This window comes from Trematomus bernacchii, unplaced genomic scaffold, assembly GCF_902827165.1.
Source record: "Trematomus bernacchii unplaced genomic scaffold, fTreBer1.1, whole genome shotgun sequence".
NCBI classification, from domain to species: domain Eukaryota; kingdom Metazoa; phylum Chordata; class Actinopteri; order Perciformes; family Nototheniidae; genus Trematomus; species Trematomus bernacchii.
In genome coordinates this window covers 7,304,753-7,448,931 of record NW_022987973.1, presented here as the reverse complement: position 1 = coordinate 7,448,931, position 144,179 = coordinate 7,304,753, and the positions used below count along the sequence as shown (strand labels likewise).

At 39.6% G+C, this 144,179-nt stretch overlaps 3 protein-coding genes across 5 annotated transcripts; all 3 read right to left on the bottom strand.

Moving 5' to 3' along the window:
• Window positions 1-6,704: 6,704 nt before the first annotated feature.
• polr2m (RNA polymerase II subunit M) lies at window positions 6,705-24,791 on the bottom strand. The gene is made up of 18 exons (XM_034116358.1): window positions 24,239-24,791; window positions 23,416-23,496; window positions 19,862-19,954; window positions 18,979-19,143; window positions 18,773-18,865; window positions 18,550-18,663; window positions 18,290-18,442; window positions 17,874-17,999; window positions 17,537-17,665; window positions 17,365-17,459; window positions 16,681-16,786; window positions 15,606-15,689; window positions 15,239-15,333; window positions 14,507-15,134; window positions 10,212-10,330; window positions 9,385-9,954; window positions 9,008-9,230; window positions 6,705-7,764 (listed from the first exon to the last, which is right to left on the bottom strand). The coding sequence occupies exons 1-18, from the start codon at window positions 24,314-24,316 to the stop codon at window positions 7,621-7,623; spliced, it is 3,096 nt and encodes a 1,031-aa protein (XP_033972249.1). The 5' UTR covers window positions 24,317-24,791; the 3' UTR covers window positions 6,705-7,620.
• Window positions 24,792-35,593: 10,802 nt separating this feature from the next.
• cgnl1 (cingulin-like 1) lies at window positions 35,594-66,332 on the bottom strand. Its single transcript, XM_034116313.1, has 19 exons — window positions 66,188-66,332; window positions 60,794-62,462; window positions 60,523-60,617; window positions 58,816-58,921; window positions 57,970-58,071; window positions 57,321-57,457; window positions 55,824-55,962; window positions 54,924-55,136; window positions 45,399-45,605; window positions 44,781-44,885; window positions 44,548-44,700; window positions 43,849-44,019; window positions 41,551-41,712; window positions 41,292-41,381; window positions 38,689-38,772; window positions 38,337-38,461; window positions 37,488-37,596; window positions 37,226-37,389; window positions 35,594-37,097 (listed from the first exon to the last, which is right to left on the bottom strand). Exons 2-19 carry the CDS (start codon window positions 62,408-62,410, stop codon window positions 36,944-36,946), a joined length of 3,933 nt encoding a protein of 1,310 aa, XP_033972204.1. The 5' UTR covers window positions 62,411-62,462; window positions 66,188-66,332; the 3' UTR covers window positions 35,594-36,943.
• A 4,193-nt stretch (window positions 66,333-70,525) lies between these two features.
• tcf12 (transcription factor 12) lies at window positions 70,526-143,757 on the bottom strand. Of its 3 annotated transcripts, XM_034117033.1 has the most exons (21): window positions 143,455-143,757; window positions 142,721-142,809; window positions 142,379-142,451; window positions 133,401-133,474; window positions 127,621-127,723; window positions 108,577-108,638; window positions 106,328-106,463; window positions 104,721-104,773; window positions 89,666-89,765; window positions 88,950-89,089; window positions 88,240-88,375; window positions 87,977-88,047; window positions 84,756-84,891; window positions 80,635-80,708; window positions 78,603-78,674; window positions 77,959-78,150; window positions 74,980-75,106; window positions 74,717-74,876; window positions 74,302-74,528; window positions 73,558-73,687; window positions 70,526-72,857 (listed from the first exon to the last, which is right to left on the bottom strand). In XM_034117033.1, exons 2-20 carry the CDS (start codon window positions 142,790-142,792, stop codon window positions 73,569-73,571), a joined length of 2,127 nt encoding a protein of 708 aa, XP_033972924.1. In that variant the 5' UTR covers window positions 142,793-142,809; window positions 143,455-143,757; the 3' UTR covers window positions 70,526-72,857; window positions 73,558-73,568. The 3 variants fall into 3 exon arrangements, with proteins under 3 accessions (XP_033972924.1, XP_033972926.1, XP_033972925.1); XM_034117035.1 differs by lacking the exon at window positions 78,603-78,674 and having other exon boundaries at window positions 74,302-74,543; window positions 74,980-75,103; window positions 143,455-143,754; XM_034117034.1 differs by lacking the exon at window positions 78,603-78,674 and having other exon boundaries at window positions 74,302-74,543; window positions 143,455-143,753.
• Window positions 143,758-144,179: the final 422 nt, after the last annotated feature.

Genomic DNA, 144,179 nt, shown 5'->3' with positions numbered 1-144,179 from the left:
TGTATAATCCTTCGACCAGGCGATTACTGAATACAATACACTGAGTCATCTACAATGTTTTCCAATAAATGTGCATCAGCTTAACGGGAAGGGATGGCTAAGGCATTAAGAAGGTTTCACTGAGATCAAGCAGATCCATAAATCAAGATATTTAATGAATGAGTACAAGAGGTAGCTGTATCGCAATGTGGAAGATCATGACAAATGTCAAATTTAAAGCCCAGCACAAAGTGGGGGGTATAAAGAAAGAAAACGTGTTGTACAGAAATGCGTGGGGAGGAAAAAAAGTTGGACAAAAGTGCATTGTTGTTGTAACATTAATGGGGATGCAAGAATAAGAATTTTCCTCCTCATTATGACCAAGCTGCCGGGCAGGGTCTCTGGTTTCTCCCCCCTGCCGGGCCCTGGCACCCCCGCAGCATCCCCACAGAGACGGCTTCCTTGCCGTGATGAGCTTTTGACAGGCCCCAAAACAGCCTGCTTAATGCTGTGCCAGGCCAGACATGGAGCGGCTGGGACGCTGGCAGCTTCTTGGCCCACACCATGCATCACGGGCCTCAAACCATTTTACCCCTAGTTTTCCTCCCCTTCCTCCCTCTCCCGCCCTTTCTTTCTAGTGCCTCAGGATTGTTATGCAAAGCTTCCCAGGCAGATATGTGGGAGTTCTGTTGGAGCACAGATGTATCCAAATCATATTTGTACAATCTCTTGTCCTGGCGAGGGATGGGGTGTCCGGGCTGCTGTTATCTGCGGCTGAAAAGCCAGGTGCGAGGCTGGAGCCACTGAGGTACCACACCGCTAAAATATGAGAGCCACTATCTGAAATCTTAGAGTAATTTTAGCTCTTTGTCGCAAATTAACTGCTGTCAGCTGTTGATCCTTTAGATTCCCTCTGAGATTGTGACTTTGGCTATATAATCTAAAAACACAATTTCCCCATAGTTGCATGGCTATTGATTATATTCACAAATGTAAAACATCCAGAGAAAAAAGAAACAGTCTTGATGAGGTGTATTATGTCAGTAAAAATATTTGTTTTTAAAGGTTAAGACATGGACATGAGGATAAAGCCTAAAAACAACAATACACTACTGCCATCCAGTGTTGAACTATGAGTACTTCTTGAGGAGAGTTCAGATAAACACTGAGTCCATTTGCTGAGAGACGTGACTACACAAGGATAACTCATTACAGCTATACCATGCCTTTTCCATTTGTGGTCAGTTTTATGGCTTTTGAACTGTAAACATTGTTCCAAGTCGAAGGAAACACATAATGCTTGTGTTGTGACATTCTTATGTCACTGAAACTCTAAGGGATGTGTTACTGTGCTTAGATAAAACACAAAAGAAACAATGTGTTGGTGGAAAAATAAGGACCAAACTGTCTTTCATCAAAATAGCATTATAAAATAAAAGTGTGTGTGCCTTTGATTAAGCTTTTTTAGATTATTGTAAGCATATTTTCTTTCTGAAACAGAAACATCCACTTAAAGATGTAATTTCTTATTGAAGTCACCTATCACATTCAATTCATTTAAAGTGTATGGAGATGTGAAAGAAAGGAGGAAGTAGAAGTTGTTTTAAGAAAGGTGTTAGGCATGTGCTGCTGTTATAAGGGATAGAGAAATCAGCCTTTTCTCTAAACAATACTTGAAAGTGTGAAATCAAACAGGGCTGCTGAGATTTTCACTCAACAGTTTACCATGTGTAAAACCAGAAAACAAGCATTGGATACGGCTGCCCTTGACAACACAGACCTTCATTGTTTTTCCAGAAAGTTGACGGTTAAAAAAATGACTTTGTGTAATGAATGTATGCATGTGTTAGAACCTTGAGGGACAATAACAGAAAAAGTGATTGTTTTGAATGTAAAGTAATGATTACATTCAAATAATCATATATATATTTGATTAGCAGTTGGTCAATCAAATGTATTCTAATTTATTCTATATATTTTATATGGACTATTCTTATAATCTATAGATATACACATTTCTGCTGTTAATGTGTTTTTCCTTTTCTCATCCAGATGTGGAATAGTATAAAGGACATTTGTTATGTGCTACATTTTGTGGCACTCAAATACTGCCAGAATCATTTTAGTAGAGAAAGCTGCCCACATCACTTCTAAAGCTTTGCAATTACAAAAATCTGGTTATATGCTGTGCGCGACGAATCATGAGACAATGTTTACGAGGTGATATATTGTGATTGTGAAAACTGTGTAGAACACAGCACCATGTATATAAAAATGCTTTTTTCTGCATTCAACCACATTAATCAAATTCCTTGTAACATCAGCAGTACTTTGAGAGGGCATATATCTTTGCAAATAAAATAAAGTATTTACTGAGTTATTTTTTCAATATAAACTATTAATTAAAAAAATATATATTGTGTTTGATTTCTGTGAAACACCTGGTGCAGTTCAGCATCAATGAACAGAACATGGCCTGATTCTAATATACTGTAATGCCATCGCTGAGTGCAGTATTTAACAGACAAACACAAGCTCTGGCACATTCATATGCAATAAACTAACCATCTCTGGTAAATGTTAAAGAAAATGAATGAGAAAAGTTAATCTTAAGAATGTAAAAATGCAATAAATCATCCCCCTGACTATGTTTTACAACCGGCTGGCACTCAGTTCAAGGCACCTCTGTCTTTTTCTTACCTTCAAAAGATTTACCCATCAGTCAGGGAATATTTTCCTACGGGCCGTGCTGGAGAGACAGCTGCAGGGCTCTCATGAATGTTGCAGCCACATATCATGCTTCCTCGGGAAGTCAACAGTCATGACATGAACTATGTGCGAGCTTCCTCTCACACACACATTTCATGGTGAGATAAGTGGAGACCTCAGCACAGTCCTGTCAGGAGAGTATTTACTTTCCTCGCGGCCGCGTCAAGAGAACACACACACACACACACACACACACACACACACACACACACACACACACACACACACACACACACACACACACACACACACACACACACACACACACACACACACACACACACACACACACATACACATATGCACTGATGTCACACACGTGCAAAAGTTTGCTTCTCATTCACAGCTAGAGGCATTTGCATATAAAACATTTGTTCCGACTTTCACACTAAAGAGCTGACTTGTTTTTCTTTAACATACTGTGAGGTCTTGTCTTAAGAGGTCCTGTTAAGAATGTGAAATACATTTTAAAATATCACTTGATTAAGTTTTTGTTACTGCTGAAAAGTACATCTGGTACTCAAATGCCGTTCCTGCACTTTACATTTCATGATTTTTCTTCATACCCCTTCTATCTTTAAGATATAGTTACTATTTAGATAACACATGATAATCTTTATAATACCAAACCAGATGATCCAACTTTCTTTGGCCTGTGACCCGTTATGTAAAACTTCACACTATAAATTGGTGTTGCATAACTTTTCTTTCCTCTCCTATCTCACGACCCCTCAGATTTATCTCATGACCTTTAGAGGGCCTGACCCTTAGGTTGGGAACCACTTGACTAAACTATGTAATTGTAAGCTAGAGTAGGTCAAACTAATTCCACCCAAACTATCTAACTATCTGTGATTTTTGCATTATTGCTTTAGTGACAAGAATCTGTTAATGTCAGATGTAATTCAACTGTCACAGAGGATATGTATTGTGCATTTCTACTTTTAATATTCTAACTACATTTACAGGATACTATAGTAAAGGGTTAGAATACTTTACTCACCAGTGTTCCCAGTGCATTAAGAGGGAGAGCTGGTTCTGATCGGGATGAGGAGATATGCTGTAACCTTATCTGCAGAAAGCTGCTGTGTGCTGCATTATTTCATCTCATGTGCCCTAAAAAAAGACAAAACATCAGAGAATGGAAAAAGCATGACCTCAGACTTTGTAACCTGGCAGATATAATCCAATCATTCTGCTGAGGGCCTAACTCATGTTTAACGCCAGTCTATACATCATACTGTATATCTAATTTAAGGCCGGGCTGACTGCTCTTTGAAGAGGCAGTTTTCAAATCACATTCCAGTTTTTCCCTCCCAAACAGCAAATTATTTCTACTCCCGCGAGACGTGTGATTTCGGACTCAGAGTTGGAGCAAATCACTTGCAGACTACTTCACGAGGAGTTTATTAATCTGAAACAAGGGGTCTGGGATTCAAGCTGAAGTATAAACAACCTCATCATCAATGGACAACGTTTAAAAAAAAGAAAATAAGCTTTAGGCGCTTTCACACCGCAGTACTTTTCCCAAAAAGGTTAATCAGAATTGAGTTCTCTTTAGTTCTCTCTTTAGTTCTCATGAACTAAATACAGATTGCGTTCACACCGGAATAAATCCCTCGGGGAGGATTAGGCAAATGAAGCCGCTGACGTCACTTCTTCTTCTTCTGCTTTGGGTTTACTGGCAGGCCGCAAACAACTGCCACCCAAAGTCCCCGGCCGGAAGTCCCCGGAGTTGGGGACTGGCTTCAGTAGAAGCTGCTGGGAGCTACTGAAGCCTTCCGAGTAAATCGCCAGAACGCCGACACCTCCTCATCTCCACCGCTCCCATGTTTTCTTAGTCTCTCTGCGTTTCTGCGCTGGGCTAATGCTAATGCTAATAATGCTAATGCGAGGATAATAAAATGGCGGCTTCACAAAACTTTTTGGGAGTTTTACGGGGCGTGGTTTGCATTCCGCCCAGCCAATCAGACATAGGAACCGTTTTCTCCCACGAAAGTACCTGCTCTCTAGCAGGGACGGAAAAGGGGGTAAAAAAGGTTCTGATTAACTAATTTCAGTTCCTGCTCTTTTTGGTGTGAACGCGACATTTCGGAACTATATCGGAACTAAAGTGGGAAAAGTACTGCGGTGTGAACGCGCCTTTTGACTACAGAATGTGCTTGGTTCCACCTCAACAACATCCACAGACTCAGGTTTGACGCCATATACCCAGGGCCGTCCCTCCCTAGGCCGATCATGCAGGCTGCATGGGGCCTCACATTGCGCAGGGGGCCTCACGCAGGGGGCCTCGGCTTATGAGCTCGGCTTGTGCGCAGTTCTCCGCGCAGTTCTCCGTCTAGTTGGCTTACATAACAGTTAAAGTTTACAGCCTAAAAAACATGGAGCATTTTTCCCCCTTTTATTCATTTTTATGTCAATTTGCACATTTCATGGTGATGCTTAGCCTCTCCCCTTGACTCCTAACAGTCATCATCATGTCAACCACAACACAGAGAAATACTGATAGAAATGTGTGTGTAGTTGATACATTGCTGACAGAGGGAACCACATTTGAATAGATTTAAGAAATATCAGTTTTTGAGCATGTAATAAGCATGTTTTGTCTTGACTATATTACAACTATATTATAATAAAATAATATAGTATTTATATTATTGAATTGATTATGATTATTATTAGAAGTAGTTTGTTTGCATCAATTATATTTTAATCTTTTTGAGGCTAGTATTTGGCAGGAAATGCAGACGTATTCACCTGTAAACGCATACTGAACGACATCCATGCACATTTACCATTTACCTCACTGTATAAAAAAGTAACTGTTGATAATAATAATAAACAGGAATTATATTTGCTATGTACTTTGTTTCCAAAACATTTTTTTTCACTCCTGTCGGGGGGGGGGGGGGGGGCCTCGTCTCACAATGTCGCTTGGGGCCCCAAGTTGGCCAGGGACGGCCCTGCATATACCACAGAGGAAAGATACGGCAAAAATGTGCCCCATAATTGGTAACAGTCTCTGAATTTATGTAAGCAAGGTAAGCTTTAATTAATCCCAGCACAATGAGGATCTTCTGCGGAGCGTGTATTTGTTTTTGGACGTCACCACAGTGCCACTCTGGAGCCCATCAGATACAGTGTCTAAATACACAGCAATCAGATGGTTTCTTTCCCTTTAAAACCCACCAATGACTCAGCAAAAATTACCAAAGGTTATCAGGGGGCATCTACCACCAGACTCTGACCTACATGAACCCACCCTCAGTTCCCCCGAAATGTGCCTCAGAGCCCTATTTCCACCTCATTAAAATCCCTAAATCAGGCTGTTTAAATCAAGAAGTCTACAGGAGTGGGAATGGGTGATGGGAAAGGCAGTTTGGAAAGATGCCGAACGTAACTGGCACGTCTTATCTACCACATATTAGCAAAGTTGAGAAATGGTATTTGCCATGTTGCATTAGCCTGCTGCCGTCCCATCATCGCCTGCCATTCCCAGCAACAACACGATCCAAATGCAGTCCAGATGTCTCCGCCATCGAGCTTCAATATTTCACTACCCCTGCATTAATCTTATCAAGTGTGTCACATATCCCTGCCTGATAGCATCTCGCAGGATTTCAGAAAACCTGCCTGCAGCTGACCACAGCTTCATTAGAAACTGATATCACCTTCAGATTTATGTTGTGCATAGATTAACTAAATAAGCTATAAATCTAACAATAAAACAGTCCGTTTAACATGTGAATAATTTGCAGAGGGTTAACAGTCTTGTTATCTGAAGGTACTAGATTTACACTATTTGGCTGTTTGATTTGGCAATAATGTTCACAATGTTTTATTTTAGAGATCTATTAGGCCCATTAAATACAACAGTTTAATACTATGCATTTAAAAGCATATTATAAAATGTGTATTACCACACAGCTTCTCAACATTCAAACTAACGAATGGCAAATAGATCATCAAGTTTTTATTCAAAACTGTACATACAAATGTTTTTGCCAGGTTAGAGTTCAGACTAGCCTCCTGCTGTCTTAATCCTGAAGCAGAGAATACTTTTTGTTAATGCTAGTAACCTGAGGCTTTTACAAAAAGTCACAAACCACAAAAGTAGTACAAAAACTATATAAAAAACATGTTTTATTTTGTTCTACAGATATAAGATTCTCAGCTAAATTAACACTCAGAAAAGGAGACATGTCTTATGCCTTATTAGTCAGCAGTTTTATTCTATGAAAAGAAAAGAAAGAATATCTATTGTAGATCAATTTTCATCCTCATTGAAGAAGCTGACGAGGCACTTTGCAGCGTTTGTAATATAATCTGTAACCATTTCAGGAATCAATTGTATTTATTGTATTGTCATACACTTTCTGTAATACTTCAAACTGACATAACTTTCTGCAGGCTCATGTCTGGAGTTGCAGACAGATCTGGAAACAGTCACCAGTCTGCAGTCCAGTCTGCTCCACAAGCTGATGGGTTTTAAGTGAATATAATTCATAATATAATGACATATTCAGTTTCAGTATGATGAAACAATTCCCTCATGATGATGCATGTTTCAAATGTGCATCTAAGACTTGTAGTCGGCAGCAGGTATTATGTATTCCTGCAGGACACTAAACTACTGAGCCCAATACTGAATGACAATTAGGTAAGCTGGTTTCTCAACCCGCCATTCAATTTCCTGAGCCGAGTCGGGGATACCAACTATGCCTTCACACGGTGTAAAGACTCTTTTCGTCTCTTAAGAATACTTGTCCTTGGAGGGAAAATCCTGTTTGATGGGTCCTGATTGCAAGGTCCAAAGCCTGTTTCCCAGAAGGCCAAGCTCTCTCTGGTTTCCCCAGCTCCGGCCCTCCAGGGTCAGTCCTCGTCGGAGGAGAGCTGCGTTCCTTCGTCGTGAACCTCTCTGTAGGCCGCCATGGGGCCGCCGTCAGGAGTGTAGCTCCCCACAGAGACCTTCAATCCCTCCGACAGTTTCTGGGCTGCCAGCTTGGCGTACAACTCCTGGAATAAAACACAGAGAAAAAGTTGACATGAATAGGCTGGTAAGAAGAAAACAAGCACATTATTATTAAGCAGCGCAGCCATTAAACCCTCAACAAAAGTAGAACTGATAATAAGCTTAACAGGCTTCTGTTAGTTGTCAACAGCACACTGTGACGTTTGGCTCTTTCTTTGGATGTGATGAGACACACAGCGCCTCACTGTCTGAACACTGCCCTCTACAGCTGATGGAGGGATCTGAAGTGGACTTTACTGCAATTCCTTCTCAATTACTCCAATGTACTTGGATTGGATTTTGAATCCACCAAACTTACCATTGTCAATAAATGTTCATTTTCAATTATATGTTTCATAAAATATATTTTTGCACATTCATGGCGGCCAGTATTTACATTTTTCAACTATGACATTGTAATGAATATACAATATTAAAAATTGTATTTTTTAATGCAATGCAGCAAATTCTTATTTTAAACTGGATAAATCTGCATCATACATTTGCATTGAAACTGAAAGACACTGTTGTTATCTATTAACCTTAACACCCTTCACATTATGATTGGAATAATTTCAATTGCTGTATGAACAAAGAGAACCCATTACTGGTCAAATATATATCTATAATGTTTCTAACAGGAACATTGCATCTTATGTATTGCGTACCAAATGACATTAAGGCTGTGAAACATTTTGGCTTTGGGTGTGAAATATTTCGTTACTGTAATTATCCAGGATGCGGAGGACTCCAGCAAATAAAACCGGCTCATCTTTTCTTAGAATGAAACATCAATGGCCAAATATGTGCAAGACCACCTTTCTGATAATTATCAAGTAATATAAACATTGCATTCATACTATTCACATTATAATTGTTAAAAAGATAAAATGAGGGTGCTAAAACAACTGTGAATAAAAAATAATGATTTCCGATCATATAAAACATTGTTCAGGGTTTAAGTCTGATAAGCCCTTAAAATAATCCACCTGTTACTCAAACTTGAATTCCTTGCTTGTAATTTCATTCATTTTTTGAACAAGGCTGTTTTTGGTCTGCCACATATTTGTAATTCACTTTGTCCGATTGCAACCATGGCATTCAAATATTGTTACTTCATCATGTTACTACTAAGGAGCATTTTTCATTTGAGAGAAAATGTGCTTCTGGAATGATCTGACCCCTCCGTCTGCCTACACATACACTGGATGCATAAGATAAGAGTGTGGAGGGCAGGGCTGCACTAACCTGCTGCCTTCTGGTTTGATCCTGCTGTAGTGAGGCTGACTCCTCCAGAGACAGAAGCTTGGCCGGACTGTAGATGAGAGGAGGCATTTTGGCTGAAGTGATGTCATCAAGGTGCTTTCTGTCCCGCTCCCTCCTGGCCTGAGCTGATAGCGGTGATGAGGCTCCAGAAGAGCGGCTGGGCGACAAGGATCCTGATGGAGAGGGGTCACCTCTGTCGGGCAGCCTGAAAACACAGTGGAGAACATCTTATTTAAAATAAGAACTATGAAATAAAGCAAAAATAACACACTGTTACTGAATGAAATCTACATAAATGTATACGCTTTTTTGGTATATGTCAAAAGTCATTATAACATCATGAAAAAAAGTCAACTCACTGGTTTGGTTTAAATCTTTGCTTCCTGGGTGCTGAAGTGTTCTCCGTTCTTTCCAGGAGAGTAACATGGTGAGGCTGATTTGGTATTTGCTTTTTGAGAAAGTAATTGTCTCTTGCTGGGATGTTTACTGGTTCTTTGATTTTTAAACCAGTATTAGTTTCAGACAGTCTGACCCGTTCAAAGGCCTCAACAAGGTCCCCGTCTTTCTTTCGCTCATCAGAGTTCAGAGAGGCCCCAGCCGCTGCCGTCTCCATGGTTTCACGAGCAGCTTCTCTGGAGTCAGACTTGTCCTGTTGCTCGTCCAAAGTTTTTCTTTCCTGCACCTGAGCTGAGACAGCATCTCCTGCAGCAGCCTCACGTTGCATGTTTTGTTGTGAGGATGTGGGTGCGTTGGGGACACCACGTTGTGAAGTGAAAGCATGTTGGTACTTGGACTGTAACTCTTTCCTGGCAGCAAACACCAGGCTCTGTTTCTTCTCATCTTCATCAAAGTGTTCAATGGCAAGGTGCACTTTCTCTGCAAATTCTCTTATCTTTTTCCCTTTGTCAGGAAGACTCTGTAAAAACCTCCTACGAACAACACACAAACATTATTTGATGTTTTATTCAAACAGTTGACATTATTACCATATGAGAGAGCCTTATGCTTGTTTACAACAGTAGAGATGATTTGTTGAGTTGTAGAAAGCAGCATCTTCTGTTATAAGAATGTCAGCATACGCCACGAAGTCAAACATTAGTTAAGTCACAAACTTAGCTACAGCTTCAGCCCTCTCGGGTATAATATATAGACGGCACAAACTATGGCTGATAATAATGAAACTCACGTGTTCGAGAGTATCTTTTCCTGTCGCAGAAGCAGTTCTTGGAGCTCCTCTTTGCTCTGTTTCCCCAGATCTCCCACCCGTCCCTGCCGCTCTGTCCACGACGAGGACATCACTGTTAGCTATTGACAGCTAGCATTAGCTAACATTAGCTACACACATTCACAAACAGTGTGAGCTAACGTCTCAGTTATACACGCCGGACATAAACTATTACCATACATTAACCAGCTCAAAAGTAAGCTGTACTGATACTTTTGAAGTTAAAGAGTTTAATAAAGCTGTAAATGCGACAGATTTACTTCTTCAACACATGAGACCACAACAATTCAATGTGGGACTCTTCTTCTTCGTGTGCGGAAATGTGAGCTGTAGCCACAGCGCCCCCGCTGTACAGGACAGTACTGCAGCTCTTCTTCATGTCATCATGAAGAGGTCACGCTGAGCCAGGGAAGGTGATTTGCTGCCCTCTGTTGTTAAAATTCAGTCATTATTAACACTAAATTTAGATTTCAAGAGTTGTAATTTCCAAACTTTATCACAGACTCAGGGTCCAGATAAAAGACAATGCATTACACATATTACATTACAGACAACATTGCAATAACTCATTTTAAAAAAAGAATAACAATCTGTATCCTACAAAGACAACTTGTCTCTGCAGCTTTGATTGGTAGCTTGTATTACTTTGTATGTTTGATAATCGAAATATGATGCATTAAGATAATGTGATGAGACATTAATTGGTATAAAGATTTTTACATGAGATTCCTTAAGACAGTGTGAGTGTTGACTCCTGCAACCATAAACATTTTACATGTGATACACCATTTTGAGGAATATTCTCATAGCGTCATTAAAAGGTACTCAAAGTCACTGTAAGCCCTGTAAGCATGCATTTCTGTAGTTTTACCACAAGAGTGCATCATAGAGTCGCCTAACACCTTCACTCTGTCTGTGCTGTGCATACACTACATTTCCTAAGAATAGCAAGAATTAAATGTCAATAAACTCAGTAGGTTTTTATGGAATATATTTCTTTATTTTCTCCAATCAGAGCTGTCGGTCTGAACAGGTTTCAGAGTCTCAGAATTTCCACAGCTGCATTTGCCAGGCCGGATGTTTCCCAAACATTGTGCCAAACCATTTCTCTATCAGCGCATGAAACAATGACCCAACTTCAACCAAGAGGTTACAGCTGTGTCCTTATTGTCCCCTCTCAGAGTTCACAGTCAGTTTAACGTTTGGCTGCAGCTGCATGGTTGGAATAACATCTTGGCAGACTTTACCTCTTAAATTATTTTGAAAGGACATACTTTTATTTTATTTATGTTGCTTCCCTATTTTCTTTAAGCCTCCTGTTGTCTTCGGGTGAAATCTGACCGATTTACTACTTTCATCAAACATAACTTTTTTGTTTTACATTTGATTGCATTAAGGCTTTATGATATCCTTCACAGTAGACATTTGAACATATAAAATTGCTGACCACCACTTTCATTGAACCCATGGTGTTCCCGGTCAAAAATGACCGCCATAGAGAAAAGGAACCATCCGGATCAGATAAAACACACACACAAACACACACACCCACACACACACATACTCTAGATGTGTTCCCCCCCTTATGTGCCCATCCCCCCACATGGATCAAACCTGGCACTCACACACACACAGAACAATTTGACACATTTCCCGCTCTTATGTGCCCATCCCCCCCACATGGATCACACCTGGCACATGCAATACATGTTCAGTGTCTATTCTTTGCTTATTTACTGCAGTTTTTCATGTATACCAGTAGTAGTGAAAGGGTGTTAAATGAAATTTGGTGATGATTAATGGTTTTTGTGTTAATGTAATAGCAGTTAAAACAGGACCGGTCAAATTTGACTGCGAACTCCAAAGTAAGGGGAGGAAAACGAAGACAATAGCATGCAATAGTGATTAATGTCCTTTGTATCAAGTAATATTTCACCAGACACTGTCAAACATCTGTCTTACATTTAGCAGTTTTCTCCACATGTTGTAATTAAAATCCAACAAACAAATAAAAACTGATATTACATAAGCTGCACTATAGTGTGATCCTGAGCATGAATGTTATACTTTATTGATAATATCACCAACTGCACACCTTTTGTCTTTCTAATCCTGATCTTGCCACATACCTATTTTGTCCATTTGTCAAAACGTACTACTCTAGCTCTAAAGATTTTCGAACGTTTCTTTTTTTTGTAAATCAACACATTTTCTTGCAACATCACTGATCTCAATAATCGTTCTGACGCAACGTCTTGCCTCAAAGTCAACTATTCTTCTATCTTCTTTGCACAACCATTAAAAGTTGTTACCAGGCAACTACAGATTTGCATTATGAAGCCTGTGTAAATAATGTACCGTAAATTATAAACACTGTACAAGACAGTTCCTAAAATAAAGTTGCTGAACTTTTCCTTACTTTAAAGGTGGGGTATGTAATTTATTTCAGAATTTTTTTTTGTTATATTCCATGGAATGCTCTTACTGTAACATCCCGATAGCAATGAATATTAAATGCTTTGACAATAAATACTGTAAAAAAATTCCTCTGTGGAAGCCGTAGTACTGTAAAAAGCACGACCAATCATTTTAGCTGGCCCGGCTAAAATAACTGGGTGGCCTACCTGCCTGTCAGCCTTCCATCTGTGCACAAACTTATCTCGTGCCCTCATTGGTCATGTGCGCGTTCGTGTGTGTTGGAGGAGGGGCTCTGTAAGGAAGTGGCAGATTTTTTCCGGTTGTGTATTTTCAAATTCTAGCGCACTCAAGCTGGTTTCTCCAAAATGACCTACCCCACCTTTAAAGTTCATCTAGAGTTCAGTGTTCACACGTGACATTAAGTGTGAAATTGAATCATTAGAATGGAAGGAATACAAACCATTTAAAAAAGGCATGATACCTAAAGGCAGAGGGATTCACATCAATGAACAATGAAGTAGTTATAAACAGGCCTGAGAAAATGTATAAGGTTGCACGGTATATAAGGGATGCCATAAACAGGTTGTACTTACACAGTAAAGTCTTTATTATCCAAACATATGTTAGCCTGTTATCTCATTAGTTGCAGTATGATATGTATCGATAAGGAAAAGGCACATCATAAAGCTCTTTTAAACACAGTTGTGGCAGTGCAGACAACAGCTGGGTAATACTTGTGCCTCTGGCTCAGGGATGGCAGTCACCTCGGTAAGGTATATACATTTAAAGTGATTAAACAGTCTTATCATTAGCACATAAATGTACTTTCAATTATATACTAGATTACCCTGTAGCCAACTCATTATAGAGATTCATTCCCACCAACAGAATCAGATAGTAGGATGTTCACAAAGGCACAAAGCAAGGTAATACATATTTTGTTCAGAAGGTGACAATACCAAAACAATATTCATTTCATTTGTACAGAGCCAATATAAAACTGTAGGAATATAAACAATAACCAAACTTCATATAGGAATGAATATCGCTCTGAGAGCAACACAAGTGGACTTCATTCAGTGTGGACACAGAAATATTATCCATAAGTACATTATTTACAAAATACTTTTACAGAGTATTATATTATTTACACCCATACAACAAGCCACATTTTATTACATACAGTATAATAGTGCTACATGAGAACATGAGCTCAAAAGCTACACAAAACATTTTGCATGTCACTTGTAGTTATTTTTTGAAGATAACCAGCAGTGAAATAGGAATGAATACATTTAAGTTTTAAATAAACTTTTCAAGATTTTTGGAAAATTAAGCTTATTTGATAGTTTGCCAATAGTTAGAAGAGAGAGTATATACCACTGTCTGTATGATTAATGTGTAACTGCACTTAGCTTAGCTTTAACCGAAGCAACATATTACTGTACAGTAATTGCAGATACATTTAGCTAAGATTAGCATAAAGACTGAACACGTGGGATATAACTAGCTGGATTGCACTATTTCTTGGCTGAGATCAATAACTCAAGTCCCCACAGATGTCCAACAATCCACCAGTAGGCCATTTAACAATTTAGTTAACTTCTTGCCCAAGATATCTAAACACCCGTATAGTCTTTCACAATTCACAAATTTGAAAAAAAGTTTAAGAGTTGTTTAAGAGCTGCAGACCAGCTCGACATTTCTTTTTTCTTCAGTTTTTCTGCTAAGCTAAGCTAATTAGCTGCTTTCTTAGCTTCATAGTTACATTCAAAATTATGAGTGGTATCAATCTACTAATTCACCTTTCAGCAACAACATGGCAAACTATGACTTCAAGATCTATCTATGTTTATCTTTGCTGTTATATCCATAAGTTTCATGAACGCTGTATAAACCTGAGGTGCTCGTGATCTTGGTTGAGAGGACGGGGAAGAAGTGGATTCCTCAGGACTTGATCTTGTGTCTGTGTTTGGTTTTGCGTCCACCTCATCTCTCCCGGACTGGACTGGACTGACAGCAGGCTCAGATTCAGACGGGTGGGGGTAGCTTAGCGTCCCACCCGGTACAGAGGAGTTGGCCTGAAGGAACCGGCTGTATTGCACAGGAGTGTACCTCAGTAAACTGGAGTCTAGCCTACTGGGTGGAGGGTTATTAGCCCTGAACGTCCTGGGTTGGGTGGGTGCTAATAGGGAGTGGAATGGAGTTTGAATGGGGGATGTAAGAGATGAAGGTTGCATGGAGGGTGAAGATTGTGTCGAGGAGGATGTTTGTATCAAAGTTGGAGGTAAAGTGGGGGGTGAAGGTTGAATCGGGGGTGGAGGGTGTTCGGGAAACACAGGTAGAATGAATGATGGAGGTTTCATTGGAGGAGGAGGTTGAACAGGTGGTGGTTGTTGAATGGGATGTAGATTAGTTGCTTCATAGTGAACAGGAGGTTCAACATCATGCCTTTTTTCTTCACGTCTGCAGATGCACAGTCAGACATCAAAGAGTGAGAAATCACCTCCAAATGATGCACCAAATTAAACCAGATGCTACTAAAACATGTTTATTTAATTTCTTCTTACCCAGGGAGCAGATTGCACCCTACCCCTATCTCGTTGGTTTCTCGCCTATTCTGTGTGGACATAAAATACTTCAGCTTGTCTTCTAATTCATTATTCTGGGAAAAGGAAAACAGGAAACAACACTGTCAGGTCAGGTACATGCAAAGGATGGCAGTCACTTTCCATGTGAAAGTGACTAGATAGGTGCAGTGACATGAGGAAACCAAACAGAAATAGCTGAAAGTTGAGCATTTAGATTTCACAGCAACCCAGACAATCTTTGCTGTAGTCATGCAGTAGATTACCACGCAGCACCAAACTAAAGCACACAATTAACACACAGTGAAGCATCTGTCCTACCCTTTATATAAACAGTCTTTGGCCTTACCTCACACTCCACTATCGCAATTCTGTCCAAAAGCTCTGAGATGAACATGTCCTTCTGAGCCACTTTAGCTCGCAGTGATCCAACCTAAACAAATAGGAGATTGGAAACAATGATCATGTGTTTTCAGTCAGCTCATATTCATTCATTATGCATTAAATATTGGAAATGTGTATGCTGGCTAGCAGACAAATCTAACATTGATGCATGTCCGTGTAATATCCTGTGCAACAAAGACTTTGTTATACCCTTTTATAAGAATGTATTGTGAGACGTACTAATTCAACACTGTTCCTATTTCCCCCAAAATATACTTCAAAATGACATAGTTATTTTCAGGAATATTCTTGGAAAGTATTCAGAAAGTTCAGACCCATACAAACAAAGTGTTACCATTGGCAACAGAAACAGTCCAATAATAATCAATGCTAGATACTTAAAGGTGGGGTAGGTAATTTTGGAGAAACCAGCTCGAGTGCGCTAGAATTTGAAAATACATCGCCGGAAAAAATCTGCCACTTCCTTACAGAGCCCCTCCTCCCACACACACGTACGCGCACATGACCAATGAGGGCACGAGATAAGTTTGTGCACAGATGGAAGGCTGACAGGCAGGTAGGCCATCCAGTTATTTTAGCCGGGCCTAAAATGATTGGTCGTGCTTTTTACAGTACTACGGCTTCAACAGATGAAATGTTTTAATGGATTCTTTGGACAAAAAGTGTATCTCGAGCCGGTTTCTCAAACTTACCTACACCACCTTTAATGAGGGAAACCAAACTGTGTTATGTACTCAAGAATTGTCAGTTAAGATACTAACTTAATCACCAACCCTTTATCTTTAGATCGTGAGTGTTTAACTGAGCCAGTGTAACTCCCCACCCTTCCTTGACTCTGGGTTATATTACGTTTTATATTCATTGTGTGCATTGAACTCATCCATACACTGCTTGGTAAACAAATTCCTTCTTATTCAGCTGATATCTCATCCACGCCCATTATTTAAACACAAGTAGGACAGAAGACCTGAACAGTATTCACACACAGATTCACACACAGATAAATAAACCCTCCCCACCTCCTCGATCATTCCTTTGACTTTTCTCTGCTGGCAAAACACCATATCGTTCAAGTGTTTGATTCTCTCACGGAGAGCCACAGATTCGGATTGCAGCTCTTTTGACCTAAACAGAAACGAGCAACCAGTTAAACTCGCATTTACTGTATATGTTGCATTGTTGGAGAAGCCTGTGACATAAGATTTTCAACTGCATAATTACTCTGTAGCTATGTCAGATTGACAATAAAGAACCTTGAACCTTGATATGAATTACGATGGTAAAACAGGGTTAATCTTTTCCAGAAATGTGTGGCCAGGTGCTTCACAGATTGAGGTTAAAAACTTAAGAGGGAAACTGCAGCCCACGATTTTGCAGCCTTTATTGAAATACTACAAATGATAATGCACTAATGTGTCTAAAGGTCATTCATCTAGTGTACTGCCAAAACAAGATGGTTTTTTTAAGCATGAAAATGTATTCCTGAACAACTTATGGTCCTCCAATTAGCTTTTCTTAGGATTTTCTACTTTTTGTCCTGACAAATGACTTTAAAATGTTAAGATCTAATTCGGTGACAACTTGATACCTGCTTCTGGTTGTTACGTTAAAAGTTCAAAAACAAAGCTAGTACTTTAAGTGGAATTTGGTTTAAGCCCTTTTTGTCATACTGGTGTTTGTTTACAACGACAATATTTTCGTACTTTTTGGCGACAGTTGCATCAGTTTTGTCTGTAAGCTCCATCAAGCGAAGGCGCTGTTCACATTCCTGCAGCTTCTTATGGAACTGACTCTTTTCCTGTGAAAAGTAATTTTCAAGTTAAAATATCTGCAGTAATTGTAGGGTGATTATTTTGTGGAAAAAAACTGCCTTACCCTCCCCATACACTCAAGTAGACGCTCCAGTTCAATGATCCTCTGGTCCCTGTCAGCAATCTTGGCCTCTGCAATCCTGATGTTTGTCTCGGCCTCCTCCAGTCTCCTGATGTACTCATCCAGTTGGGCCTGTGTGAGCAGCAATACATTTCGGATTAGACGATGAACTTCAATGATAATCAAGAATGTAGCATCTACATTTTTTTCAGTCAGGTTGATTTCACTTTGGAGAACATTTATCACTGCGTCATAATCTTTTTAACTTAACACAATAGTTTATATTGGCACTGAAACAGCATTTTGATAAGTTAAAGAACAAATAGTAAGGAATGCAGACCTGTAGGTTTTCGATCTCCTCCCTGTGATTCCGCTGTTCATTCTGCAGCTTCTCCTCGTACTCCTGCTGTAGCTTTGCTGAAAGCTCCTGCAGCGCCTGATTGTTGGCCTCCTGTGCAGACTCCACCTGGACAATCACAGCAGAGCAAGAATCAGGCTGATTATTCCATATTGACACTAACATGGAAGATGCAGCTGATGTGTTAGTGTGCTGAAGTGAGATAGTCTTTCAGTCAATCTTGTACTGCTCTTTTCTTATGAGTCATTTCCATCTACAATGTTATTAACTCATTAGACAATTTTAGAACCAACCTCTGTCATACCAACTGAGTAACAAGTACTGTATCTCCATGAATGTGCCAAAGCAGGTATTTCTACTGCAGTGTTTTGATGTTTGTGAGATAGATGTGTGATTACCTGCAGCCTTAAAGTCTTGTTTTCAACCTGCGAGGCCTCCAGCTCCTTCTCCTTCTCTCTGAGTTTATCTTGTGTTTTGTCACTGGTGCTGCGCAAACTCTTCACATCGTCTCTCGTGTCCACTCTTCTCTGACAGTTCTCTATAAGAGATTTCTGCAAAGGAAACTTGTATTTATCAAGCCATCTCTTTCTGTAATGACACACCGCTGTCGAGGAAACCCTCTTCACATACTGTACACTCAAGGACATTGATTTGTTACCTGTAGGCCAATGTTAGCAGTTATAAGGGAGCTGTTCATCTGATCGAAGCTGTCCATGGCTTCCGTCCGGACCCTCACCTCTGACTCCAGACTCCTCCGATGTGAATTTGCAGTCTGCAGAAACACATGTCAGACTCTATTTTAGTCTTTATTCACAGCTTGACACACTTGGAGTTTGATTAGGAAGTTTGGAGAAGTCACACAGTGTTACATAATTAATTACCCTGATTTCCTGTGTAAGACTCTGCATGGATTGTTGCATTCCTCCGAATTGCCCGTACATCTTCTCTCTCACCTTCTCTAAAGAATCCCTCACCTGTACAGAACATACAGATATTACATAACAGATATTGTACACACATAGCTGCCTTGAACAGATGACGTGTGGACCTGAAGGCCCAGATGCTTGCTGTGTTAGTTTCCACTCACCTCCCTGATGTACTCCATCTCACGCTGAAGGTGATTGACCGACCACTCGCGCGCCATCACTTCCTGCTGTCTGTCCGAACCCGTCCTCTGCACTACGCCGTACACTTTGGGCCCATGATTCTGCAGTGCGGTCTCTGGCGCCCCATTGGTCATGTCTCCGAGCTGCTGAGGGAGACAGGATCTCAGCGGTCAGGTTTCTGTGGCCACCCTCCACTGAGGCTGACTTCTGCTGTCATTGTGTTTGTGTAATTGTGTGCTCGCTTATGTGCACGCATGCACTCTTTTAAGTGCATTACATGTTTGTGTCTCGATGCACATGCCTGCATTTGTACACTTGCTCAGGTATTTCTAGCATTACTGCTGCTGAGCACTGGAAACAGGAGGATGGGAACAAACAGATAGAAAAAAGTGCAGGGTGTATTGGAGGTGTCATGTTTCTGCAACCCGGTACATGAGCTGCTGCCGTGTCTGCCTATTGTACTTCCAGCAGCCGGGCAACCCATGAAAACAGATGCAAACCAGCAGGGGAGAATTGAAGCATTTTAAACAATGCAATAACTAAATAAAAAACGACAGTTTTAGTCATGGGCACAGAGATTCAATTTCTTTAAATATTGTAGTGCTGTAGAGCAAGAGGCCAATGTTTTGCCTGGGAATTAGAAAGAATCATCGGTTTATATACAGTTGGAAAGAAAAAGACAAATCTAATTTATTACAGTCATCTACAAGCATCTGTTCATGTTGAATATCGATGTAATCATTATAATGACAGCCTGAAGGTATGTGCAGTGAAGCGTGTTTTACGATGGGAATGTCAGTGACACACAGGCGTAGGCAGTGGTAGTGTCAGCCTATTATTCATGTGCTGGATGTTGCTGTCTACCTGCGGAGGAGACTCCCTGCCAGCTGGCCTGCCTCTTTGGGTCAGCCCATTCTTCTTCTTCCATGCCACTCTGACGTCCTTCTCCTTCTCAGTCTAAAGGAACAAACAAGTATTCAAGACTGCTGTTGTGGAAAATTCACTTCATTCCAGGTGAGGATCCTGGAAGTTCAGAACTCTACAAAAGAAGTGTTATTATTATTGTGCAAACATTCCACCGATACCTTATAATTAGCAACGTTTTCACACGTCACATGTAGACAAGCTGCCCTCTCAACAAGACACGTAATGCAAGCAATCTGTTATGCTTCTTTTTTAGTTGCAATTTTTAATGGTACGTGACTACGTGACAGTAGTTAATTGGAGATCATGTGGTGGGTATTGGAAGTGGGCCTGTCTTTAAAATGATCAAGACATATCAACTTGTTTTCACTTTAATTGCTTTTGCAAGACAAATGTCCAGATAGATAGATAGATAGATAGATAGATAGATAGATAGATAGATAGATAGATAGATAGATAGATAGATAGATAGATAGATAGATAGATAGATAGATAGATAGATAGATAGATAGATAGATAGATAGATAGATAGATAGATAGATAGATAGATAGATAGATAGATAGATAGATAGATAGATAGATAGATAGATACAGTAGATATATAGATAGATAGACAGATAGACAGATAGATAGATAGATAGATAGATAGATAGATAGATAGATAGATAGATAGATAGATAGATAGATAGATAGATAGATAGATAGATAGATAGATAGATAGATAGATAGATAGATAGATAGATAGATAGATAGATAGATAGATAGATAGATAGATAGCTCTCATCTGCAGAGAAAGGGGCTTCTCTCTCCAGAGATAAGAGTGAGGAGGAACTTGAACAAAGCAGCCAGTGTTGTCTCGTGGACAGAGCCGAGCCTCACATTTCTCCACCGCTTCATCTACAGAGGACGTGCTGTTGAGAAATGGTGAAGGCCTGCTAATAGGCGGATGCGAATTCCAGCAGATGGGAGGGAAGAACAGCCGTCTTTATGTTTTAACAACACTGCGGCCTGCTATCTGAGAGAGGGCTCAGAATAACAATGTGCTGTCACTTCAGCCTTGAATTTCACAATGCCAATATTTACCACAATGCAATGTTTACCTGCTTGGAGCTGAAATTGCAGGCATGGCATTTTGGTGGAAGGAATACAATGGGTTTCTTTTGTTTTGTTGCTTAAAGGACATGACCTCCTCACAGAAGCCGCCCACTGCGAGTATCATGTAATCATGCAAAACTTCTTAAAGACGTCACTTGGAAATAGTGCTCGTCACAGCATCATCAAACACTTTGTTATCTGCCTATTTTATTATATGACTGCATTGTGAAGGACACGACTGATTGGATTAGCTCTTATTTCTGATGCAAACAAGAAAGTTGTATTTGAAGTCACAACACAAAGATCCTCTTATGTATGTAATTGGACTGAATCATGTTCACGGTAATGAGGCTTTTAGCCATTGTGTCAATGAAATCCAATGATGTTGATGTAGAAACTTCTATATGAAGTAACTGTCTCTAAGTCCCATGTGTATGTGTTTCATGGTGCAGATTTGTTACATCTCATCTAGGTCATAGTCACTTGTTGGATTGGGCACATGATGTATCAGGTTGCAGGATGCACCCTTTCTTATTTTATGGTGAATAACCACTTTACTAGGGTTTCTCCTGAAACTCAATATCTCTAGCAGAGGAAGCTTCCATCATTTCCTTCCTCTTTGATTAACTTCACGTTATCCCTGTTTTCTTTTTGTTCCACAAAGTCACAAAAGTAAACACTCAAAACCAAGCAACTGACCTTCATTTGACTTTCCCTCCAGATTACATCTAAGATCACACATTGAGCAACTTTAGTAGAAATGTGTTGGCTCATAAAAGCACAAAGATGACCCATGTCAAATAAAAACAATACAAATTGTACTGTTAAATCAAGCCTGCTCAACACTGTGAGACTGTGCTGGTATTTAAATGCTGTTTTAACATCAACAGAGTTACGTGTCACAGCAGTTACAGCAGCGCCTGCACAGAGCCCTCAGTGCTGCATACATAATGCCCACATGAAGAGGACAGTGAAAGGTGAGTTTTTAAACTATTGAGCTCTCATGCTCCCCTTAAAGTGCCTTCAAAATTATGTGTTTTCTTTTTTAAATGTACAACAGTTTATATGCACATTTAGAATTTGCTTGTTTAAGCACTTAAGGGAAAAGACATTAGATTGAAATTGAGTGAACATTTCATTTTTCAGTTAGCATCATCCCACATTTTTGGAATTTGGTTTCAATTTAAACAATTCACTTTCTTGCTGAGAGAAGATTTATACCACTCTTAAACAATAAACTATTTAAACATTAAATATGTAGCTAGCAAAGGCAACAAAAAGATTGAAATCAGGGGAAAACAGCTAGCCTGGCTATGTCCAAAGTTGACCAAATATTCCTACAAGAACGTCAAAAGAGAATTATTGACACTTTACATCTTCCCATAAAACAACAAATTGTAATTTTAACAAATATTTGTAGTAAACAAATTAAAACATATTATTTTTAGACAGAGCCATGCAAGCTGTTTCCACCTGTTTCCGGTCTTTGTGCTAACTGTTGAAAGAAGTGTAAAAGTGAATTTTTCATCATATTATTATTCCTCAAAGGGCCTTTCTTACTATTGTGTTTTACTCTCTACATTTCCTCCGATAAATGTTATTGCCCCTCAGGCCTCAGTTGTTTGTAACAACAGTTACAAAGGGAGAATGTGCTGCCCAGTTGCAGGGCTGCAGAGTAGTTGCAGGGCTGCAGAGTAACTCCTTCACTAAACACACTCTGAAATACACGTCACCACCGAGCACATGTCTGTTACTCTTCAATTGTGATCACTCTTGACCAGACTGTCCTCTCACATCAGTTCCAATAGTCACGGTCACACCCTTCAAAGGGAAGCACGTTCAGAGATTGCAGCAACGTGCTATCAGTGGATAGTGTGTAGGTGTGGTTTCTAGATGAACACCATACTCCCTGGCTGACCAAGGTTCATACAAAACCATGTTTCTTTAGTGATTCCATACTTTAAGGACCAAAAACCTTTTCAGTGCCAACAATAAGTTTAGTATCAACACCAGTTCTCACGCTGGCATCAGCCTCTGGAGCCGATCCTGGACGCAAACAAAGGCCGAGCCACCTACAGCAAACAGCCACGCTGCCTGCAGCATATACTCACAAGTAAAATGCACTGTCACAATATGCAGAGAAACTGTCTAATAATGCAGTTTGGTAAGAACATGCAAATGCTCGTACTATATTTGTTTAGTTAATAGAGTTTGAGTTCACACTGTGTCTCAGGAGGTGTGATATAGTTTCTTCAGCAACTATTTCAAATATTTTCTTTTGTATGGAATAGATTTACAGCTTTGAAGTATATTTGAAACAGCTGTGAGTGCATTATCACACCCTCCTGTCATGATTATGTAACTGGTCCAGATGATAAATCTCTGTGGCTATAACTTACCGTTTCCGAGTTTGCTGTTGTTGGCTCCTTGTTTCCATCATCTGCCGCAACTAGAGTTAACCTGAGGCGTCTGATCCTCCTCTGAGAAAAACAAACAGACCAAAAGCAAATCAATTATTTGCTGTACGCAAATACATGTTTGCATTATGTCATAGTAGGTGGGAGTGAGGCTATAGAGGAGTTCACACTGTAACTGAGGCATTGAAAGGGTTGACAAACCTCACAGACCTCAATGGTCCACTACAGTGGTTTTATTTATAGTCAATGGTATCAGAGTGGCAAGCAAAGTTTATGTAAATGCTACGATACTGATACATCTTAATGTTTACAACACAGTGAGAGCTTTATTTGGTTGTGTAACACACAAACATTTAGATAGGTTTAAAAGTTTTTATTTCAAAAAACGTATTTTCTGCAATGTTGAGTTTACCAATTTACAAGAGGTTCTTTATTCAGTACAAAACAATGGGAATAAGTTTAAAAGCCAGTTTAGTACAAAGGCCGGTTTTATCAGAGAGCTGTTCAAATAAACATGACAGCCATGCCTCCTGCAACCCAGCTCCCATTACACGCTCCTGTAAATGAACACATCCTATCACAAACATTAACTTTCAGATGATCAGGGAACAGACCATGTTTGCTTGGACTGAGAAAGTTAATCTCACTGTATACAGACAAGGAACAAGTGGCTGCACAAAAAGGAGCAGAGGACAGAAGAGGGAGGGGAAACTAAACTGTTTTGCAAAACACAGAGGAAAAGGGAGAGAGAAGGGGAAGACAGAGGGAGAGTTTCAGTGTCCTGACTTCTCTGGGACTTTCTTACCTCACTTGAAAAGTCTTCAGGGTCCTCTGTTGTTGTGGTGCTGGTGAATACAGACCGTCCTGATCCGTAGCGTTGCATGTCTCCTCTTGTGTCCACTCGTTTCCCTTCCTCTCCCTCTCTGGACGTCCTCCCACCCTTCCTCTCGCTACTCTTTCCTGAGTACTGCTCAGACTCTCAGAGCGACCATCTGCCCCCGGCTCCAGCCAGCCATAGTAGAGGAGGGAAATTCCCGTCTGTCAAGTCTATTAGTGGTGGTGGTGGGGTCCACAGGACTCTGAGCTTTCCTCTCTGTTAGTGAAATAATCAGGTGCAATCCAGTTCAACACTCACCAACACAAACAGAACTTTGTCATTGTCTTAATTCCAGCCAGACTGCTTTAAACTTCACCAGATTGACAGGCTTGTCAGTCACTCAGCAACCTCTCTGCCTCTCTCTCTCTATGTGTGTGTGTTGCTCTCTATTGCTCTCTCTCTGTGCCTCTGCATTCCCATCAGACCTGTCGGGCCACTTTTCAGCTGCCTCCCTGGTGTGTGCCTCATACCCTGTGAGAACAGGACATTCACAGGGCGGGTCCTCTTACCCGGGACAGGTGGAGCACTTCTTATCAACAGAATTGGCTAAAAGGAGGAGCTGTTTATTAATGTGGAACTTCACAGAAAAGGAGTATCCCTCTGTCATCCAGTGACAGCTAAATTATGTTAGTCATATTTGTGATATTGTCAAATATATGTTTACTAAATAATGTTGGTCTATTTGCTGTTTTATCAAAAGCTTGGTTAAACACTTTGCAATGTAGGAAAGTAACACAGTATGTTGGTTCACATTTGAGGTACCAAGGTACGGAGGTATTTAAAGTTCTTCCTACTTTAAACTTTATTCTACCATATTTCAGAGGAAACTACTTCACAAAAGATGTTCTATAGTTACGGTTAGGATTTAACACACACATGATAATCCCATATTATAAAACATAACAAATGTAACTATGCAACCATATATAAAGCAGTTAAACATAGCTACATTTTGACCTAAAAAGTACTACTTTCCTATTAATGCATCGATAAAATGAATCCATGAATACAATGATATGACATTTTAACGGCAGGGATCCTCATGAATACTGAGAACTTTAGGGTGTAAACTTTTATTTATAATGGAGTATTTGTTTAGTGTGGTATTGCTACTTTCACAGTACTTTTAAGTAAATTATTCGTCCAGTAGTGCCGCTGTGAATAAAATATCTTCATTGGATTTAATTGAGTCATTTCATGGTTATATTAAAGGTACAGGCGGTGTTTTGTTGTACAGGATATGTTTCAGCCAATAAATTATTGATGCTGTTGATAGTGGATAGTGATGAAAAGGAAGACAACACGGCAATCATTATTTGTTTATGTTATTGTTAAACCTTCTGCTTCACAATTACTCCTTCACTTGGTTTTACACTATATTAGCTATATTAGGTATTAGCTATACTCATTAGCTGATACTTACTCATCTTTAAGGAACAGAAAGACAAACACCCTCACAAACCAGATCACATTCCTGTAGTCACTCCCTTTTAAATAGAAACTGGAGAAACACTAGCGTCGCAGAGGACAAGGAGCGTCAAGTTTAATTGCCAAAGTTGCCAAGCAAAGGCTCGTTCGTTAGTATTGCTGTTAGCTGATGTCAAAGTAAATATGAAAAGAAACATATTCAGAGCAACATAAGGGCTATTTCTACAAGCCTTATTGGTCAATCAGTAACTAGACTTCAAACAAATAGTGTTTCTTTACTTATGCAATCAGTGAGCCGCTCACTCCTCCAGGCCTCTATCCAAGTCCAATGTCATGTGGAAATGCATGTGGAAGTCCTCTCCCTTAAACAATAGACATACCACATTTACTTCCTGTCGTGATTGCACTCTTATTGGTTTCGGATCAGATCTTGCTGCATCATCAGATCAATCCAACGGGAACAAATGTATGTTGACTTAATGTATGCCAATAAGCACAAGCAACGTTAACAGCAGTTATAGAAGATAACTAAGTACATTTACTCAAGTATTGTGGTACAAGGTGCTTGTTACTTGAGTATTTCCATTCCATTCATTACTTTTACTCAACTACAAATCAGAGGGAAATATCGTACTTTTTAGTCCACACATGTATTTGACAGCTGTAGTTACTAGTAATCTTCACAAAAAACTAATGATGAGCTTTTAAAATATGACGTTCTGTCAGAGCTGACCTTTAGTTCTAATTAGAGCTGAAACAATTAGTGAATTAATCATAGGCTACTCAATGACGATTTCCTTTTTCTTATCTTATCTTAAATTATATTACACTGATTAATTTCTATATATTACTTTGGGTTTTTAGAAATGATGAAGGGCATTTCTCTCTACTTTAAAATGTATTGATGTCGCAGCACCATATAGATTTATTGTAACAACAACAACATGATAATTATCAACATGATTAAATGCACCATTGTGTGTATTACTATATAACAATTCCTGTGGTGATGTACAGTGATGAGTCTACAGATTGCAATCAACTGAATGTCTCTCCACTCACCCGTCCCTTTCCAAGCGTCTCTGAGCAGCATGGGGGCCTTTAGGTAATGTAAACACAAAAGGCCCTCTACATCGAAGAGCTAAGTTGCATGTATAGTTTGGTTACCGCCTCCACGGTACAGTAAGGTTTTTGTTTTCCTAGGATTTTGATGTTGAAACCAACAACAAAAGCTGTTGTCTGTTAAGCGTCCCTGCAGCAGTGGAATTCAGGTTAACTTGCGTTTTAAAGAGACATAAAGCAGCGTAACAAATGTTGAGTGACGAATTTGCAGTCTGTGATGAAATGCTACAGCTTCACGATGCTGCTCTGTTTTCAGAAATGTGTGACAATCCTAAGCAACTGAACGTTTGATCATACTGGCAATGATTTTTTTTAAATAGTATATGTTCATGTACAGCCAAAGAGATTGGTGCACTTTAGCCTGAATATAATTTAAATGTCTGCTTTAAAAACAAATGTGTGCTCTTCAATGGATAAGTTTAAATTGTTTAAGTCTGTCTTAAAACAAAACCAACATGTCTGTCTTATCCGTTGTCTTGTCCATACTGGTTGCAAAGATATTCTGGAAGCAATTTATCTTGTAAGTTATAGGAGACAGTCCTTATTCTTTGTGAAAATGACTTATAGATCAGCTGAAGCTAATATAAAGCTTTAGCCAAAGTTACAGTATGTCCCTCTTTGTATATCCACAAACACAGTTTTCTTGCTAAGCATAGGGGAGGGACAGTTACAAAATGAGGGAATTAAGTACTTGAATTAAGAGTGAATTTAAGACTATCACTTTGTGAGTTGTGTAACTGCCGAAGCCTTATTATCTTTGGCTAAACTGTTATCTGCACAAAATGAGCACCGTGGATTTAAGGTATTAGGATAAATTAGGGTGTAGACTACCGTGCAATAGATTTTCGATATGGCAAGGCTCAGTGCCGACATAAAAGGAAACGCTGACAGCTTTATGGATCCTAGCCTTTAACTGTTTGTTCAGTGAAATCACATAAAAGGAGAGGGCATGTTGTACTGGCTGGTTGTTGATGTTTCAATTAAGTACACATCACAAGTGGATATATAGATCATAGTTGAGGGATAATGCCCTTTAAAACAACATTATTGTGTAAGGGATTAAGTATTTCCCTCTGTTATAATGTTTAGCTCAGTCCTATGCCTATTGATAACTTGACAATGTTGTGTTGAACATTGCAAGACTATAATCACAACAATGCAAATAATCTGACACTAATCTGATGATCAATGATGTCAGGTGTTATATTCTAGATCTATGGATCAATGTTCTTGTCTGGAAGAATCAACTGAACAGTCTTTCACATAATTGATTGAAAACAAACACTTCCATTGTTACCTTGTAGAAATGGACTCATGTATGTCAAAGATACATTAGTCAAAAATGTAAACTATGTGTTGAAAGAGTTGAGACATGACAGTGCTCCATACAAACTAACTGAAATCAGGTTTGTCCTGCTCCTCTAGTACATGGTCTACACTCAGTATGCAGGCAAAGTTGTTTTTAAAGGAACTTTTTTAAGTAAAAGGAACCCTTCCAGGGCCTTGAAACAGTTTCACCTACATGGAATACAGTTATTATTAATTGGCCCTTAAAACAAGTGTTATTAGGGTGTAGCACTGTCTCCAAATGTAAAAGAAACTTCAATATATCTGAAGTGGAGATACTGTATATAGTGTTGTCCTTTTGCATGTGTATCTTGCTTTATTGTAGACAACTCAGAAGACAGCGAGTATCGTTAACTGTGCTTTATTCACGCTCTGTACTACATCATAACTGGTGTCACACTTATAACATTCCGGGTATTCACAACTCCGGACCAAAGAGTATGTCACAACATTACACTGTACTTCTGCATGCAGTGAAGGCCAAACCAACTTCATATTTAGTAGCATCAGTAGTGGTTTTAAAATATCACAAAAAAAGTTGCATGTGATGCTATTACTTGTTAAATGTTAACATGTTTAAAAACGAATATGGAGCAGACATAAACACAATAAAAAGAATACACATAACAAATCAGATTCACTATATAAGGCTCTTCTTTTCACAGTTTTATAGAATCTGCAGTATTTAATGCATCATGGTAGGATTTGATGTATACATGAAGACAGTAAGGTTGTACATTTTATGGAATAAATATGATATTTTGCAACAAATGTCTATGCTCTAATTCTATATTCTAATAATAATTACTTCTTTCTAATGTTGCTAGGAAGAAACTTTTAAAAAGGAACAAAGGAATCTAAAGGATCCACTATAACCAGTAGCTTTATTTGGAAGTTTAAACGGCTAGTGACAAGTTAAGAAGCTTACTTTGTCTGTCAAGAATGTGTTTTTTTATATAATAATGGATGATTCATCCTCTTAAAAAACCTTTGATTACAGTAAGCATCTAATAATGTATGATATTATCATTGACACTGGCATAAGAGGATGATGTAGGATGAGAGAGGTAAGATGGAGTATCAGAGGTCAAAGGTGGATAACTGATCTTTCATGTGGAAAAACTTCCTGTAACCCCCCCACTCTGCATCCCCTACCATGTGACCAATCAGAGAGCAGCAGCTCATCCTGCCCAGACACAGCCGTCCACGCCTCGTTCAACTATAGGCGTATCACTCGTAAACACACACACTCAAATGCACGCAAGAGTACACACACAACTGTACACACTCGGTAATGCACTGTGTTCAACAGTGTACACAGACTTAGAGTTCTAATAGTACTTGACATTTTCATTATTATACTGTTTTTCATCAATATATTATAGGTCTCAGATATATACAAAACATGTCTCTGAAGTGTTTGGCTCAAAATAACAAGCAGATCACCCATTGTAGCATCCCATAATCCCCTCTGTTTCAACCCTGTTTCAAAAGTGCTGATTCTCTGTCTGTTACTTTAGATGAAAATAAGGAGCCACTCCCCACGCCCCTCTGTGAGATATTTGGTTAAAAAGAACACAATGGTGCTCTAGGAGGAGATTCAGGTGATATCGTTGGCGGTAGTTACCTTGGTTGGTTATTGGCTAATGGTTACACAAGCCAAAAAATCGTTATGACATCATAAAGTGGCCAAAATCTAATCAGCGCATTTTCAGACAGGTTTTTATATAAATGGATCAGGACAAAAAGTGAGAGAATCTTTTTTCCTGAAACTTTCAGAATCTCTTTACACAGAGGGGACACATGTTTATGTAGAAAATACATGAAAAAGTGTATTTTGCATGATAGGTCCCCTTTAAAGTCAGTGTTATGAGCATCATCAATATGTGCTATATGTGCAATATATATATATGCCATTAATAACTGTGTAATTTATAACTGGCTGCTAATCCTTAGAACCGTTACAAGGTGTGTTTTTTTTGCATTTTGTATCTTGTAAATTGTGTAACTTGCTGCAGTTAAATACCATCATACTATGTGCAATATGTGCTATATGTGCAATATATACATTACATTATATACATATGCCTTTAATAACTGTGTAATATATTCCTGGCTGCTAAATCCTAAGAACTGTTACAGGATTTGTATTTTGGAAAGTATTTTTTTCTTTTACCTTTATTTTTTTTTATATGATTTTTTTTATATTATATCATAACTTAGTACTTTTTTCTTAACAAAGGCAACATTAAGCTGTCTGTGGCTCTTTCCTGCTGTAACGATGCAAATTTCCCCTCTGTGGGACTAATAAAGGTATTCTGATTCTGATCAGTGGACTGTAGTGGAGGGTTATGTGAGTCTGCTGTACAGGAGGATACTCAGCATACCTGGCATAGATTCAAGAGTATGACCATGAAGTCTCTTTGTGTGTGTGTGTGTATTTGTGTGTACTATGAATCCAGTGTAAGAAACATTTTTTAGAGAGTACTTGTCCATGGACAAGTGAGTTCGGCAATTTACTTGTCCGAATACATTTTTCACTTGTCCATAGCTATACTTTGTGCATGCTGCACCTATTTTAAATATGATTAAATATCAACATAAAGCATACAATAATCTGGGTTACTGTAACTAAGGTAACATTTTATTGTTTAGTTGTTCATATTTGGCAAGAAACATGCTATACAAGAATCTTCCTCTTGAGGCCACTGGAATCTTCTTCTTCGGCATCGTATTTTACATTTTCCCACAGTTTTACGACACCGCTAACGTAAGCGAGCGGTAAGAATTTACTGCATCACACATAGGGATGGGTATCGTTTTAATGGTACTACTACTTTTTTCGATACCGCTTATCGATCCGGTCCTTTAACGGTACTCTTATCGGTTCTTTTGAGAGAAAAAAAAAGGTAAATTAACTAAACAAATGGTAAATAATGTGAACTTACAGAACTGTAAAAAACAAGTATTTACTGCAAAAATACAGTGGTGTACAGAGCAACACAGGTGGGGCATACAGGTATGCTGCAAAAGGCCTAACGGTTCTTCTGGTGGAACATTACGGGACATGATGTGTTGTTGTTTAGACAAATTGCTCGTGTTACCGCCCTTACATGCTAAACTCTTATTGCACTTTTGGCAACGAGCATTGTCCACATCGAGACGGGTAAAGTTTTAACCACACCTTGGAGCGCTTAGTTCTCTCTGCCATCTCTGCCGTGTGTGTGTGTGTGTGTGTGTGTGTGTGTGTGTGTGTGTGTGTGTGTGTGTGTGTGTGTGTGTGTGTGTGTGTGTGTGTGTGTGTGTGTGTGTGTGTGTGTGTGTGTGTGTGTGTGTGTGTGTGTGTTGCATGCATGTAGCAGCCGCGTGTGTGTAAACCGCCCCGCCCCCTCACACACAGACGGGGGAGAGAGATCTCTCTTCTGGATTGGAAAGATCGAAAATACATCATAGACGTATTTTGCAGTCTTTTTGCATATTAGAAACGAAGTTGGCAAAACTAAAACTGCAATATAATGTTTATGTAGCAATAATACATATTACATATATTTTTTACATGTCTCCAGTACCGATAAAAACACAGATAACGTCGGAGCTTAACGGTACCACTGTCACGCCCCGGGGCCCGTTTAATACCGGGGCCCGGTACCCATCCCTAATCATCACACATGACAAAGAAGGAAACGTAAAGCGGTCGCAAAGAACAATGACGGACACGGACAATTTGCGAATGAGTTCTGCCTTTTTTAAGCTGAATTTATCAAGAATTTGTCAATAAATATGGGCGAAAAACGTTTCGTCGGACAAGTCAATGGAAAGATGTAGGCCTACTTGTCCGATATTGTAACACGTCCCGGACGATCGGACCAGTGGCGGCCGGCCCATAGGGGCGCTAGGGGCGCCACCCCCCCTCTTCCCACATTTTAGATTGTCATTCAAAATAAAAAAATAAAATATATTTAAAAAATACGATTTTTTGTGCTACGATGTCTAAAGTTACTGATAAGTCATGTGTTTCCTGCCTGGCCGCAGAAATCTTTACCCGTGTATCATTACCCTCTCTCGTCTGGGCGGTAAGAAAAGAGCCCTAAGTGCAGCAGCAGGCAGCAGCCAACCAAGTGCTGACTGTTGCTACCTGAAAAGTACTATGCCGCCGAAACATAATTTCAGCCAATCAGCGTTGTCAGATCTGATGGTCCAAGGGCTACAATTTCAGCGCCCGGCCCAAGGCAGTCTGTGAGTTGTTTTGACTCGTATCCGAGGAGACAAAACAGGGAGCTCTCATACACTCTGGAAGCTATCATTAGCAGCTAATATGAAAACTCAGTTTTTTACATAAAAATTGAATTATGGATCATCAATAATTTTTTCAAAGTGACAGACACATTGGATTAACCTATGGATTAACCTTCAGCCGCATTTTTCTCGTTTTAATGCCATTGAACACAATTTTTGATCAGAATAACAGCAAAAGGTGAGCATATCTCCGTGTTTTGCTACCTAAAGCTACGTCGTGTGATGTCTGTATTTGCTTCCCCTGTCGCGAGTTCTGATTGCTCAGTGATGATACTTATATTTCTAGAAACTGTGGAATCTCAGCTTGTTAGCATAAGCTTGTTTGTGCATATCCGCGATAAGTATATTGATCGATTTATACCTAGAGTGCGTTAGCATTTTTTCGCTCAGGGCTCATTTAGTAAAAGGTTAGCTTCTTGTGAGACTTGTGTTTTATTTCGGTAAAAAGGGTTCATATCATCAGTTAGCTGAGTTTCTTCCCGTTAAATGAGTATGACACATGAATAGTCTATTACATTTTAAGAAGCCCTGAGACACAGTTTTGTGAGAAAAAAAACGGGGGGAAAAAGCCCCTTAACAGGTTAAATGGGAATTAAATCATTTGAGTGTTGGTGTTCTGCAGTTTATGTGGGCCTACTGTACTGTTGCACAGTTTATACTGTAGAAACTATGTCCAGGACAAGGTGTTTCGAAGTTTTGGAAGATTCATAGCTAACCACACTGAAGATTATGGAGGTATTGATCAGTCTTCTCATATTTTTAAGCCTCAATTTGTCCTTCCCCCCCCCCCCCCCCCCCTCTAACATCACCAGAAGTCATAATTTAAGGGGTCATTTCTCAATTTTCTTTACCGGGGGAGCATCCCCCCCGGACCCCCCTAGTATTGTTTGGTCACCATTTCCACAGGCCCACCTAAAATATTTTCCACCAGCCGCCACTGGATCGGACGTGTGCTTTTTCGCACACTGGAATCTAGGTCAGATAGGTATTCCTTGCTTAATGTGTCAAGCGGCTGTTTACCTTGGTATAATTGTACATAGCCCGGTAAGTCCTACTAGTATTACTCAACACAAAACTCAAGAAAATGTTGTGGGTGTTGATCTAAATATACTGTAAGATTCGAAAAAATACGTCGACATTTAGAGGAAAAACAAGTCAGACCACAGCATGTATGTAAAGGTCGTTGAACTTACAACAAAAGTTCTCTCGGTTGTATCCATGCACTACATTCACTAAACCAGACACAAATATCGTAAACATCACTCACAAGAGTCTTATGGCGTGCCATTCGTCATGCAGGTGGGAGTATTTGGGATTTGCGTGTGGTGTGTGTGGGAGACTTCCCCCTTTGTGTCCCTCTGGGTCTGCAGAGGTCTGACAGCTCGGCCTGCTGATAAAAACCAGCCTCCACTCCCACTACAAACCATTAACTTCATCATTACCACTCCATCAATGCGCATATCCGTTGAAATGTAAAGGGACACGGAAACAGGCATGCCTTCCAGTATGGAAGTCAGTGGACACTACTTTGCAGACAAGTGAGAAAATGTACAACAGCTCCAACACAGTTTACAGACCAAATAATGTGCTAATCTCTATTATTTGTATTTGTCATACCGTAGACAGGCCTAGGAAGCAATTTGGTTTTAAGTATTTTGCCGAAAGACCCTTCGACAATTCGACTGTGACGATGAAAAAATATAAAACCTGGTACTATTATCACAGCTAGGGGGCAGCATGACTCTGTGACATTTTGAACACACGAGCTTTTATTTGTGTTCCACCTCCACTTAAGTGCCAGAGATGTTTCTAGATGCCTGTAAGACTTGTTAAACGTGTATTCCTATTTACATTTGTGAAATAGAGAGCACCGTGTGAAAAAGCGTATCTTTTCAAACCCTGTACAGTATGCTTAAACTCCCACAGTTCCCTCACAGAAATGACTCTCTCTCAGCTGTTCACCTCTTTATTTCTCAGCAGTCACTCTGGTTGAAGTCACTCAAGCATATAAAGGAATCCCAAGAATGATCACCTTGTTAAGCATACACAACTTCCCCTCTTAAGCCGTCCTGCCTTCAGCCCCCATTAGTTTACTGCTTGGCTTGACACAAAAGAGAGAGATAATACTGTGGCACTCGAAAGGTTGATTTGTTTGTTCCTCACAGAAAAGCAGCAAATGAAGGCCATGCCCTGCCAACAATAGCCAGTCAGCCAGTACGCATAAGAAAGCCCTGTCTATTCTCCCCCTTGTTCTGCTGTAGTCCGCTGTAGATAAGAGTGTAAAAAGTTCTCAGACTGGGAAGTGTGCTACCCCAGTTTTATCTTCCAAAAGCATGAAATTAAAGTAGATACATGTTGTTTTTACAATGAGCAACCTAAAAAGACCATCTTGATATCAGTAAAAACTGATCTTGACAATGTGACCTAAATCAATTACAAATACAAACACTTTCAACTGTGTGCTGCAGCTCTACACCAGCAATCTTTTTTTTTTGTGTGTTCTACCCCAGAGACTGAAGGAGGTCAAAGCTCTGCAGTGAAAGGCGATAAGGCCCAAACACAGGAATCATATGCCTCATATGTTGCAGCAGGAAAAACAGTGACCCACTGAGCACGAAATTAAAGAGCCGCTATTGACACAGCTGCATTGACCCCAGAGATTTTATCAGAGGATGAATGAAGTCAGTGTACAATGATTTCTAGACAGATCAAATTGTCTCAGTCAAAACCTGCTTTTCTACTCTACTAGATTTCAGTGAAAAACTGGTTAAAATTCTCATCTCAAAAACGTTCATTCACAAGTTGATATCTTTTAAAAGACACTTTGAAACAAATCCAACTCCAGAAAAACCTCCACTTGTCAAAACTAATAATTATCAATGCAAGTGTAGTAGTCGATAAATATATGAAATGATTTTTAAATGTGAGGGGAGTTGTTTCAGATTTTTAACTAGGTATTTGAACTTTTTATGGAAAAAAACGAACAAATTATGAATTAAAACGTTTTCATACATATTAAAACATGTGTGATAGGGAACTTTAAATTGTAAAATGAATTGCCAATAATTATTCATCAAGCAAAAAAGCATGTGAGAGTAACTGGAAGTAACTTTATTTGAGTGTCAGCAGGATTTATGAACAAACTATTGTGTGTACAGAGAGGTAGTGGCAGCAATTTGTCTCAATCCACTGTCCCTCCACAGGCGTCAGACATCGGCGCAGAGCCAACAGAGAGTGCAAATCATCACAGTGTAACAAAACAGCAGTCATCTCATCTGAAGAAATTCCCTCTTTCACTTCAAGGAAAATTGAAGGACATTTACAAGGCATTGAAAGGCTATACATGCACAGTGACTTGATTCAAACACACACACATGTATTAGGTTAAAGAAAAATACTTAAAACCATGTCCGGTATCAACACCGCACCAATCAGGAGAGAAATGGCCAGAGATAAAAGTTGAATCAAAGTGTTTCCAGTATAAAAATGTCTTCAGAGATGAACTGTTTTGATATATGTTTAGCACTGCAACTGATGAAAAGTTAGATTCAGAATCAATAATCACAAAAAAGATAAAAGAAAGTCAATTAAGATATCACATGATTGCATTAAGCAAGCTTTTCCAGTAAATGTGAAAGCAATACTGTGGTGTCACTTATATTTGCAGTAACCTGTATGTAACAATTACAATAAATGCCTGTTTATAGTATTTTTTTGGAGCTAATATTTGTATCAAACCATAGACAACTGTATAAAAAAACAATGTGTACAAAGTCCCTCCTTTATTGTTCCCTAAAACCTTCACTGAGCCAGGATGTTGTGTATTCAACCATGAATAAATAAAAATAAAAGAATCCTGGCACTGCTCACTTCATATACTCGGATTTGATTTTCATTCATTAAAAAAGCGGATATATTTTATTAGCCTAAACGATATACACATTAATATTCAGATACTGTATGTAAATTTAACATATTTGATAGGCATAAAAAGTGAGAGTTAGTCACCTCATAATTGTTCACAAAGGCAGTACTGGTTGCGTCGTTTTACAGTGCATTAAAGAGTGCGCTTTCAAGTTTACTAATGCTAGGATAATCATGTTTAATCCATTTGTAAAACAAATAAAAATCCACTAAGATTAAAATGTACACAAGGCTTATTGTGGGAATGTAGAATTACTAGATGTAACAGTATATACATTTCATTTCTATGGGACATGTTAAAACATTAAAAAATGTATCATTTCATCCTGTAATTTCAGAGCCGCTAAAAATAATACTGAGTGAATTTATGGACAAGGAGATTCTACTGGAATTAATCACACAGATGTTTCCGTGTAACATTTACAGTTTCATTTGCAAACAGCACATAAATCTCCAGCTGTTTGGTCCCACAGTGATGCATGTAAAGCAGCCGTTATCTTCCACCTCAGGGTTTGTTTATAAAGTGTAGGTGGACAGGATGTTGTCCTGACTTGAGGAGCGCTTGTACCCCAATGAGGATCTGAAGTACGTCTCTCCGTCGGTGCTGATGTCGTCATCGTCGTCATCATCGTCCAGAGTGTTGAGCAGCGGAGCGGAGTTGCTCTTACGCCTGGATGAGACAGAAACATATAATTAGGACCCTGAACATGTTTGTTGTGTTATTGTTTAAGCATTTTATAATGTTAGTCTTCTACGTATGAAAACTGGGCACATCAGATATTGTCTTTATGCGTTCACCTGATCTCACTCCGCAGAGATTTGAGCTGGCTCTGGAGCTGCTCGTTGGACTCCTGCTGCTCGTCCAGGTCTCTCTGCAGCTTCTTCTTGCTGTGCTCCAGCCGATCGATCTCTTCCTCAGCCTCGTCCATCTGCCGCTTCAGGGCCTTTAGACGCAGATTTAACTTCAAGAAGAACCAACACACACAGGGTTAAAAGGGTTCAACAAAGATCAGCAAGAATGTGTAGTAAATTGAGTTAAAGGAGGGTGTGTTTTACATACCTGGTCCTTTTGATCTAGCACTGTGTTTTGTTCTTCTTCACTTTGCATCATCATCTCTTTTACTTTCCTCTCCAGCCTGCGGTTCACCAGCTGCAGGTTGGCACGTTCCCTGAAACATATCATCATACATCAGCATGAACATAAACAATAAAGCCTTTCTTATCTCTTAGTGCAGCACATCAGTCTTACTGAGTTGGATTTCTCTTCTGAATAAGCACATGATTTAATTGTTTATGAGGCTGTGGGCCTCTCTGTAGACTAAGCTTGGAAAAAGACTCATGGTCACCCCCGCTTAATTATTTGTTTAGTTCCACTTGATTCCTGGAAGTCAATAGGATACTGGTAATCTTAATTTATCCCATAAACACTCTATTATTGCTTCACACTACACCTAACCTATCTAAAGAAAGAATGCCCCTTCAATGGCATTTATTAGTTTCTGACTATATGAAAAATAGCCAATTCCCCCAAACTAATGTATGACTGAAGTGTTTACCTAAATCACACACACTAAGGCTATTCTATTTGATCTCTTTTGATAACTGCATTTTTTTCAACCCCTTTAGAAACCTGCCTCAAAGTTTGAAAACCTCAATCCACATTATAGTTGTGATCTACTTCCCTTTCATAAGATCCAACATTGGAGCCTAAATCCCTCAGTGTCTAAGTACAAACTCTGAATCAGGCACCTAGAACTCACTACTAACAAGGCAGTGAGTTCTAGGATCAAACCCAACCTAATGAACCTCTCTATTTCTCAGTCATCTTCCCCCCATAATGCTTTCCTCTTCAATCACCTAGACCAGAGTGCAGCTCATCCCTATTCCCCCCGGGGAGCCTTCATCTCACCTTTCCTCTCCCTCCAGCCTCCCCTCCAGCTCCTGTATGCGATCCTCCAGCTGGGCTACCAGGCCCTCTTTGTTGGACTTTTGGGAGCCCTCTAAATGAGCCACTCTGCTCTTCAGGTCTTTGGTCTAGAGGGGTCACAAAGAGAGAGGTAGTGAGGCGCATACCTTGGCAGGAAAAACACTTGTATACTATACAATTGGTGTAACAAAAATATGAATTAGAAATTATATGTGAATGGATACAATCAAATGAATATATGAGCAGAAATGAAGGAAATGAGTTGGTGCTTTGTTCTGAGTTTGTAGAGAAACAGTGTGTGGAGTTGTTTTCCTGCGAACAGGAGAGTGTGTACCTGTCTCTCCAGAGCCATCTTGTCACACTCCAGGTCCTGTCTGCTAGCCCTCTCCTGCAGGAGTTCATTCCTCATCTGCTCCACCTGTCAAGCAGAGTCCAGACACTGTCACCACTACGCTCCCACACAGTCTGATGACAATTATTATCCGACACTGTCTGAGGCTCAGTAAAAACGAAACCACTGTGGCGTTAAGTGACTCATAATGCTAAACAATAGGAGAGGTAACGCTAAAAGTGCCTCAGTTAAATGGTGAGCCGGATTTTCTTGTTTGGCGGCACTCCAGTTTCTATTGAAATATTAATGACACTCAGTGACAGGGTTGTAGTAAAATGAAAAAAGAAAACAATCAATGATAGTAGTTTGTGTAAAGTAAATATAGCTATGACCATTTTTGTTTACAAACAGAGGGAAACAGCTAGCCTTGCCCTGTCCAAAGTTAACACAATCCACATACCACCACTTTCTTGTTTTTAACAGACAGTTATCAGAGTTGTATAGATCTTCCTATTTAAGTCACAGCAAGAAAGAGAATTAGCGTATATTTTAAAATGTCAAACTATTCCTTTAATATTCATTCGTTGCCATCATATCTCCACTCACTGAAATCAACTCAGAGAGGCCTTACTGCACGAACATGACTGCTCAGTGATAGCCTGCTTCAATGGAAGAGAGGATGAAAAGAAATCGATATAGCAGTGATGGTTCTTTCTTTGTGAGAGGAGCTTAGAATTGGTGATATTTTATGCCAATTAGTGTGTGACAGTGGGCTGCTCTGATGAACGATTGCCCCTATAACTGGTGCAGCCAGCACAGTGCTTGGGGGAGCTGAATCAGCAGACTGGAACATACAGCGAAACTAATCTGCTTTGTGAAAGACGGCAGGAGAGGAGAGGGGAGATTACTCTCATTTAGACAGGGGAGGAGCACCTGGTGCCAGGAGAGACGCAGGTGTTCTTCCTGCTGCCTCCGCTGCAACCCCACCACCCCTCCATCCCATAGCCATACATCCCCCCTCTCCTCCCCACAGACATCAGAGCACACACACACCAGCACATACCCGCATGCATGTGTGTGTGTGCACTGAAAACATGCAGCACTAACACTCAACCACTCTGACTGCACAAAGCTGAAGTGTTTCCTTGACAACCCATCTCAGCCTAATGTTGAACCAGTGCTACTGCCACTATTTTTCTTCATGCCAGGGATTTTTAAAGGAAAGGAAACCATTTAAGGGGATTTTAAATACTTTACTCGACCAAACTGAGCCTCTCTTGATGTCACTAGGCACATTAAATTAAATGTAGTTTCAGTCCCGTACTGAGATGAACCTGAAGCCAAGCCTAACAGGCCCGTGTTTTGATCTTATATCACATTTAATATAAAGGAGATGCAAGTGTTTTAAAAAAAACTCCAGAACCAACATCCTCCTTCTGATTAGTAAGCAGTCGCTCCCTACAAAAACAACAATCGTAAAAGCCCATGCATGTACTTTATCTAAATCTCACTTCACAGTGGCTCCGTCAGCAGCGTTATCAGTGAGGAAGGAAAAGTGGAGCACTTGCTTTAGAAGGATATATAAAAACGGACTTAAAAGCACAAGAATTGGATTTGTTCTCGAGATGAAGTTACTGAACGTAATTTCCGAGTGAACTCCACAACCTGAAAACTTGAGACATTTGGCAGCTTGCATATTTTGGCCCGAGCGACGCATTAAGAGGGGTCTTTTGTGACCGATGCATGAAAGTTGGATAGGCGCTCTCAGACCACGCGGGCAGGCCGCCAACCTGAATGATTATGCAAGATCACCTTACAAAGCACAGCAATAACCCGGCGTCCACTTTATCTAGACCAGAAATAAACCTGGAATTCTGTAGTGTGGATATTGCATGTAGAGACACGCAAACCTGAGAGTGAGCACATTAATCAAAGCACTGATAATCAAAGCATAGACTACCAGGACTGTACCAAATAATTCAAAAGCTTCATTAAAAAAGTGGACTTTATTACAAATAACTCTGTTGTACTTCTGCAAAGTTCCAGATAAAGATAAGGCTACATTAATATTATTAGTATTATACTATTTGGATAAATGTATTCCATTTCCATCCATTTCAGTCTCTCTTCTTCTTTGCTGTAATTACGCTGCAACCTAGAAGCGATCTAACAGCACCATTAATTACATTTGTATAACCACAATAACAAAATAATTCTCCATTGCGACGTTAAAGGTGTCTTAAAATATGAAAACAGACCTTCAAAGATTCAATTGAAAACCTCACCAGTAGCTTTGAATGTAGAAAACCCCCAATATTTGCCACAAACTAACAACCTGCATAAATAATGTGAATTTACACCATCAGGACTATATTTGAGACCTGAAATCTTTATGTGGATATTCCTTGTTTGTATCGTTAAGAGATTAGTGATTCATGATGTTAGAGGTGAAAGACAAGGCAACAAGAGACCTGGATATAATTTACAGGTTGAGATGGAACAGAGACACGTCTGTGTGATCTAAAGTGAGCATGGACAGCAGGTCATCCACACAGGTGAGCACTGATAATGAGAATGTGTTGAGTGTGTGAGAGTGTGTGTTGTACCTGCTCTCTTCCTCGGTCTATCCTGTCCATCAGTTGGTCTCCACCCTGCCGCTCCTCACTCAGGTCCAACTCCAGCTGGTCGATCCTGTCCTGCAGAACAAAGTCAGTACACCAAATGGTCAGGTAGTGCTGATATTGTATCTGCTTTGTATAAATTATCCTTGACCACTATGATCTACTGAGGGGTTAGAGAAAGGCCTTTTGCAATGATCTCCACCGCAAACCTTTTTTAGATGCTTTATTTGTCATCATTATGTACCTCCATGAGTTTCATTTGTCGAGTTTTATCGTCTTTAACGTGGGTCTTTGTCTCAGCCTCCGTCTCCAGATCATTAACCTTTTTCTCCAGCATCGACTGCGTGAGCTCAGCCTCGTCCCGCTCCCTCCGACACTGCCGCAGGTCCTCCTCCCGGTGCGACAACTAAAATAAAATACATTGCCATGTGTATTATTTTCATAAATTCATTGGAATTTTGTATATTTGTGTGTGTCAAGAACTTTTTAACTGTGTTTTGAAAAGTGCTATATCTTTACTTACTTTACATTTTATTAAAAAATGCTCATTGCTAAAACATGTTATTGTAGTTTATAAAGAAGCTCTATTATATATTGTCTAATAGGGGGTTCAGGGTCTCATTTAATGACACTAGGCATGGTTCGATTCATCATCTGGCTCCTTATCTTAAGTTGCCTAAGTATCTTAAATATCACCTCTGTAGCAAGGAACAACAATTAAGTGGCAGCTTATGGAAATTATTAAACCCCTGAGTGAATAATGAACCCAGTGCAGCTAGTTCACAATGCATTTATTCAGCAGTGGTGCCCCCCACAGCTGGAAAATGGCTCCTATTGCTTTATACTAAGACAATGATCATTTATCATTTCCCCTTATGTCTGAACTAGAACAAATATTGTGCCATTAGTGCAGAATTACTCTGCATTTCATCATGTAAATACTTAAGTAAGACCACGTTTAAGACATGGAGCTAGAGCTGAGCATACAAAGACTTGGTCAAACGTGTAATTGGATAATTGTGCATCCTCTCTCAGTCCCTGAAAAGCAATAACACGTTAAGAAATTAATACATTACTGTAGTAATCAATTAATAAGGCAGATCTAGGAAGTGGAACTAGATATGTCTTCCTGATGCTTTTATTCGGCTTTCTTGGAAGGGTCTTTCTTGAAAATAAAGACTTTTAAAGAAAAGACATGAATTTGGCCTGGACTTGTTACTTTGAGCAATACACTGCCAAGTTAACATGGGTGTGGCGGGACATTCGAGAGCAGCTGGAAAAGTGGACTCACTAGGTCCTGATTCAGTTTCTCAGGAGAGGCGGAGGAGGATGTGAATCCTGCCAGTGCAGCTTTAACAACAATAGATATCACACCATCCTCCTCTTCCTGTGCACCAGCTGGACAAAGACACATCAGTGTGGATGCAGACAGGAAAAAGAGGATGCTGACCATGTCCTCACAAAATGCTGAAAGTAAGGACAGTTTCCAATAGACTCCCCCTCCTATAGATCAAATGTCAATGCTCTTCTTTTTCTTAGCTAGAAAGTTTAAAATCAGGGCATATATGTTCAAGAGAGGAAAAAAAGGTACCCATTGGAGTTGCCTTTTAAAAACAGACGTTTGAGTTTTGTTTACATGATAAGAGTTAGGGTACATTGAGTGTATACTTTAAGGCACAACAAACATCCTGAATGCTTTTCCTACCTAAAAAAAAAGACAATCATCATCTACAGAAAAGCAAAAAACACCTCTAAAAAAGAAATCGGGATTGTTTTTTAATTGTTACAGGGAAGTAAGAACATCATGACACTTATTCACAGACCATATAGCTCCCATATGACCAGTGATCTTTATGTCCCAATGTTCCTTTAACCACATACATCTCTCAATATCCTGATGCCTTTCCGTTTTCCCTGAACTTCAAAACTGTATCCGTGTGGTCACTGTAAAAATCTCGACTGCCCTGCCTAGTAAAAAAAACGTTTGATAAATACCTTAAACAAAAGCCCCCCTTTTTCTAAAATAAATTATTCTCATTCATCTGTCCACAAAAACATTCCTCACATTCTTATGTGCTGAAAAGGATTAATTGCTTGATAGCAAACAATGCAGTGTGACCACAGGTTGTTAAGTCTCCACATTATTTTGCTGTAGCCACACATCAAAGTAATAGAGGAATTTTCCACATATCCCGTTTAATTTTTTTCTTGAGTGTAAACAATCATTTTAATAAAGAACAGAGCTTTTCTACAGCTTTACTCGGCTCAATTACTTCACTTTAATACTATGTTTTGGGTTTGAGAGGACAGAAGGGAGCAGAAATACCCAAGTGATGACATCGCTTTCTGAGAGGAGAGGAGGATTTAGGCGGGAGTGGTAAAACTGGCTGAGTGAAAATAATTGCTGATCATCTGCTGTTCTGCATGGGAGGGCTGACTAATGATGGCCTGTATTTGACCGCTCTGACCGAGACAGCTGCGTCAGCGCTCAAATCTGTGACTCCTCTCCTACGGTAGGTGAGGTTGACGTAGCTGACTGTACCTCTTCTTCCAGGGTTTTGGTCATCAGTAGGCACTTTTCCAGCTCATGTCCCCGCTCCTTCAGAAGCTTCTGCAGATCAGCCAGCTCCCGACGGTTGTTCTCCTTATAAATATTAATCTGTTCCTGCAGCTCCACAGTGGACGACTGGGAGGCGTCCACAATGTCATTCATCTGCAGGCAGAGAGAGGAAGAGCACAGGGCAAAAGACAAAAGGAAAAAAAAAAACATTACATCCATATTCCTAAGGGAATCCTTCACAATCCCTTAATTAAAACAAACAAAAGTGAAATACTTCACCAGTCCGAGAAAATAAATTATTCTTCAGGCACTACTACTTCCTACTTGAGCCTGTGAGGTCAAAAGCAGCTGGCATTTCAAACCATTTCTGGTTCAATTAAACTTGAACTACCTTATAGCTCTGAAAGAGAACCCGAACAGCAGTTGTTTTTCTGTGACCAGTTTTATTTTTCATCTTCAAGAGCAAAACAAGGTTCCCCGAGCAGACTGCATGACCTGAAGGAGCACTTAGCCTCTGCATTGTTTGAATAACTCATTATGTAAGACCTACTCAACTCTTTTCATTAGACTTAAAGATTAATGAATGAACCGATCTTCCATCTGACTGAGACCACCTCTACTCATGCGTTGCCTGCTTAGCTGGGATGAATGTTTCACTGAACTGAACTCAAGTGCACTCACCTCCTTTTGAAGTTTCTCCACTGTGCGGTCCAGCAGCCTCCTCTCGTCCTCCATGTCGTTCTTCATGTTCTTGAACTGCTCCTTCTGAATCTTCTCTTCTTGTAACATCTCCTCCAGGTCCTTGTGTTCAGCGCTCAGTTTTGTAAAGCTCCTCTGAAGGACGACACATTAATAAACATGTAAAACTGTGACTCTACATGAAGCGTACAGCAGCACAGTGTTAATTATCTCACCTGCACTTCCTCCAACCGCATGGTCAACGCTCGATTGGCACGAGACATCTCCTCTTCTTGCTCCTTGATTTCAGCCAAAGATTCTTCCAACAGCTTTTTTTCTCTCTGTTAAGAAGACATTGTGGCATGTAAGACTCTCATATTATGGCTGGACAATATATTAGATTTTAGTTATATACATCAACTTGCATGATAAAAACATCATGAGACAGTGATATTGTGTTCTGGGACTTTTTGAGTAAGTGGCAAGGATATCACTAGAATATATCCTTCATCCTTTGTGGTAAGTTCATTATTCAAATTCTACAATAAAATAGTTGGATTTAATTAAAACAATTTAAATTCAACAAGTAATCTTTTGTATTTTATTACTGAAGGCAGTAGAAATCAGTAGAAAGTCTGAGCTGATTACCTTTTGATAAATGTTTATCAAATGTCAAATAATATAGCTGATGTGATATTCAATACTATTGCACGTTGTATAATATTCTCTGTCTTGCAGGCCTATTTCAGATAGTATAGTATGCTTCGGGGGCAGTGTGGATCTAAAATCAGCAAAGTAATAAAACTAGCAGCAGTCCTGTGAGCGGCTCCCTCTCCGTGCTTCTTGACCCTCACCTCCAGTCTTCCAGCTCTGTCCCCCGTCCTGCTCTCCTGCAGCTTGGCCTCATCGATGATGCGGTTGAGTTTGGCCACCTCGTTCTCCAGCTCCTGAGCCCGCCTGCGCAGCCGGTCGGCCTCTTGGTTCAGCCGCCCTGCTTGGCCCTCCACTGCACCCTTGGCTGCCTCCACTTCAGCCTTCTCACGGACCACTGCTGCGCTGCTCTGAAGATCACAGCGAGACACGAGGCCTCAGTACAAAGGAAGCAGGAGTCTGTGACACTCAACAGAAAGTGGAACAACGATGCACGGTGGAAACACCTCACGCAACAAAAATCTACTGAAGAGCTCAGTTTCTCACTGAATCTTTGTATGTGTGGAAACAGAATAAGAATGTGCTCCTGTAATTCTCTCACAATTCATCATGAAGCACAAATGAAGGCAACTAAATCTGACCTTTCATTTGCTCTGCTGATTGAAGGCTAGCAAGGCCGACCTGCTCGTTTCCTATGTCACCACATTCTTAGTTTTTCTACCTGAAATACCGCTGTTAGATGGCTTTTTAGATTAGAATTGTGGCGCATGCATGCTCCTGTGCCAACATTTATGACTGAACAGTAAGCCTTGGCTTTGACATTTCAGGGTGAAGTGTTGTGCAGCAGAGAAAGAGCGGGAGACAGCCGTAAATACATGTCTGTGCAACTGGAGACAAGACACAAAGAAAACTGACAGCAATCACACGACTCAATCAGCATGACAGATAACAAGTTTCAGTTGTGATGACACACTTTTTTTGTTAACAACAGCATTGGTACATAAAAGACTTGCAACATTCTATTTTGACAATATTTTCTTTGGTTTGGCTATTCTCTTTAAAAGTATGGTGAGGAATGTCTGCACTACAGGAGACGTGCCAAATAAAGGCTCAAGGTCTGAACATGGGTCAACGGGTAAATAAAGGTAATGCTGCCTTACTGCAAAGGCAGGTTACTCTCTCTGACAGCGAAGTACTTTAACAGCACGTGTGTATGTGCACAAAAGCCTGAAAGCACACACCCACGCACACACTGCCAGAGTTGTAATCCAGCTGGTGACAAACTGTCTCGATGCATTTTTCTTTGCCAACAAAGCTTGGAACTAAAAGCTGGTTTCTTATTCCTGATAAGTATCTGTTTGAAATGCAGTCCAGCACACACTATCCTGCTAATTTACATAGCATTCAGCAGGAAGAGGAAATCCTGAAATAAGGGTTACTTTGACCTAGACAGAGACACTTGACCATAGACCATTAGATTTGAACTTCAGCAGGAAAACATGTTTAGTAAGCTATCATAGTGTAGTGAGTTTCACTGGGCATTTTGAGGAGAATGTGAAGGCTGTAACTTATTTACAAATGCAAAAACTGAAAGGCACTCATAGAACAGCTCGTCTTGACGTCATTGTGCTTGAATATAGGCTCTTCCTTCAGAGAGCTGACGGGTGCCTCCCTGCTTCAGTGGTAGAGGGCCAGTCAGACCTGTTTCCCCTGTCTCTCCAGAGCCGCCCTCATCTCTGCCTGACTGGGTCATTTAGTTTGGTCAAAGGAGCGAGGAGGCCTGAACAGACCAAATTCAGCCAAATCCACAGAAAAAAACACTTCTCAGCTTAAATATTAGGCAATAAATTGAAATGTTATGGACAACAAATAGCAGACATTTATTATGAGACTCTTTGGTAACTATAAAAGGAGGCTGTAAATATCAGAAACAACCTCTGTATACTGCAGTACAATACTTAGCACCACAAGCTACAGTCTCCAATAGCCATCAAGTTGAATCAACATCTTTAAAACTGTTTTAACAACAAAATATTATAATTTTCATGTAGCAGTGGCGAGCCGTGAGCTTTATACCTAGGCCCTCTGACCCCCACCCCTTCCCTCGAAAAAAGAAAAAAAAATAGTTATTACGTCACAGCATATACTTCAGCGGAATATCAAAACAACGGCCCAGGGTGCAAAACGCATCAATGACAGCGACCCTCTACCACACAAAACAACACCTGTGAACCCAATTTGTGTTCTTTGACATTGAAAATGATATTGCATTGTGTTTCTTACTTTCGTTGCCGTTGTATGTCTTAAGTGTAATTTGGCATGCTTTTATTTTGAAGGTGAGTTCACGCTGTTGACAGGAAGTTGTTGTTGCTATGGAAACAAGAAAAGTTTCACAGCGGGCGGAACTTGTCATAATGTCCGCGATAATAAAACCCACCCATTTAGAGGGAAGATATGATTGGTCAATTGTACTGTCATTTGACATTACTCTCTCGTTCAGTTACTATAGCGGGCCCTCTGTGAATCGCAGAGAGGGCCAGGCGAGCTTCTTTCATGTAACCCCTACATTCAAACAGAGAATGAACAGGCAGATTCGAAGGATTTATTTCTTTGGAAATGTTATTTTAAATACAATTAAATCAAGTTTTTTTTCGGTAAAACTAATGAAAAATATAACAAAAATAATATTAAAAAAATATATATTTAAAAAAAATATTATTTTTTTTAATGTTTTTAAATATTATTTTTTGGAATATCTTAGGCCCTCACAGAGGGCCTAGAGGGCCCTGACGGCTCGCCACTGTCATGTAGAAGTATTAATATCAAACTCCAAGAAGTCACAGCTTGGTATACCCTCATAAACTGTCAATTGACTGAGGAAATACATTTGTAGGCTTCTGGACTAATGCATTTAGCGCCAAAACAACCGGGTCTCTTGTGTTATGTTGGGTTGTAGCAGCTTCCTCCTGTTGCCTTGAAAACTCACATATCAAAGTGTTGATTGCCGGAGGGGCTGGGTGGGATGCAAGGCTAAACACAGCTTTCACTACAATAATAAAAGCATTGACAGTGTGTGTCAGTGTGCTGTTTTAATAACATACACAATAAGTTGTGTATGTCCCATTTCCCACACTGGGTCATACCAGTTAAAAAACTGGGCAAAAGCACTCGGGCAGAAAAAAGACCCTGCCTGTGACAGGAAGTGGAAGGGATGCAGTCCCGTTAACCTCTTTTACAAAAGTAAATCATTTATTAAAAACTGTGAAAGCATTATTAAAGATTACTAAACAAACACTGAAGACATTATACTAACAAAACAATCAGTGTATCAGCTATTAGACTATGATTTGTTTCTTTGTCCATTTCATACAATTATTTATCCCCTTATTAAACACAAAGTAAACAAACGGAACCGGACAACAGAGGCTGACTTTAGTGTATTAACACATATCATCAGATACAATATGTGGCAATATCATTCCTAGTCCTTTTTTAACCCTTCTACCATGACTCAAAGTTTGACTTGGTCTCTTTTGTTTACTCAAACTGTTTGTATAAAGTTGTACATTAACTAACTGTGTAAAGTCTTTGAAGCACGCCACAAGTTCTGAGGTGAAGTATTTGTCTCAGGTCGTGTGCTGTGGTGAAATCTTGGCTCTCTTAGTTATTCACACCAATTAAGCTTACAGCGTAACAAAAGAGCTGATGATCTAAAGATAAATATCGCAGCATGAACCGGCAACAGAAATCTACAACCAAAAGAGTGCAGGTTGTTTTCTACAATTTTCAAATGTTATATTTCTGAGAACTGTATTTTCAAGAAATGTCTGCAAGATTAATGTTTTTATCAGGAAAGCCTCACAATACAGCACATACACTTTCAAATAAATATTTGAACTACAAGTAACCAAGTTCATTTGTAACTCTGAGACCTTTAGGTAAATATAATTCAGAATCTGTGTAAAGCTTTCTCCCTATGAGGACATTTTCCACAAAGCCAGCTGCCAACATGTTGTCATTTCTCTCCCCTCCCCATTCCTGATGTTGCTCTCCCTGTGCTTTGTTTTCTTTTTTGAACACAAACACGTTTCCATATGTTTTCCCCCAGTCCACCATCTGGCAAACTGCAAAAACATTTGTTACACAAAACCAACAGAATCACACACAACATAACATGCAGTGCAATAATACGTTTCAAGAGTTAAAGCAGCTGCAAAAACACACTAAACTGTGAATGCATTACAAAAGGGGGCCCACAGCAATACTAGGAAATTGATTGGCTGGTACTAAAGGAATCTCTTGGCATGATTTCAGGAGGAAGATGTCTGTCTTACATTTCTCTTTCATTTTTACTACAGGGGAATTCTCTCAGTTTATCCTTTCCTTATTTCCTTCTGAGCACCCAAAAACAAGATATCACTTTTTAGTTGCAAAACAAATAACCTCCTAACATCCACCTGACCTCTCTGCACACAGTCATCTATAGACTCCAATATAAAGTCATACATTTTACATCATTCATGAGTCTGCTATGAAGATGTTACTAATTAAAGTTGTAAAAGGACAAAACTTGACTTTTTTTAAAGCAGTCTTCTCAATGAAACAAATGTTTTTAAATGAGAACTTCAGTATAAGCGAAGAAGTTAGAGCAACATTTGCATGGAAGTCTAAAGTGCACATTTTAACTCTCAGACCAGCATTCCTGCGACATGTACTTGTGTGTTTATTGGAAACTCAGCTGCTTACTGTGTTGGTGGCAGGAAATAAAATGTCACCAATCCGGTTTTTCCTTATTGTTGGTTTGAGCTTTTTGACAGCGAAAGGGATGTAGCCTCGTTGACTCGCTGACTTGTTTGCCTTTGACAGAAAGAAGTTAAAGCAAAGGTCATGTCCTGTATGGTATCACATTATCTGAACCCTCATATCAGGAGAAGAAAAAGAGTTACTTGGCAGTGTGAGAGCCTTGATTTACTTTGCCAGCACAAAGTGTGTGTTACAAATAAAAAGGCATTCCTAATTTCAGAAGGTAGCCAGCCTGAGGTTAACTGGAACAGAAGGCCTGTCATGGACTGAAAGGAAGGATTGAAGTCGAAATTAAAACGTGACAGCTGAAAAGCATTGGCATGTCTTTGGTCAAAGGAGGACGGTAATCAAATCTCGTCTTCTCCTCAGAGAAATGGAAACATAAACCGGCTTTTATAAGATTCTCTGTGCAAAGCCAAAGTGCCAGCTTGCAGGGGTGTTTGGATATAACAGGGCATTATAGTGAGATTGTGACGATGCAGATGCTCTAAGAGCCTTCATCACAGTTTATCTAGCTTGCAAGACTAAAACAAATTGATGGTGTGATCTCGTGGCTGCCAAGAAAAAAAAATATTCATGTTTTTTTTAATTCTTTTTTTACTGCCTGGCCATTAATCACTACAGTCACCCAGTGCTCCTGTCCTGTCACAAAGTCTGTATAACATCTAAAAGCAATCATTTGTTTGTTGATTTTCCTGGGACCAGATTGAATTAAAAGTAGGTCTGTGAACTCATTCTTAGTACTTTGGGGTTTCTTAATATTTATAACTTTAAATGGAGATCATCCAATGTGAAGGCAGGACAAATGGGGTGGAGCACTTCACCAGATATAGCACCTCCTAATTACCAACAATTCATCAAAATATAAGAATGTTGCATGTGACTCAAAACTGACTAAATCATGCGTCAACTTCCTGGCTAAAACTCAATCAAAGGCTTGGTAAACTCTCAGAAGAAAGACAAAGAGGGGAGAAAACTCCTATTCCAGTTTTCCAGGCCAAAGGCCAAAAATACAAAGTTTGAATACACTTGTGAGCAAGAAAAGGAACGCCCAAAAATCCACATCCCACATAGCAGGTCAAATGTGGAGACTAAAAACTCAAACATGGATATCTCAGCCTACACTCAGCACATTTACAGTGAAGTCTAAATGTATTCTCTGAACAGCTCAGCCAGCATAGTTACAAATACAAGGTCAAAATGTAATTGAAAATGCTGCCAGATTCTGATTCATTGATTCACGGTCATGTGAATCTTACGAAAGAACCTCAAAATTCACAACATAATATGAACCTTTATGAGGAATGGACAATTGCCTACAACTTTACAAGAAAGCACACAGTCTGCCTTTTTAAGTTCTGCTTGACAAATGCTAACTCTCAAGATTGTAACCTTGGTCTTGGTAATCTCTATGGAAAATGCGTATTTAACTTAACTCTGGAAAGTTGTTTTGGCAGATTAGGCTACCACAACATCAGCGCTCACAGGTAGAGGAACAACAAACACTCAAATCCAGCCACTGCCGGGTTTCACACGGACGTGACCCTTATATGGCCGTGCAGAAAACCTTTTGTGACAGAACTCCTGCTGCATTTATATTTTTTAGGGTCTATAATGTCATCAATCCATAAGGTTATCATTAAAGCTCTTTGAAGACCAACCAGGATGAACCGCTAATTTCTTGCTGTCTGTCAAGATCCAGAAACTCTCCATCATTTCCTCTCTCACTCGCTGCCCAGCGTCTCCTTCCTCCTCTCCAGTCGCCTGCTAAATCAGCTCCTAAAGCTACGCTGGGAAATGTAGTGCTATCATCAAACACACAGACAGATGCGGGGGTCTTTACTTTCAAAACAAGCCTGAGGGGGAACTCTTCCCGGGGCCACATAAGTTTGATGATCAGACCGTGAGACTTCAGTTCACACATTGCTAGAGATTAGTGGAGAAGCAGGCTGAGATACGGGCGAGAATAGCACAGGCGTTTAGGTGAGCGGAGATCACTGCGGAGTCTTGTGTGGAAACTGTGGAGCTAAGAAATGAAAAAATACAGCATTTGGGATTGAGGTTACAGATGAGAGTGTGATAATAATGTGGTCGTGTTACACACTGTGGCTCAGGACTGTAGGTGAAACATAACAAGAGCTGAAAATAGTGTGATAAGCACACAGCTCTGTCTTTACAGTCAGGAGGGGAGAGTGCAGCTGAGACCTATTAAAGCCTCGGACACTGAGATGGAGATGCAAGGCAGCACCCTGAGGAGACATAAGAGAAAAGATCCGAGCACCTCCCGCAGTTCGGAGCGGGTGCACTGTAACCGATCTGGAGCTGAGTGAAGAAGGAGGTCTGCAGGGAGCACATTCCCCACTTTGACCCCCACATTCCTGGAAACAGACCCTTCTCTCTACCACCGCACCTCATCTTTCCACATGTTTTGCATACCAGCACATGCTGATGAGAGATCAAATGAACTTCCAAATGTGCAGACGTCTTTTTTTGCAGGGTGTTAAGAAGGTAAGTAATACTTAAAATAAGCAAATCCTTATCTTTTTATGACCACCATATTTCAACCTAGGTGACATTCCACAGATTTCAGCTCATTGAGAACACAATGCAGCTTTCAATTTAAGACACAAAACAGTGCCCCCGCTCCTTTCAGGGGGTCAGCCACGCATCCCCTTCTCTACAGCACACTGACCCACTTATTCAGCATGTCCCAACCCCCGCTGCTATTATTGTGTGAAACAAACTCATCATTCATTATCGACTGAGGTCCGCAATTACCCCCACTCTTTCAGGGCACAGAGAGAAGAGGGGACACGACGCAACTCAGGAACGGCAGCTCATTAGATTAGTGATGCCTTGCTGATGCAATGAACTAAACAGAGCAGCTCGGTGCTCCAGTTTCCAGCATTCTGCTTCACATGGGCCGCTTTGGACGACCCAGACAGGTCCACTCAAAGCAGAGAGCAGCACTTTGGTTGGAGATGGGGCACAAAAATAAAACCATATGTAAAGACCTTTTTTACCCTCTGTCTGACCCCTTATTTAAAGTAGAAGCGTATATGGGATAACAAACTACTTTCCTTTTAATGTCTTTCTTATCATAACCTGTAGCTCAGACTGCTGGTGCTGTGACCATTTGAACTTCAAACGGCTTTGGGTTTCTTTGGGACGTTCAGCAAGATTTATTAGGGGATTGGAGACAATCCCACTGTATTTTGTACATATGCTGATTTTGCAGATTTAAGTGATCTAATGTTTGCCTTTTAAATGCCGACCTGTCAGATGTAATCATCAGGTTGCAAATTGCACAACCATAAATACATGTGTATGAAAAACATAAATGTGCCACTGTATGGAGGAATTTGAGTTAAAGTTTCAGCATTATAATTAATAAGCAAAGCATTATAAATGTCCAAATGCTTCGCAAGGTCTCAACTAAGGACTGAGCCATAATTCAAGGACATGAATCAAAGGCTCAAACGAGTGAGGACATTTTTAGATCTTAAAGGAAAAACAAACAATTACTTCATCTTTCCAAGTGTTTACAAAGCACTGAGGGTAAACCCCTGATGACAGACTCCCTCGGGGGAGCAGTACCTCTGTTCAACAAAAGGAAATGTTCTCATAGAGTGGTTTCTGCAGAGCGCTGCTGTGGACCCCCACCAGGCCTGCAGGAAGCCCAACACAAGGACAACTTCCACACTTTGAGACAAACAGGACACACGTGAGTCACACAGCGACTCCACTGAAAACAATGTGTTGTCAGTCTTTCAGTCTCTTGCCATGCTGCTCATCTCACCGCGTTCCTCCATGTTTGAGACAGTTGACCAACTCTCTGTGCTCTGAGGATTATAGACTTCTTTCGTATTATTGGCTGGTACATCACTGATTAACCCTAACCCTAGAAACAAGAGGGACCCTGCCAGTGAGACATCTCCTAAACATGTCATGTACAGATAACTGTCTCTAAATAATATTATCAAACATTATTCCTGTAAAATGTTCCTTTCTAGAAAAACAAGCTGAGATAAGGAAACCCCCCCCACAGCTCACTGGTGAAAGACACTTCCCATAAAAATGATGACAAACTACATTTACTTAGTATTTTGTGTTTCTTTTTTTATCAGTTAGATTAAACAAAGTACAAGTATGCGGAGCCTTTTTTCGCAACTGTGTCACTAGAAGAAATGGTTCAGCTTCTCGCTGCTATAGGTGAACATCATGCTGATCCGTGTGTTGAAACGACTTTGTTTATGCAATGTGGTTACATCAACATTAAAAACGTCAATGTTTAAGCTCTTTATCAGCGTTTCAGTTCAAGCTCGCAAAAAAACATATCATGGAATTACTGATGTATGACTAACACAGCAGATATGAACAAAAACATCTGCTTATCGCATTATGAAATCTACGAATGTACAAGTACAACTGGATTTTATTATATTTGAAAATATGTTGTTGGGTGACAATATTATTGTTGTATATTATAAAAACATGTTGTTGCATGGTAGAATAAAAAGTCCACCTCTTGAATTCAAAATGTTTGTTCCCCTACCTTTCCTGTTACTTTTGTAAATCATTTCCAGAGGAATACAGAGATAGTAAATTAAAGTGCCAAGCAGATTTTGGACATAGTCTATCCTGCCTGTTTTAAAACCAGCGTCTCAGTATTATCACACGCAGCGCCACAGATGTACGATGTAAATAACGTTACATCAAAGCAGCGCCCTAACCTCTGATGATGAACATATGGCCTAACTCGCAATGTAAAACACACACACAGAGTTACAGCTCCCCTGATGGGCTGCTTATCTCCCATTCCTCTGTGACAGGGTGTGTTTCTGGAGTGGGGGAGGGCGAGAAGGAAATGAGTGGAGCAGTGCAGAAGGGGGGGGGGGGACGACGACAAACGTTAGGCTGAATACCTGCTTGGCCTCCACCAAAGACGCCTGCAGCCGGGTTAATTCCTTCTCATACTGCTCCTTCATCTTGTCCACTTCCTGGTCATGAGCGGCCACTTCCTCCTTCAGGGCTCCTTTCAGGGCCGTCAGCTCCCTCTCTCGCCTCCTCAGCACCTCCTCCTGATCCTCCTTGGCCTGAAGAACCTCCTGTATATCCACCTTCAGTTGCATCATGTCCTGCGGGAAAGGAAGACAATTTGGTTACTTTTTTTATCTCTAAAGAATTTGCAGAATCAGACCGACTAGTTTGACCGTGACTCTTCATTTTGCTCTTGCCTTTGGTTATACAGACACTTCCCACGGCAACCACCTCTGTTTATAGATCACAAGTAAAGAGCTTAAAACAGGACAGGATGGGGACCGTTTAAAAATATTCAGTAATAGAAATCAAGTACATTTTGATACAGGGTTTCACTATTGTATTCATCATAATTTGACCTTGGATAGTTTATTTTGTAGCATCTCCAGAGAGAAGTCTTTCAGATAAAGCTATCACCATTTGCAGTTTCCATTGTTAACTGGAAATGTTAAACAAAGTAAACTTCTTTCTGTGATATGTCAGTGTGACAAACAATATCAATACTTGTAGTACAGGATGCAACACATCATCTATTTACCAGAAAGGCTGGTCACCTCACTGGTTGCATTGGAGTATAATCTTTTAAGTAAACAGCAACTTAAGGTTACCTCACTCCAAAGCAACATTTTTAGAGTATTGTTTATGCATGTGGTTTTAATATTCAAGCAGCAGAGCAGAAAGCTTTTATCATTAATGGTGGTTTTGGTAATGTCGATCAGCTACAGATTCTACAAGCTCTCAGCAAAAAAAAGTATTCTTCTCTAGAACAATGAACACAGTGTTACCTCCATAATGATGTCTTTCTCTCCATCTGCGTCGGACTTCTTGGCTGAGTCGAGCTCGTCGTGCATCTCTGACAGCTGGTCCTGCAGGTCTCTGATCTCCGTCTGGTGCTGCTCCCGCTCCATCTTCACCTGGAACAGCCTGACAAAAATCACACCACATGTCACAACAGAGTACAGCCACTCTGCATACTGTGAAGTACATGCACATACACATTGCACACCTGCACCGCAATTCGCACATACACATGACAGCACCTGTGCGGGGTCTTAGTGTGAGGCCTACAGAACACAGGGGTTTAAACGAATATCTGAACGATGGCAAACCAATAATGTCTAAACTGCCTCGACACGACAACACCACGGGGGAGGGTGTTAAGTGATGTGAGGCCCCTCGGACAAATCGCCCCACAATGATGTGGACTGAAGCATCTATTTCTGCTGTCAAATAAAATGCTAAAGGGTGTTTGGTTTTGGGCCATTCGTACTGAAAAATAAAAAGCTAAAACTAGAAATGATAATCAAAAGGAAAAACAAACTTCAAATAAAAGTTTTATAAGTGAACGATCTTGATTTCAGAAATAGAAAATGATTTACAATAAAAGGCCCAAAAGAAAAGGAATACGATATTAAACATTAAATTGTTAGGAAAATCCAGAAAAAACACATATAAAACATACCTTAGCTCAAACAAGGAATGTTCCTACTATTTCTATCTAAAACCTTGAGAACAGCAAGATAGTAACAACACTCAGGACATCAGACTACGACGTGAAATACCATTTGTTTAATATGTAAAGGGAGCTGACCAGTTGAAAGTAAATCAGTCACCAAGCACGCATTAATTTGCAGGTTGAAAGATAAACCAGAGGAGACACAACGTGCTGTTTAATAAGACAAAGAAATTGACATGGGAACCACTTCAGTAACCATCAACAGTCTGACTGGTTGCATCAACAGACACCCTACACTTCTTTCAGAGTGGCAGTACAGAGAAATATACAATTCAAACAGCTTTAAGTGCAAAGCAACAGCCGATAAATAACACGCCATGGTAAATGTATTTATTATTACTGTTATATCACCCAGGAAAAGTGTTAAAAGAGGCATGGTTCATCTGATAAACAGCTTCTTTAGAGATGCCAACATGGAACCTAACTAGGAGGGTCTTGAGAGCAGATGTTCCCTCTGTGCAGGCTCCTCAACAGAACAGCAGGGAACAATGAAACGACCATGATCCCTCACCAGCTTCCCACCAGAAACACTGCCAATTGTTTAACTGGAGCACAATAGCAAGATGAGCAGACCAGTGATGGGAGATGAACTTGAGTGTTTTGCTTCCAAGCCAAACATTTTTAGCTAATTTTAAGTAAAGATACTGGCAATGACAAATGACATGGTCAACACGACATTCTGTCATTTCTAAATACAGCCATGCTAGTAGATGAATCTGTGCTGATCACTGTGTTACCGTTATCATTCTCCAGAGTTGTCACTTACTCTTCCACTGTGTTCTGCAGCTCGAACTCTGTTTTGGCGAGTTTTTCCTTCAGACGCTTGCACTCTTCTTCACTCCGCTCCAGCTTCCTCTGCAGCTCCTTCAAATCTGCTACCGTCCTCTTGTCAGCCTGATTCTTCTGTTGGTAAAACACATACATATTGATGTTGACATTTGAATGTCAGTGTAGATACAAGCGTTGTCTGCACCAAGCTATTAGCCTTTGGAATGAATTTAACTGACTGTTTCAATCTGCTTGATAAAAGCATAAAGACATGGTCATTTTTCATCAATTATATAGAAAAATAGTGCATAAGATGTGCACTTGTAATTATTTACCTGAAAAGATACTCTATTTGTGAAAGTTTCAATTGTTTAACTAATACAGTAACGCAAAGTAAACAACAGTGTTTTGAATACCCACTGAAACACCCTCTCATTACAGAATTAACAGTTTTCCAAGTGCCTTTGTGAAAAGCTTAGTAAATTCTACATCCACCCAGTAGTCCAACAATATCTCTTTACATTAAACAAGTTGAACAGTAATCCCTTAAATGTTTCATTAAAACCCTTGATTAAAGGATATTATTCTCTAACAATAAAGCAGCATGCCAAAATAAACAGGCCCATTTGCAGTTAAACTGTTCTCACCGTTGTTTGATCCTCGAGTTTTCTCTTCAGTTCGCCCAGTTGTTTACCCAGCTCTTCGTTTTGCTCCAGCAGAGCTTTTGTCTGTGCAGAAAAATCTGGAGACTGACAGAAAGAAGAGAGTTTTTTATTTATTATTGATCCATTAGGTATAGAAACACAAACTGAATGTTTAAATTCAAATTCAAAAGCTTTTATTGTCATTGTACAGAATACAACGAGATTTATAGTTACTGCTCCAGCGAGTGCTTTAAAAACAGACATATTAAAACACAGATTAAAAGGTCTGACAGTTACGACCAGCAGGTAGTGCACACAGCTTCGGATCGTCATGTAGATGACCAGGATTCATAAATAAATAAATAAATAAAATAGAATATGATATAATATATATGATAAATATGACAGTATATACATAGACATGATTATTGCACAGTGGGGATATGGAAAGTTATTTTTGTGTGTTTAGGTTTGGCATTAAAACTCATGTATTTAGTAAAGGGTGAATATTCAATGGCTGATTGCGTGTCCTATGCAAAGTAAACAGCCTGAGTGCCAAAGCAAAGATAATATGCACACAGTCTTAAAAGATCCCATACAATCGCTTTAAGATCACAACTGGATGTTAAGGTAGTATTTAATTCCTGTTTGCAGGGTAGTTTGCATGTATCAACCACTTGAACACCATTTACTCGCAGATAAAGCTTAAAGCATGAATTTAAAACTATAAATACAACTTTAAGTTAACGATCTCAATTTAAAAATATGGGTATGTAAAGAATGCAGAGAAGACTTGTCATGGGCCCTTTAATTATTAGTGATGCACCACAACACATAACAACGTCTCACTTTGTTGTCGCTTTGTGCGCTCGCTGTGGCTCGAGACTTCAACGTCTGAATCTTCTCAAAGACGAGGTTGACCTTTCTCTTCGTCGTTTCATCATTATCCACGCTGCTGCAGACACACACACACAAAGACAAGTAGGTTAACACTGGTTAATAAAGGTATACAAACTCAACTTTCCTCAGTGTTTTGAGGATCAAGAATTAATTCAAAGTGTTCTGGGAACAGAGTAAATGATTCCCAGCTTAGAAAGGGTCAGAAAGGATCAAGGTGCTTTGATGTTTCCCCTCACAGCACAAACAGCTTGTTCATTTACACATCTAATAAACTAAGGGGCAAATAGGCGGAAGAATCAAACGCATGGGCAGTATTATGGAAGTTTACCTTTTCCGTAGTTTTTGTTACCTAAATATTAGGAACCAGAGATAAATTGGCACCATGGCTGAGTTAAGTCAAATCACCGTTACTAATGTTTTTTAAATGCATTCTAATAAGATAATATAAATGATATAATATAGTTAACATTTACATTAAAGTATTATTTCAGTTGATATTATTTATTACTGAAACAAAACACCATTTAGCTTTTTCTCTCTGGTGACATGGTGACTGGTTGATTTCCTGTTGTTTTAAAATATACTGATTCTTGTTCTGGTCAGTGTTTAGTACCAGTGTTCTGGTACTAAACAACTTAAGAAAAGCAGCTTTGTCTCAAGCTTTAAACACCGAGCATTTCTAAGTTTATCGCCAGACGTTTGAAAGCCCAGAGATGGAGGATTTTCTCGATCAACACAATGACTATTAATCCTTCCGTTAGAGTGAAAACATCAGAAACCACAATACTGGAATCACACCCTTTCACATGACAATAATTGACAAGGCTGACACGGAAAGCCAACCCCCATCCCGAACCTCTCCTCTCCTCATACAGATGATTTTCATTAAACTTTTATAACCCCTGTTAGTGAATGTTTGTCTTCCGAGGCCTTGGGAATGTAGCTCAGTTTCAGCTCCAGCACTTCCATCTGTGTTTCCTTTCCTTTGTCCTGTGACTCCTGACCTGTGGCTCGACACACCCAAACAGCTTCCTGCTCCCTTTCCACACTATCACAAGACTGTAGCACATGTTTCAAACTGTAAATCCATGCACAACTAACAGATTTGCTGCAGAGTGAAGTTCAACTGGTATTTCTTTCTCACTTTCATTGTCTCAAAGAATGATTCTTGACAGTGACTTTCTACCATAAGTTTAAAGACTTTAAAGAATGCATAAGCCATCATATTTGGCTCCTGTAAAACCTGCACTGAAATGAGGCTTTTAAACCAACATGCCTTTTCTTGAGAGGCAGTAAGTGTCTGATTAAAAAAGCAAACTGAAATGTTTTCACACTGAGGCAAAGAGAAAGCAACAGAAAAAGAGGGATTCTGTTAGAAAACAAACTCGAGACGGCTGGATCTCTCACAGCCGGGATGGGAGGGTAAGAGGAGCACATTCCTTCACTTTTATCACAAACAGTCCGGCTATGATAAAAACCACAGAACAGTATGGTCCTTTACCGAGCAAGATGTTCAATTCAGAGTAAACAACATACTCAGATCATGATTCAACTAAAAGGGAATGAGTAAGACAACAATATTTTCCTTTTTATCATCAGTGTTAGGAAATAAAACCAAAAATACACTGATAAGAAAATAAAGTCAAGATAACTCACCCGTCTTTAAGGTAATTGAACAGAATTTGTTTTGCTGTCTCTTCGTGTGTTTGTTGGGAAAGCTCCTGCTGACCTTTCAGGAGATCAGGTGTCGCCTGGAAATGGCAGGAAATGAGAGGGAGAACTTAATGAAATGAAACAGATCTTAACAAAGCAAATAAAGGTGTCCCTCTTTTTAGAAAGATTGAACAGACATGGATAATATAGTTGTGTTGGAGGAAAAAGATCTGAATCAAAATGTCTAATCATAATGTTTAAGATCAATTTGTACCTGAACATCTGCCTCTGTATTGGGCTTTTTGTCTGAGGAAGAAGAAGGCTTGGATAGAGTTGTTGACAGGGATGTTGTTGAAACTTTTCCATCTGAAAAGTCCTCACTCTCTGACCTCTTGAATGGAAATGACGAGGTGCGAGTCCGTGGCTTTCTGTAACCCTGTATGGCGCCAACACCTGTAGAGAGGGTGTTCTGGGGGGAGCCGGGTGCGCTTGTGGTACGAGAAGAAGCCCTGGCGTCGACCTTACCATCCACAGCCGTGAGCCAGGAGTCCTGACTGCCGGTTGCTTTCTGCCGCAGCTGTGAGGGTCTCAGGACATGTTCCATCGACGTGCCTCGCTGGCAGTTCAACCCGTCCACGTAGCTAGAGCCATCTGGCAGGCCGAAGGCGCTGTCCACGCTGCGTGAGCGCTTCCTGTCCTCCAGATTGATCCTGTTCCTGCGTCCCGTCCTGCCTCTACGCTGGTGGTTTCCCTCTTTGCCATCAAACTTGTCAATTAGCTCGTCCACACCAGGAATGGAGCCTGTGTCAATGTCTCTGCCTGAACCTGGGAGGAACGGGATGTAGCGGCGGTTCCCGTGGCGGTTGATGGTGTCTGCGTACAGGGCGTCCATCTGGTCGTCCACCAGAGCCTTGGAGGTGGAAGATGAGGAGGAGTGGCGGGAGCGGGATGAGGACTGAAGAACTGGACCGCTGGAGTCCGTCCTACGTAGAGGAAGGACGTCAGGCTCACGGCGGGAACGCTCGAGGCTGGAGTTGGTGCTGCTCATAGAAGTGGGAGACTGGCATGACGTCTTGCTGTTCTCACTCGTGGGACTGGACACGGTTGAGGGCTGATTCTGGGCTGGAGACACTGGCTGCTGCTGAATTTTAGAACCCAGCCTTGTTTGAGGTTGATTCAGGTTAGAGAGACGAGGTTTGGACTGCGGCTGAGCGGGCTGAGACGGAGGGGAAGACTGGGGCTGCGACCTCGGCTGAGGAAGAGCCGTCTTACCCAGCCTCTGGGGTGAAGGTTGCCGTTTCTCTGGCTGCGGAGGAGCTTTATTCCGATCCAGGCTGGTTGAATGGGTGTTGGATGGTGCAGCAGATTTGGAGGAGGAAATCTGGTGTTGGTTTCCAGTTTCAGGAAGAGGCAGGGGTCTTGAAGGCAGGCTTTGGGAGCTGTCCACGTTCAGGGTGTTTTTCTCCGGATCATACGGCTTCAGAATCTCAGGGTGCTTCTGAAAGTTCAGAAGGGAAGAAGATTTATTTCCTTGTGAACCTGCAATGCCATTTTGAGGACCAGTGTGATGAGTCATCTTCTTAGACCTGTACTCCATGAAGGGGTCGTTGGCTTCAGCCTCGTTTGCTCTCCGGAAATCATACTCCTGGTAGTTCTCAATAAAAGAGCCATCTGTGTCGATGTACTCATTGCTGTTAGGGTCGACGAAGGATTGAGGACCCTTGTCCTGGTTGTTGAGAACTACGTAGGGGTGTCCATCTATACCCTGGACACGGATGCTGAGACCGTATGAACCAGCTCCATTACTGTGGGGCCTGGAGGGGCGGGACGGCTGAGTGTGGCCCCGCTGTGGTCCACTGCTAGGAATGCCAGTCACTCTGTACGACTCCATCAGGAATGCTGAAGGAAAATAAATCCCTCTCCCTGGATCAGGTGGTCCACCTCTGCAAGCAAAGATTCAGACAGGTCAATGAGACAGAGATGCTACATAATTCAATAATGTCTCTAAAAGTTTCCTAGTTCACACTCAGCCACTAATGACACATCAAAGCCTTGCTGCATTTAATTACGTCCGCTTTTATTGTTATGAATAAGCGGTTGAGCGTAACAATACTCTTTCTAGAATAATCCATTTTAATTTAAAGGGCCCATGTCATGCTTTTCCGGTTATTACCCGTCCCCTTGTGTGTTATGAAGGTTTTTATGCATGTAAACGGTCTGCAGAGTCAAAAACCCTCAAAGTACACCCTGTAGGGAGTAAAACTCTAACACAGAAAAGACCTGTCTATGCTGCCCCAGAACGCCTTGTTGGAGATTTCTCATTTTCCATTGTTTTCTTCCTGGGTTCTGTGACGTGTGAATACCCAAATCAACAACAAATGACCGGATTGGCCCAAATGGACCAATCCGCGGAGCACCTCACACACCAGGATCCCTTGGCTAACTAACAGGGAGTCCCCATTGACTTGCATAGAGCTCCCTGAACGCTGGTAATAGACGAGTTGGGATCGCGGAGAAATGCTCTCCGCAGACCCATTCTCACAGCGTTATAAACCTTTTTCTTACTCAATATCAAGCCACACTTATTGTTTTTACTTCGGCTGTGAGTTTGTGTGTGCTCAGGATGAGTTTCGCTGTGTCTGGCTGTATCGCCGACCCGGAAACCTGTCCGCTCCTCGCAGCAGCTCGCAGCAGCCAATCAGAGCAAACTGGGCTCACAGGGAGGGGGGGGGCAGGAGCTCCAACAAGCCGTTTAGGACAGAGAGTGAATACCTGGTGAATATACATACTATACAGAGATGCTGTATGAGAAACCAATGTGATTTTGGAAAATTGCACAATTTAAATCTATTCTAGTATACCTCAACAATGGAAATATGATCAGTAGAAATGGCCATGACATGGGACCTTTAAAATAGCCCTAAATCCAAAGATATTAAGTTAAATATGACAAAAAACAGAAAAACGGTAACCCTCGATAATTTAGAGGCTTACACAGCCTGTCTCTGCTATCTATCCATGAAAAATACTTTAAAATAATAGATAATCAAAATATTTGTTTGTTGTTTTTCTGTAGATCAATAAATGGATAAGTCAACAAATAATTTTGTATTGGTTTTGCGTGAGCCTTATTCTTCTTCTTTCTCTCCACAGTGATTTGTTTCTGTCTAACTGCTCAGCTAATGTGCTCTGACCAAATGAAGACAATAAGCTCCCTGTGTTGCCTCACATCTCAGAACCTATAATATCTCAGGAAAAATGAGTCAACCTCAGCCACATTCTTTGTAAAAAATGACCAGGTAGTGTCTAGAAAAGCCTTACAGGCAAGTGACTAAAATGTATGGTTTAACAAAGTGACTGTTTGACAAGCATGACAAAGAATATAGGTTAATGGGCTAAGATGAAAAGGTATTGACAGATAAATAACAGACCTGAGAGAAATGTGAGAGCTGTCATCTCTACACAACTTTGTTAGGTTCAAAGTGAATGTGTGTGTTTGAGTGTGTGTGTGTGCATGCATGTGTCTATAGGCATACACAGTATAGTGAAATCGATCCTTGTAAATGACATTGTAATTTGCAGCCCTCACTCATGGGATATTTCTTGAAAAGAAAGCGACAAAATCTCATTTGGCTCACTTTTGTCACATTTATAATAATTGCAAAGCTGTCCGGGGTTGATAGATTTGCAGCACGATCGTGAGAACACAGCTGGCAATAAATATCAAACTGTGTACAAATATTAAAGTAATCTGCTTAGTGTTTTTCAGACACATTTATGCCTGGGAAGCCGGTGAAAACAAAGCCATCAGCAGCCAACACGTGTTTCCCTGGACAATGGGCCTGTTTGCCTTGCTGATAGCGTTTCATTCTACCTGATGTTACAAGACAAATACGACCCAGATGGGCCTGGAAGAAGGACAGAGATAAGACTGGCAACAAAGCTCAAGCAGGACACATCACATTAGCATCAAATAGGTAAGGACAGACCTATAGACAACTGATACTACTGAGCCTATTTAGTATCGAGCAGATCTAGTTATTCATCAAGGCCAGATGCCCCATCTTGCAATTGTAACCAAATTCAAAATGAATGTGTTAAAATGTAGTGTTCTGCGTAGACATACAGTATGCTACACCCCTTGCTACACCCTTATGAGAATCGGACCAAGAAACAATCCAAACCTGAAAACGTAATCTCCTTTGCAGAGGAAATAAAATAAAGAATCAGATAGGGTTTTAACGACGATAAGCATCGTGAGAAGATTTTTACTGAAACAGACTTGCCATACTGGTTGTCTCTAGTTCCATTGAGCCATTTTTGGAACAAGTTGGAAATGACAAATCATTGAGCAGGATGGCTTTATTGAAAAATGTGATGTTCTGTTTTATTGTTTTTACATCAGTTTCTAAAATGACCCTCCCAATGAAATACTCTATTCAAGTATATGGATATAGATATAGTATGACATACATTCTAAAAGATGATTTCAGAGTGTCCTTCAGGAAAATGGTTAGCCAAAATTGTAAGCCACATGACACAGCTTGTTAAATATACTGCATGTCATTTGCTGTATGAATTTGCCTTTTTCTCAGTGGGGTAAGACACTTATTTTAAGGATGACAACCACTGGAACAAACAAGCAATATTCACCTCAGTTTGAGGTTGATAAGTATATCCTGTTGCTTATTAGTCAGACATCTTCCCACTCTTCAGTCTTTACTGAGGAAAGAAGAAGGATGCAAAGTGTCCTGTCCAGGAGGAAGAGTGCTGTTGGAGTTCAGATTAAAGCTAAAGACAACACACAATGGACTCTTTTATCCTTCGTGTCACATTTATGCTCCAACAAGTGTGCAACTGTCTTCCTCCCATTGTATTTTTCCCAGCAAAAGGAGGAAAGCCCTGACTGAGCTGTCCTTCATAGAGGCCTTGCTGCCTTCACTGACCCCTGTGCTGCAGACCAGATAGGTCAGCACAGCTGCACAGGTTGGATGTCAAGGGCCTGGCTTTGATCTGTGCAGAGGGGACACTCTGCAAAGATTTAACAAAGCAGATTTGTATCTCCTCATGTGAACTCATTAGTTTTCTGTGTCACAGAGAGTCCAGACACTGTGTCTGTAGGCTGACTCACATGACTGCATGAAGAAAACACATCAGTTAACAGCAGAGGGCCGACCTTGAAAGAGTAAATGTAAAAGGTGACCCGAGTCAGTCCCAACAGCGAGGATTTACTCAGTGGGAAAATATTATAAAGTTACGTAACATGAATGTGAGTTCACTAATCTGGAGCGACAGGTAAGTGAAACGTGAACGTAAAAGAGGTAGCCTACTTTAAACACATTTAAAATTATATGGCAGATAATTAAAGACCGGTATTTAGAATAGAGTTTTTAAATAGTTAGTTGAGTAATTAAAGTGAAGAAAGAGCTGTGGTTTAAGTTGACGAAGTTTCTGGACACTTGCATCGCTGCTCGGTGCAACAGGTGGCATAAATCACACCAGCAGCCTGAGATTTACTGAAAAACTTCTCTCTTTTCCGTGAGTTACTTAATCAAGTCAAGAATAGTAAGTTAATTGTCCTTTATGCTGTTAAAATCAGTAGCCTTTTCTAAACTTTCACGGCTGTTAACTCTCAAGTATCGTTACAATTAAAACTTTATCTACTCACCAGCGTCGGTTTTCTCTCTCTTTTAGTTATCGCAGATTATCAGCGCTTTGTTATAATCAGTTTTAAAAGATAAACGAGTTGAGCAAATTGCCCGAGCCACTGCTTGCTAACTTATTTAGTCCTGTGTTGTTTTCTGGGAGAGAGAGCTGCAGTTCAGAAGGACGCCCGACCCTCCGGGCTGCCCCGCCTCCTGAAACCCGCCCACCCACCCAAAAACCAACCGGCTGGTCCAGGAACAGATTTCACATCTCCAATCCTGCCTGAACCCCCATTTAAGACTTCTGGTCCGGGTTTTTGGACCAGCCCAGCTCGGCTCGCTTCAGCCCAGCGGGGCCTCAAAACCCAAATTACCTGAGACCAGACTCACGCTAAAATAATCATCTTCCATATATGAGCTCATTATAAAGTATTTACTTTTTATAAACGGAATGAACCAAATATGAAACACAAGGTCCGACAAAGAAAAGTAATTCAAGGACATGCTTGTGTGTATGAAATAACATGGGCCAACATAATTATTATAGGCTACTATTAAAAACTCATTAAAAAAAATAGTAATGACTTAATCATAAATGTTGAAGTATGACTCATTATTTTTGCTATGTGGAATAAAAGTAGGCTGCGTTTCTTGACTCATATATTTAACATGTTTTTGTGAAATAAGCTAAACACACCCTGCAGAAATATTGTGAGATTACAATACAAGTTACAAACTTTAGGTTCATGAATGGATGTTTATTTCCTGTATCATGACAACTAGTAAATAAATAAGTAAATGCCCTCGGAGAATTATACACTTAGCCTATGTGCTCCCCTCAATCCATGTCAGTTTTAATTATCTGCACTCTGGATGAATGCAATTTGCAGCTGCATGTCTTTAACATCCGAGAGCGTCATCTAGTGGATAGAAAGCTGAGCTGACTGAAGTTAGTTAATGAGGACATGAGCTGCTGGTGGTGCTGGTGCATACATTTAACTTACATAGACTGGTTAGTGAACGCATCACCATTAGATTTACCCAGAGTGTGTGTTTGTAGGAGCCAGTATGCTGAATTGTTTTTGTTTTGATGGCACCCTTGAAAGGGAGAAGCATTTATTTATCTCATTGTACATGTATAATGACATTAAACGATTCTATTCTATTCTATTCTAAGTGTTGAAAAATGTCCTGGTAAACCAAAGAGAGAAGGTGTATTATTTTAGAAATAAAGTGTATGTAGTGTATGTGAACTTTAAGAGGTAGAGCAAGGGCTAAGCAACAATATGCCGTGATAAATAACGTCTAAAATGGCTTAAGAATAAACAGGAGCAGGAGAAGGGTAAAAGTTTCAGTTAAAATTAAGGTTCAGCGGGGGATTTTAATATGTTATGTACTTTATACTATTATCTTAACAGAGCAAATACAACAACTTTTTTTACAGTATCTTAAAAGGACTATTCACCCATTGCAAATCAAATTGACCAATGATAATATCAACCACAATTGTTTCTGCCACAATCTAGTATTTTCTGTCATAATATAATAATACTTTTGTTGGCACTGTGTTAGAAAGGTGTCAATTTAACTCCATTGTAATTTTGTCTAGTCTTGATTTCAGCCGATGTTGTGGTGTTGGGTTGTTTTATATATTATTTATATTTTAATATGTTGGCTCTTCAATGTATAACTATAACATGGACAAAATACTAGAAACAACTGTCAATGTATTGGATTTTAATACTTTTGCAATTATTTCTTACAAGTTCTTGCATGGATGCTGGTGTTCAGACAACAACTGATTTTTAATACAGTGTAATTGTATGTATATTTATAGTGAAATTAAAAAGCTCCAGTGTAGTACTGTACTAGTAAGAAAATGTATTTATTGACTTTCCAGCAGAAAAGCAACACTTGTTATGCTCATTCTGACTTACACTGAAGTCATTACAGTATGACCTCAAAGTACATTAAACTGGAGGCCCTGCTGTCCATGTGACTCTGCAGTGGCCCACTGTTTATATTTGTGTCCGCAGAGACACTGTGCACCACTGCAGCCTTTAATCTGAGCTTTGTGCCACTGCGCTGGGTTACAGCAGCACAATGAGAGCTCTGTTCTCCGCTGAGGAGCCACAGCTGGGGCCTCTGGACATGCTCAGTGCACAGCTCAGTCTTATCCTGATTAAAGAAGGACTGCAGGCCAAATCAAACTAAATTACATGCGCACAGAGATGTCATACGAGGCACACATTTAGCTAATTTTAGCTTTTAAATTGTTGATTTATGAACAATGTTGTAAGTGTATGTGAGTTTAACTAGCTCTGCATCAATGTGACAGCAACCACTGAAGACATTGTGGTGGATAAATGACTGTATTTCCCAGTTCCAAGTTATGTAAGAAAGCACAACGATTCCACATTCAAACGTCTGATTTCAAGAAGGTAGGATGCACATTTTATAATGTTGCATCATCAATTTCACATTAACACAAGACAGGAAATGCCTTTACACAGTGGAGTAAATTGCGAACATTATTTATCGGGGGCCACAGTTCTCAGAAAAAATGGGACAACAGTTTCTTAAAGACTCTCATCACGTTTATCGTCCTTTTTCAACTCCCTCCTTTATTTTAAGACAAAACCCAGAGTTGGGTTTGGCAACAGCGCTAATTTACTACAAAATTATTACCAATATGTGGTTATTATTCTTGTCCAAAATATATTTGAAATTGTATCAAGCACACATTTTTAAACAATTGGCCCCTGGGAACATACTTGAAGAAGGCCCCTCCACCTCTCCTGAATAACAGCAAGACATCCAGACTTAAATAGTCTTTTTGTCTCTTTCAGTGACATTTTGACATCTAATCTTCAGGTGCTGAAATTTGCATCTGATGCATTAAGTTCACCATTTTCAAGAAGTTCCCTAGAAAGAACTCAAAGGAAAAGAAGGAAAAAATCCTGTCAAGAAAAGCTAATTTTAAACCGATATAATTATTCATTCTTCGGTGAAGAGAAGACAAGAGGCATGTTTAGCGCAGCTTGCATCCTGAGAGTAGCAGAGAGGCGGATGATCTCACTGTTGGGAGCAGGAGGAGCAGCAGGCTCTTTGGTCGGGCTTCAAGGAGTCGAGCCAAGGACTCTCTGTCAGCTGGCCCAGCAGCCCTGTCAGGAAGTCAGCTTCAGACATGGTGGTCCCACTCCTACAGAAAAATTCACACACATAGCACCAGCCGCACACCCTCACACATTCTGTTTCTTCCTGCAGAGAATATAGAAAGATGACATGCCATGATTAATGTTGTATCACTAGGCTCACCACAGGCAGAGCAGCAGTCAGCAGTTTTCCTCCGAGTGTCACCCCTCAGAAAACTGAAGGATCAGACCTCTCAGGACACGATGAGCATCTATCTGCACAAGGATAATTCTGTGCAGATGTACCAGGGTCTGAGATTTACAGCAGCACAGTCCTCCAGGTTCAGATCAGCATTTTAGCAACACTTTTGGGATTCATTAACTTAATTGTTTAGGTTTGTTCTTTTCATAATGGCTGCACACATCCCGTCTGAACTCTGGTTTCAGTGTATCTCTTTGTTTTGTATTACCTCTGCATTTACAGTACATGCATGTCAAAAGACATTTTATAATAATCAACCATCTTGAAATTGAAAAAAGAAAAGTTACAAGAGGTACTAAAAATAAAATACATGTTTTCATTTAGTTCCCTCTGTAGACAAACATTAATGCATTTCCCTTTTGCTGCAGTATCTTTCATACAGGACCTCTCTGTCTTCATACCTGCCTAAATGTCAAGGTAAAAAAGTAGGACCAGCTCATTGTATGGTAGCTCTGGAAAAATGCAAGAGACCACTGCAGCATTATCAGTTTCTCTGGTTTTACTATTTATAGGTATGTGTTTGATTACTATTATTATTATTATTATTATTTTTATCTTAATCTATAAACAACTGACAACATTTCTCTGTGTTGGAAATCAACAGACACTGGAATGGAATGGCTACCATACATGTAGAGATTGAGATTTAAGAAAAAAGTGGTCTCTTTGTATACTCATAATACTTTTATACAGACTACAATAGTCCACTGGTATTATTTTCAAAAATGGGTAAAATACTATAACAAATGAACTTGGCCTAAACCCACTGTTACATATATTTGTTCATAAAAGATAAAAGGTAGTCTTAGTTAACCCCACATATCTGAGCTTGTCCCACTTCATGCTTCCTGTGCCTTTTCATTCAAATGAAAATAAACGTTGAGAAGACGTGATAATGATATGTTGGAGCAGACACCGAAACACATGTGTTTGCGCAGTGAGAAATAAATGCACATACAATTGAATTTAGAAAAAAGATGGCACATTTATTGCAACATAAATGTTATATACATTGTGTTTTTCTGTTGGAAAAGACAGAAAATTCGAATTCTCGTTGCTGCAGTTTTTTTGATGTGCATCAACAATACCTTTTAATTTGACAACAGGACAAATATTTTATCAATCAACAACGAGAGACTGAAAATTAAGATGGAGGTCGCACTTTTAGTAATTTGGAGCTCGTACATAGTCTTTTAATGTGTTAGACTACGAGCAACATTTATGCTTTGTTCTTGAGATGGCATTTCTGAATATCTTGTAATAATGGACAGGCTATTGTAAATAACCATACATTTTACTATCTAATATAGTAAAATAAAGTAAGAAACTTTTTACTCAAAACTTTTGCTTTCAAAAATCTAAAAAGAGTAATATTTAGAATTCAAGAAATATTCTTACAGTATTATTGTATAAAAGACTAACTACAGTGAAAAATAAGCCAAATGTTTTTTTTTCTTTTTTAAATGTTATTTTTTCTCATATATTATACAAGGGAAAGCATCTGGGAATACAGCAAAGTCTAACTTGGCAACAGAGGAGCAAAGCAATATAGGAACACATGAAATAAAAAAAAAAGAGCAGGAAGTGACACACAATATTCCTTAAATCAAAGTCTGCCAACATGAATACTGAGATCATAACAAGAAAAAAAATTCACATAATTGGTTTGGGATTTTTTTTTCTTTAAAGAACAACAATTTAAAATATCAAATATTTATTGTATGCTCACGGTGTGGCATCCTTTATTCTAATTTTAGTCTCTTTTTTGTAAAGACTATCCAAACCTGTTTCTGATTTCTGATTCATATTCTGATTCCGAATGTGGCAGCCTTGTTTAAGTTGTAGATAATGATAGAAGACAATATACAAAGAAATACATGGAATATAAAGCAAGTCTTAAGACCAAGGCCATAAAGCATGCACACTGATAGGGAAAACAAATGAAAGCCATGAATGTCTTGAAACATAAAAGAAATTATTGTGCTACAGTTCTTTGATATTCCAAAAATGCATGAAATATCTGGTCTGTTTTTATATATTGGATGAAAACATAATAGAAAATAAGTTAAAACTGACTGAAACTGGACATGATAATGCTGGAAGAATAAAAAATGACTTGTTACAACACAAATAAGCATAACTACAAATCTTAGAATAACTGCGTTTGAAAATGTCTTGAGATATTACCAGAAAAAGGGATGTGTTTATCAGGCCAGGAGAAAGTGTGGTCGTCGTCATTTGTTTTCTTTCTTAACTACGTCTTAATCAAGACGAATCTGCAAAAATATCTCATTGCTTACATTTAACACTATATGGCAAAAGGAAGGGCAATAAAATCCCCTTTTTCTTTTAGTTAAGACACAAAAAATATGCAGGGAATGCTAAGGTTTGCAAACATTTCACTTCAACCTAACGATGAAAAACACACAACTACACCTGAGCTTTCAGTAAACCTAGAGTTTGCCATTCATCACCTTTTGTAGACAATATGGTAATGCTAACTTAGTCGTGCCAATTATTCTGGGGGTCGTTATCACATACACATACTGTAAGCTGAAACAAACATAGGGAATTACATGTGGTCAGTGGCCGTATAGATCAAATATAAATAATATATGCTCTGTTCTTATTTTTATGGGACGGTTATTTCTTTATTTCTAAAAGCTAGTGATCATTGACAGTGGGCTATAAATATCGCTCTAAACTGGCCAATAAATAAATGTTCTCAGTGCTCAAATATCGCCCCCTCCTCTCGGACTCGCCAGAGATTTGGCTTCAGGGTAGAGTGCTCAGTTTTAATGGTGGCACTGGCAAACTATAGATAAACTGAAAAGCTGCATACTTCTCTTTCAATTTGCTCAACGTTCCCTTTAGACATACACTGTATACTGTAGTTCAATAACATAATAAATAGAAGGAAAAAAAGGAAACAGACAAACAAAAAAAATTGCTGTTACAATGCATTTGTCAATTCAGTTTAGGCACAAGGCAATTTCCACGTATAGTTGGAGGAGATTGCGAAGTCTCTGATTGTTCAGAAGCAACAACACTTCTTGCAGACAGTGATATGTGCTGAAGACTTTTTCTTTGTGGGGAGACATTTTGCAGATGGAAACTGCTCACACGGAGCTGGACGCTTCGCTCGGCTCTTCTTCAATCTTCTAGGACTGGATTGTGTTAGTCTCGTCGTTTTTTGCTTCAAGTGGTCTGTCTCCTTCGATTGGTGTCACAAACTGTGAGTCCTGTCTGTCACTGAGAAGCAAGGTCACCGACAGAAATGATGTGGATCGCTTTGATCTGGGAAGAGGGGAAATACTCTGATCAATAATCACAGCAGGACAATCTGTACATTAGATTAAATATAAAAACCATCTGCTACTCTTTCATATATTTTTCAGAAAATGATTCTTATTCCAGAGATGTGAAGGAGCTGGATCAACTAGTCAATACATTGATACATTAACGTGCAACTATTGTTTATTAACAGTGCTAAATTATTAGATACGTATTTCTATCTCCTCCAGAAGTAAAGATTTGCTGCCCTTATTGGTTTAGATTATTTCTTTATTTTTTTTGTGATCACATTTTTATTGACATTAATACACAACATGTACACATGGTTGTACACATCCAAAAAGCACACATTTTTTTGTTTTTTAAAAATAAAATAAGTAAAAGTACATAATAAAAATAAAAATTAGACAACAGCAATTACTTACAAAATATACAAAATGCAGAATACAGAATACATATGTAAGCTAAAATTAATAACAATAATACAGACAAACAGAAATAGATAATTTTTAACATATATCGTTTGGATGTAGACCGTTTATAGAAAAAAACGATTTGAATTTAGGGAAATTGTGATGGACTTTAACAAATATATATACATATATTTAAGACAGAATAAAACAGTAAAAATAAATAAAAAAATATTGTTTATACAGAAAAAATATATAAAAAATGAGAAACCAGCTGGAGGTGGTGAGCGTACCTGTGTGCTGCTCAGAGGTGGCCCATGGGGTTAGAGGAGTCGGCGTGGCCTGGACGGTCTCCGGAGCCCGAGGACACTTTCTCCTCCTCCCTCCTCTTAAGGCAGGCTGCTTTGGGGTTCAGATTCCTCTCTGTGGTTCAGAGAGACAGAAATTAAATGTTTATGGCACATTATTATTCTAATTGCTTTGAACAAACATAGTGAGAGCATTAATCTGGTCTGTTTCTTTATTATTATAACACATTATTGTGAAGATCCAGCCTTTTAGTAAGTGGATGAAGCAAAATCCTGATAAAATGTTTGACTTACTTGCTTAAATGTCTTATAATATGAAGCTACAGCAAACTATAATGCAGTTTCTTTACTGTTGTTGTGATATTATGGAGGACTATCTGTACGTGGCAGCTCTGTCAGTGAAATACTGTATCTCCATATAAATCAACCCTGTTTACTGCAGTTCTTTTTTATTGCTCCATATTTACTGCTTCCTCTTTGGATGTGACACTAAAATAAAAAGTTACCGCCTGCAGGAATATAATGTAAGGCATCTTAAATAAATACTATTGATTCTATGTGATGTCAAGATTCAAAGATGCATTTTTATTGTCAATCTCATCTTGATAAGACATGACAGGACATTGGGTTAAAGGGCTCACAAACAACATAAAAAGACTCATACAAAAATTGCATTGACATTCCAGTTATTTGCAACAATTCCTGAGTAAAGCATATAATGACCCTGACCTCTGACTTGCTGCTCCAGGTTAAGTATGACAGCCACGGCCTGATGGAGGATGAGCAGTTTGGTCTGGGGCTTCTCGCTCTTCAGGTGCACCTGGACCATGTGACCCAGCTCCTTAAAGGCCTCGTTGATGTCTCGCACCCTTAGGCGTTCACGGGAGTTGTTAGCCATCCTCCTCTCACGCTCACGCTCGGCCTTCTGCTCCGGATTCAGGTCCTCATCCTCAATGCTGTGTGAGAAAGAACTGTTTAAGAGTTAAAGTCAGATAATAACAAAATAAAACAGACAATCTTACATCTTAAGAAGACATCAAAGTACAACCAAATAGAAAAACACAATCCGTTCAAATTGTAGTATTTTGAGACCTAAATTATTTTTACTTTGTATAATATTTTGTTTGTTCAAAAATCTTCCTACCTCGTGCGTGTGCCTCCTCTGGGTGTCATCATATTTTTTCTGTCGCCCTCATCATCCGACTTGTCATCGTTGGAGAGGTGGTTCATGTCATCTTTGTCGTGTTTCTCCAGCTTCAGCCCCAGAGCGCCGGGCAGCTGGCCGGCCAGAGCAGAGGCCAGACCTGAAGAAGGAAATGTAAAAGGTAAAGGTAAGACATTACACACAAACTAAGAAAGGCCCATATAATGAGTTGATAAGAGTGGGGGTTAGGGGGTGCAGCGGACCTCTGAAGGTTTCCAACTGGTGGTGGAGTTCTGCAGTGGATGTGGAGCTGGCGCTGGGCGGGCCTCCGTGGCTGTTGTTGTTGTTGTTGTTGAGGCCGGCAGCATCGTCAGCGTGGGCCCCGCCCTGCTGAAACACACACAGGGAGGAGAGGGTCAAGACAGGAAGCACATATTGTTTGGAGAAGATGCATGAAACCTTATTTTGAGCAAGAGAAGAGCGAATAGTGAGAGCCGTAAAACAAACTTCAGTAGATAGACATCAGTGAGATTCTGTTTAGGTTAGATCCACACAGGATGATTTTATTAGAGGTCCTTCACATGTTCAAACGTACATGCTAGGGGTGTCGCAGTATTCCAGTACTGACGATAAATACAATTAAATATTGATATCATGTTAAGAATACACATATTATGATTATATTTTGTAAAAAATCTTTTGCCTTTTGAATAATTTATAAAAAATATAAATAAATAATTTCTGTCATGGTCCATTCTCTGTCTCATTTCCCCAACGCCCAAGACACAAAATAACGCACAATAAAACAAGTTAAAGAGAAATTTGACTTACAGCATTACTATCATTGGTTTTTCCGATTTGCTATACATAAATATCTTGCCATAATGAATTCTTTGAAAATGTCCCTGAAAATCATTCAGCAAAAATCTGATATCATTTCAGCCCATACCAAAAACGTTATTCTATTCATTTAAGCTTGTCATTCCTAACAATGGTGCATGCTATAGTCTTTCGTTACATAGTAGTATGTTATAGCAAGCAAAGCAAAGGGTAGAAAAAAACACAAAATAAAAGCCACCTTTGTAAGTATATTTAAAAAAAACAAAAGGCCCATTTAGGACATTTTATCAAACCCTCTTTTCTGCTGAGACATTCTCAGACTTAGCTCTCTGTAACCACAGCTACGACCACGTCTGCTTCTCGTGTCTAAAATGAGACAAATCCTTCTGTGTTCACTTTCAAAAGACACTCAACAGTCATGAACATTATTCTTTAGTTTGTCCACATTCGTGACATAGAAATGGTCCCGCCGTCAGTCCCTCTTTCCTGAGGTTCACCACTTGTTCTTGGGCTATTTGATTTCCCCTCTGAGAACCAGGGAAATGCGGGGAAATCGTCACTGAGGGTAGAGGGTGTCTCCTCCTTGTCTTATAAGAATGTGATCCCCAGTCACTGTTGGCCTCTGTTAACCCTGCCACCCCGAGACCCTCCCCTTCTCCAGCACTACGCTAATCTTTGCTGTGCTCTCAACAGGTGTCCAAACAACTCTTTGTCTGGAGGAGGAGGAGGGAGGCCGGGCTCTGGCAAGAAAAGAACGCTACCATTTTCCTGGCTGGGCCTGATTAGCATACAGCTGAGGAGCTCTGTTTGGGTGAGGCCGCGGGTTCAGACACACGTTTCCATCCATTCAGATTCCCTGGGTTGTTAAAAAGGAGTGATGAAAAGGGGCAGAGGGCGGGGTGGGAGACGGAGTAAAAAGCTGTGCAGAGGCTGGTGAGCTCTTTCTGAGGGGGGCTGTTCCCACACAGGAAGTGCTGTGTTAGTGAACACACAGTATGTTCATCTCAGTCACAGTCCGTCAACATCACTGCCACAACACAGCTCTCTGTAACAAAAACATCAAACTGAACTCTTCTGACAACCACAGGACCATTCCTGTTAGGGGACAAACAAGCTACTCTTCAAACTTCAGCACCAGAAAACACACAGTCACAGAAGCACAGAGCCTTACAGCAAACAATAAACTGTATTCAAAATAAATTCATGTTGACAAAGAAGGTTTGAGAGACCAGAGAGGGATATAATACAAATCCTGAGAAGGAAGTTGGACCAGAATCTCCGGGAGCTTTGATGATCATGCCAAGTGAAATGTTTTTGGTGAAAAATAAACATTAAAACGTCAGAGTAAATGAAAACATGATTCATTATTCCTGTTTCATCTCGGCTGGATGCCTGGGGCTGGGTTGACAGGAACATTATAACATTGCTAGAGCTGAAAGAAATAGCCATTCATCTTTGAATCAATCTTCAGAATACAATTCAAATTTAGCAGCTATTGTGACAATTGATTAATTGTCAGTATCACGTTTAAAGTTAAAAGGGCCAAATGTTATCTTGTTCCTGTTTCCCAGTTGTGAGGATTTGCTGCCTTTTTTTTAATCGTGTGTTGTCAAGTGAACTGAATAATTTGGGGTTGGTTAAACAACTGAAGCAATATTAAGACTTTTTCTTAAGCTTTAGGAAATTATTTATTTGACCAAGTTATGATTTTAGAGACTTAGTGATTAATTGATAATAAAAACAACACAAATAAACACTTCTGGAAAACCAGACAGACATCTGGTCTTTATCTGAAACTCATGTAACTTAATATAAATCATGGACGAATGTCACTTTCCTCAGAGGAATGGGACTTTAAATAAGTATTGTTACATGTGTCTCTGACTTCTTCTTCTATCATTTGCATCCAGTTTCTTTAAATGATTGATTTATTTATTGTGAGCAAAAACTAGTATTTCCAATCACCTTTTAAATGACTTTTGGTCCAGTTGCTACATTTGATTTTCCATTGCAGATGTGTTTAAATCTCTTGGCTCTTCAGAATAAAATACCTTGGATGGAGTTTGGGTTTAAGCATCATGATTTATACAGAGACCTGCTTTCTTCTTTCCCTCAAGAGGTTTAGTGCAACACACAAACACTTCCTTCTCTGGAGAACAACTTCCAAATCCATTACGTCTGTTTTTTCCATTTCTTATTTCATCTGTGTGTATACAGCCACCCTCCAGAGGAGGTGAACCTGAGGCCAGCCATGACACTTATGGAAAATATATCAACTGTTCGTGTGTGGAAAATGTTGTTTTGAACAGGTGGCATGTGAAGTTTGACATTTAGGAAAACACCACTTTATACAATATCCTGAAAACGAATATAATTAAAGACATAAACTGTGTGTGAAGTACCATCGCTGCTGTCCGACTTGGAGCCAATGCAGAGGTGGGGAAGTTTAGTCCGAGGGCTGCGATTGGCCCGTTTTGTGCCTGTCCCAGCAGACTGTGTATGTCGCTGGGCAGACTGGCGGTGGAGCCCACTGCATGGTTCCTCAGAACGAGGATTGCATCATCCAGTCTGTCCAGACGATCCTCCATTCGAGACTGGGAGGACCAGAGGGATTGAAGAGGGAAGGGTTAGGCAGAAGAGAGGAAAAGAAGGACAGAGCAGCTTAGTATAAGCACATTAGGACAAACATTTAGAAAACTGATTGTATGGTGTGGACTTTAAAAGAAAAAAAAAATCTTAAACACAAGATAAAGAAGGAAATGCAAATGCAAAATCAACTGAGCCACTTCAGCTTGAGTTGTAAAAGTCAACACAGATGGAAATCAGGAGTGATTCAACAATGAATTGAGATTTTAACATTCATTGATAAATTAAGATGATTACTGCAAGCTGAAGCGGCTAACACATAACATGACATTATGGGAACAAAGGCAATAAAGATGAAACTGCATTTTACTGTGAGGTATGTAGACCGCAAGTCAAAAATAAAGTGAGGTATGCAAAGACGTATGGAACACGTAAAGAGTGAAGACTATCTGAGGAGTACCTCGCAGACATCCTTTAAGAAAGACATGGCATCCTGGAGATGCTCATGTAACTGCTGATGAACTCTGTTTTTCTGGCAAAGTCAAATAAAGAATAAGACAGGATTAAAAAAAGATCAATATCTAAAAATACTATAAACACACTGTGGATAGAGATTGTTTTTGTAAAGACACACAGAGAAGGAGGTCAGGATTTGGAAGAAGCACAAAGATGCTGACCGCTCTTTTTGTGAGGATGTTTGCACATTTAATAACCACTGATACAGTATTGGTCTTTTCTACTTTTCTTAAGGTTTCTTAGAGGTGTTATATAAAGGATACATCCTCCACATTCTATTAAATAGAATGCACACACATGTTCACTGTTGACTCCAAAGATTAGCTAGATAGTTTTTTCTCTGTTGAAATACATGGTCTGGTAAAGCTGTCTTCTCCATGCTTCCTCATACCTAGTTGTGCCTTTCACTACACTTGGTGATATGTAGCATTGAGCCACCTAACAGGAATCTTTGTAGTTTATCAAAGCCTTCAATTTAACAGAAAGGAATACAGTAAAGTCTCAAAAACGTATTCACTTCAATATATTCATCTCCACCGAAATCTGAATCCTCCACTTGCGTGTTTAGACGGTTGATCATCACTGTTTTCCCAGAAGTAAACTGGATTTTCAAAAGTGTTTTTTGCCTCAGCTACCAAGAAATGTGATCCATACTTTTAATGTTGTAACAATCCTGAGAATATATCATAATTTGAGCATGAAATCTTATGGTCACACGCAGGGGCGCCGTAAGGGGGTGAAAAGTTAGGACGATTCTAAGGGCCCGTGACTGACAGGGGCCCAAACAATTTTAGAACATTAAGAAAAAAATGTTTAAGTAACCAATGTGATTATCTTTTCATGGGGCCCAAAATCCCTGGCGGCGCCCCTGGTCACATGCATCCCAAAGTTGGTTTTCCCAAGCAACAAGATGATGCTTACCACAGTTTGCCTTTATGAATGGGACCTTTCACAACAAGTAAGTATTTGGTGTGTTTGTTATAACAATGAGTTATATCTAAAATTGTGCTTAGTTTATGTTATAAATCGTGTCACACAGTACATGAAATTGTTATCTGATTTCATTCACTTGCATCGTGAGCTTCACCTGTGAACCCTCACTTATCTGTGGTGGCCATAAAGAGACAAAACAAAGGGGGGAGGCAGAGTGGGAGGAAACGTCCACATCGTGATGTTCAATATCCTCTTCACATGCAATCGGCTGTTTGAATGGGTCTATGTGATAAGGTTGAGGCTGGATTGATTTTGACTTTAAAGTTATTTCTGTATGTTTAGTCATTGTAAACAAAACATCCAAGATAAGTCCTGTAATTGATTGTATTAAAAGATAACATTTAAATAATAATAATTTAACAAAAGCCTATACAGGTTTTAAGAGGTTTGGCAAACCAGCAGAAAACCGGACAGTAAGTAGCAAACACATCTGTTGGTTAAAACTTAAATACATTATATTGTAAAGGTTTACATGTTTTACTATCTTGTAATTTGCTAGTAGGTATATCAGGTTGTTATTGTAAATACAAATAGAAGATATTAAGACAATATTTATAGCTACATTTGTATCCATCGTTGTAATCTGTTTATTCTCCTCTTAAATGCACTCTTTGCATCCCAGCAGAACATGTAAATGCTTAACATTTGCATCAGGGAGTAGCCGGGATGAAAGGCGATCTGCAGCTCTGGTCGCATGACAGCGAAGGAATTTCTGGAGACGTGTTTTAGCAAACAGCTGCCACCACCCCACCAGCCCCCTGAGCTAAACCCATCCCCCAACTGTCATCCCCGTCCAGCCCCACGGAGCAGGGGACAGATGGCAAGCCCGAGGGACAGGTATTGTTCAGTTTGGTTATCGCTCTGCCCCCACCTCCCTCACAAAAACATTTGTCAGACAGGAATCTCCCTGTAATGCTGGCTCAGCCCTTCCCGGGTAACTTATCCAAAGTGCGCATCGATCATGAGAGACAGAGGGAGCTTACCAGGGAGTGAAGGGAGTTCTCATAGTTTGGAGAGGACGGAGTCTGTCCTCCAGCGCGGGGCCACTGGTTGGTACCTGATGGAGAGGGGAAGAGCGGGGGTCAGCGTTAACAATCCGGCGACTCAGTTTCACATCAACATGGCTGATAGCTGTATCCTGCTCCACTGGGTGGACAAAGCTGATCGACACACACACAATAACACACAGTCAAAACACACTGACATTCTGATATTCTGGTTTCTTGTGAGATTTTTTGATCTTTTATGGCTGAGTTTTGTTGCATCACTTCCTGATGGCTGGACTGCATCCTGACACACGAGCCAGCGGAGGGTTAGTCTAATACCCACTTCCACCCAGAGATGTACGCTGCATCTGCACATCAATAAGCAAAGCCATGAGAGGCTGGAGAACAATAAGAGAGATGTGATTTTAGACACTAGCTTTCCTTCACACTTCCTCTTTCCTGCAAACCTGAAAGCACATGAGTGATTTCAAAAATGCCGAGCATCTGAGTTTAATCAAGTTCATAATCTTCCAATTCTTCTAGTTTTCTTTCTCTTTATTTTTGGTCAAACATCTGACTGGTGTTGAAGTGGTAGTTCAATCAATGTGTCTTCATCATATTACAGCAAACACATCTGTGAACATCTGAGCTCCATTGTTAAATTCCCAAAAATAAATACAATAAAGCCAAATCTACTGTTGCACTTTTCCTCTTGTCATCATAATGAAAAAGAATGTATTTTATAATATGGGAAACTTAAGACACTCTGCACTACGGATTATAATGTACTTTTGGCTGGGAGATGTTCACATTGGATGTTGCCAAAAGTAAATCTACAGCCCAGCACAGGAATCTAGCTGATTTGATCTGGTGTAAATTAGTGCAGAGAAAAAGGAATCCACATCTGTTCATCACATTTCCAGTTCAGCGTCTCTGCTTTTCTCGAGCACATTCATCCAAGTAACCTGCCTGCCATGTGCAACAGGAGGTGATGCATTATACAATCAAATAACCTTAATTGACTTTGACAATAATGAAACTTTCCAGGTTATTCACAGGATAGGAAGTATGCTGGGCTTTACTGCTCAGGGCTCTTCTGGTATCTATTATCATCCATTATGGGGGAGAGATGCCAAATCCAGCCGCCACATGGTAAATGGAGTCCACTGTAGCAAACTCTACAGATACAGACTTTGTTTTTGTTATCTATCCTCTACGATGACTCTAAGATCTCTTTCTTATTATAATAAAAAGGCAATGAAACATGCAAACCAAGAAGTGGGGATCCATTGTGGTAGAAAAGCCTGAGAAATCCTAACTGGTATCACATTAAAAAAACATTTTCAGTCAAAGAGTAATTCAAAAGCTACAATGTGTTGAATGGAAATCTGAGTTTGATGTGAGAAGACTGATGCAATATTTTTACTCCTAATTGTTCACTGATTGTTTTTACAAATCAAGGGTAATGTGGTTAAACACACATTAAACCACTGAACTATGGTTTTCAAAAGCAGCACAATTACACTGACAGCCAAAGAGATTAAGCACATCATGTAAAAATGTTGACAAACACAAGTTAATCCCACAGCCTTAACTGCAGGAAATGCTTTAAAATATGTTTTTCCATGAAATCACAGACTAAAATGTCTCACTAAACCTCTGTACTGGAGTTTTCATGTTTCCTTCCTCTCGCAGCCTTGGGTAAATCAGACTTTAATTAAAAGACTATTAAGAGTGACTGTGGAAGAGGAAATGAAGAATCCTCTGTTCTGCCTCAGCTTTCTCCCAGGTGAGTGAGACAGGAACTCCACATGAGCCTCGCTGGCTGCCGGCTATGAAAAATTAGCCCAGGACTTTGGATCCCACGTGCACCAGAGAGGGCTAATTGAACAAACCAGTCCTGAGTAATGTGCTGTACATTGGTGTTATCCTAATGATGAATGGGTCTTCAACAGCCAGCCAAATGTTGTGCCAATTTCAAAGTACCGTTCTCTTTTTAACCCCAGAAGCATAATAAGGGTGAATAATTAGCAAAACGACACCCATTTCTTAATATCCCACATGTATTCATTTAGCATTAGATTCATGTGTATTTCATTGTTAAATACACATGAATCCCTTAAAATAGAAAACCCCTGACCTTTTTTCTAACAAAGAAGTCATTAGTTTCTGGGCCAACCATTATCGCCTATGTTTTTCTCCTTCAATAACTTTGCATATGTCATACTTGTAAGAAAAATGGTATACTCCCAATCTACTTCATTGCAATTAAAACTAAAATGAACCTGTATTACATGACAACTTGAAACACTTGTAAGGACATCTAGTAACAGTACATAGCATCATAATATGATAGCCTTGGCTCTATTTATGACCATATGACATGATAAACTAGAAACTCTATTGTTATGCAGCAAGGTGTGTCATGCTGTAATAGGTCAATGGGGGGATCTCCCTCTGAGGCCAAACTCATCATCAGCTGAGCCACAGACACTGGCAGCTAATCGGGGCCTTTTCGCAGCCTGGTCTGTGTTGTGTGTGTGTGTGTGTGTGTGTGTGTGTGTGTGTGTGTGTGTGTGTGTGTGTGTGTGTGTGTGTGTGTGTGTGTGTGTGTGTGTTGTGTGTGTGTGTGTGTGTGTGTGTGTGTGTGTGTGTGTGTGTGTGTGTGTGTGTGTGTGTGTGTGTGTGTGTGTGTGTGTGTGTGTGTGTGTGTGTGTGTGTGTGTGTGTGTGTGTGTGTGTGTGTGTGTGTGTGTGTGTGTGTGTGTGTTTGGGGGAACAGCTGTCCATGGGGCAGGGCAACAGCTGAGGATGAGGGGGGGCATACGTAGAGACAGCTGTCGCCTCTCCATTACCGCACATGACACAACTGTCCACTAAAACAACACGCTGGGCTTTCCCTTACTGTCTCCCTTCATTCAATTTCCATTACTCTCTCTCCTCTGTTAACACGTCGCACAATCCATAGTCTTCTTCTTCTTCTCCCAGTGTAGAACAAACAGGAACCTTCTTAAAGTGTTCTCTAACTGCATGGACTTGGCTTTGCACAGTTGTTTCACAAGTTTCCTGTTTTTGTTCTCTTGGGTTTGTTGCACAATCTAAAAAGAATTTAGAGGGAGGCTTGTCTGTTCATCCTCAAAAACCAATCTTACATAAAAACACTAACTGCCAAGCAATTTTGTGGAAAAACAGGATTATGTAACAATAACAACTTCCAAAAATGTATTTTAACACACAGTAGGGTGAGTGCCTAATGTGGTGTAAGTCATAAATACTTAATGACTTAATAACAATCCTACAAAATATCAAAATGGTTATTCAAGACCCAGTTCAAACTGTTTCATTATAAGATGTTCAAATCCTTGAGCACCCTAAAAGCCACAGCCCAAGTCTTTTTCATTTGCACTCATTCCACTACTAAAACTTAATTTCAAAACTGAAATGTTACTGCAAAACCACTTCAAAGTTACATCTGGATTTATGAACATCAACCCTGCCTAAAATACCAGAAGCCAAAAGAGATCTGTGATGTCACCGTGAGTCAATGTGGAGCAGCCCGCAGACATGAAAATAAATGTTTGAGATTCTGGACCAGCTAGTCAGGTACTGTTTAAAGGTGCTGGTGTAACAGTGGTTGCATGCTTTTTATACAGCTAACATTGCTCAGAGACTGCAGTAAGAAATCAGCTACCGTAGCTAGATGTGATAGGTATATCTTCTCTTTGCTTGAGATTAATGTTTGTTGTACACGGTCCCAGAGAAATACAATAATCAAATATAAGAATATAATAGATAAGGATTAGAGCTCCTTCACAACTAAAAGGAGTCCAACATTAAGTTTTAGGAGAACTTCACAATCCATTCTGCTTAGGCTTTAATTAATCCAACTAATGCACTATAACTTAAAATGAATAAATGAAAAGAGGCCTATTCATAAGAGCTTGTTAATTACTTTGGCTATTCCAGACCGAGGCCTTTTTCCTAACATCATCTGAAGTTTCCGTACCTGACACATTAAATGTAGTTTCAGAGGAGTACATGTTCTACTCTACTGATAATATCTTGTGTAGGTGCAAAAGGAGGTGTGTTTAAGATAAGAATCCAACATTGGTGCTCTACCTGGCCTTCCAGACGGGGGGCCAGCAGCGGTCCCTGCTGAGGCAGCACCTGCTGGGGCGCTCAGAGGTGAAGGAGAACCCACAGGTGTCGACGGGTTGGAGGGAAAACTACTGCTAGTATGGTCAGGTGAGTAAATCTGTGGGAGCAGAGAGGAAGAGGGAAAAGGAGCATCAGCAGCATGAAAAAAACAAAAAAAGCAAATGTTGACTTAATCCAATTATCTTTCACATGTTTCACAGGAACCTCGACTTTGCTCGGACATTGCCCATCTCCGAAATTGATCTTCATTTTGATCTCTAATACACATCTGTAATATTTTGTGACTGCATCTTGCACCGTTGAAAAACTCTGTCCACCTCTGAACAATAACAGTATAATATATCGCTGCTCGCTGTTTCTTGATATCTTTAACAGATGTTACTACCTTCAAGCCAAAAACGTATAATCAATTATGGAGATTTTACTGCCAGGGATGTCATAAAAATGCTAAGTGCATACATGTGAGCCGTTAACAGTCGTCTGTACTCAGAGCACGGCCGTTACCATATGAGCCTTAAGCAATATCCACTTTGATGTCTTTCGCATGTGTACCGGTTCTGTCTCTGCTACTGTAAGTCAGTTAATTGTGAATAAGTGCCTAAATAAAGATACAAATAATTTCCTAATATCACCTTTAAATATTTTTATTTAATGTTGCTAGATGAGGGAATTTGATCTAAAACCGAAATTGACTTTTCTTTTCTTATTTTTAAAGTCAGTTTATTAAAGGCAACGTTCAGAGCCTATTTATTGAAAAGGTTTAAACATTAGTATTGTGAATGTCATAAAAATAAATGCTAACCTTAAAATATACTTGACGAAATGAAAAGTGTAACAGAATAAATCAAGGTCACACGGCTACATAAAAAAAGTCTGCGTTAAACTTAAAGAGAAACTAGTGAGAGCTTTTTTGTATTAATAAATGTAATGTCTCATATAATAATAGTTGGTTATAAAAGTTATACATGGAAAAGGTTATTTTTCCTTCCTATAGAAATCTATAGCAGCTTGAAAAAAAGCAGACAACTAAACTGGAAACCCCTTTGAGCCGAAAACAGTAAATCTCAAATTGATGCATTTCAGCCTGCAACAGATAGGTATTGAACCACATAACAACATCTAGTTTGATTTACATATAGTTGGTTTTTACATGTTGATAAACTCACATGCAATTGTTTGTTTTTCTGCCACATATAAGGTTACTTCAGTTTATTTCTACACCGAGTATTCTGTTACTACTTTGTGTCGGTGCGTCGTCTGATAAGTCACCGAGGTCACTGAGCTTTAGGATGACATGTCAATCACCAGGGAACAAGGAGATTACGTCTCCAGAACTTCCACAGGGATTTCATTTGTTTAAACAAATGTTGGATTAAAGCACAAACACATTCCTGATTCCTTTTCCCCGAGCAATAAGAGGATATTGTGCCATAGTGGGACACGTCTCAGAGATCTCAGGGTATTACTGGTGGATCCTGACTAATTAGCAGAGAGAAACCCCACAGATCCACAGAGATTTCTCCTCCAAGTTAAGATCAAATTGAGCTTGCAGAAAAACGTTTGACTTCAATAATCTCCTTATTCAATCTTGATCTCCGGGCTTTCGTTTTTCAATCAACTTGGAATATCAGGATGGAGGTTTTGTTGAAGTGAGGAGGAGGAGGAGGAGGAGGAGGAGGAGGGATTGACTGTTGTCTAAAGGGAGGAATGTTGCTTCACTACACTCTGAGCGCACAAATATATCCAAATATATCCAAATATTTCCAAATATATCCAAATATATCCAAATATATCCAAATATATCCAAATATATCCAAATATTTCTCAGTTTCTCAAAAGCAAGCTGTTTATAACCGTGACTTCTGACCCGACAATATATGACTTTCTATTCTTTTCACTCGCTGACTACTAACGCTTCATTCAAAGTGAAACATGGCTCATTTTACTGGAATAAATGAAAGCTCCGCCTCATCATCAGTCACGCTCCCGCAGGCGGCGTGGGGCCAATAAGCACGGCCAATTTAAAAGGGCGGAGAACAAAAGCTCTACAAAGGGCGGCCCGTGGAGTTGAGCCACAGCAGTTATAAACTCCCCTGTGCCCCTGCTCCACCCACCCACCCCCACCCAGCCCAACCGTGTCCATTTCACTCCAGCTTTGTCATGCTAATACAATTGAGTCTGCAAATATAAAGGACTTAATTTGTTATTACCATCCATAAACTCTCATATTTTGTCTTTTGACAAAAAAATTCCTTCTGAAAATACAGCTTAGGTGTGCGGAAAAAAAATTGTCCAAAATCAAAAGACACATTTAAAACTAATGCCCAATCTGGTATATATGAATGATATCTTTTACATTTCAATACCGTTAAAGATTTTGTCGGTTATTTCAGTTCAAAGAGAAACTCCTTGCTCAGTCTGTCCTCAACACATCTGCCTATTTACTACTTCCAAAATGATATTTTCATTTAATGGGAAAATATAAGGCTGAGTGAAGCTCTTACCTATCATACTTGGAATCTAATGTCATATTTCTTATGATGTTTCTATGATATAATGGCTCTGTTAGAATAGATAATTTAACCAAACCTCTCCATCATCTGATCTGTGTGTCCAACTGATGCAAGCTACGGTATATCTCCTTCCATTATGTGAGCTACAGCAAATTAAACACTGACTATGATACATTAAGGATGTTAGAGATATCCAGGCCTGGTTTTCCAAAGTGAAGTGTAATCCACTGGCTTTAGGAGTATTTTCAATGTACAATTCCCTTTCTTGAATGCTCTTAGTTTAAGCCCACAATTATCCAGGCTTAGGCCAAAATTCAACTACAAACATGTCCTCTGGGATTTTTTTAATCAGCAGTCAGTATAGCACTTAATTCCCTGCACGATTACTAAGGTCACCTTCTTAGAGGCAAAACGGACCATTATTTTATTTTGCAGAGAAATCAAAAATGATTTGAGTGTACGGGTGCATAGAAGATATGGAGCTTCACACCCTGAGAGGAGGTCATACTTGATGGGATTTGCAGCTACTTCTGTGTGATTCACAACAAATTCTTATATGCTGAGTGTTGTTACGTCGGTACAGGTCTTCGTATGTGAACCTCAAATCATGCTTGATACTATGAATGAAAGGTAAGTGAAGTCCAAGTTGAACGTTGGGTTGTAACTCACCGAAGCTAAAGCCTTGCCCAATGCATCTCCAGTCTCTGAGCTTCCAGTGGTGTTTCCCCGATTTGCAGCAGCTAAAGACAACACAGAGGGAGGCTTTGTTACAACAACCTCAGACAAATGACGAGCCGTCACGGTGTTCAAAGCAGCTGTCCAACTGCCTGACTCACTACTATAACAGAAAGGATGTTCAGCGATGAATACATCGGGGGATATTGAATTAGTCATTCTGAGCAGGTAGATTAACTGTAAACTTAGGAACGTACCCATGACCCCATCGCCTGTGTTGACAGACGAGCTGTGCGCTGCGGTGACGAATGGCGAAGTGCTGTTGTTGCTTCGATGGAAGCTGGACATGGGAGGAAGACTGGCATTGATGTCAGGAGAGTGTGAGGGGTAATTCTGGGAGACAAAAAAAAGAAACAATTTTGAGTCACAAATGTGTACGTAAAAAAAAAGAAAGGCTTATTTATTCTTGTATTGTAAATTCTCCTTGACATCTCGCTGGCTGCAGTAAGTAAAAGTTACTGGGGGGAGGGAGGGAGATAAAGAGAGGGCAGGCAGCATCTGTAGACTCCCTGTGAAGATCTGCCAGCTGAGGCAGGCAGCCGAGATCAAACACTGACAAGAAGGGTCAGCAGTGTCTTCACTGTTAATAACCAGACACACACCCACTCTAACTGTGAGTGGGAGCAGGGAGGAAAAATTATCTACATGCTCTACGTGCCTCACAACACACATTAGATCTTTAACGGAAGTATGATGGCAAAATAAGTAACTAACCATCACCTGCTTGTATTCTTCAGTGTGTTTTTTATGCTTTTATATATTTTCTTTTACCACACTTTTGTTAAGCCCTACCACTTTTAATATTGCCTGTAATTCTGACCTCTGTTTTGACTGTAACTCAGTGTTTAAAGGTGCTACATAAATTATCATCATTATTAGGTATTACCAGTTGGGAGCTGCTGCTTACCAAACGGTCGTGTGCGTGCATGGCGTTGTAGTTTCCTGACTGTGGCATGTGAGATGAAGATCCGGAGAGCATTCCCGTGTAGCTGGGCTGACTGATCCCATTGGACGAGTTCCAAGGATCAGACGAACTGTGGGTACCATCTAAGGATAATAAAGCAATTCAGTAAATTATTGTATACAACATGCACTTCAGTCTTGCCACAGTTCCAGACAGAGGATAACCTCCGACCCTACGCTTCAAACTTGGGGTCCTTTTTCTCTTTGAACTGAAACATGATCCTTGTCCTGAACACAGATGAGATAACACAGAGATAAAAACTAAAAACAACAACAAAGAAGTCTGCTCTACTGGGAGTCACACTTCAATAAATACTGAACACACAGGCTTAATATTACAAAATAATAAACAGATCTGTCAACATATCACGATTGAAATAGTTTGGTACACTATTCTAGCCTTTTGTATGTCACTGTAATAACTGCCACAAGTGACGAAATTATGATGAATTAACCGATTATGTTTATAGTCCAATGAAAAAAGTAATTCAAAACGTAAGACTAAAACAGACCATAGTTGTATTAGGTATAAAAATAAACAATCAGAATAGAAGAATATAATTTGAAAACATCTGTTTGTAAGAATCAGAGAGATCAATCTACAAAGATAATTTGGTGATATACTGCAGAGTAGTTATGAAGACTTGCTGTTGAACTTACCATAGAAAGTGCTTGCAAACATACTGCTGGAGGGTTTCGGAGAAGAGTAAGAAGGGGACTCTCTGTTGTAGTCTTCTGAGTTTGGAGATGGTGCGTACACCTGCCGTGAGAACAGAAATGATATTTGTAAAATAGTTTACCTAACACCACACAGTGCTAGTATTCTGTATATAAAACATAGTATGGTGATGCTTCAGGCTGTAAAAACTGTCAGCTTTCAAATCTCATATTGTGTGAAGTATCTCAATTAAGATTGTGGGTAACTAAATGAATGTGATCTAACACGGCATGAGTAAAAACACACGGAGTGCAGATATGACCCTATACCACAAACACACTTTAATGACTAGCAAACACTCAAGCTGGCGATGGGAGGAGTGTATTACCAGGGGTATTTGCATTTCAAATCAACTCAACCTCTAATGGAAGTATAATGATACCTGCATACATTTTTCCCCTTTAAACTGTGGGTTTTTTCTCTAGAAGTTTTTCCTTGTACGATGTGAGGGTCTAAGGACAGAGGGTGTCGTTTTCTCATACTGATATTCTGTACAAACTGTGCTGTTGTATTTGTTGTAAAAGTGTCTTCATTGTAAGGTATTTTTATTGTATGTACAGCACTTTGGCTCGACCAAAAATCGTTTTAAAAATGTGCTATATAAATAAAACTTGATTTGATTTGATTTGATTTACATGCATAGCCCAAATGCCTGGCAAATAACAGCATATTCAGAGGCAGAAATCAAATAAGTGGTACAAAAACAAGACAGCCTTCGCGTTCTGTTTATGTACCTGCAAGCTGGTGGTGGTGCAGTGAAAGGAGAGGCACAATGGGCGTTCTGTTGTACAGCTGTGAGTGTGCCAAGCTAGGTGGGAGGATCAAAGAGACCGAAGGCCAAACACCAGTGATGTGGTCTCTGACTTCATCCACTCCAGATGGAGGGAGAGAGGGCGAGGGAGAAGGTCTGAACAAATGATCCCTCCTACAGACAGGACTGGATGACCCCGCCGCGGTGTAACACTAATCAGAGTCAGGCCTGCTAACTCAATTCCACCTGCAAGTTCGCAGCACAAACTCAGCAATCCTATTTTAATAGCCTCACGCTCAGATGTTGGCATCATGACAGCTCACTGCTTAAAGGTTGGTTTATAATGCCTGCGGATGTGATGCAACCACAAAGGTTGTTTACTCACTCAAGTTTTTTTATGACACAGCCAGCGCTGATGGAAAATATGCCACACAAACCAAAGTGTATTAATTAAATAACTCGCTCGCACACACAGCCCACATGTGAAGGTACTGTATATCAATACAGAGTGAAGAGAGCTGCTGGGGTTTGCTGAGTGAGCGGCATGCTGTTGTCTGGGTGTGTAATTAAAGTGCTGTGGGGGGGGGGGGGGGGGGGGAAACCTCATGGGTCCTCTGGTTTACACATGGGCCCGGGGTGGACCGTAGTTCCATGGAGATCTCAGGTTAGCCTCGCTCAGGAGCCCGGGCTTTTGTCTCAATGGGCAGCATATGGCAGCGGATAATGCTAATTGTCCTTTTTACCCTGGGCTAACCAGTCGAAGGCATTAATAAACCATCCCCAAACACTGGGAGCCTCATTCCGCCGGCCTACGGAAGAGAGGGCCCACCTGGGTTTCCTTTTACAAGGCCATTAATTAAAAGCCGTCACTCACGAGGATCAGCACACCAACACAGGCATACACCAGTTGTTTGAGCGTTGGCGGCAATTTTTTTTATTAACAAATAAATTCCCTACTGTACCCTTTCTTTCAGCAGTCGCATATCAATGTGAAAGTATACTTTCAATAAAAAATAAGATATTGCAGAATAATAAATGACATATATGTCTTTCCCCTTCAGCAATGACCTGACCCATGTTTAAAAGTAACTATAAAAATGGTAAGGCAAACAATGAGGTCATTATTTTACTCCTGATAAGGTTATGATTAACATAAAGAATTATGATGTTAGGTACTGAGCGTAGTTTCAATTGTTGGTAAAATGTTTGGTAAATAACACCAAATAACAATTTAAAGACACAAATTGAGTGATTGTTTCAGTTTTTAGCTTGGTCTTTACACGTGACCCAACTGACATGTCCTTGAAGTTCATGCCACACTAGCCAACATATCAAGTGTTAAAACACAAGCTGTCACCTTACACTGAGGATTTGAGGTAAGAACAGGAAAGGAAATACAAAAACAGGCTAATGGGTCCTCATTTGGAGTTGAACCATAGCTCTCGGGCATTTTGTTTCAAGTCCCAATCTAACACACTCACAAGGCTTAGTATGCACGACAGACACAAAACCTCCTCAAACAACTGCTCCGCTCAGCCTGCTTGGAGGGCGTCGTCCAACACTGTGCGTGATACTTGCCAATGCTTTCTGGAAAAGCATGGGATCAGCATTTTCATGCATAAAACTGTGACATAAAAAACTAACTCGCTTGAAAGAAGGCGTAGATATAATATACCGCAGCTCCGAGGTGTTGATGGATGAATCGAGTTAAACATCAGGAATATGTTAAGCAAGATGCTGACGTTGCCAATGCTACAGTCTGAGCTCGAAGGGAACATCAAACACCTATCTGGTTGAGTTTGAAAGAAAATTTAAAAAATCTTATCGTCTTAAAATTGTATAAGTAAGAAAAAGGCAATACTTTTTGTTATCATAAAGAGCTCTTGAAATTGCAAATTATTTCTTAATTGTATACATCTGTTAAATGCATGGAACTGGAATATAAATACATGCTGTTACATGTATAAACACAATGAGACAACTAAACATTGAACCACAGGTGGAAAACATTTCACAAGTATAAACAGGACAAAATAGACTAGAATCATTTATTACCTATACAAAATATATTAAGATGTATACTTAATATCTGACTCATCAAGCACATACATATGCATTTGGATGCACAACTTTCTTTTCTTATAATAGAAAGAAGATTAAAGGATTAAAAGACCCATTAGTGTGGTTTTCTTCTTCTCTAGCAAAGCATTAAAATATTCAATTCTGACAGAAGAGCAGCCTGCTGGGAGTCAGGTTCTCTAAAAATGGAGCAACCCCTGGTAGTCGTTAAGACCACAGAAATAGGTTAAGCATGAATGCAACCTCAGACTACTCATCACATACTGTATGTGACATGTACATACATTATTGAGTGAGATAGGCCAACATACACACAAGCACACACACCACAACACAACTCCTACAAGCATGCATGCTTCAGTGCATGTGAAGAGGGCTAACCTCCAAAACACACGGTATAACCTGTTGCACTACTAAACAACAACAACAGGGAGCACATGTAATCTCTTTTGAGTTTTTAACTATTTCTCGGATTACATTTTATGACATCCCATTTGTGGAAGGGAAGCTTTCTGTTTAGGGGGAAAAGACTCTAACAATCACTGCAGGGCTTTCATTTCTACTTTTTCTCTTCCACTAATGGGCAATGGAAAAAAGATCAGCGAGCTGCTCCATCTGTATTGGTTCTGTGCCACCAGCTCACAAGCCAACGGCCCACTGCGAGTTCTCCCAGAGCTCCAGATGGTGAGCCTGCATTGCAATTCTGCATTATAACAAATGAATGTGAATCAAGTTGATGCAAAAAACGAGCACCACCTTTCTTTTTTCCTTGCAGGGAAAACAGTGCTTTTGATCAAAGAGTTTGCCCGTTCTGTCCACATGCTATCAATTTTCTCCGCATCACCAACTATAACACAAGCCTGTTAATACTTAATATGAAAGAGATCAAAGTCATCTTTTGTGCAGCGGGAACAAAGAGGAAATGCTGCAACAGGTTATAAGGGAACATTTGAAACACACGCATGAGTAAGAGGACCTTTTCCATTCAATATCATTCACTATCCTCTTTATTTGTCCTTTGTGGGCTGTTTATGTAACATCAAAAATAGCACAGGTAATGACAGGTGTAAATCTGCCTGTGTAATTTGCCTATGACAGGTTTATCACTTAAGGATTATTGAAATGCACTACACAGCTCATCCAGCCATTGTCAGAGCACCATTGGATTTATTTTACAATTACAGTACATTACCCATAAAACCAGGAACATCTTAAAACCTCCTGCAGCACACAAACCATCCATCTTTATATCCATAATCAAGTTTATAACAAGTTTCATCGAGAGCAAGTGCAGCACAGACACTCACACACGCAGTGATTCATAAATTGCTCACACAAAAAACGTTTTCAGACTAACAAAAATCAAAGAGGTCATTAAAGAGAAGTTCAGAAATCACATTAGGCTCCCTGTGGCGTCCAGAATGCCAATGTGATTCAGAACAGATGGAATAACAGCAACACTGGTGCTTAGTGCTCAATCTGCAAACAGGAAAGTCTAACCTCAACAGGCAGACTCTTTCTCTTAATCATTCCCAGACTCCCACTTGTTATTATTTCAACCCAGTCTGGGTGCTGAAGCCACCAGCCAGTACAAATAAATTCAAGGCTGCAAAAAACCTTTTCTGCCAAGATGTTTCATTTCTGTGTATGAGACAACGTTTTTTAAAATGGCAACACTTTCTTTTTATGTATTGCCTAGAATATTAACTTTTTAGAATAAATAATAACCCACAACTGGGTCTGAAGTAGATTAAAAAGAGTGCAACAACACTGTTAGACATTTGAAATATGAAATTCATACAACTTCATCTGATGTAATGGAAAATCAGACAGAGGAGCCTCAGGCGCATGTATTTTCACACACAAACACATACACACACACACACACACACCCAAATACACAGCTTTTATGTCAGAAACAAGGACAGTCAGGACACACACACTTCTTCCAGCTCATCTCTGTCAACACACACACATTCCCAAAGAGTCTACTTACCGATTTCCCGTTGTAATAATACATTAAAGAGTTATTTCCCATTCCTGGGACCGGGTAGGCACAATACATCTTAGCTCTAGCAGTTGAAGTGACACAGATGAACTACAGCAGCACTCTAGCTTTCTCTCTGGACATACATCCAAGCCGCTCAAAAGGGTCTGATATTTCTCTCAGCACTGGCCTCCACACACAACCCACTCAGAGGAAACTTATGCAAAGCAGGATTGTGCCATTCCACACTGTGGGAAGGGGTGGCTGACAGAAGGGAGTGGCTCATGTGGTACATCCCACTCCTAAGCCTCTGAGTGCTGAGGCAAAGAGGAAAAGGACGAGGGGGGAGGGAGGGCGTAGGGGAGGAGGGTGTAGAGAAGATAAAGCGAAGTGGGCGGGACGGAAAACAAATGTGTGAGCGGATTAAGAAAGAAGAAGGGGGGGGGGGAATTAATCACAGGCATAAAAATGAAGATTATCTGCAGGGGAACCCCAACAAACTGGAACTACAATGATTTGGATTTGATTCATTTGCTAAAATAAAAGGTGTCCAAATGAGTGGATCAAATGTGTTATCTTCCACGCATTTTAATCCGAAGTTTGTTTTTGTTTTTGTGATGTTTAATCAAGTCTACATTAAGGGAGGTAACATCTGCCATTTTTCCAGAATTCAAGCATCTGACAAGACATTTGACCTTTTCCCACACGTGGCCCACACACCCAGCAGGAGTCATTCGTATGGGAAAGTGAAAGCTCATCGTGTAAGGCAAAACAAATAATCCATGAATGCAAATCCAGGTTATGAGGGAAAAGAAAGTATGTATGAAATGTGAAGTATGAGGGTTGTGGAGTTGGCAGAGAGAGACTTTTAGCTGTGAAGTGCCTGAGTTGTAAAAAAAAATGCAACAGCTGCAGAGAGGGCTGGTTTGTGACGTCGCAACATGAAAATAATGCTCCATTTCCTAAACCCTGGGGGCCTCAGACAGGGGGGGGCACCGGGGGGCAGAAAGAACATGGACAGCCATTTTACCATGGTTTCACAGCAAGCCACACAGCTCCCCATTTACCTTTATCATGTGGGAGGAGGGGAGAGCAAAGGAGAGGAGAAGAAAGGAGAGGAGAAGAAAGGAGAGGAGGAGAGGATAGATACCCTTTTCCAGCGAGAGCTCGGCCTCACTGGAGCCTTTCATGTCTGCCACTCGAAGCTTCCTGGACTAAACATAGGCCTGAAAACTCAATGACAACATTATTGTTATAGAGAGATGAAAGCTTCCACTTCCCTAACAAAACTAGGCCTGTATAATACTTTTCCTTTTAGTACTGTTATTATTTATCCCCCCTTTCTTCTTCTCTTTTAAACTTGTCCAAAACACTGGATCTACGTGCGGTTACTGTTTTACATCTGACGGTGTTTCAAATTGATTCTTTAAGGGACATGGTCGTGATAGAAGTGTTTGAAGGGGTCTAAAACAAGTCCGGGCACACAGCACAGTGTTGCAAGACAGATATATGAAAGCAAGAGGAGATTGGTGTTCATTTGGGAAATGATGCACACTTATCCTATCCAAGCTGACTCAGGACTCTGCAATCTCAACTCTACTGATTCTGCAGGAGAAACAGTGAGAATATCTATGCATGTCAAGTAGAGGAAATGTTTGTGTAATTAATTATGTTAAGGTCACAGAGTTGGTATTACAAAAAACTGGGAAAACAGAGTGCATCAGTGTAGGAAGTGTAGAGGAGGAGAGACTTGAATGGAAGATGTGCGTGAGGGGAAAAGAACAGGTGCATGCCAGTGTTGTGAAAACAGGAAGCTAGTTATTGTATTGTTTTATGTTGTTTTGTCCGCTGATTTGGCCTGTTTACCGACAGGGTCAGCAGTTGGAGCTGCAGCACTGGCTGAAACACAAAGTTCATAGATGCAGTTAGGATACTTAAGGTACCCATTTACCTATTTGCTTTACAATTTTCCCTCCTTCTCAGAGTCAAACAGTTTTTAAGAAAAGCCTCAAGACCCACCTGTTCCGCACCGCATTTTACTGACTGTCTTTTACTTTGTTTATTTTTATTTGAACCTTTTATGCTCTTAACCTTTTTTTTGTATATTACCATATTTTATTCAATATGCTCCTTCGATAACTTTTTATTTTATTGGTTTTTATTATTTTCTCCTTATAGCCCCTTGAGATGACATTGTTTTTAAAGTGTGCTATAAAAATGAAATGTATTATTATATTATTATAAACAACACATATATGCACGATTCAATGTGAATCTTACTTTTTGAGGATAACCTTCAACGTGATTTCAATCAGAAACAAATAAATATCCATACATTCTCTTAGAAATCATAGTGAAAAAAACACACTCACATTTCTGAGAATGATCACGTCAGTATCAAAATTCTCCACTGATAGCTCTACATCCATGGGTGCATTGCAAACAGGTTCATCTCAAAGCTTATTTTTCAAACAGAGTTTATCTCAATTTTCTCTGAGGGGGGGGGGCTCACTGGGTTAGACTTTTAAAACCTCTTGTCTCTGGGTTGAAGGCTCAGCTCCACCCTCCTGTTAACACCACCCTCTATAAGACACTCGAGTCATCACAAGGTGCTTTTTTTGGATTTGTTTGGGTGTTGAAAAACAAAAAGCAAATCCACAGGCTGAGCTCACCCCAATCTCACGCATGGACTTAGCAATGATGTCATCAGACAGGAAAATTGTTTCCTGTAAGAAGCTCTGGTTCTAATTAGAGGCTGAGTCAGAGGAGGGGGGGCAGAGGCATTCAGACCCCCACCCTCACCAACTCATGGCTGTTTCGTGAATGCATTGATATTAAGACAATAATAATTCAGGGGTTCTGCAGGTTTCTTCAAGCTAAATGTAGGATATTTAAATTATTCTTAATACCACGAAGAATTCAATTCAAGCTTCACTGTCAAAGTGTAAAAGTATAATGGAAAAAGTGTGGGGACGATGTGGCGTAGAATTATCATTATTACATCACCTTTTTTCCAGGAAACTTTAAAAATCAGATGGTAAAAGAGATGGACTGACTAAACAGTCAAACATATATTAACTTATGTTTATTGAAGTCTTGCAAGATACCATTTTGTGTGATCAGTTAATAATAATAATGATAGACACTCGAAATAACCACACAGGCTTCAACACTTTTGAGCTCCACTGCATTACAACAGGCCCAGAATGCAACAAACATACACACTGGAGATGTCATGATCAAAAACGACATAGACCAATTGCTATGAACCATATTCCTGCAAAAATACTTGCAAACAGTTCTATGACTTCACTCCGGTTGAACACTTTTATTACAACACTGTTTCACTCTGTTGTGATAGAAGAAGAAAATATGTTTGACTCTCGCAGTGAATGTGAGTTTATGAACATTTGCTGAAAAACACAGGGGTGTCCAACTGTATAAATTACATCTGTTGCTCATGAACTGTCATGATTGACTGACAATGGTTGTGAAAGAGTTCCCTGACAGGTGAACTTGTTTGCATCCATATACAATAAGTGAAAAGACTTGATGAATTTTATTGCATCTGAAATTGTAATGAACGTTACTGACTGCCACCTCCTTCAGACTGTGAGACTGTCGACCACAGCTGTTAAACCCAACATCCTTTTTAAATTCCACAGCTCTCATAAAGCAGACCCAGCCCAGCTCTGGTTTATCCCCCTAGAGTACAGTTAATGTGCATAAAAAAAGGATATTCTGGGATGTACTGCCAATGTTTGAAATACCATGTTAAGATTAATAACAGGGGAAAAGGGAACAATTATGTTTTCGGAAGATTTACTGAACCAATCATACTGAAAATGTCCAGGCACTGCTTTTCTTTTACATGTTTTTATTGTAACCATTCAGCAGTTTATTTCTTTAAACAAGACACACATTTTTTTGTTCAGAAATACTCAAGGCTTGTTTTAAAAAGTGCCGTTTTAAAACACAACAGGCTCTGGCACAAAATGTCCACGTTTTGGAAAATGCTGTCACAGACATGACATTATGATGTTGGTTTTCATTAAAGTTTTACGAATCTTGCCCATTATAATTTTTCTTTGGTGTGTATGTTGCTTGCATTTATGTTTTGATCAGGCTTACAAGGCTGCAAAAAGGTTTTACACACAGACTAATAATTGGGCACAGCAACCTTCAAACAAACGGCCATTTAAATCCGCCCTTAAAGTCTGAAGGCAGTAAATGTTTGTAGCAAAGCAACTAACTACATCCATTCCTCAAGCTTGGAGAAATTAAACGCACCACATTTGTTGGACATCTGTCCTAAACCAAATGTTGGAATAACTAAAAACACTGAGAACAGAAAATGTAATTCTCCTTAAAAAAGATAGATGTGATGAGAGAGATTAAGATCCAGTGGAGGTTTAATTTTAGCTGAATTAAAATTATGAGAGATGATTTTTCTGTTTTGGAAAACCTCTATTGTTACTCCAGGAAATCCACTAATGAGGCTGCTTCAAAAAAGACAATGACTCATTTGTTAAATTAATATAATTATCAAATTATTTTGTTGAAGCTTGAACACCCATCTATTTTGTCGCTGAAACCACAGCATCTTTACATCTAGCAGAAACACCCCTTACTACTAGGATATTTGTATAAGGAGAATGTCATTTTAAATCATAAATACACAAAATTATACCGCTATTATACAAGTTATTTGATATCTTGCTTACATTTTTGATACATTTGAATGTAGTTAGTTACTGAAGTGATGTCATGGCTATTTATATATTTGTTTCTCTCTTTCTTTATGGTTTGTTCAGAAACTTGACTATGTGCGGTGTATTATCCCTCCCTTTATTTCCAACCTGTGTTGAATAAGATCCTAATTAGGTGGTTAATAAAAGCTAATTAGAGGTTATTTAGGAGAAAGTGAGTCTCTGTACTGTGTGAATCTGAGGAGGACGCACCTGGCATCAAAAAAACGTCTCATCTAATACGGTTTGTTGACTTAAATCCGTGTGCAGCACTATACCTTGGATCAAATCTGAAGTTTCTCCTGATACAACTTCTTTCTACTCTGTGAGCCTGTGAATCTTTGAGAGGCGGCCAATAACCAATACAACTCTTCCTTCATCACTTCCATGGCCTTTTACAAAACTGTAACAACTCCTTTTGACAACAAGCTCATTCATCCTTCTCACACTCATGTTAGGCGTGTGTGTACATGTCCTTAGAGGCACAGTTGAACAAAACTCTGAATGTACATCGAGGTATTTTAAAAGAAATATCTGCGTCATTCATTTTTTAATTGCAAATAGTTCCTTTTTCAAACACATCAGAGACGCTAACACAGTTTTTATGAAAATATTTGAAAGGAACTTCATGATAATGCTTCTGCTAAATTATAGATTATATTTTAAATGAGGCTCTAGACAATAGAAAACTAAGGAAATCACAATCACCCACAATCCCCAGACACTCAACATTCGAGTAGTGTGATTTATACCTAACAAACACACTCCACATTACACATAAGGTTCCATGAGTAAAGAAGCAGCCCCTCGTGTGGTTCGATGATGAACTCTCAGAGCAGCCTGGCTTCGCTGCTCTCTAAATAACAAACACTCTCCGATTGTTGACAGGCTGTGTTTTTGAGCCTGCCAGCGATCTGAAATCAAGGTTTGCATTAATGCTGTAAACTCACGCAAGCTCTACATGAATAATTTACAACAGGCCAGAAAGTGAGTAATGACTTTAATCTGTGCATTATTTTCGTACTCTTTGTCCTTTTAACTCCTCATTCTCTCCACAGATGAAAGGGCTCAGGCCTCTGGCTTGTTTGCCTGTTCCATTATCTGCAGCCTCTAATGTCAGTGGTACATTTCAGCAAGCCAAATACAGATAAACACAAAGCCAGGGTCCCAGAGGTGGCCGCGACTGTTCAGCATCATCCCTGTCAGACGCAGGGTGTCTATCTAATCAGCCATCTGATGAGGCCGTCTCAGGGGAGCTCAGTGACCGGGGTCAGGTCGGAGCCTCAAATACAGCCCAAAAATGACTTATATCTACAATACACATTATTCAATTTATACACACTGAATCTCTCATTCAGTCATGCCAAAAAAACAATCCAGAATAGCTTTAATTGTTTATAAAAACCTAATCTAAATTGTAATCTTTATACAACTAATTTTAGCCGATGACAACCTCTGCTGCAACTACTAATTTCTTGACATTTGTACAATGTTCAACTAAATTTGATGACACACAAAATACTTCCAGGCAATATGATGATGTCGTTTTCACAAGCATACAAACTGTGAAAAATCATTCTTAGCGTTTGCAGACCTGAACACACCCTGCTGTTTTTAAAACACTTTGAACGTTTTTATCTCTTTGAAGGCACAAATAAATGTAATGCCTATTGTTTCCTCCCCTCACTCGCCTTTGGTCGGCTCTTTTAGGAAAATCAGTGTACTTTAAAGGATGTAATGGCACATGAATGCATGTATACTTATTTATAATCTTTAACTGTGTCTTTGTTATATGCATAAGTTGCACATGTGCAGCTTTTCACCGATCTGCTGGGTGCCCCTAAACACTCATTTAGATACTTAAAAAGACCCGGGGTGATGCTGGATGTTTACATATGGCTCTACTAATGTGTTTTATCCACAGTCTATTTACCAAGCCCTGATACAAAGTCCCGGCCTGCTGTGGTTCTAAAGAAGGAAACAAAAAGGCACTGCTTTCTTAGCAACAGGAACATTAGGGTACTGTTGTAGTACAATATTATGATCTCTTGTCTTTGAGCTGTTCAAGATGCAGGGATGTATCTTTTGAATGTCATGCATCAGACAGCACTGCAAGGAACATCTTTGGTTGTAAGATTCAGAGCCTAAAGCACACTTCCTTTCTTACAGCTCACACAGTACACATCTCTCAGAAGCAAGGGTGTCTGAGTGATCTGTCAGCAAATGTCAATCTATTTTGTCATCCACACTCAGGGTTCTCGCTTGCAAAAGTCCCTGAGGGGAGCTGAATCTCAGCCCACCACTTTCTTTCTCTCATCCTGCAGCCATAGCGTCACCAAAGCCAGGGAGGAAGTGTCACATCGAGCCGCTGTGCCTCAGAGGAGGGTTCATAGGGATGGGGGGGGGGCACTAGTTACACAAACAAACACACACATATACACACCATGCCCTTGCAGCTCCCCATAAATATCCTACAAGATGCCACTTTCCCCCACGAGCCCCAACAGTCCCCGTCTCCAGTCCTCCTGTCAGACAGGTGCCCACGCAGCTGCCCGTCAGCATCCTTCAGCGCAGCCGCCTGTCTGTCCAATCACAATGCTCCGTCCTCAGCGCTCAGTTTATACAGTAAGATAATGCAGGGAACCAATTATAGACAGGGTGTCTACTGTAACACATTATTTTAATATGAAGCTTTCATGCTTAAGCACTTTAAAGATTTTCATCTATCGGACATGTTATACTTTCTTAATGCCCCCTTTTTCTTTCTTTTTTATTACTTACTTGTCTTAAAAATGTATGATGTTAGACTGTATATTATAGCGTGTGCGTATGCTTGCATGGATTATTCTTGATGGTGGATAACAGTGGCTTTTTGAGGCATATGCATCACACAATTACAACCACATCTGCAGTATCTCATGGCTGCAAGCACACATCTAGCAGACCACAGAGGAAAGTATGTGTGTGGCTAAAGGGGGTACGGTGTCTGTATATAAGACGAAGAAACATTTAAATGTTTGCAATCAGCCAGCTGGCCTGTATAGATAGCCTTCACATCCTGCTGCACTGCTGTGTCAAAGCCTAAATGCGCAGAGGATGTGCTCCCGTAAATATTTTGATTCAGCTCCATCATGTAGTGTACACAAACACACACACACACACACACACACACACACACACACACACACACACACACACACACACACACACACACACACACACACACACACACACACACACACACACACACACACACACACACACACACACACACACACACACACACACACACACACACACACACACAATAACATCATGCTTGGGCTTGCAACTTACATTGCCTATCTGATTCAAAACTCTGAAATGTATTTTTAGACTGAGAAGCAAGAATACAAGCTGGAGGCAAAAGGGGATTTGAGGATGAAATAAATAAATAACATTCCCAGCAGTAGACATAATGATAGGAAGCACTGTGTTGATTTTTTTTTTTAAATCAAGCAGTTATTCAGGTCTCTGGTGAGCCTCTCGAGCTTGCTTACACAAGCAAAAGCTTTCAGGGCATCTGCAGCTGCATTCATGTTGTACAGGTACGCTGCAGGCTCTTCACAGCTGCCTCTGGCAAAGTATCTCTGACTCCAGGTGCACCTTCCCCTCTGCACTTCTTCAACACCACCCTCACTGTGTCGGAGCCAGTGACACAAACAAGGGTCTTGGCTGATAATCATCCTCAGACATAGAGCAATCTGCAACACTTTACACATTTGTAGAGGCCATAAGTAGATCTTTACACCATCATGCCAACATGCCTCACCTATGCCTCCAATACTGATATCCTAACACTTCTTAAAAGCTGCCAGACAACCTCCCACTCAAACATTCTCCACATATATCACCTATTAAAAAAACAGCTTTATGTTTTCCTTTCTCTGTCAGCAGGTTAAAAGAGACCTACAGCCCTTTATTCAACACTACCATCTTCATTCTTTCAAATAGGATCAAAGACTAACTGGGATAATTCCTCCGAGCTCCAGGCTTTATCTCCTGAGCAGCGCTGAGTGACAAGAAGAAGCTGTATTTTATCCCGTGCTCCGTCACTGTTTTCCCCCATCTAGCATTGTACTGCTTGATTGTACTCTCATGAGTCACCGAACCGCACCTGCGCCCATGTGTTAAGTACTGACAAATAGAAGCCCAGCGTCCATTTACACAACAAAGAGATGTAACCCGCGAGGCAACCATTCTTTGGCTCCCTGCGCCTGACAAGACCGCAAATATATCACTTACTTAAGAGGAAGGCAGCTCACGTTCCTGCTGCTGTCAGAGGCTGCTTCTCTCCCTCACGCTCTGACAAACTTCTTTTCAAATACAAATCCAGAAACAAAACACATGCCAGCCTTTTATGTTGCATGGCCTGTTCCATATTTGATTTCAGAGTAACAGCAGCAGAGGTGACGATTATCAGAGCTCTGAAAGGCAAATCCAGTCTCAGACTCCCTCACCAAAAAAAAAAGAAAAGATAACCCTTTCATTGTTTAAGGAAAGAAAGGGGGGGATTTTGGTAAACCAGTTGCTTCTTATTAGAAAAGGAAAAAATATTGTCTTGTACCAGTTCTAGGAATTTAAAGCAAGGCTTAAACCTTTCCCAATCCGCCGGGGTTTTAACAATGAACATCTGACTTACTGATTTATGCATATTAATGAACTTCAACACCCCCTGTCTAAGTGAGAGCAAGCTGAGCTCCACACTTCTCTGCATCCTAATGGTTTCTGCTCCACCGGGATCATTACCAATAGAAATGTCAGATATTCCGTGCTATTAATCTCTGTCTGTCCTCCTGTTCGGCTACCTAATGACTAATTAAACATCAAAAGAGCAGAGCTGGGGATCTGCTCTGACAGCCTCTCTCTCTCCCAGGAGAGGCTGTGAGGAGGCCAGACTGTGACAGGGCAGCACTGAAAATCAATCACCTCGAGGTGCACAAGTGTGAGGACGCACACACAAAATGTACTGAAGATGTTCCCTAGACATGTACACACTAAAACTAAACAACACGCATGTAAACAACAAACATGAAAAGTCAGAGCTTAGGTAAACAGGCACCACAACACTGCTGAGTTAGGAACAAAATAAAAGATCCGACCTAAGAAGCGTGGTAGTGATGTCAAGAGCGCTCTTTGTGTGCAAGAGGGAGGGCGTGTGAGTTGAGTAGCATAGATGTGTGTGTGTGTGTGTGTGTGTGTGTGTGTGTGTGTGTGTGTGTGTGTGTGTGTGTGTGTGTGTGTGTGTGTGTGTGTGTGTGTGTGTGTGCGTGTGCGTGTGCGTGTGCGTGTGCGTGTGCGTGTGCGTGTGCGTGTGCGTGTGTGTGCGTGTGTGCTTAAGTAAGCTCACTGTGAAATCAATGTATATGAGAGGTAGATGATCTTCCACTCACAGATGAAGGCAGGCCAGGAGGGACCTTGCGAACCTTTTTTGTTTGTAGAGGATCTGTGGAGAGATGAAAGCAGGTCTAGTCATTCTCAGGCAAAAACAAAAGGCAAACATGAATGTGCTGTAAACGAACTGTAGTGTACCAGAAATCTACTTTGTGGCATTGTTCAGAATGGACTATTCGTGATTAAATCCTGATTTACACAGAAACATGAGTTAAACAATTAACTTAAAGTGGACCTATCATGCTATATTTGAATAATATAGTATAGGACCATACCTATATAAGGCATATTTATACTTTTTTTTTTTTCAAAATACCAAACACATCATGCATTTTAGCCATGCCTCATTTTGCTCAATTTGACATTTTTTAGCTCTGTTTTTGCAAGGGCAGATTCTGTGAGCAACAGCACCATCTAGAGGCCTGGCATATGTACTACAGCGTCTCCAGCGCTTTCGAACAGCAATGGCCGTGGCTGTCTCCTCCTGATTGGTGGAGTTGGCCCAATAGCCGTAGCGCCACCGTCCTGACGTCAGGACAGTGTTCAAATCTGGATCAGTTTTGATCAGATCCGTTGCAGACCCTTTTTTAGAGATTTGGGTATGGAGGAAAATAGAGAGGGTTGTGTTTTCTGACACTTGGTGAGTTCCCTGGAACACCGGGGACACATATTCATGTATAAAAGACGTACAAAAGTGCATTTTGCATGATAGGTCCCCTTTAAGATATAAAAAAAACGGTTTTGGGGTGGGTTACTAAAATATTTGGAGACAGGGCCCACAGTGTAGCTCCGTTTATGTCTTCAGGTTTAGATTGAGAAAAGCTTTCATGTTTGGGTCTAATGTGTCTGCTTGTTATCCTATGGTGATGCTTTTTGTTACTGTTTAGTTGTATTTTCCCTTTTTACCCCACTTTTACAGCTGTTTTAGTTTTTTCTTCTAATAGTTCAGCCCTCAATAAAGACATTGTTTAAAAAAAATCAACATAACATAACAACGTAACATATGACTGATAACAAACTATGTGACTGTATTTCTGTTGTCCTTGGTTATTTATATCTACTAGGAATATACCTTCCATACTTTAGTTTTATATTTCAGGGCAACTGTGCCCCAAACATAAAGTTTCTATTTGGATTTGGATTATTTTTAAGCTGCATAAGCTGCATTTTGTCCCTGAACTAAACATGGAGAGGCAGCGTTCATTTATTATGCTCCATATACTGTATCTAGAACAAACTCCCAGAAAACTGCAGGTCCGCTAAAACTCGTACTACTTTTAAATCCAGGCTGAAGACTTTTCTTTTTGCTGCTGCCTTCTTCGGAATAAAAAAACTTTTAATATCTTACACTGCACTGTAAGTTCTATTCTTGTATTTTATACCTGTCTTATTCTATTTGAGCTTGTCTTATTTGTATTTGTATGGCTTTGGAGGACTGTTTTTAAATATATGTAAATGTCGTTTTGTGTTCATGTTTTAACGTTTTGTTAAAAAGCACATTGAATGCCCTAAATGGTGAATTGATTAAACTTGCCTTGCAAATAAACTATAACATTTCATTTTCAGGACATTTTATCTATTTTTTTATCATTGTGATGGTACTGACCACTGATTGGAGGATCTTGCAGAGAACGTCTTCTAGGATTGGCTGCAGTGAAGGAGTAGAAAGGAGCAGAAGACTTCCTTGACGGAGTCACCGGACTCGGACTCGCCATCCCGACGTCCGACCTTACAGAGGAAGACTGGAAGAGAAAACAAACAAAAACAAATGCTTAAAATAAAGGAAAGGCTTATTGAGGTGAGCTTGTTTCCTTCAGCAGTTTGAAGTTATTACTGTATGTGATCTGTTTGTTCTGTGCCACAGGACAGATCAGCACATCATCCTATCACCAATATCTATTTAACCTCTGCAAACCCAACAAACTGGGCTAAGAGGCCAATTAAGAGCTTGGTCTAATTAGAGTAATCGGCTGCAGACCAGTAGAGCCGGGATCATTTGAGCGATTTGCAGCAGCTCAGCTTTTAAACTCCCCTTTCGCGCCCCCTTGGAAACAGCAGGCTGAGGATTGACACCATTACCAAGGAGATGTTTGCAACAGCTCTGATTTTTGATTGACAAATACCTATAACAACATTTATTTTAGTTTGAAATTAGCATATATGAAATAAATAACTTCTGTGATCTACAATGTAGGTCATGAAAAACTGCCAGAAGCAACGTGATACACATGTAATAACAAAAATAATCAGGTCAGGTTCTGTAAAATGACAACATATCACAACAGAGCCATTTCTGCTGTTGCCTTTGTTCAATGATATTAAATCCCAGCAGCTACACTGGCCTCTTTTACACTATTGTAGCGATCAAATTTAGATGTTTGTGAATTTCTGTGAACACCTCTGAATTAGTTTGCAAGAAGGAGAGAATTAGACTCTTGCATCTTTAATACTTTTCCATCTGTTATAGCAGTTTTATACTTTTCCTTGAGATTTTAAAAAGTTCAGATGGAGACTTTTTGAGTCAGAACTATATAAAGCAATATGTGGGTAACCACTGTATGTAGAGAGCTCCAAACATGGCTACTGCCAGGTCCCTTGTCTTGTTGAATTATTTGGCTTAACCAGTTGACTAAACACACACTCAACTGTTACATATAAAGCAGTGTACAAATCAATATGTATATTGAGCAATGCTAATGCTAATAATGCTAATGCGAGGATAATAAAATGGCGGCTTCACAAAACGTTTTGGGAGTTTTACGGGGCGTGGTTTGCATTCCGCCCAGCCAATCAGACATAGGAACCTTTTTCTCCCACGAAAGTACCTGCTCTCTAGCAGGGACTGGAAAGGGGGTAAAAATGGTTCTGATGAACTAATTTAGTTCAGGGGGCTTTTTGGTGTGAACGCAAATATATCTGAGTTCTGATTAACTATTGTGGGAAAAGTACTCCGGTGTGAACGCGCCAGGTTGTCTTTTTTTTCTTTCAATAATATATATTTTTGCAGAATAAAAGAATAATCATTCATCTCAGATCTCTGCAGCTGCAGATCTGAACAAAACTCCTTCTCAAAATATCTTAAATTGTATTCCCTCCGAAAAAAATGAAAACTTCATCATTTACAAAGGCTCTTCTACTCGGCTTCAGTCAGCATCTTCAGTTACTGGATATATAGAAACCTAAAGAGCAGTGCATAGGTGTCAGGATGTGTTGTGAATCTCAAGGGCTCAAACTTTAAAGTGGCTTTTGATTTCTTTGCATGTTACCGTTTGGAAAGGGTAAGATCTTGAAATGATTTCAAAAAATGAACCCAAAGCAAATGGAAGTAGCAGTTTTGTTTAAAAGTGATGGACCCCCAGCCTTGACAAAAGCTTGACTGCTCGGTTTGTGGTTGTTATAAAGAGGGGAGCTATCAGGAACAGAGGGATTAGCAATAATCCAGCCTAAGTTAAATAAAGGCATGGATTCCCTGTTTGAAACCGGTGGAAGAGAGGCAGGGTCTTATATTAGTATTACTTAAAAGGAATCAAAACTCAGGGGTACATTTATGTTTTTCCTGTTTATCTATCTGGATCAAACGGTTAACATACAGAGAGGGGTTTCGTTTACTGGTCGCTCTAAATATTTAATATAGGGGCTGTGTGATGCCTTTAGCTGGGTGTGTTGAGCTTTACTGTTACTTTATGTTTTGACTGTTTAATACACTGTTGCTTGGATGATACTACTGTACCTATTTAACAATTTAGAACATGTTGCTTGATTTTTTTTTTCAAGTGAAACTATGTTATTGGTATTTGGGAATATAGAAGCTGATTTATGGTAACACAATTGCATATAGCTTTGCTTTGAACTCACCTGGCCGCCAGATGCTCCAGGATTCCTCCCATAGCCAGGAAACGGAGCCCGCTCTGATTTACCTGTGAAAATCAGACAATGGAGAGTCGTAACAGTCATTATCTTTTATGATATTTGAGCACACACCTGGACTCATATCAAATAGTAAACAACATTAATGTGAACACTTTATTGACAATGATTTGTATGTAACTGTGACTAGAGGGTGTTTTTTTTACTACACTAATAAAACACCATTGGCAAATCTAAGAGTTGTTTGTCCTTTCACTGAGGTAAAGAGTTGTTTTGTGTTTGTTTTCTTCCCCTACGCTATTATATGACGCTGGCTGGAAGCAAAGAAAATAAGAATTTGCATTAAAGAAATGTGACTTCCTAAGGTTTTTTAACAATTGACTTCGTTCTTGACTTAAAATCCAACGAACATACAGTACAAAGGTTGAAACTGAGGTTGTAGCTTAACAAAAGCCAAAAAAACAAAAGTTTTAAGTTTTAAGTTCTAAGAAAAGTGTATTGTGTCACGTCATCAGTATGAAAAAAACTATAAAATAAATATTATTACTGATAGTGACCATTTTCAGACAGTCTTTCTACAGTATCAGTGTCACATTTGGTGTGAGCCCCCCAGAGGAAAAGCTCCCAAGCAGCCATCAGGGGAAAAATAAAACTCATAGCACACAACACACATGAATCATACACATCACTATATCCAAACTCAGCAGTTTTACTCCCGTGAAAAATAAACAAACAAACAAATGAGAGCTCCTGAGGGAGAATGATGAATAACTTTAGCGTTGTACATTATTTTTTGTCAGACTTCCAAATATTACAAGCAAAGATGCAAGCCTTAGAACTAAATTCTGTTTACTCTGGGGAAAAGGTAAATATATGTTTGTGAGTTAAAACTTGCATAGCCTGGATCTTTTGTTACACAATGACTGATCTGCACACTGCTTTTACAAGCGCAGGTGAACAGAGGCACGTCTAAGAGAATTCACTTGTGCTTATCTGCGCAGTCCTGCAGGAGACAGTTGTTCTGCATCTGTGCAGACCGTCTCCAGAGGCGAGGGAAGGAAATCAGGAAGATGGTTAAACTGGCAAAGCTGCTTCTCTTCCAACAATAATGTGATACAGTTCTGAGCCATCGCTCTTGCATAAAGGAAATAGGATTAAGTTGTCGGTTACCACCAACGTGCACTGTCGTGGCAGCATGATGAAACCTCTCCTTTGATGGAGAATTGTATATTCTTTATTTTCTGTGTAATATCTAAAGGTGGTTTAGTCGAATTAATTTTCACTCCTAAAATGTCTTCTGAGGAAAAGGAGTTAAATATTCATTGGCAGCATGTGTTCTGTCACACACACTGTGTCCTGTGTGAATAATTAATGGTCACTGTTGTAGTTTCGGGGCCCACCGGGGCAGACAGATGTGTTTGTGAAAACAATGTCTCGGTCCACACAGAGAAGCAGCCACACAGCGACCCCGACAAAAAAAGGTCCAAGCAGCTCGATCAAACAGAACAGTGAAACCTAAACTTAGAGTACACAGGGATACACAGTATAAACAAGGACTTACTGAGGAAAATACCATACATAAACATTTACTACATTTGTAAGCAATGAGAATCTTGCTAATGCATCTACAGGGACCCATCCTAATAAGAAAAAGCTTGTATAAAATGAGCAAAAAATGTGCCGCAGCCATCATATCTGCTTATTTTTTTATATACTTAAGGCTCTAACCACCGTATTACACAAACATATATATGATAATTGACGATGCTATCGATTTTTCTCCATAAAGGAAGTTATCAACAATGTATCAATTAAACGTTCTACTTTTATAAACACAGTGTTTAGTGTATCCGCACATCACTGTGCAAAAAGATGCAATGTCCAAGCTTTGTTTTTGTCTGGTGCTTGCCCTTCCTTTCCATCTCCGACCCTGCATGGAGAATATCTCTGCAAGCACAAATAATAGACTTCAAACTTAAAAAAACGATATATTTTTCTATAAAGTTATCACTCTGTCTCTTAATGGTATTGGCAGGACAGTCTAAAGTTGCTTCTAGAGTGCACATTTTCAAAGCTACTATTGTCCATGCAGTGTATTTATTTTATAGGTATAGATCCAAATCCACTAAACAACTAAGTGGCTGTCTCTCAACGTGATAGAAGCCTTCAAGCTATTTGGATCCCCATCCTCAGTAATGGACAGGGTGTTCTTGGTCTAATTGATGCAGCAACTTCAAGTACATTGTCTCTCAAAGATAATTAGTATTTATTTTGAAATATGGTTTGATAGAATACATGTTTACTTGGGTGTTTTGTAGACTAAAAGAAAATTAAACAATACCCAAGTTCATGAGTGGTGAAAGATCCACAAAAAATACAATCACACGGCAACTTCTATCAAAAATACCATCATCCCCTGTCTCTACAAAAACTGCTAAACAAACAAAGCAAGTTGAAGCTGGGTTGACAAGTCATGACACCCACTCTATTTGCTGTTTCTTTCCCCACCTCAGATGACCTGAATCTGCCAGGAAGAAGAGAAGGACGGACCGGCCCCATGGCACAGGCAGTTGGTGTTCAACTTCAGTACCGTACAGTAAGCAGGTCATGAATGGAAACATCTGTTAGTTTATTAAGACTGTCCTGCTGAAGATGACTGAGAACTTTATCTGATCATGAACATCATCTCTGCCCTCAGCAGTGCGACAGGAGAAAGTTTCTTCCAAGTTATTCTTCTCCTGCTGGAAAAAATCAGCATGTACTTTTTTTCCTTCTTTGGTACATAAAACCGATAATAAAGAAACAAGCTGATAAGAGTTGATTGTAACTTAAAGTGGACCTATCATGCTATATTTGAATAATATAGTGTAGGACCATACCTATATAAGGCATATTTATACTTTTTTTTTTTCAAAATACCAAACAGATCATGCATTTTAGCCATGCCTCATTTCGCTCAATTTGACAATTTATAGCTCTGTTTTTGCAAGGGTTGATTCTGTGAGCAACAGCACCATCTAGAGGCCTGGCATATGTACTACAGCGTCTCCAGCGCTTTCGAACGGCAATGGCCGTGGCTGTCTCCTCCTGATTGGTGGAGTTGGCCCAATAGCCGTAGCGCCACCGTCCTGACGTCAGGACAGTGTTCAAATCTGGATCAGTTTTTATCAGATCCGTTGCAGCCCCTTTTTTAGAGATTTGGGTATGGAGGAAAATAGAGAGGGTTGTGTTTTCTGACACTTGGTGAGTTCCCTGGAACACCGGGGACACATATTCATGTATAAAAGACGTACAAAAGTGCATTTTGCATGATAGGTCCCCTTTAAGCCCTTTTATCTTTATGACAGGTTAAATCCCAGTGTAACCTCTTCAACTTCATAATAAAGCAACAACCTGAGAATAACCCCTGCTTTTAAAAGATGCCTGCCGTTTGAAAAAACATAGCTGAATTGCTTTTGAAATTACGGGAGAATGAATATTTATGATGCTGAAGTAAAGTAGAACAAAGTGATAAATCAAGAGGAGCATATCGCTGGGTTGGGCGGTTCTAAAGCCAGTAGCCTAAATTAGCTGAATAAAATATACCCTTATCATGCAGTCTCCTGTCTGACGCACATGGACTGTAACTCATTGTGAGCAAAATAGGTCACTGTCATAAAGTATTTCCAAATAAAAAACAAACGACAAATAAGTTGTAAGAACACAAAGTTCCCTTGTTGAAGTTTATAAATCAAAGAGTATCCCTGCCGTGAGGGAAAGAGAAACAACAAAAGCAGAAATAATTTTATGAGTTACAGTCTTTTTATAACTAAAGCTTTGTGTTCCCTCCTCTGAGCAGGCCCGTTTGATCACAGCCTCAAAACAAGAGCAACACTATTATTGTTATCATTATTTTTTGAGTAGCCCCATTTGTTCTGAGCAGGGCTGCGTGGGACTAAGCGGGTGTTTTCTTTTTGTGAAACAGGCTAATGAGTCTAAAGTGCCATGATTGATAGGAAGCAAAAGTCATTATCTGCCTTAAAACAGCAACGCATGCAAAAGATACAAAATGCAAATAAGCAACATGAGTAAAGTGGCTTAATTACTGCACCATCAGTGATATCAATTTAAGTATGCAGACTGCCATCGCACAGTATATCCCCAATGCAATGAAAAATCAATCTAATGAGGGAATACATTCACATTCAAATATTCTGTGAAGCTACTGATTAGCATACCACTCAGGGTGAAGGTGTAACTATGATTATGACACATTTCACTGCAGGAGAATCTGTATTAAACAGGGTGTGCCCTGGCAGACAGATTATATTAAACATACATTTTCCACAGGGACAAAACAAATTGGGGCAAAAACTAAACGTCCATAATTCAGTCAATAGCTATAAGGTGCAGCCATGTAGCCAACCAGAAAAACAATGAGCCGATTACATCAAACAATCAAATATGTGCATGGGTGTTAAACTAAATCACAAAATACCATGTACATTACAAGATAAAAGGCACAATCAAAACTTGGAGTTGATACATTTAAACTTCTATTAGCATTAAAGCTTTGTTTCTTCTTAGATTTCATTTTCTCTCACAGTAACTGGACCATTTGCACAGGGATCGATCAAGCTGTGAACGACTACCATAAAGTCAATCCACAGATCTTTATAGGCATTCAAAATAAATATAACAGTGAACCCTAATGACATTCACATTGATGCCTGAGGTTACTATAATCCCAATGTAAGGATCTCTGCAGCAGGATATGGCTTATAAAGCGTGTGTATCTGTAAATTCTTTTCACAGCCTGATGACAACTGATTGATGTGTTGTGCCCATGTGGTGCTAAATATAGCACTGTGTATTGGACCTCCGCTATTGTTTAGCAAAACAAAAACATATCATGCTTTCAGTTCTTCACTTTATACTCCAGGCTGCTGTCATGTGCATGTTATCAAAGGAGGTTTACCTATTCTGCACATACAGTCAAAAGCTCTGCAATTCTTCTGGCGTGCTCTATCATTGCAGCCAAGAATGAGCATTACTTCAGCTATCCTTTATGTTCTTGATCTTCTTGCCTGGTGGCTCAGTTGTGTTTGGATTAGAAGCTCAAGGTCTCTTGTTTTAACTTTTCTATTCTTCTATTTATAAAACCTTCCTAACTCTTGCAACTCTTTGCACTTATACCAAAGCAAATTCCTTGTATGTGTAAACCTACTTGGCAATACAAGTGATTCTGATTCTGATGACATACTGTACTGGACAGACATCACACACTACACACAGGATGCTTAGCTCAAAGCAACAGATTCGACATAAAGAAGTTCTATTTCTCTTTCGCTTACTTTACCCAGATGTTCTCTACTTGTAACCCCTACTATCTTAAAGACATATGCGTGTTTCTTGAACTGCATTCCACAAGATTTATTCTGCAATAACCACAAAATAAAATATGAGGGTTGTCAGGCCACATGAGTGATGATCCTGAGAGAGATGTTTGGTATAGCGAGCAATTTTCTTGCAACCAAAGCACTTTGGTAGATTTAGATTGTTCAACTAGCTCCAAACATACAAAACACCCCAAAACCCCCTTCACCAACCATGTAAAAGCATCTGTGCACCTGTTTTCTTTCATTAACACTGAGCAATAGTTTTTCATTGTGGATTAACTTTATCAATAAACACTTATTTAATAAGTATATAACCTAATGTCTACAAAATATGATAGCACAATTATTTCAATGGTAATTTGTGAGTCCAAAAGCGTTTGGCTATGTGTTTGACTACCTTTCAATTAAAAGAGAATGCATGCATCACTTTATAACCAAACACCTTTGTTAGTCTTTTGGCCATTGTATAAAACATGAACTGGAGTAAGTAAAAACATCATATAAAATAAAGTAACTCATTAGAAAATGTATACCAAATGTTCAATCCCATTCATCTTCACGACCAACATGCTGAGCTACCAATCAACTATGTGCAATATGTGCTATATGTGCAATATATATATATGCCGTTAATAACTGTGTAATTTATAACTGGCTGCTAACCCTTAGAACCGTTACAAGGTGTGTTTTTTTGCATTTTGTATCTTGTAAATTGTGTAACTTGCTGCAGTTAAATACCATCATACTATGTGCAATATGTGCTATATGTGCAATATATACATTATATACATATGCCATTAATAACTGTGTAATATATACCTGGCTGCTAAATCCTAAGAACTGTTACAGGATTTGTATTTTGGAAAGTATTTTTCTTTTACTTTTCTTTTCTTTTTTATTATATCATAACTTAGTACTTTTTTCTTAACATATGTAACATTAAGCTGTCTGTGGCTCTTTCCTGCTATAACGATGCAAATGTCCCCTCTGTGGGACTAATAAAGGTATTCTGATTCTGATTCTGATACTTGAGTGAATGAACAACATTTGGTGCTGAAGTCTTACTGGAGGAGAGAGCACTTCATAGTGTGGCTCCGTATTGATCACAGGGCTGCAGTACAGCCCCTCTCTCTGAAAATGTGAGAGGTAGTGACCTAAGCGTCTCAAGGGATCAATTCAAAACCCTCGCCACAAAAACAGCCAATTAGTGAGCGTGCTTCAGCGCCTCTCAGATGCATCCAGAAAGCAAGGCCATTTTCATTTCTCCAAGGAAAGCCAGGATCGTGAAAACAATCACATAATACAGGATGAGGAAGTTGTTAATGTAGACATAAAAGGAATTCATCACACGCCAGAGCACTTGTTTTCTTTTCTTCCAGCCTCTGTTTAAGTTGTCACGTGACTCCGTGGCATCTAACCACAAAACATCAAACCTATCAGCTTCATTTCTTAATGTCAGACCCCTGTCAGGACTACGTTTTGCCATTTTTATGAATCACTATTGAAAGCTCCAAGACCTAAATACTGTCATCAAGCTTTGTGCTGTTTGACTGGTAATATCTATCAAAATTAAATAGTAGTAAGATCGTGTGAGGATTTAATCATAAACAGGATACCCTTCCTAACATAAAGTCAAGTGTTGGCATCTCTAAATGCCTTGCAAGTAAAGTAAGACGGGCTCAATGCCTTTTAAAATGCCTCCTTATATTTCCTTTTCATAAGAGTGTGCGTACATCCCTTCTGACAAAGCTGTGTTAGAGGTTATGTCAGGGAGGATGAGGAAACAGTGGAGGAAGGTAGTACCACACTAGCTTCCTCTCTGGTCAGGGTTGAATGTCTACAGCCGAGCATCAGGAACAAGAGTAGGACGGAGAAACATAACAGAGCCTCAAAACACTGAGGGAACATGTCTCCCCTGCCCTGAGATCAACATTCATTTCAGTGAACAGCCTTGTCAGCAGTGACATTATTCAAAACAGCAAGAGCAAATGTTAATGAGTTCTTATTTGCATATTTATTTTTTTCTTTGTATAAATGTCACTGATTATTACGTACTATGATGATAAATGCATCTGCTCATGCAGCCTGATGTGTAATTAGCCATTAGCTGGAATGAATAGATCAATTAAAGGAGAGGGACCGGGATTAAGAGAAATCAAACCAGGAGGAATACAGCAGTGAGAAACAGAATAACACATTAGGCTGGGGGGGGCTTACCTCCATTGCTTTTAGATTAGACTACAAATTTCAAGAGCGATACTACAGTAATCAAGGAGAGGTGAAAATCAAAGACATCAAAGATTCTTTAGGTATGACTTTCAAATCCAGGAGCTGCTGCTTATATCAACACCAGCTAAACTGTTTACTTTCTACTGAAATCCATCTCTATGTGGAAGAGGAGATGTGGATTTCCTGATTGTATTCATCCCCTCCCGGGATAATCAGGTGCCATGGCTCTGTCTATTTGAATTTTTTCTAACTCGGTAAAAAGGAAAGAGGGGGAGGTGTATAGGGGGAAAATGTTTTCGCTTGGCCTTTGCCTTTTTTCCGGAGCCCAACTATTCTCCTGCTAGCGCTTGTTATTCACGAATGAGGAAAAAAATGCATTACTGCGGACCAGATGGGAACATTCCACATGACCAAACCAATCAATCACCTCGGTGGGACGCAGGTGTGACACAGCCGCGCAGCAACACACCATTTCACAGTCTATCAGGCACAAACACATGGTCACCAATCAATGGCACCCTGAGGACCCATGAGGAGGGGTGCAGCCTCACTGGTTCATGGCTGATGACTTCATAATCACACATCCATTCTCTCAGAGGAGGAGGGCGATGAGCTCCCTAATAACATCTCCCACCACGTGAACACCAACACTGTAATGGATGCCACTTCGATAGGGACGCTAACATGCTCCCCCGGCATCACACATTCACGTGTGAGCTCACCAGCATCGTCCCACTTGGATTGAATGAAGGCTTTCCAGGGAAGCAAGGAGCACATTAACAAGCTGGATCAAATGTCCCCTAGCCGGATGTTGAAAATCAAGTCAGTGTGTGACATCAAAGTGATGTTTGGTATAACTTGCCAAACAACTGTTGAACAGTAAAACTACAGAGAACGAGGTGAAGGACAAGGAAGGATATACACATGGGTTAGGAATGCCGATCCAGCTCTAAGCACTGTGGGCATATTTCCATACAGAGTTCCTTAAAACACTTTAAGAACATAAAACACCAAAACTGCCTTAAGGGAATAAATCCTTTGATGATTACTCTCTGTGGGGATGGCATTGTATTGTGGGCAGAAAGCGTAGCGGGCAGTTCAAAGAGTTTTGTTGACTTGACAAGTAGAAATGTACAGTCCCGCCCCCAGAAGAAAAAGTCTCACAAAGCTTCTCTCTACACTTCCCACACCTCACGCTGCCAGGCATTATCACGTGGGAGTAAAGGCGAAACAAATGTTTGTATTTAATAACCAATCACATTCCATTACAGTCCAAAAAGAAAGGAGTGTTACATTATCTCGCGTTTTGTTTGCCAGCACACGCAGCATGGATACAGGATGCCTGGGAGAGCAGTTGTGAGTGTGGAAACACGGGGGCGGGGGTTAGGAGTGGTGGGCACGAGAAATAACCAGCAACTGTGGGCCAGGCGTTCTGTGGCTTGTCTCAGGACTCAACCTTTGATGTTGAACCACAAATGTACTGTGCAAAAGTGACTAAAAAGAGTACTGAGTTATTCCAAGTTGTGATAAATGCAAGCAGACCAACATTTAATACAAACTTGTTTAACTTTGACACAGCACTCTTCCATCTTTCATACTCCTCTGTACAAGCGAGCCTTATCTTATACTTGTGCTCTTTGATCCTCTCATATACTGTACATTTTGGAGAACTGATGAGGTGCTTCTTTAAAAGGACATGGTTGGTATGTTTTTTCAATGATATTTATAGTTTAGTTTTGGTTTCATTTCCACAAAGAACACCACTTTTTCTAAAAATAATAAAAACGACACAGTAAAGACCAATGTACAAGATCAGCTATTGTATACAGTAGATGTGTGCTTAAGGTGTGTACAGTAATACACAGTGTCCAGTGAGGTTACAGACACTGCATTATTTATTGAGGTTGGTCCTTTTGAAAACAAATGTGTCCGAGCTTAAGTGCTCTCAAGAGAACATCTGTTATTTCCAGAAAAATCTAGTTTGAGCCAAAATTGAATAATACAACAAAGTCACGATACATTTGCAATGTATAGAGATCATGTGAAAAATGTGTCCAGCCATCCAATTGAATACGGAGTCACATACTCACTTTGTGTTTACAGTTATATACAGTAAGTATGGCTTTCTGCTAAGCAGATTCATAACACAAAATGTTAAGACTCGATGGTCACTGGCTTTTTGTTGTTGTGTATCTTGAAGCTACACAGTGATAAGATATTCAGTGCTGTTGGCAAAAGAAGCGCCAAGCGCTGAAGTCAGCAGAGTTTAATTGTTCCTCTAACAGTAATTCTTCTGAATGAATCATTTCCCTTTTAGCTTTGCACTTGTAATAATCTCCAACTTTCTTCTTGGCATCAGCAGCAGGCAGCATGAGGCGAGAGAAATGAGAGAAAGGGAGTAGGGAGGAAAGAAAGGAAGATAGTGGAAAAGAGAGATGTGGGATCAACAGGAAGGCCAACAAGCACAATAAGTCTTTCAGAATTCAGACTTATCTTAACTTCTGAAAATTCGTATTTTCAGCAGATGTTTTTAAGACACAATTTGACTCATTTTGCAAACATCTGCAGACACACATGTTCACAACTATGCTCACTTTATAACCAACCGCTCTTGGCCTTGCCAATCAACACGAATGACAAGCGTTTTCTCACACAAAGCAAAGTCAGAAAAACGACATGAAGACACCCTTCCACTGAAAACAAATACAATCATGGTGCATGATGACTTGTTATGTCATCATACCTTGGCCAGCTCTTCCTTCCTCTTTGGAAAGACAGCGCTCCAGGCCTAGAGAGACTACAGCTGATCCCCTGCAGCTGGGCAGCCTACCCAGTGGCATGCTGGGGGCCCGCGCCGGGGAGGGCAAGGCCGGGGCTGGGCAGGGGCCAGATCGTCTGAGAGAAACACCAGGGTGGGGAGGGCTTAGATTTGGAAAGAGAAAGGGGATTTGCGACCTTTCAGCTCGTCTTCAGCTCTTCATGCTCCACTGACCACAGTAATAGATAAGCACACCCTGCAGCTCTGCATAATGACCGGCTACATCCACTAAACTGTACCGCACCACAGCTCCTGTCCTTCATTCTCTGCTAATGTATAAAGTACATACATTTAGCACGTTTGATACAGTGAATGTGCAAAACAAGAGCCAGGAGTTATAACTGTATCTAGCTTGTACTGTGTGTGTGTGTGTGTGTGTGTGTGTGTGTGTGTGTGTGTGTGTGTGTGTGTGTGTGTGTGTGTGTGTGTGTGTGTGTGTGTGTGTGTGTGTGTGTGTGTGTTGTGTGTGTGTGTGTGTGTGTGTGTGTGTGTGTGTGTGTGTGTGTGTGTGTGTGTGTGTGTGTGTGCGGGAGAGGGAGCATCATTGGCAGCCCCTGTGACCCGCACTGCTGAGGACGGAAACTGAAGCACACCTGATCAGCACCTGGCCAGCATCACAGCCTCGGTCTGAGGAGGGTCTCCCATGAGACGGAGCATTAGCACATGAAACATGCCCAAGTAAAAACACACAGGGGACGCCAGTGTGATGGGGGATTTGACACTTCACCAAAAGCCTTGAGGAATAATTAGAAAGGGAAAGGGAAAAGACTGAAAGGGATTAATTCTATTTAAAAAAAACTAGTCAATAGAGGATTGCAGAATAATGCCTTCTTGTATCTAAAAAATTGCAACGTCACCGAAACACCTCCATTAATTCTTTACTTTAAAAAGAACAAAACCAATACAGGAAGATGTTTGTTGACACCATTTTTAGATGAGGCGAGGGAACAACTGCACCATCAAACACTTACTGAATGCTAATATGATGCAGATTTCAGGTTCCAGCAGTGTATTATTACTTTGCTTTTACCAGCATGCATTATCGCGTTCAACTACCTAGAGAGCAAAGACAAATTCACAGCATATGATTACATTACATTGCATTTAGCTGACGCTTTTATCCAAAGCGACTTACAATAAGTGCATTCGACCAACAAGATACAAACTTGAAGAAAACAGAATCATATAAGTACATCAGGTTTCATAGAGCTAAAACATTTCAAGTGCTACTCAACTAGCTTTAGATAAGCCAGTCCTTTATTAGTATATAAGTGCTTTGTTAGCAATTCTTTGTTAGTAATTCTATCGCTCGAAGTGGAGTCGAAAGAGATGAGTTTTCAGTCTGCGCCGGAAGATGTGCAAGCTATCTGCTGTCCTGATTTCAATGGGGAGCTCATTCCACCATTTTGGAGCCAGGATAGCAAACAAGAATATGACTTCTATAACATCAATCCAGGCAGATCATTTTGACTTGAGGAGTTTGCAAAACTATAAATGTACAACTTAAAAAGGCTGCTAGTCACAGGAACCTGTGGACTCCAGCAGAGAAACACAATACTAAAAGGACTAACCTGAAAACATTAGCAGATAATAAACAATAAATTATCCAAGGCACTTTTTAGCCTACCATTGACCGTCTTTGTGTTAGCATTTTATATGAGCACTGCATCGCAAAAGATCTTTGATTGGTTAATAGAAATAGAAACAACCCAGAGCATTTTATCCCCTCAGTGCAGAAGGTTGATATGTTCAGCCAGTACTAAATAGAAGTGTGGAGAGAAGTCTGGCTATGCGAGACCAGTATTCATCCAACAAAATACAAACTTTTATGAAAGGTATATAGATCTATGGGGTCATTTATAACCAAACATAATTCATCACAATAAACGCGGGCACACCAATAGAAGCTAGACAATGGCTTGTTGTCTTTTCTGCGTACATTTTGCAAAACAACTTATTTGATCAATTCATTTTCATTTTTTGGAGTTGGACAGTGAAGTTAAGAAGACTGAGAACATGCTTGGTTTGACATAAGTAGACAAAAAGCAGCATCTAAAGAATATATAAAATAAATGACTCAATAATGGATTTCAAAGGTCTTTCGCTGTCCCAATAGGACTTCTTCCTACTTATTTCAATTAAGTCCACAAACTGTGACTAATGTTAGCTGTAAATAGCTACATCATCAACCCTGTCCTCCTAATTAGCACATGCACTTTAAAGCATCATCTGAGGTTAGCCTGAAAATGGAAAGGCTTACCACACTTGGTTGAAAACAATATCAGTCCATTAAGTAAATAATGAGGAAAAGGCAACCATTAAGCAGTGCACACACACACACACACACACACACACACACACACACACACACACACACACACACACACACACACACACACACACACACACACACACACACACACACACACACACACACACACACACACACACACACACACACACACACACACACACACACACACACACACACACACACACACACACACACACACACACACACACACACACACACACACACACACACGTCCAATCACACTACAGCGTGAGGTAAAAGAGCAAAGAGCAGCTCTTTCAGCTCATTGCCTCTGTTAATTGCCCAGATTGCTTGAAATCAACTTCCCCCACTGGCTTCCCATAATCGAGCTAACACCACAAGAAAAATCTTAGCAGGTAATTAGATCTAACCATTCCTTGTCAGGGCTGTGAACTGTTGGCTATCCCCGTGGCTACGCAATTATAACAACTGAGAAACAAACCTTCACTACAAGACCTGAAGAAACCTTAAGTGAAGCGTAGCTGCTTACAGAGAGAGAGGTTCAGTGAATTAACGCCTTCAACACATCAGACAATCAGGAAAATCAACTGTGTGAATGAAAAGGATAAATGTGCAATCCTAAAACAGTTGGAGGATAAACATGTATCTTTGTCTGTGTTTCAAGTCATTAGTAAATGTCACATCGTTATTACAATACAATGAACATTTTAATTGCAAGCCAATCAGTGCTGAACAATTCGAACACAGAGATACTTCAGTGAAGTGATGGTCTGTCATCAAAAGAGGTTGGAATAGAAAAGGGTACAAAGGGCTTAAAATAAATGATTTGTAATATATTTGTTGTCGGTGTGAAGTCACAGAGAGTTTTTGGAAAAGCTGTGGCTATGTTTATTTAGTTGTTGTTTAGTGTGTGTGTGTGTGTGTGTGTGTGTGTGTGTGTGTGTGTGTGTGTGTTGTGTGTGTGTGTGTGTGTGTGTGTGTGTGTGTGTGTGTGTGTATGTGTGTGTGAGACATTTAAACACAAGGTGATGTGTTTAAATGTCAGTCCAACACCCCAAAATATCCATTGTAATATGGTATAAAAGTGGAAAATGGGGAAATATCTATATTTGAGGGGCTCAAAAAACTGTCATTTTTGCAAACTTCTTTGACAATAATATATTTTCACAATAGCTCCTGATAATTGTTCTGTTGATAAACTTCTCAAATACACAAAATGTCTAGGGCTGCACGTATGTGTGACACCCTAACTTGGGGTGGCAAGTTTTCACATCGTGGAACTGGAAATCTCCCTGAACGATATGTCACACTGTGCGGGCGCAGTCTCTTAACGCATGTGAGGCGCGGTTGAATCAAAGGGGGTGACAACGTTTTTCCATATTGCCCTATAATAAGCATGAACAATGTGGCTGCCACCTGTCTGGCAGCATGCAGTGGATGACGTGCGGGTTGGTAGGAAGAGTGCAGCGCAAGAGGCGGAGCTCAGATGTAAGTGAGGGCCCGACCAGCTGATCCATACTAACATGGAGTCGGCCCCTGGGGAGAACCATGTCATGTGGCTCACCATCTTTACTCCAAAAACCCCCATTCTTCAGCTTCAAACCCCCACACACCTGTCTTGTGAGCGCCTCATATCAGCCATAATACCCACCATCACTGTATAACCTCATTTACTTCTTGAGATACAGAGAAGCAAAGTTTTCTAACAACATGTTTATACCGTTATGTTTACTGGAGCTACATACTGACATGATTAATGTGTTTTCATTGTGAGTAAAAGGGATCCTGGTCCCTCTGAGTCACGCACATTTATTACTGACAGTAAAAATCAATGCATTTACAAGACTGGACAACACGCAAACCACATATACTGTTTATATCCCCCTTTATTCACTAATTTGTGCATTCACATGTGTAGACAATTGAGTCACTCTAAGAAAGGCAAAAACAGATTTCATCGATCTAGAAAACATATGAGAACAACACATATAAGTAGCAGGGGACAGATATGAAAACAAATATTTGAAGATAGAAAAGCAATATGAAGACAACAGATACAAAATAAGTAAATGGAGGGCATGATCTCTTTTGGGTTGGATGTATATCCATATATATATATGAGGTAAGATTTGGTATAGTATCATATTATAAGTTATTTCTGTTTGTACACACACATACACAAACAAACCACAGAATGTAATGGAAAAACGAATAGTTATGGCATTTGTGTCATGTGTTTTTGAGCAGCAGTCAGAGGTCCACCGTTGGTCCAATGTTTTAGATAACACCAAATTCAACCATATACAATCCTTCATACCCAAGATCAGAACATTACTGTTATAATTGTTTGTCTCTGGTTTCTTTGATCTATTTTTTTACTTTTGTTTTGACATTTTGCGGGCACATATAGAGGCAGCACAGAGGTTGCAGAGGACAAGACTTTCATAGTGTGGTCCGTTTTCAAATTGAATTTTAACAAGGGTTTTTTTTCTGTCCAGATTGATGCGTTCCATTGTGTTCACTCTTTAAAGATCTAAAAATAAAAATAAATGAAAGCTAAAAGCTACTTGGCCAAGCAGTAGGAATATTTGAAATAAGGAGAAAAATAAATGTGAGGAATGGTATTTCTCGTTACATAAAAAAACACCTCAGTATTTATTCCAAGGGAAATGTCTAATTAGTGATGCATTTTTTATACAAAGCATGGTTTAGATCTACTCTATGCTGATAAACAATTTTAACATGGAAAGTATGACATAAGAGGTTATGTATTGGGCAATTCCCTTCAGGAACAAAACATTGAATAAAAGGCAGGAAACATTAAGACATCCTGAGGGCCCTGACACACACCAAGCTGACCTTCAACACAACATATTACCAGTTTCACATTTTCATCAAACATATTCTAAATTGGTTGAATTCAAATGGCTGTTTTTGTTTGTTTTTGTTTGTCCTCTTGCTATCCCAGTTGTCCCCCTTCCTTTTGAAATTATAAATACAACCTGCTGAGTATTTACTTCATCTTACTTATTGCCAGCTACCTGCTATATTCCTTAAAGGTCCCCTATTATACAGTCTTTCATCAATATATTATAGGTCTCAGATATATACAATACATGTCTCTGAAGTGTTTGGCTCCAAATACCCAACAGATCACCCATTGTAGCATCTCATAAACCCCTCTGTTTCAGCCCTGTTTCAAAGGTGCTGATTCTGTGTCTTTTACTTTAGATGAAAATAAGGAGCCACTCCCAACGCCCCTCTGATACCTCATTCACACCAACGCAACTCCGGTTCAAGCTCAGTGTTAGAGCTTTTCAGGTTCAGAACCGGTTCTTCGGTTTAGCTCCGGCTCTTTTCACACCGCCCAGAGTCCGACTGGTGCTGCGTCATTGCGTCATCGTTTGCGTCATGACGTAACCGTTTGCGTGCCTGCTTCATAAAGCCAAACCGTGCGGAAACCCCTCACAGCTCACACCGACAACAACAACAATGGCTGATTGTGTTGAAGCGCTACTCGTTTTGGTTTTCTGCAATTGTTGGAGAATTGCTTTGGACCGTGTGCTCCCCTCCAGCTTCCTCTGTACCTCTTCGGAAGACCAGATTCCCAGTAGGTAGCTGGTCTCTTCAGTGGACCACTGCTGCTTGTTAAGTTTCTCCATTGTTGTGTACAAACTGGATAAAACGCGGGCTTTTTGTTGTTGTTCAGGAGTTGATCCCGCCCCTGCCCCTGCCCCCGCCTCGACGTAAGTGTGACGTATGCGGTGCTTTTGATCTAGCCGGTAAATTTTTTGGTGCTCGAAACTAACCGGATTCCGGAGCTAAGAGGCTGCTCCGCTGCGGTGTGAACAGAAAAACCCGGTGCTTTTCAAGCTCCAGCTCCGAACCGGCCCTGAAACACCGTTGGTGTGAATGAGGTATGAGAGATATTTGATTAAAAAGAACACAATGGTGCTCTAGGAGGAGATTCAGGTGATAAGGTGTGGGGGGGGGGGGGGTTACCTTGGTTGGTTATTGGCTAATGGTTACACAAGACAAAAAAATCGTTGTGACATCATAAAGTGGCCAACATCTGATCCGCTCATTTTCAGAGATGTTTTTATATAAATGGATCAGGACAAAAAGTGAGCAAATCTTTTTTCTTGAAACTTTCAGGTTCTCTTTACACAGAGGGGAAACATGTCTATGTATAATAGACAGGAAAATGTGGATTTTGCATAATAGGTGACCTTTAAAATATGTTAAATAAGATCAACTTTTAACAGAAGAAGTGAGACATAAGTGTGACTTAAGGGGCACATATTTTGATCAGGTTGCTTTGTACTCTATTTAGAAATGGACTTGATGTGTAAGAGCAGTGATAATAAACTCAATTTTCTGGAGCCCTTATTGAACTGGGAGAATCTTTACTCACCAGCACTTGACAAGCACCAAGCCAGAAGCACATCCACAATTAGCATGGATTCAGGCTACAACACATCACTGTATTAATAACAGTGACGGGCTGCACGTATGTGTGGCGTGTTGCCACGGGGGACATTATGAGGATAAAATACCATGAAGTCCCATCATGACAACAATCATATTATCCGACAATCCGCAATCAGTTGCAATGATTGTAAAGTAAGCACCAGAATTACGACCTTCAAGTTACAAAATAATCTATTAGTTGCTCTTTATACATGCTGTGTTACAACCAGGGAGGTTCAGAGGAGCTGATTTGAAACTGCTGGAGTGACTGACTGGATTCAACAATTACTGCCACAATTACAGGAGAAATTAAAGTGTAAGTATAACTCTGTTTAACACTTCAGACGGGATTTGATGAGGGTCCTATCTATGATATCTATCTAAATCTATGTTAATCCTAGATATAACTTACATTTATAATTCTTAGTGTAATATAAGCACAGGCAACGTTACAATCATGCTGTGTGTGTGTGTGTGTGTGTGTGTGTGTGTGTGTGTGTGTGTGTGTGTGTGTGTGTGTGTGTGTGTGTGTGTGTGTGTGTGTGTGTGTGAAACAGTCATGTGATCAATTACAAGAAAGATAACATTTTGTTTCAATTCAGCAGCGACCATTTGTGAACTAATCGCTTTTCTGGGAAACCAGTCTCTAGGGTCATTACATAATGCGCTGAGATATAGTTAGCCATAAAAATGTCAAGTGGTCACACATCAATGATGCCATGACAAAGAGCTGGATAACGCACACTAATAGGAGAACTTGGTCAGAAATAGAGCATTGTCTTCGTTTAATGATATGGTAAAATAAGCAGGGGGAAAAAAACACAAATGGGTTGATCTTAACATTATTTATTGTCATCAAATATAATATACTACCAGCTACCAGGCCTCTACAAACCTGAGTTCATTTTTGCATCCAAACACAAGTCTTGTGATTACAAGTGTGTGAAAATAAGCTAACAAGCTAGCAATAAAGGCAAAATAGATTGATAACAAAAGAAACAGATACTGTATATGGCTGTAATCTCTAGACCAAACCTAAGGTAGTGAAAAAAGAGATCACACCTAAATAATGACAAGTTTTGTTATTATGTTGTCTTGTATGAAAATATTTTAGTAATAACTTTGAATGCTATAAAGGGAATGAATAGGGTGAAATTGGATCAAGATGGAAATTCTTGACTTCTGTGAGCACGTTAAATAGGGTCAATGAAAAGGAGCTTGGGCAAATATGAGACCACTGATCAAAGAAACACTATAATAAAAGCTAATCACTACTTATCTGCTCTGAAAGTTAAGTAATAAATGCAGATATAGAAATCTTCCAATTTAAATCAGGAAATAATGCAGTGTTTTGAACAATGAGGCCAGCATGATTTGACAAAGTCAGAGGTAAAGACAGCAACACATAGTGAACAAAATTAAAGGATCTATAATGAATTCAGATTATTTGACTCCCTGTGTGTGCGAAGGCCTTTGCTACAACAGTCAGATTAACCCGGCGCCAAAAAATCACTACCCTGCTGCCAATAGAAGTAGCTGAGGGCGTTTTGAAGTCTAGGAGACGGCTTCTTATGACGGAAAGCTATACTGATGGCGTGACTTCTAGCCTGGGGGAGGGTCATCACAGGAGGAAAAGAGGGAGATACGGAGAGGGGAGGGGGATTAAGGGAGGAAATAAAGACAGCAGGAGAAGAAAATAGCCCTGCAGCCTGGCAAGCCTTCGGTACTGTTACCTCCAGATGCATGATGTGCCTTAACCTCAATCAGGCAATTTTCTAACAGGATGTCCTCCAATACCAAAGGGCATGTGAGCAGTGAGTGGAAGAGAATCACTTACTTACCCATTATGTTGGAGTTCATGAAAGGTGTTGGGGACAATCCTTCATGGGACACTAATCGACTGTCACTCAAATGATCGCCGTAATGAGGACTGTCAGCGAAACCCTGGGGGAAGAGATCAGAAAATGAGGCACATTATTTGGCAACTATACTAATTGAGAGTGAGATGGCATACTGCTAATTAGTTAGAGGAGAGCACAACTGGTCGGTTATGCTAATAAACTGTCACCTTTATTGTGTAATAGTCGAAAAGAAGAAAGAGAAAGAAACAGATCTTTACATCTCTGTTACGGATTATATTAATAAAACCCATTATTCGCAGTGAAGATACAAATATTCAGGGGACCTGTTTTTGTGGAAGAAACAACAACGTATTACTCTTTTGTTGTTTTGTTTTTTTACCTTATCTAAGTTCAGCCATGCGTTGTGGATGTGAAAGCCTATAATGCCTCCCTTTAGCTTGTATCTAGATCTCAGGACAGCAACATCAATTGAGGCTTTTAAGCGCCTGTTAAAGATTCACCTTACATCCTTTCTTTTACCTACCACCTTTTATTAATACTCTGCTATTTTTTGATTATGCATTTCTAGTGACAGTGATGGCAAAAATCTATTTATTATATTATTTGATATCTCTACCCTAAATATGTTGTAAAGTATGTTAAGCTGCATTAAAGTCCCTGTATAAAAGTGGTTGTTGTAATTTGTATTATTAATATTTTTCTGAATGACATCAAACAGACTGAATTACGCCTAAACCAGATGTATATGCCATTTTGTTTTGTTATTATACCAGGCATATTAGACATCTCTTTGGCCAGTTGGGTATTAACACTTCTGTATACATTTTAACACGTTCTCCGATATCTGGGCTATAATCATAAAATGTGCTCACTCTCAAGAAATTGTGTTGTAAATGAACTAAAGTTCTCAGCATTTAATCTTTGTATTGCCAACCTATTATTCACAATACATTGGTGGCTGTTGTTAACATCTGTGCTGGTTTCTCAGTTTAGAAAACAACTGGAACTGTAGAAACCTTTGCTTAGTCATTATCACATGTATTACAGTTATTTCTTATTCTTCTATTTCATCTATAACAGGTTTATTCATCAGCCCACAGTTCGTAAGAAGGTGTTGTTACAAAGAAGAGGAGGAAACAAAGAGATGCAATCCTACATCATTCCCAGCTACCTGCAGCTTTAAAAAATTGCCTTTTTCTCCTGCAGCTTAACAGTGCCTTTTCATGACAGTTATCAGCTGCAGGGGCTTAGGTCTAAATATCGGTCACAGTATGGTTTTTGAAACTCGGGGTCCCATGTAATAAAATATGCTCTGTTACAGGGCTAATCCCAAACCCTGTGAAAATCCTCCAATGCTCCAGTCAAAAACATCTCCCCAAACTACATTAACTCCCAGCAGAGGGACCGAGCAGAAGGCTTGTATTTCTATAGAGCTATTTTCACCAACTCATACCCTTTGCATTCAACATACAGTAAGAGAAAAGTAATCTTATTATCCATCTTTTTTTGTGAGTGGATGGTGATGGAGTAATTTCAAAGGCATTGAAGTGTTGCGCTGCGTCGAGGGAATCCTCCGAGATTCTCTATTGTGCTCCCGCCAGGCCGCACACACTGTTAATCACACCATGAACAGACTCTATAACAACAACAGCCCCGTGAGAGGCTGGGGCGAACTAACACACACAGACCAACACATACACAACGTCAGCAGGCGAAAAACATCTCCTCTCTTCTGCAGCTAAACAAGGAAAATGCTCCAAAATACAGACCCAAAGGAATAGTTCAAGACTTGAGAACACAGAATACACGTATTTTCTTTCTGGGAGTGACTAATGATACCCGTTTTATATTTGACCATTTAATATAGGGTAACTGACAGTAGCTGGTCAGCTTAGCTTAGCATAAAGACTGGAAACCTAGCTTTCCTGTCTCTGACCAAAGCCTTAAAACACCTCTGAAGCTAAATACAAATCTCATTTGTTAAATCAGCACCAAATTTGCCTTTTTTATTTAATTTCTTGCTGGAGTTTTACTGAGCCAAGTCTTGGTAGCTGCTTTCAGGCATGGAATATAACCGTAGATTCAAATTTGTACGCATTGTTTTATTTTTTAAGATTATACAAACAACATAGGCTATACTGTAACAACATATATTGTGTTTATTAGTTTGCTTTTGAGCTAGCCGTTTCCATATTTTTAGTAGTAATCCTGTCTGTGTACATTTAACATATATTTGGTCGGTCACTGTCAATCTATGCTAAGTGTTTAAATGTGTGTGTGTGACTGTGTGTGTTTGTGTGTTTGTTTACTCCTCTGGGACTGGTGGATCATCAATCACAGATGCCTCATCATCCCCAAACTCTGGTGGCCTACATCTATGTGAGACACTAACACACCCTGTCACCGCTGCCACGGGGCCGCGATGGCACTATTGGCTAAATAACTGTCTGATCTCTGTGGCAGCGTGCGGGCCGGGGCTCACGCCTTGTCCCCCAATCACTCGCCACACCGTTTAAAAAGTTGTCTCCTTCACACTCTGTGCTGCGTCCCAGGTGAGCGCGAGGCTGCATGTGGCAGCTTGGGACGCGATGATTCGGTCTTGATGGATGCGTGTGGGGTCGGGAATCAAGTCGGGGCAGGGCACTGGGGAAATGGGAGTTGTCGTGCGGTGGCAGTGGGCACAGACTGTCAGACCGCCTGCCTACAGCCACAGCTGCCCAGGATGCAGCGGCTGGCTCTAGGCCAAGGTCAGCACGGCGGGCTCGGGACTGTTCACAGTTGACTGATCACACAGTCGTAGCTCACCAGCTCAAACAAGCTCAGGGACAAGACTGAATTCCCTTTGTAACAGACGGAGGGATGAAGAACTAGGATTTCTTCAGAGCACTGGACAGATATTGTGCTTAAGGCATAATTTGGGAAATGGTTTTTCATTTGTTAATCAAATGATTTGATTCTAGAGAATGACAACAAGACATCTTAACAACGGGGAGAGAATAATCTCTGCAATTACGCAGAAACATACATATGTGTGAACGATGGAGGATAACTCAGTGTGAGGTTCTCTTGTTGAGCATTTCTACTTCTTCTTGCATTTTCAACTTGCATCCACTCATTCATACTTTCAGTTACAATCTGCATTCAAACTTTGAATTTTTCCAAATCATTTAAAGGCTTTGGTTGAAATTCAACTTCGAATGTCTACAAAACGTCCAAGTTTTTTATAACTACGTAAAAATGCCCTTTTTTAATTGAGTTCTAGGGGGGAGAATTAAAGTTTTCTTAAAAATATCTCAAACTTTCTCTAATTCCCTAATTTTCCTTCTTCATAAAACTTTACCTGTAAAACAATGTTGCTCTTTATAATGTAGCTATGGAAGCTGCTATGGAAGCTACTACCACACACACACACACACACACACACACACACACACACACACACACACACACACACACACACACACACACACACACACACACACACACACACACACACACACACACACACACACACACACACACACACACACACACACACACACACACACACACACACACACACACACACACACACACACACACACACACACAGCAGTCATAACAACCAGAAGACAAAGTGCTTTCTGATATTTAGGTAAAATATAAACCTCTCTTCATGAATTAAATATTTAACATTTTGCTTTTTTGAATGATTGGCCTACCCCAACTAAAGACTACATCGTCACCCAGCCCAAATTTAACATGATCAACACTGAGGTTCATGAGAAACGCCGGTCGCATCCTAAAGCAGGAAATATAGGATATACTATTTTATAAGCTACATAAATCAAGTCTCTATCATGATATGGTGTGCATGTAGCTGTGTGTGTGAGTGTGTGAGATGTTGCATGTGTTGTGTGCGTGCACGCCTTATGGTGGTGCAAACAGCTGTCTGCTGGCTGATGCTGTGCCTTGCAATGTCAGAAGCACTCATTTATATGCACCTGGAGCACAGATATCTCAAGTGTCTCTGTCTTATAATTCAAATCAAGCTGCCTATGTTACCATAGCCTGTGGATGTTCATTCGGGAAGGGCACAGAGAAATAAACAAGGTAACGCAGCCCGAGTGGCTCTGACATTTAACTGAAATGTAATGGAAAGTGACAGGAGATTGACATTAAATGAAATTCATACAGGGCATCTAGAACAACCAATGTGTGAGTGACAAACAAACAGGTTTGGAGAGGAGAGCTGTTCACACTTGCTCACAAAAACAGTGAGATGTTCTCACTTCAACACAACAGTAGAGATGCAGTTTGAATTGCAGTTTTTACTATATTATTATTATTATTATACAAATGCAATACACATTTATTATTTTACTCTTATGTGTGCAAAATGTCAAGCATCTTCTTGCCCAGCGCCAAATAAAAATGTCCATTTCCTTGAGTAAGTTGTGTTTTCTGCTGGATGCGTCTGCTTTCTAATTACTTGTGCAGAGGGTAGACCCATGTTACCCCGGATCTAATAAGAGTCATCAATGGTTGGCATTTGCAGTGACAAATAAAAAGGAAATACATTATTGAAATATCTAGTTAAGTTATCAAGCATGTGTAGATTCTTTATGAGCTCAAGATCTGAAGTCGGACACAGAGCCATGTACTGTAGATTACTGTAGTTTTTACTGTTGCCAGCATTTACACACTATGACTGGCCGGTAGAGGAACAAATCAATGGCCTCGGAGATCTGCCAAATGAAGGTCAGAGAATCCCATTCAAACTCTGCTTAAATCCATGAATCACCTACAGTGTCACTGCATTGGCATTGGCTTTATTTCACAACTGTTGATGCACAAACAACAGCGTGTCGTTGAAAATAAACACTCCTATTAGAGGTGAAACAAATAAATGGTAATCTCATAAATTGATAAACAGAACGCAGCAAGTATTTTAAAATGTATGATTTGTTTCAGTTGTTTTTCAATCAAATGTATTTATACGTTCGGATGTTAAATATATTTATGTTTTGGACAAATGTAGTGCAAAATAAGATATTTTAGAACGTTGCATTGCACAAATTGTGGTGAAAATGTTTGCCATATTGTAAATGTCAATTAATCAGTTAATCGAGAAAAAACTTAGCAGATTGATAGATAATGAACAAAAATACTGAGTAAGTATCACCGATAAATATTTTTCCCCAAAGCTATTAATTCCAAAACATCAAGTATGAGATAAAGAAATACCAACAGAGAACGTATATATAAATACATTTGGGGTTAGGGTGGACTCTTAAATTATCATTAAAGTTATGTCATAAGTCATCCTCTTTATGACACTGAATATCTGTTTTACAACAGAATACAACAGAGAAAATGTATACCCTCTATGGCACGACAACTGATCACATATATTTGGTGAAAAACATGTAAAACTTACTACGGCATCAACATATAAATGAAATACAGTATTTTACCAGGCCTCTATAACTCAAAAGAAACTTGATCCCACAATAATGTTATATTCCAGTGACTAGTTTTTTTTAGTTTAGCTAATCTGGTCACATGAAAAAAACTCCATTCCACCACCGTACAAGAACATTACCAAGTCCCTTCTGTCCCAGAGAGATGTGTCGATTACATGTCAAACATCATGACTGGTATCTGGATAAGGTGAGACTAAAACATAGTGAATGTAGTGCTTTGATGTAATGAGTGTTAAATGATGTGCTGTGGAGCAGAAAGGTCATTCAGAGGCGTTTAGGTGAGGGTCATCTTACCCGGGAGGACTCGTAGGGGGGAGTGGGCTCGCCACCTGGGGCCCAAGACGCCTGGTTGGTCCGCTCCTCCACACCTGTCAGAGAGAGAGAAACACGACTCCGTCAGAAAGTCAAGGTTCATCACACAGTTCAACGTGCAAACACACAGTTTATCTACATGATCTGGTTCTGCCTCAAACAGAGGCACGATGAAGAAGTAAGGAACGACTGAATCAAAATACAGCTCATTAAATACACACATTATGCATTGACCCAGTGATTGAGTTCTACAGTGTGTTTACAGATGACATTGGATATGTGTTGTCCACAGGAATGTTACTTTACAAGTGATAAGGGGTGGAACATTGATCTTTTTTTATATTAAATGTTTAAATATGATGGCAGTTTCAGTTAAACTATTGATCAGTTAATTGTTTGATTGTTTTAATTTACAATTCTTTTGATAGTGAATAGTGTGAATTTGATCAGTTTTACATTTTTCAAAATTAAATATATTTGGAGTTTGGATTGTTGATTGGATAAAACATGACATGTCATTTTTTATTTTTGGAGATTTTATGCAAAAACAATTAAATTAATTTAAAGATTAATCAAGGAAATACTTATCTGATTCATTTTTCATGTTATATCCAAGGGCTGATTGAAATCTCACTCATTTACAAAGTGTAATAGTTAAATACATATTAGGGGTGGGATTTTAAGATGAGATAAACCGTCTTTGATCCCTACTCGAAGGAACGAAACAACATAAATACGTTTGGAAATTATTATTGTAATAATAAATACTACAATATAATTATTGTATTGTCCAATTTCTATTTTATAAGAAAGCATTTATGAAATATTAGTATGTAACATTTTTGTTCTTTGAAGGACTTTGTTGTATGTTTGTCAAGAAAAGTGCAAAATACATTTATTGCTATAAGAAAAACCCAGAAATGAGCACCGCCTCAATGTACCGAAACACAATCAACAGCTTAATGATTTGGCATTGATGCATGCCAGGCTACTTCCAGACAGCTGAGCACTAAAACTTGATAAGACTCATTTTAAAATGAAAGAAAACCTATATGCCTCAAAAGTCAAACAGATAAACAAATAAAATCAATAACTCTAACCGACTGCAAAGCAAGACCATCTGGCATGTATTGGAAAATATAATATCTGATCTTTGTAATCCAATTTATGAGATATAAGTCTGTACAATTATTTGATGCCTCAATTGTTGTTGCTGTTTGAAACAATATTGTGTCGCAGTAAAAGCCAAAGTTATTGATCTTCCCTGTTGTAATTTCATCTGCCTCAGGAAAATGCAATACGCTTCGTTCATTTTAACTTCAAATAAAACAATATCAGATTTCAAGAAATCATGTATGCCCAGAAAAATAATAATATAGCAAGCAACAAACACAACTTTTCAATATTAAGTTCATGTTTTACCCTAAAATCTAACACATTATTTGCACCTTCATGCAACAGGGTTAGGCATATAATCCAAGGAACTGAATGTACACATCTGAAACAAACAATTTGATTAAAAGCAGAAGTTATAATCTGCACAGCGAAGCCCGTAATTATAGATCAAAACACGTGGACTAGTTCTCTGAATCGAGTCAAAGTATAGCTCAGCAAGCAGCTTAGCAGAAAGACTATAGCGATTGATTCCCTTTAACCAGGTTCAATGCAGCTTTACGGCTGCTTCTTATTCGTCTAGAGGGCTATTAATTCCAAACTGAGCTCTTCAATATAAAAGAGACATGATGAAAAGGCAATATGATGTGGTTTTCAGGTACCTCCCTGACAAGGTAAAACAATATCCAATCTGAAATGTGACAAATTACACATTTTGTAGACAGTGTAGGTGATAATTTCTTAGTATCATACTTTTCTTTTTTCAAAGGTCACACTACCAATTCATTCTTAGTTAGAAATCTAATTATATACTTAGACCGAAAGTGCGTGACATTTCTCTAACCAGAAATCACGCTCCAGTGAGCAGTTATAGATAAGTCTCATCCTGACAAACATGTTGTTTTGCTGCTCACACACAGCAGATTCATTTCCTCTTTAAAGTCTTCATTATTACCCCCTCAGTGCCTTGATGGTAGAACAAAACATATGTTTTCAATAGTCTCACTTTCATAGACTCAGACAGGGAAATTTCCATTACTATTTTTAAATATCTGTTACCATATCACATGGTTTTAGATATTGGTGTGACAACAGCGATGTGACATATTGTAGCCCAACTGAGGCCTTTTTACACACTGAATGTAACAATGGTCAGTGTCTGCTCTCTGGGCCACTGGCTGTCATCTCGTCTGATTACCATCTTCTGCCACGGCTCAAGGGTCCCCTCTCTTCTCCGAGCACAGGCAGGACAATAAGATTACTCACTGACACAAGAGGCAAAAGGGAGAATCACAAATGCATGTTCTGTTATTTAGGTCTGATGAATTGGGGGAACAAGCACTCTGTGGCAAAGATGCACAAAGAAAACAGGAAACAGGACATCCATCCCTCCTCACACATTATACTCCGAGCCAGGGTTCAACCTATTGGGGCCAGGGATGTATTTTTCAAGGACCCCCTTATCATTTTAACACCGATTGTGTATATGCTAACTACCATTTGAACTCCCAGAATTGACTGTATACCTATACTTTCAAACAAAATTGTTTTTAGTGACAAACAGATCCTAATTTTAATGAGTATCAGGTTGATATTACTGATATTAGGTTGATACTTTGTTTTTATATTCTGAGTTACTTGAAGAAGTTGTTCACTTACAAGTTGTTATTCCATTTACCCCACTTTGAGAATCAATGCGTAAACAGCTATAATCAGCTATAATCAATATCTGTAGATCACCTGGGCAGTATAGCTCAGTGTTAAGAGCCCATCACCTGCTGCAGTGGACACAGGTTTGAATCCGGCCTGCGGCCCCTTTATGCACATCTTCCGTTCATCTCCCACTTTCAACACTTTCACTCTCAAAAAGGCTAATCTGGCCAAACAAAATCTTTTGAAAAGTCACCCATGTGGGTCTATAGTGCTGATGATGCAGGATGACTTCCATAAAACTGTCAACGAGTTACTCCGAACAAGCAGACCAGACCCAAAACAAAAAGCAACAATTAATATTTCCGGACATAATAAAGGAAACTACAGGTGCAAAAGCAGCCATAATCACATCACCATAGCAGACACTGTCTATTCAAATATCAATGTTCCAGTTTCTTTATTGTTGTTGATCAATTCATACATACATACAATGTAGAGGGATGACTTTTACTAATCTGATCTGTTAATGATTTGCCAATTTAAATTGTTTAGTAAATGTTTAGTTATATTGATTTGGAAGTTAAATGTATATGTTTTATATGAAGAAAAGACAGAGAAATTACAGATAAAACCTCTGGATTATGCTGAAAATAATAATAAAACATAAACATGAAAACATAGCAAGAAGCCCCCCAATATATTAATCCTATTGCATTTACATATTTACAACATCTGGGATTGGATCAAATTTTAAAATGGTTAAACACAACTAAAACATTACAACTTAAACAGAGAAATCCTATTAGTGTTTTCATGTGCTTCCACTAAACGTTTTAAACATTATATACATTCAGACACAGGGATCAGTTTATGATTGAGTATGAACCTATAAAACCCCTTCCTTCTGTCCCCGCCACTGAAAAAATGTTGGCAGAAAGACTACCCAAAGGGAAAAAGGAAAGAAAAAAGCTTCTGGTCCGGACGGCATCTTGAATGAGAAATGAGAAATGTCAGACATTTAAAAACGAAGTAACCTGATTCTCCACAGAAACAAATGAATGTAAAACCCTCATGGAGGATTATTTTATACATTTTACGAGAACATGGAGATAAATGTTTGTAACGATTACTGCAGTGCAATGCTTTCCAACCTGCCTCAATAAGCAACATTATGTTTTACACCCAAATCATGTCGGATTTATCCCCCCATGTAAAACAACAGATCGCATTCACAGTCGGGCGAGTTTAATAGATGTCCATGTAAATATAAACATATCCGAAATACTCCCCTCCTCTGCTGACTCACAAAGAGCGCTTGACCTAATTCTGTTTCCTGTATAAATGAACTGAGAGCAGCACTAATGGTAAAACCAATTACTTCTTCAAACACATGTATACAAACAATTTATCTGAAGTCAAACCTTGACTGAGAAGAACCAAACAGTTTTACAAGGTTGATTTTACAGCCCTTTATGACTCAGTATTTATAACACTAACTTGCCATTTTTCACTTTCAGAAATATTCTGCACCATCTCCTAAATCCCTGAAAACAGGGTTAACATAATTCTAACTTGCAAAAGACAGAAAGACTGAAAATGAAAACAAAACAAGTATGTGCATGTTCTGATCTATTATGATGGCCAATAAAAGAACCCTTTTATTTAGACATTTGTTTAAGTATTTTCATATCAACAAGAAACAGGCAGAGACAGACATGTTGTTAATAGAAATTAGGAAATAAGAGAAGTTAAAATCAATCCATGCCAACATTCAATGTAAGGTCGTAATCTGAAGTGAACGAACATTACAGCCTGAAATAGTTCAATACACAAATGTGGTCCAGGTTTGTCCCATTAGTGTGTTTTAGTAAAGTTTACTTTATTTCAAATAAATTGTACACAGAGTCATAGCAGACTACATAAATCAACACTTCCTTGAAGCCACTAGAATATACCAGAAAAATTGACAATGTTTTTCTTTTTTTACTTAAACATAATCTTAGATGGTGTTGCCTCATTTGCTGAAGATCACTATGATATTACATCTATGGATTACATCAATTTATTCAAATAAACCCCATACTTATCTTAAATGTGAATCTGTCAAGTAAAACCATCATAAAGAAATGTTTTTAGGGATAAAAATCAGCAAATTAATAATATGATCATTTGTAACCCGTTTGATAAAGAAATTACTTCCCAGAGGCTGAACTCAAAGTGAGGCTGTTTGTAGCTGTGTTTTATTATTTTGGATGAAAATGTTGGCAAACCAACCCACACTGACTGCTGGTCACAGCTAACAAATGTTCCACACCGATACATGACAAATGAGACATTCAGCAGCAGCCAGCCACTGCCCCTCTGCACTGTGACAGTCAATGGCCTCGTCAAACTTGCATCATCAACACAGCTGGGGGGGAGAAATTATGAATCTCGGTTAGAGCCACTTTAGGTATTTTTTCCAATCCATCTCAATCTGGCACACGTTTGAAGGGTCTTGCCAGTCGCACTCTGCCTCAATTATCTGGCTCTGCCCAGCTGAGATGCAATAATCCAAACTCTCATTCCCTGCAATTTCCACACTTGTGTCTGCACACCACTTGCCTTATTTTCACAATCACTTATGTAGGGGCTACTTCCCATCCTTGAGGATCAGACACACAGGAGCACATGCTGAGCGCTGAGAGAAGGAGGGGTTTTACCCAGAGGATGATACACTGCTGGGGTGAACCAGTTCATTTTCACTTCATTATTTCTGTCGTGATAAAGGTTTAGTTTTGCATAATTCCGTTCCGTAACATTTTTCAAGAAATAGAAAAAATGATTATGACCAGCAGAGGTATATATGTGTGATTTAAAATAGACAGAGACACTTTAACCTGTTAACTAGAGTGAGACCAATAACTGAAATAAGAAATAGCAGTACAGAAATGTTTTTAAAACTGTCTGTAAGGTTGTGACAACTTGAGGAATTCATAACAAAATTCTTTGGCGATTGTATGGGTTTATGCTGATACAAATATTGGCAGCGGATATATTAATATTATATGTTTCCTTAACTCCAAATATAATAATGTTTGAGGACAAAAAGCTGCAAACCACAAGACAAAGCTTTGAACTGCCACTTCAAATTGGATTGCAATTTTGCCACACCTAGAATAAACTGTTATTATAGCTACAAATGAAGTTTGAATTGCTGATAATCCCCACTAAGCATGAAAAGTACTGTTTTTATAAAGCCATTACAGATGAATGAGATTTTAAATAAATAAACAATATATGTGCTGTTATTTTCTTTTCTTTTTTAAATATGGTTGTGTTTTTTTTTTTATTAAAGAACGGTAATCATATGATTAAGGGTGCAAATTATACCTCAAAATAAAAAATGTAATTGATTCTTTGGACACTGATACTATAAACTCTGCCATGATACGATTTCTATTCCATCAATCACAGGCCTGCAATTGATTTATCTAATCCCCTCTCAACACAAACAGGTTCATTTATAGCAATTAAAATGCAATTTGACAGTTACTTGGCTCTGCAGAAACAGGTGTGCTTGGACAGAAATGGTGAGAAACATGTGCCATGGGAATTTCAAAATAAAGGCGCAACTTAAACATGATGATATGTATGGATGTTTTATACTGAAATCGATAACACTAGATATTTTATCTATAGTCGATATATCAATCCAGATAAATGTTTGTTGAAACATCCTCACATATCTACATACCATAATAGAACATTTCTAATATAATCTAAATAATATAACATGTGTAAATTAAACCCTTTACTTAAGTAGATTTGTTCCAGTAATGTCCAAAAAAAACAGCCCACTTTTAGTCTCTGTTACGGTTCTAAATAACAAAGCCGCCCAGCAGACAACACAGTGATGACAATGAGATTTGGCTGAAATGCACGATTCTCCTGACAGTCTCCAGTTCTTTTCTGTTTTGTACAAAAAGCACCGTGCTGATGGTTTCTGTTTTAGAGGTCACAGAGTGCAAGCCCCCGCCTAGAGCAGGACTGCAAATAACCTTTTATTTTCATTATTGATTCATCTGCCACTTAATTTCCAGATAAACCTTTGGGTCTGAAATGTTAAAAATAGAGAAAAACGTCATCCCAATTTCTTAAAGTATTAAAAAGACTTGTTTTGTCAGTCCAAAAAAAAGAAAACCAGTTTAATAGGATATACATCTCCATATTTGAGTGTCTGAAAAACGGGATTTATAGCCATTTTGTCACTTTGATTGTTAAAATAGTTGCAGATAGAGGTATCGATGAGTAGACAAACCGTAGTCTGAAGGTACATGTCAATATCTTGAAAGGTTATATTAAATCAGAATGCACACAGCAATTATTTTTCAATACAGTACATGAATGACATTGATGATTGAGATTGCACGTGTGATGATCATTATATTATACACAGAACACCAACCTTGAGTAATCAAAAGTTGTATTTTGTGTCATCGATGTGTTTCAACAACCTGACTTTTGAAAACATTTCCTTATCCACAAACATACAGTGAAATCTAATTTATTATGTACACCTGTATAATCTGATGCAATCTTTGACACTTTTTTTATGACTGTTTACAGAACATTGTCTATTATTATTCACCCTCGAGGCTGCAGTTGTTACGTTTCTGTACTGCAGGTGGATATTTTGTCCACTGGGTAATAAAACCAGCTTTAATATGATCTTAAAACAACAACCCTAACAATGATTGTTTGTAGCGTTCATATAATTATCATGGGAACCTCACTAGGAAAGTGCAAATGCAAACACACACACACACACACACACAAACACACACACACCCACACACACCCTCTTCACTTGAATGATTAGGTATACTAAAATGAATCCTCACAACTCCACGGTTCATGTGAGACAGCCCTGTTCTCGTTTCTTTGTCTTTTCAGTTTCCACTAAGTGTGTGTCTTTCGTTTCACAGATAACTGACTACAAGGAGGCTTTGTGGATGCTCACAGAACATGCTTTCAGAAAACATAATGCTTGATTGTTGACTTTCACTTATAGCACGAGACAATAGATGTGCTTCGGATTAATGTCCTGTAACATTTATAGCTGGGAAGCAATCCAGAAGCAGGGAATCTGAACTCTTGTTAAAAACAGCCAAACCATCCATCGAGATGCTCACAGATAAACAAAACAAGGACCAGGAATTTGTGGGAAAGACAAGCGTGTTTGTATATGAGGGCTTTGAGAACTGTTAAACTGCTGCTTGTAGAAAGAAAGAAAAAACACTACATAACTCTATGAGAGGATTTCTTACAATCCTATTAACCGGCACTACAATTCACAAGCAGCTCCACTTCTGACCGCTTCTCACTCAGACATTTTAATTAACTGGATTCCGAACGTACCTCCAACACACCTCACAGCGAACCCCGATAAAAACAGACTCTATTGTTTCTGTGAACACTTGCTGCACTTAATAGTTCATTTAAAAAGCCAAAACATGCCAGATGTACACCTCATCTGACAGTACGGTAAAACATGATTCACTTTTTCACCATGATACTAATTACAGTAGAACAACAAAAAATAGAAGATATCTGTGGCTTCATCTGTGCTTTGTTCCATGTTTCAACCACCAGAGCGCACAGAGGAGTGAGAGGCATCACATGCAAGGCAGAAAGAAAGAAAGGGCTGGAAAATAAATCAATATTATATTGATATCATGATATGAGAGTAGATATAGTCTGAGGTTTTGTAATATGGTAAAAGTGTATTTTCCTGGTTTTTATGAGTGATTATTTATATTTATCTATACATAATTTGTGAATAAAAATGAATAATTAATAACATTTCATACTTAAATCATATATCAATATATTGTCTAAACTGATCACAAATATGCATAGCCTACTGATGGAAATATGTTTAGAGAATATCCTTTGAAAATTGTTGTTTTGTTTTGAGATTTGTAACCGAAGTTCTTAATAAAATTCTCACTACTTTTCATTTGTCAATCATTAGAAAGGAGTCTTTTAAAAAAGCTTTACCATTTAATTGACTTGCTTTATTGTAATATATCGTTATCGAGTAATGAAACAACCTATATCTTTACAGTAGATTTTGGCCATGTCACCCAGCTACGGATGAAAACTATGAGAACACATCAGAGGGTTTAGTGAGGGGCTTTGAGAGACCCTACCTGCTGCAGTGAACCGACTGCTGCCCAGGGTGGTGGGCCTGTTCTTCGCTCCGCTCACAGGTGGGGAGAACATCTGCATGGAGGAATACGGAGCTACAATTAGAGCCAAGACTCAACACTGTGAAAGCAGCCATTCACATAATCTGCTGCAATTATCCTTAAAGCAGTTAATGCATTTTAAAAAAGCAAGCCTAGTCTGTCACATCATATTAACCAACACTAATGTTAACAGATCAATTAGTCATGCTTTAGCCTATTTGAACCCCCCAACAGCTCTGAAAGCCAGCAGAGCTGCATGACATCGAGAGGTAAAGACAGAAAAAGAGCAAACAGCCATCATACCGCACTGAAATCCAGCAGGTCACTCAATTCCTTGTCTGTTCCGAGAGCGGCAATCCGCTGCTGAGGATTCATCCTGCCGATCTAGAAACCTGAAGAAAACACAGTCCATCAGGTCACAGCGTGCTGCTTTATTCAGCAGCGGACTGCCACAGGAAATGACTGCCACCGAGGTGATTGTTATGGATGCAGGATAAAAGAGCCTCACTGAGAAGAAAAGTTGGCTCTGGCATTGCTGCAAATAGAGACTCTGACAGTTTAGTTGCATTATTAAAGCTTAAAATATCGCAAATTATGTGCACACCTTTAGTTTGCGTTGATTTAAGAGAGAGAGATGCATGGGTGGCACAGACATGCAGCTCCTCAGTGCTGCAGTAACAATGTTTCTCTGTAACGACATTTATGTAACTCACTGATGAGGCTTTCACGGACAGTGTTAATGTCAGTGGTTTGTCTGGTCGAGCATTACGATTGTTAAGATTTGCTCAGGCACATAACGTACAGTACCTTGGCTAGCTGGCTAACACGAGCTGCAGTTTCTGGTTCATTTGTGTTGAAAATAGCAACCAGGTGCAGTGCGAAACATAAATGACACGCTGGGTCAAAATAAGTTACTCTGCCAAACAAATAATTAAAATGTCAGAATCCCCAGGTCCAGAAAACAAAACGGTCTTTCTCAACTCCCAACTTCTTTCACTGCTCCGAAAGCTTTTGGTGAACTCCCACTGATATTTTACCTTGTTTCCGATTAAAATCCCGACTAGGGTGATCTGGTGAAGACTCGCTTTCTTGCAAAACGCCTCAAAAGAGCGAAATGTGGGTTAAAACCATAGACTGTATATGGTTAAAACGCCAACACCTGTGTAAAATATCCTCTATATCAGTTACGAGTTTCCCTTAGGCAGACATTTTTGGTTTGTAAAAGCCTCAGCACCACGATGACATTGGTTATCGTATCCCTCCGCCGCACACAGTGACATGATGGTCCCACACAGCGGGAGATGCTGCAGGAGTCTGCACACATTAGTAGGCTACGAGATGCATTCAATAGGCTTTATTAGACTGCAGCATATTTACATGTCAATGCCGGTGTTGTGTCAAATTATGCACCCCCATCATGAAATGCCCCCCTTGTCACGGGAACGCGCATTTCTAAATGACACGTTTACACCTTAAAACGATGTTTAAAACGAAAAGTAAACGTTCAGGGTTTTTATTAATGGTAATGTTCAGACTGTGAGTTGTTTAGTGGTAGCTCATATAGTCTTGATTCTTGTGGTTAAACTTTTCGCTACGTATTTGATGGTAGTGGTGTCGAAATTCATTCGTCACTTCCTTTTCAGTTTTTGTTTTTTTTAATCTTTTTATTTTGTATTATTGTTACGTCCTGTCTGTATACACGTGCTTTAAAATGTATTGTTTAATTTTACATATTTGTCATATAATAATCAAAATATATGTT

Coding starts and splice junctions, on each gene's coding strand:
- polr2m (XM_034116358.1), bottom strand. CDS start 24,316: ATGCAACGCTACGGATCAGGACGGTCTGTATTCACCAGCACCACAACA. Junction 18,866..18,978: donor AGATGGAGTACATCAGGGAG/GTGAGTGGAAAC, acceptor TGTTCTGTACAG/GTGAGGGATTCTTTAGAGAA. Junction 9,955..10,211: donor GAAAAGATACTCTCGAACAC/GTGAGTTTCATT, acceptor TGTTGTTCGTAG/GAGGTTTTTACAGAGTCTTC.
- cgnl1 (XM_034116313.1), bottom strand. CDS start 62,410: ATGGAGTCGTACAGAGTGACTGGCATTCCTAGCAGTGGACCACAGCGG. Junction 44,886..45,398: donor ACAGAGCTGGAAGACTGGAG/GTGAGGGTCAAG, acceptor TCTTCTTAACAG/AGAGAAAAAAAGCTGTTGGA. Junction 38,773..41,291: donor TAGACCGAGGAAGAGAGCAG/GTACAACACACA, acceptor TCTGCTTGACAG/GTGGAGCAGATGAGGAATGA.
- tcf12 (XM_034117033.1), bottom strand. CDS start 142,792: ATGAATCCTCAGCAGCGGATTGCCGCTCTCGGAACAGACAAGGAATTG. Junction 142,452..142,720: donor ACCTGCTGGATTTCAGTGCG/GTATGATGGCTG, acceptor TCCTCCATGCAG/ATGTTCTCCCCACCTGTGAG. Junction 89,766..104,720: donor CTCCTGGCCTGCCTTCATCT/GTGAGTGGAAGA, acceptor TTCTCACGGCAG/GTGTACGCACCATCTCCAAA.